This window comes from Gekko japonicus, unplaced genomic scaffold, assembly GCF_001447785.1.
Source record: "Gekko japonicus isolate JY-2015 unplaced genomic scaffold, Gekko_japonicus_V1.1 scaffold53, whole genome shotgun sequence".
Taxonomy (NCBI): Eukaryota; Metazoa; Chordata; class Lepidosauria; order Squamata; family Gekkonidae; genus Gekko; species Gekko japonicus.
Window position 1 is genome coordinate 1,614,968 of NW_015162474.1, and position 122,668 is coordinate 1,737,635.

Consider the following 122,668-nt stretch of genomic DNA (forward strand, 5'->3'; position numbering starts at 1 on the left):
CGCTGGCGGGAGCCGCGGTCGCCCGGGCCGAGATTGGGGGGGCAAGGCGGGCGACAGAAGGCCGATGCCTCCGTCGCCCGGCCCTCTACAGAATCCACCCCCCAAACCTCCAGGTATTTCCCTCCTTAGAGCTGGCAACCCTACATTCCCCTCAGTGCCTGTTGGTAGGCAACTAAGCTTGGTCCTGTCACCTACTTTGGCCTTTGGGAGAAAACACATTGGGGCCAATCCTGATAGGGTTGCCAACTCCAGATGGGAAATTCCTGGAGGTTTGAGGGATGGAGCCTGAAGAGGGTGAGGTTTGAGGAGGGGTGGGACCTCAGACAGGTACACTGCCATAGACTCCACCCTCCAAACCAGTCAGTCCCACATAGGGAACCATTGTTGCCAATCTCCAGGTGAGGGCTGGAGAGCACTCAGTATTACAACTGTTCTGCAGAAGGGAGGGCAGAAGTCAGCTGAAGTCAAAGGGGCAGATAATGGTAGGTTGGTGGCTAGCTGGGAAGGAGATGGGGTTGCCAACTACATGCTGACAAATTCCTGGGGATTTGAGGGGTGGAGCCTGGAGAGGGTGGGGTTTGCAGAGGGGTGGGACCTCAGACAGGTAGAATGCCATAGACTCCACCCTCCAAACCAGCCATTTTGTCCTGGGTAACAATTGTTGCCAATCTCCAGGTGAGGGCTACAGATTACTCACAATTACAACTGCTCTTCAGGTAGCAGAGATCAGTTCCTCTGGAGAAAACAGTGGACTCTGTCATTATACCCTGCTAAGGTCACCACAGCAAATTGACACTGTTTGCCCAAAGCCAGAGCACTGCCCCAGAGCCTCTTTCTAGATCACGTTGTATTGCTTTCACAACGGGCTTTACTGCTAGTATTCAGATAAAACTCTCAAGTCTAGAATTCTAAGCCCTGGAGGTGCTCGTCCAATTAAACGGAGAGCTGAACTGCTGCTATACTGAAGCTTTGCTGCTATACTGCTATACTTGCTGCTATACTGAAGCCTTGCTTATCCACAATCACCTGGCAGTAGAATTACCCCTATGCTCCTACAGCACTCAGTATATTCCCCATTACAATCCAACAGTTTCTCTTTGTCTTTAATTTCCTTAAACAGTGGTTCTATAATGTATCATTTAACTTCTGTCAACCCTGCTGTTCAGAAAAAAAACATTTCCTCTTTCCACAAAAAATAAATTTCTAGATAGTAACTGAATTAAAATTAGTTTTGTCTTATAGTGTCGTGGCTTGGCAGTGCATATACATTCCCTCACTCTTCCAGGTTCTCTCCATAGGCAAGAAAGTTGACACTCACCTGCCATGCTTTGGAATGACACTCAAACATATATTTTACATCAGTGAATAAAACTTTGCTCTTCAGTCACTATAAGCACACACCCATCCGCTTGTGAAAGACTTGTTCACCTCAGTGCTCTATGCAAATATGATTTCTGTGTCATGGCTTCTGTGCAGTGCTACATTGGAATTGCATAGTTACAGGCTACAGTACAGAGCATGCTACAGCCTTCAGCAGGGGTCATTTCCTGCAGGAGCGCACAGGAGCGGAGCTCCAGCAGTAAAGAGCCCAGGGGGCGGGCACATGCAACAAGCCCCCGCCCACTTCCCCCCGCCCCTGCTCCGAGCAGCCCCGAGCCATGAGGAGCACAAGAATCTGCGTGTCCCCCCCCCCCCCTAGCTAGCAATCCAAAACAGTCCAGTGGAGCTTGAGCAGAGGGTGTTGTCTTCCGACACACTTCTGGTGATGCCAGGGGGTGTGGCATATGCAAATAAGTTATGCTAATGAGTTATGCTAATGAGCTCCTGCACCTCTTTTTCTACGAAATGACCCCTGGCCTTCAGAAAGAACAAAGGCTTTCTGCTTGCTGTGCCTGAGAAGGGACTCTTCTTTCTCTATTTAGGTCCTGAGGGCTTAGCACACCCTCATCAAATCCATTAGTCTGCTTGGAACACTGGAGGCGAATTTCCTACTCAACCCCCCCCCCCCCCCCCATCCATAAAAATTGACCAAACAATTCTTCCCTTGGTGAAAGTTCATTTAATACTTTATAACAAGTTTTTCAGCATACACTGTAGTCTTGGATTAGGAGACATCTGTTGGACATGGCTAGAAAAGATGCACAAAAGAAGCTCACTTAGACTTCTGTAGCAGAAAGCATCACTTTTTTAATCTACATAAGCTGAAAAGCAAAGGAAATGGGTCTTTCTCTCCCTCCCCCTTGCCCATAGGTGTAAAAGGGCGTGTTTTGGATAAGGACGGAGAATCTATTGCAGATGTAATAGTAGAGGCCAAAGGAAGAAGTCATGTATGTCCTTACAAGACCAATAGAGATGGAGAATATTATCTTCTGCTCCTGCCTGGGGACTATGTACTTAATGTAAGTATACTTCTATGGCCGCGTGAACTCCCTATCCCAGGAAATATTGCAATTATACACAGAGACCTGTGTGTGAACTCTAAAGCACTTTTACACTCCCCCCCTCCAGTTGCAGCCCCTTGCAAGACCCAGTGCTTTTCAAGGGCCTGTTTGAAAGATGGGTGGACTTAGAATGGGATGCCACCTCTTCTATGACTGAGTTTGAATCACTTCACAATAGTGCTTCTCTGAGGAGTGAACATTAAGATCCTGTTTTTTTAAAAAAATGTCCAAAGGTCAATTTAAGAATGATGACTTCCCCATGTTTCCAAATTTACCCTAATGTTTGAGGGATCCTATGTCTTACCTCCTCAGTTATTACAGCAGTGTCCCAAACCAGTTGAGTTCACATAAAGCTTTTACTACAGTGATTGTGTCCTCTGTTGGCAATTTAGTTATGTATTGGGTTGAAGCCTAGAAATTAATTTATCTGGTACATGAAATAAGAGATCACTAAGAGAGGGAAATTAAGGGTAGCTCTGTGAGATAGCTGCAGCATACTAGTTCTAATTGTGTATCTTGGATGGATTCCTGTGAATATGTATATGAGTAAATATAATGGGGGGGTGGATGGGCAGAGGGAATCTTTGGCAGGGGGCCTATGGCAGCTCATAGAAGCCCTGACCATTAGTACAGGTGACACCCTCCCCCTATCAGAATGTCACATTAATGTAACAAATGAGTTTTGATACAATAATGCCAAAATCTACTTTATGGGATAAACTGCTAAATGTAACACTATGGGAATAAGAATATGAACTCTTCTTATAATTGTACAAATGTAAGCCCTTCTTACATTCACTGCGGTTTACTGAAATAACCCTCCATCTATCTATCTATATAAAAGAAAGTCCCCTCACCGTAAAATCAACGCCCAGGCCAAACCACTGGATGTAGAAACATGAAATTCGAGGAGAGCGCTCCTACCATGATGTACATGCTTACTAAGAAGGGATTTTTAGAAATTTGTTAAAAGGGATAAAATATGCTCCCCCCATTGATTACTATGTAGTTGCCAGGCTGCTGCCTCCTTGCACTCCCCACTCTCTGATTGATCAGCTGCAGAGCTCAGTGTTCTGAGGTAAAAACACACACAGTTACAGGAGACTGCAGAGAGCTCATGACAGTTGAGGAAATCAGGAATGGCCAACAACCATCTGTGAGGTGAAGCAATGCTGCTGGCCCAGCCTCTCTGATGGCTTCCAACACACTCCCCCCACCTTCTACATCTAACAGGCGGTTGTCTTTCAGGTGCAGCAGTGGTTGCATGGTGCTTAAAGCCACGAAGAAGCCTGCCCCAGCAATAACACCTTAGTGATCCTGCCAGCCACACATCCACAGTGGCTTCTAATACTCCTCCCCCTCCCCGACCTACACTGGACAGGCAGCTGCCTGTCAGTTGTAGGAGAGGAGGTGGGATGCTTACAGCCACCAGGGAGGTTTGCTCAGCAGGATTGTCTTAGCCCTGCTGCTGGCCCAGCCTCCCTGATGCCTTTAAATACAATCCCCCCAACACCAGACAGGCAGGTGTCTGTCAGGTGTAGGAGCAGGGCCAGGGTACTTTAATCCATCAGGGATGCCGCCCCAGCAGGATCACCTTAGCAATGCTGCTGGGCCAGCCTCTCTGATGGCTTCCAACACACTCCCCCCATCTCCTACACCTAACAGGCAATTATCTGTCAGGTGCAGCAGTGGTTGCAGGGTGCTTAAAGCCACGAGGGAGCCTGCCCCAGCAGTAACACCTTAGTGATCCTGCCAACCCCGCCTCCACAGTGGCTTCTAATACTCCTTCTCCCTCCTACACTGGACAGGCAGCTGCCTGTCCAGTGTAGGAAGGTGTAGGAGCAGGACCAGAGTACTTTAATCCATAAGGAATGCCACCCCAGCAGGATCACCTTAGTGGTGCTGCTGGCCCAGCTTAGCCACACTTCCACCCACAATGGAAATATACCCCAAATTTGTAGATAACTGTTTTCCTTTATTAGGTTATTTAACTTCTCACAATGTGGATTCTAGAAAATTGGTTCATATGAACGGGCTTAATATCTGATTGGTGTTTTGAATATGTAATTATGTCCCACTTTTAAAATGTAACATAAATGAGAATCATTTTTGTTAAAAAAAGGGGGGGTTACCCTAAGGGGGTAAAAAAGGGACAAAATGTGTTCACCCAATTGTTTTCCATGTGTCTGTCAGGCTGCTGCCTCCTTGCCCCCACTCCCCGATTAGTCAACTGAGCAGTTCAGAGTTCTGAGCTAAACCTGCCTGTTTGCACCCACCTCCCTCTGAATGCTCAGCTGTGAATGTCAGTGTTCTGAGGTAAAAACGCAGTTAGAAGAGACTGCAGACAGCTGAGTACAGAAATCAGAGATTTAAGACTCCTGAATAGACATTTTTCAAAAAAGCCAGCCAGCATGACAATTGAGTTAATGAATGTTCATGGGGACTTTTCTGGGATCCATTTCGATGCTTACCTCCCTCGTGAACCTGAAGAAATGTCCACCACATCACCACTCCCTCACACCAACTCTGCCTCACACCTCTCACCTCTTCCTGCCCCCATGTAAACTCCTGGCAAACATCGAGCCAGATACACCAACTCTACAAGGAGGAGCCAATTTAGGAATGTGGCAAAGACATTTGCACAGGCCAGGTACCAGTGAGATCACCCTGAGGTGCTCAGAACAACACAGTCTCCATTGACGGTAGTTAGAGACGCCGAAAAATAGCAGAGTAGTTTAGAGTATATACAGTTTATTTACACTGGAGGATATTTACAGCCTTTCTGTTCGCTCTGACAAGGTGCTTCGCTGACAACTGATCCCACACAGGAGATGTTCAGCACTGTACAGCTGTACATTTATATTTACATCGACCAATCATATCACAGTAATTTACATAATGCCTAGTCATCATGATTGTGCAGAGTCTGATGCAATCACCTTATCACATGACCACTTACTGTCATAACTAGATCATTTAGATCTGACATTGCTGCTCATTGCAGACTGACAGCTTGCCAGTATAGTTACAGATACTGACATCCATATGAGCAAAACAATCCAGGAACACAAGTAGGGAGGCCATCACTTTCGTGGAAGGTACCAGGAGCTGACTTAACAGACGACTGCTTCTTAAATGGACAGCTCTATGTGGCCTGCTCCAGAGTGAGCTTATCAAGCAGCCTGGTGGTCCTAGCACCTGAGGGCAGAACTACCAATGTGGTCTAGAGAGAGGTCCTTCAGTAGAGGGGGGGGAGTAAGTATGTCTCACTTCATTTCTTACACTACAATCTTCTCTGTTAGAATTCCTACAACAAATGTCAGATTTCAAACTTCACATCATCAGTATTATAATTGGATTTACGGAACTTAAATACCGTAGCGAAGCACGGGTAGCAGGCTAGTCCAATATAAAAATAAGGCCAACCTTAGTAAAACCTTAGTAAAAAAATAAGGCCAACCTTAGTAAAAGTAAAAACCTTAGTAAAAGGCCAACCTCTGTAAATGCACTCTTTAGTCCTGTGTGGCTATAGACAGCATTTCCTCAGTTTCCTAATGTGTGTGGTATGCAGTATGCAATCTAAAGAAACTTTGGTAATAGAATTACAGCAGTTTGTGGTCAAGAAATGTGTACAGAGAACATGGTGTGCATACTCAGCATCCCAGGCAGTATGTCTCAGGAAGACTCCTATCTGAGACCTTGAAAGCCACTGTCTGTTACACCAGATAGTACTGGCCGATGTGGACTGAAGGTTTAACTTGGCAGAAGGTAGCTTTGTTTGTGTAATTTCCATTATGAGACTGAAGCATGAAGAATCTACAAAAACTCTCTCTTCTCCCCCCCCCCCCATTGTTGGTCTTCAGGCAACAGCACCTGGTTATAAGTCAGTGCTACAGATAATGAATGTTCCAGATGGCACACAAGACTTCAGTGCCCTGACCTATGACTTCATTTTGCCCGATGCATCTGCTGCACCAAAGCTTGCGTCATGCCCTACAACACCTCGTTATGCTGAAAGTACATCAACAACACTGAAGCCCACTATTAACATATTGATTTTAATTAATACTTTGTATGCAATTTTCAGATAACTTATGTATGCTTTTGAAAGTACTTGAACTACTTGTCTTTACCAGATGACTTAAAATAAGGTGGGCTATATTTCCTGGACAATCAATAAATTTTTGGCTATTTCAATATAATCTTACATAATTTACTTCATTATTTGAACTACATTGTAAAGGTGTGTTGTGTTCTGGGCAAAGCAGCTGTTATCCTACAGAATATTAATCCTAGGGCCACTAGTTTTCACTAGCTATTCTGTGAATCTGAAACAATCAAAGGTAATCGTTTTATAAACCAGCAGCTACTTCTGAGTATAGTAACTGGCAAGAAGAAGATTACAAATACTAATGAAAAGCCTGGAGTATGCACCTTTTTGCCTGTTCCATTGGCATTTTTCTTGTACTGGAGAGGTAGCGGTTACAAGATTATGTGCCATCCTTGGTTTGGAACAAGAGTATTAATAATAATACTTTGTAGGGGACAAGATAATCCCAAAGAAAGGACATGTATCTTATGTGCTAACTACTGCTCTCCCTTTTTGTAGTATCTGTGAGATACATGCAAAACCATGAGAGGGACCACACTAATACTTCTGATGTATGTTCAGTGGAGGGGTGTGCATCCTTGCTCAGGAATTTAAGCTATAATTCACTGGCAACTTGCAACTACTGATCATTGATTAAATTACAATGTTAACTTCTTCAAAATCCTCCTAATAATTTACTCTATTGACAGTTCTTAAAGCCCTTCTAATTACATTAATCTGCAATCAGCTTTCTAAAGAATCACTGGAAGCCAACTTCTCTAATTAAACCCACTATATCTTTCACTGTTTGAATATGTGTTTAATTTTCTCCTTTACTACTAAGTCATTATATTCTAGTACCATTATTTAGACTAGTATATTAATTTAATTCAGTGGTCATCATAATAAATACGGTAATCTTTCAATAACTGGAAAATATCTGAAGTTTCTAAATCTCTGCCTCCAACAAATTCTATGCTACAATTCCACCACTATTTCTATGTTGCACAGCTAAGGACTTGAGGACTGAGGAAAGCTGCAGTACTTTGACAACCTATTGAATCTTGAGTGAAATTGATCAGATTACAGAATGTTTATGGACATACCAAGGAAGAAATGCTGGTTTTCCTACTGCAGGATGAGCTCTGCTTCCTTGCCACAAACAGTCCACAGTGTCCAGGTGAAACTCTGCTGCTTCCCCTTCCCTCCTTTCTCCATGCTTCAGGTGACTAGAGTAGTTTTGTTTGGGTTTTCTTCTATTCAGCGGTCATTTCATAGAAAAAGAGCTGCAGGAGCTCATTAGCATACCTAATAAGCTATTAGCGTAATAGCTTATTAGTATATGCCACACCCCCTGACAGCAACGGAAGTGATGTCAGAAGGGGAAGCAAAAGTGGGGAGGCATCTTCAAAAGCCTCCCCTTCCCTTCCCCAGCACTTTAAATCCTTTCTCTCTTCACCCCCCCGCCCGCCTTGGCAGGCTGGCTGGGGAAGGGGAGGCTTTTGAAGATGCTCCCCCCTTTTTGCTTCCCCAGCAGATAACAGTAGGTTACCAGTAGGCTGCCAACTCCAGGTGGAAAATTCCTGGATATTTGAGGGATAGAGCCTGGAGAGGGGTGGGACCTCAGACAGGTACAATGCCATAGACTCCATCCTCCAAACCAGCCATTCCCTCATGGGGAACCATTGTTGCCAGTCTCCAGGGGAGGGCTGGAGATCACAGAATTACAACTGCTCTTCAGATGGCAGAGATCAGTTCCCCTGGAGAAAATGGTGGACTCTGTGTCTTTATACCCTGCTGAGGTTGCCACAGCAAATTGACGCTGAGTGCCCAAGGCCGGGGCACTCTCCCAGAGCCTCTTTCTAGAGCTCGTTGTATTTATTTCCACAACGGACCTTATTCATAGTAACCCTATAAGAGCATGAATAGAAGCAGGGGTCGTTTGGGGCCAGAGCGTGCCGGATCATTGCTCCGGCAGCCCCAGTGGTGGCAAGCCCCACCCCCAGCTTCCCACCCCGCCCCCAAGCTCCTTCAGTCTAGAGTCGTGCCGCAGCAGCGGTGAAATCTCTCCATTGTATTCTATGGCCCATAGAATACAATGGAAAGTGGCGGTGCGACTCCAGAGAAAAGGGGGCTGATTTCACACAAGGAGCTGCACCACCGTCGCGCCTTCCTTTGCCCTGTTCCATTGGTCAATTTCCCACTTGAAGCCGCGCAGCCACATTTTGACCCGTGGTTTCGCCTGATTTCCCCCGTGGTTTTGTGATCCAGTTTTTTGAGGATCACAAAACCACGGGGAAAATCGGGTGAAGCCACGGGTCAAAATGCAGCGATGCAGCTTCGAGTGGGAAATTGACCAATGGAAACGGGGCAAAGGGAGGCGCGACGGCGGGGCAGCTCCTTGTGTGAAATCAGTCGGGGTTTAAGCCTACTGTTATCTGCCCCCTAGCTTCAGCTTTCCATCTCCTCCCCCTCCCTCCTTTAGAGCAATTGTAATTCTGAGTGATCCCCAGCCCCCACCTGGAGATTGGCAGCAATGGTTCCCAATGGGGAAATGGCTGGCTTGCCGGATGGTGTCTTTGGCATTGTACCTGTCTGAGGTCCCACCCCTCCTCAAACCTCACCCTCTCCAGGCTCCATCCCTCAAATCTCCAGGAATTTCCCAACTTGGAGTTGGCAACCCTATCTCCCTCCCAGCCAACTGTCAACCTACTGTTATCTTTCCCCTGGCTTCAGCTTTCCATCTCCCTCTTAGAGAGCAGTTGTAATTCTGAGTGATCTCCACCCCCCACCTGGAGATTGGCAACAATAGTTCCCCATGGGGGAATGGCTGGCTTGGAGGGTAGAGTCTATGGTATTGTACCTGTTTGAGGTCCCAGCCCTCCTCAAACCTCACTCTCTCCAGGCTCCATCCCTCAAATCTCCAGGAATTTTCTACCTGGAGTTGGCAACCGTATCAGGACTGGCCCCTGTGAGTTTTCTCCCAAAGGCCAAAATAGGTGTGGAAAGGACCTTTTACTGAGGAGAAAGTACAGTTGGCAGCTCTGATTAGGGAAATTCCTGGAGATTTGGGGGGTGGATCCTGTGGAGGGCAGCATTGGGGTGGTGGTGGAAGGACTCAGCAGGGGATGATGCCATAGGGTCTACCCTCCAAAGCAGCCATTTTCTCCAGGGGAACTGATCTCTGTCATCTGGATATCAATTGTAACATTGTAACAGTGGGAAATTTCCAGGTCCCACCTGGAGATTGGCAACCCTAGGGGAAAGTCAACCGCACAGCATGGGGTTGAAGAGAATGATTTGATGGTCGCTAGCCCACCTTATTAGCCAGCCAGCCATGGTGGAGGCAAAAAGGAGAGAGAGATGTTTTAAGCTTATTCTGACAGGAAAGTGGGCGGGGGAGGGGGTTGTGTTGAAAGTCCTTTGTTTTTTTTACTACAGAAGCAAGCTTGGTTGCCTACCAACAGCCACTGAGGGGACAGTTAGTCACAGTTAGTCCCACATAGGAGCCAAGAGAAGTGTCTTTCTCAGGAGAGAGTCCGGCTTTCCAGGAGCTGCAGCTCGTTTCCTCTAGACCAGACCCTCCCTGGTGCTGCCGCAGCTGCTGAAAGAAGGCGGGGGAGCCTTTGAAAGGCGCTGGGCAGCCTCCTCTGTGGTGCAGCCCACTGAGCTATCACCCTGATGAAGCGCCAGCCTTGCGGTTGAGGGAGAGGGGCCGCTAGGCACAGCGAAGGTGAGTGTTTCCCCTGCTTGCCGCCTCACTAGGTCTACCTCCTTCTCTCCTGTGACGGGGTTGCTGCTCTCTCGATGGAGCATCTATCTCCTTCGCCAGCTCCCTCCAGTCTGAGGGCGAGACGCTGGCTGCTGGCTCTGTGGGTGGGGCTGAGGCAAGGCAGCGAGGCAGTGCAGCCAGGGGATCGGCAGACCTTCAGAGTGGCAGCTGAGGGAGATTGTCAGCAAGTCCCTCGTGGAGGGGCGGTTCCCCGAGGCACTCAAGGAAGCGATGGTTCGTCCACTCCTGAAAAAACCAACTCTGGACCCGGCAGAATTGGCCAGCTATCGGCCGGTGTCCAATTTGCCCTATTTGGGCAAATTGATCGAGAGGGCGGTGGCGACTCAGTTGCAGAGCTTTCTAGATTACGCTTCCGTCCTTGATCCATTCCAGTCTGGTTTTCACCCGGGGTATGGGACGGAGACTGTGTTGGTTGCCCTGACTGACGACCTCCGTAGACATCTGGATCAAGGCGGTGTGGCGGCGCTACTGTTGTTAGATCTGTTGGCAGCATTTGATACGGTAGACCACCAGCTGCTGGTCCACCGCCTTGCCGACGTGGGGATCCAGGGGCTTGCCCTTCAATGGCTTGCCTCTTTTCTCCAAGGTCGGGGACAGAGGGTTGTGCTGGGGGAGCAGCAGTCCCGGAGGCACCTGCTTGAATGTGGAGTGCCTCAGGGGGCAGTACTCTCCCCGATGCTATTTAATATATACATGTGCCCCCTCGCCCAGATTGTCCGGAGGTACAGGCCTGGGTGTCATCAATATGCAGATGACACCCAGCTCTATCTGATGCTGGGCGGCCAATCGGACTCCGACCCAGAAGATCTTCAACGGGCCCTACAGGCCGTGGCTGGGTGATCTAACAACAGCTGAGCTGGCTGAAGTTGAACCTGGCGAAGACGGAGGTCCTGTGTCTGGGTTGGGGTGGTATGGGATTGGGGCTCCCACTTCCGGCCTTCGATGGGGCTCCGCTTGTGCCAGCTTCGGAGGTTAGGAGTTTGGGGGTGCTCCTGGACCCCACCTTAATGATGGAGGCCCAGGTGGCGGCCATTGCCAGAGCAGCCTTTTATCATCCTCGGCTGGTGCGGCAGTTGGTCCCCTTCCTTAGCTGTGACGATCTGGCCACAGTGATCCATGCGACGGTCACCTCGAGGCTAGACTACTGTAACGCTCTCTATATGCGGCTGCCTTTGTCCCAAATTTGGAGGCTGCAGCTGGTGCAGAATGCAGTGGCCAGGTTGTTGGTGGGTGTCCCTAAATGGGAACACATCCAACCAGTGCTGAAGGCACTGCACTGGCTGCCTATAGCGTACCGGATTCGCTTCAAAGTGCTGGTGCTCACCTTTAAAGCCCTACATGGCCAGGGTCCAGCATACCTGAGGGACCACCTTTCCCCATATAGGCCCCAAAGAGCACTTCGGTCAGGGTCACAACACTGCCTAGTGATCCCGGGCCCTAAAGAGTCCAGGCTAGCTACCATGAGGGCCGGGTCCTTTTCGGTGGTGGCTCCTACCTGGTGGAATGAGCTCCCGGAGGAGATCAGGGCTCTGCGGGACCTTTTACAGTTCCGCAGGGCCTGCAAGATGGAGCTCTTCCGCCAGGCTTTTGAGTAGGAGCCGCTGCCCCCACTACCACCACCGCGTAACTGCGGAGCAGGACCGCCGGGTTAGGCCGATGGAGTAACTGGAACATCGAGGCCCATGGCGTCCCCCCCTTTTGATCTTCTGACCTCCTCCTGATATGCAGTGGGGAGTGTGTAATTTCAGTCTTTCATGTATCCTGTTAGTTGTGCATTTTTAGCTTCAGTTGTTTTAATCTGTTTTTATTGCACTTTGTGCCTTGTAAGCCGCCCTGAGCCTGCGTGTGGGGAGGGCGGGATATATATGGAATGAAATAAATAAATAAATTGTGTTACTTGAATCCCTGCCTTTATACCTAAGGCACCCAATAGGGGTCGTTTAGGTAGACAGTAATGAGAGAGCTCAGCCTCTGCCCTTGAAAAGAATTTGCGGACCTCCCCAGTGGGGTTTCCAGGCCCCAGCTTAAGAAACTCTGCCCGTTAAGTTATGGAGTAAATATATAGAACGCTACCTGAGGCACTGCAAACCAGAATCTTTATCTCAGATATGCCCTGAGTGTAGGTTTGATCACTGTGGTCTCCCAGGATTACAACTGATCTCCAGACCAGAGAGATCCCCTCCCCTGGAGAAAATGGCTGCTTTGGAGGGTGGATTCTGTGGCATTATGCTTTGCTGAAGTCCCTCCCCTCCAGAGGCTCTACCCTAAAATGACGCAACCCAGAGTGGGCAATCCTACATGTGTGTGTGGGGGTATTACTTGTTGATCTCAGGCTATCAATGTCTAGAGATGTAGTGAAAGGACTGACATTGCTCATCAAAATTTCCTGCCTTAAGGTACACCAACACCAGTAACTAGGGCTCAAGAACTGCCTTCAGACATGGTAATTTGTTTGCTAACATGACTAATAGGCATTTAGCAGACCTTGCCTATATGTATTTGTGTAACTTTTTGTAAAGCGGCCTTCTTATAGTGCAGAGTAGTCCTAAGGGGAGTTACACCCTTCTAAAGTGACTCCCATTAGATTGCACTGTGAATGCATTTCCTGAACCATTCCCTTCTAGACCTTATTAGCAATCAGCTTCAATGAACCATCTTTATATTCACATATCCTACAGAAAAACTTCTTTGGCTGTGATGACACATGCCTTTAGATCTGACATGGGTGCAAATCCCTGATGGATCTAAAGGGCACGATCAGACAGCAACATCTGGGAAGTGTCCCACAGTCGTCAGCAACCTGTGCTGCTTCGCTATGGAAGCGGAGTTAAAAGACACTGAGAAAAGTCCGGTCCTAACGGGTTCCAGTGGGCCACGGATGGACTTTCCCATCTGATTGCGCACGCATGCTCTCATGCTGTTGGGATGGTCTGATCATGCCATCCCAGCTCGGTGCTGTCCCCCCCTCCACAGTATGCACATCACTGCATACTCCACAGGGGGCCCTCAGTGCAGAGGTGCGATTCCTCGTTTATGTACATGGGAAACAAACGGCAAAAAAAACCCAACTCACCCACAGTTGCGTCTGATCACACAGTGACGGGCTGAGCCCACAGCTACAAAAGGAGGTGTGATCTCGCAACTGCGTGTCAAATTCCTTCAGAGGAAGCAGCCTCACTTCTCCTCTCCATGTGACTGCAGCCTTTATCTTCTTACCTCTCCTCATTTCATAAAATAGCATCCCTCTGATGACAACCTTTTAAAGTTTTAATCAAAAACTTCAGACATCAGTTTTCTATATATTCTTGTGATTCATGAGATAGAAGCATGACCAGAACTCTGTACAGTACTTATATGCAAATACTTTATAGGCTATATAAAATATTACCAGATACTTATATATAAAAGTATTACGAAGCCAGAGATTTGATTCCAATTCCTTTCCTAATGATTCTTGACATCCGTTTTCCCTTTTCACTCCTTTTGTATATTTGAAGTGACTTTTGCCTGTGTGCCTTCCATTATAATCCCAAGATGTCGTTTTTGACTGGGCACAGCTAATTCAGACACCATTGGTGAAAACTGATTAGTTCATTATATCTTTCTGTAGCAAGTCTAACTCTTAAACCAACAAGAACAGAAGACTAACACTTCAAATGCTGCAGGTGCCACCTTTGACTAGGAAGTAAAAATCAATGGCTGGGCCATCTTGAGTGCAGCTCACATCAAGCAAGCAACATGCGACTCACATTCCTGCAAAGCAGTTTCTTTTCACTTGGGCTAGAGACAGATTTTCCATACCCACTGCTGCAGAAAACTGGCCTGTTTTCACCTGCCTTGCGGTGATGGATGAGGGCCAAGGACAGACGTTAATTAACATTTCAGATCTGAACAGTTTATATTTCAGCAGTTGAGCTGATACGGCTGTAACTTGGCCGTTTTTCAATTTTCCAACATGAATTAACCTTTTTTCCCTTTTGGCTCTAGCTACTCAGCCTCCAGTGATTCAATTTTTTCTTGCCCCTTTTCCTGGAACCATCTCTCTCATATTGGCCACAGTTTTTTAAAATTCATGTGAACGTGTTCAAGTCTTGGCTGGGAGGGCGGGGTAGAAATTAAATAAACCAAATCAAATCCTCAATTTCCATGTTGTCAGCCATATAAGCAGGGAATTACATGCCAAGAAATACAAGCAAACAGTTCTGACTGGCAGGTTGATGGTCAAGCGGTTGTATCTTCTCCATCCAACGTTGGCTCCTGGTAGCTAGGACTTCTGGCAGGCGTGATGCCTCATTGGGAAAGCGCAGCATCCCATTACATTTCCATACCTGTACTCAAGTATGGGATACTGAGGCTGGTTGGTAACATTTTCTCATGGCCTAGCTGCCAAAAAAGTTGTATACCAGTTCTGATTCCTGACAACCATATGTTTAATTCTTGATAGAACAAGAGGAAAAGGTGGGGGAAGCCACATCAGGAATTTTGGCAAGTGACAAATTTGATGGTCCAGTCTTAATAAAGTCCTACTATGGAAATGATGCACCTGCCCCCTGCTGGTACTAAAGGATAATGAACATAAACTTAGATTTCACCAGTTTACTTTTCAGGATTACCTCATCATTTCTAGAACTCCCAGAGGCAACCAGGCATGGACTCCTCTGCCCACTTGGAGAGGTCCTTCCTCACCAGGGGGACAAATCTTAAGTGCCCATGAACAAATATGAAGCTCTTTTCCTTTGAGAATTCTAGCTTACCTGGCTCATCTTGACTACCGCATGTATACCAGAGGTTTCACAAATGAAAATGGATGACTTTAACAGTGGTTCTAGTCGTAAAAAATGTCATGTTTATTAACAGGATGTTAGAAAAGCTGTTCTGAACTTGACCTTCAAACCTATCATGGCCCGCAAGCCTTGAGAAGGTGGTATTTATTGCTACTGGGAGAGGGCAGAGAGGAAAAGAAACAGTGATCCAGAGTCACCTTCAGAGAAGGTATAAGGTTGGGCTAGGCTTGCCAAGTTCCCACTGGGACAGGGAATCTCCCATGAGCAGAGGGGCTCTTCTCACCACCGCTCAGCTGGGTGACAGGTGAAAACTGCTGGGAAACGGGAGGGGCGATCGTCAACGTCCCAAAGGGCTGGTGTCACTATTCCAGTCATACCAGCACTTTGGGATGTTGACAATGTCAAGTGTGTTGCCAGAAATATGCTCCACCCCCATGGTGAGTCTCCTGCCAGTTGCCATCCTTGTGCTGGCCACCCTACACGGGGAAGAGTCAGGGAGTAAACAGCATATCACCCCCTCTCTCCCAAGCTTAGAGCTGCCTCCAGAAGGGGCACTGAAAACTTGGTTGCTAATTAGAGTATAAAATCCACAAATATTTTATTTTCCTGATCACAACTTTTAAAGATACCTATTTTTCTAGTTCATATTATGTGGACAGATGCAGAATGATGAATTTTACGTCAAGACTCAGGATCAACATTTTAAAAGCTCCTGACTGTATAACACTGTTTTTCACACAATATTTTAAGGCAAAACAAGCAATAATTTTCAGTTTAATAATTCCCCATGATTTTACCACACAAATGCAAATAGGGTGGCTACAATGCGAAGGTACAGGTCAAAGTTATTCACACCAGATCTTACTCTCTCTTCTCATCATGGTATCAGACCAATTCTGAATTGTTTGAGTTTTGGGGATGGTCAGTGGGAGTAAAGAGGTCTATGCTTTTCAAAGAGGGCCAAGTGTAGATGCAGCAAGGAGAATATTCTATCATTCTTGGATTAGGCTAGAGGCCCTGGCACTTCCTAAAGCAAATCCCCTTTCATATCTTAGCCAGGGGAGCCGGGAAGTTTGCCAGGAAGAAACTGCAGCTTTTCACTGTAGCTGACCAGCCAACCACAAGCTAATTGAAGCTCGGCCCCGCCCCTTTCACTAGTCGTCAGCTAAAACAAATTTACATGCGTACTTGACCACCTGCCTGCACAGCCAGTAAATGGCAGCAGCTGCAACTCATGAGGCACAAGATAACTCTTCGACGACAGAGACCCTCCCACTCCAGAGGGTGTTGATGAATTCTTCCTCCCCTCCTCTCTCTCAGGCCTTTCCACTGCCTTACTTTAAATTAGGACTGGAAAACAAAGCAAATATTTGATTTGCAATCCTGATCTACACTGAACTAAGAACTGTTAATAAGTGATCTCAAGAAAAGCACTATGACAACTCTTTTATTAACAAGTTCTTATGTATAGTCTAGATATAGTCTAGATAGATATAATTCCAGAGGATAATGGTACTAATCCACCAAAATGTTATATGTTTTCAAGAGCCTATCAATTTCAATGCAGAAACTGTTAATTTTCCAAAGGGGAAAAATTAAAATTTAAAAACTCTTCTGTAAACATTCAAACTCTATTTTCTTTTAAATTAATTTCCTCTTAATTATCAGTCTTCGGAATTCTTTAATACGATTGTATAGTTCTTCCTGCACTTCAACTAGCAAAAGTAAGTCCGTAGAATCATCTCTATTGGCTGCCGGCAGACAGGACAGGGCTTATTGCGCTTCTTCAGCTTTTTTGCACATGCATAACATGACATGAGATGTCCTGTCCTTCCATGTACAATGCAACCATTTTTAGGTTGACTTTGGCATATGACACAAGGCTCTATGCTGGAGAGAGGAAGGTTTGAATCCGTGCCTCCGTCTTTGTCTTCAGTCTCTTCTTTCTCAGGCTCTTTCAGGTTTTCTTGACTGCTGCATGGCATACTGCTAGAGGTCGATGGCTGCGAGTATTCCTCACTTTCCTGCGATTCAGAGGTCTGTTCTGCTTCATCCACCTCTTCAACCTCATCCAGCTTTCCTTTCTTACAGTCTGGAACATCAAAGCCCTCCTCAAGATCTAGTGGTGCAAGATCTTCACACTTGTTCTGAGACTTCTCACTCTTCCTATCAGGGAGCCAGTTCTCCCGAAGAGCCCAGCATCTGGGACAATGGCGAGGAAGGGGTGGGTTCATTTCATTGCAGTTTGAGCATTTCCAATAATCCTTGTGAATTAGAAGAGAAACAGTTGTGATTTAGCATTGATTAAACTGTCACTTATATAGTACATAAAGATCACCATGGGGCATAATCCTAACTATACCACCGAAACCAGATGATACAATTACAAAGACGCAGGGCTCTTTTTATAGCAGGAGCTCCTTTGCATATTAGTCGACACACCCCCTAATGTAGCGAATCCTCCAAGAGCTGACAGAGCTCTTCCTACAGGGGCTACTGTAAGCTCTTGGAGGATTGGCTACATTAGGGGTGGGTCACCTAATATGCAAAGGAGTTCCTGCTACAAAAAGAGCCCTGCGAGGGATGGTACCCACTTCATTGTTAGGGGAAGGAGGTATCAAGAGGTGACTGTAGAGTCCCAGGGTTTGTCTTGTTAGCATGCCTATCTAGAGAGAAGCCCTCTTAGAGGAAAATTCCAGCTTAAAACTAATTTAATTGTACTCTGACTTCTCTGCAGGTGTTAGTTACTCCCACCCCCACCTAATGATTACCAGCCAAGGTCATCTCCCAGGCCTGTTAATTAGCTCACACAGCTCAGCTGTGAAATCTGGTGGGGAGGTGGGGGTAAGCTTGCTCCTGTCCAGAATATTCCTTGGTGATATCCCTGTGATTGGTTGGGGAAGATCAGGAAGTTGTGGTTGGCATTCCCTATATAATATAGGCTCTGATGGAAGAGAATACCATTTCTATCTCTTTTCCTCCACTTACCCCACCCTTGCTGCCTGAAATTACTTGTATGCTCTGGAGCACCATGCTTTAGCTATAAGAACCATTTTTGCATTAAGACTGCCAGTGAACCCCAAAATACTATAGAAAGATTATAACCCTGTGGAATCCCACATGTGAAATCCCATGCGAAATACTCATCTTCTACAACAACCTTCTTAACAGTGGCAGACAGAAAGGACCTAAATCATTTTAAGACAGTCCCCTTGGTTCACACTCTGATCTCTGGGTGCTTTGACAGCCTCTACTGGTCAGCCATATGAAAGGGCTGCAGAAAGATCCACTAAGACTAGCAAGGACACATGTCCATTATCGATCTATAAACAGAGATCATCCACCAGAACTATAAAGCTTGTGTCATTTCTAGGCTTGAAAGGATGAAAAGGGTCCAGGAAAACTCAGAGTTGCTTTGCCATGGCTTATAATTAGCAAAGACCTTTTTATAAACAGAGGATCTTTTCAAAAACAGATCAACAACTGCATCTTGGAAGAGGGCACCCTAATAAGGAAGCATTAATATTTGTCATCAATGGGACCCTCACTGTATTGAGCAAGATTTTTGAGCAAGAGGGAGAAAAGGTCAAATGAACAGGTCTTCACAATACTCAGGATCCTGTCAACACCGATCAGAGATTTCAGCCTGAAGCTATCCGTAATCCAGGTGGTGCTTCATATGCCTCCACTGTATGACCTATCAAAAAAGTGCTATCTGCAGCAGATCTGGGAGACTCTAAGCCATAAAGAACCATGTAAACATGTCTGTCTGATGGTGAAATCGCATCATCAAATGATTATGGATGAAGAAGAGTTGGTTTTTATACCCCACTTTCCTCAACCTTAAGGAGTCTCAAAGCGATCCCGTCCTCTTCCCACAACAGGCACCTTGGGAGGTAGGTGGGACTGAGAGTGTTCTGAGAGAACTGTGATTGGTCCAAGGTCACCCAGCAAGCTTCATGTGGAGGAGTGGGGGAATCAAACCCAGTTCTCCAGATCAGAGTCTGCTCCTCTTAATCACGCTGGATGCTATTCAGCCAACATGATCATAGCAGAGCATACTGCTTCTTTGTGACTGCCACCACATAACCTTTTGAATGCACTCTAATGTGTGCTTACCAGATACAGCATGGTATTTCCACCAACGATGTTCAAGACATCTCCCAACACTTTTTAAAAATTTTGGTGTACCATGGAGCTGGGCTTCTATTCTAGGGAAAGCAGCAACCCTGTATATCATGCCCAGCAGTGCAGCATTCACACCAAGGCTTCAGCAGAGTCGCCGTTCAGACTCTTAAAATCCTCTCAGAGCATTCTAGAATCATAAATGGACCCATCAGCTTTCAAGTGGTGGACTATTCTGAACGGTCCATCACGGGGGCGGGGGGAATACTCAACTGCACCCTCAGCAGAAAATGGTCCGATCATGGCATGCATGGCTATATCACTAGCTCCCCAGATACACCTAACTGGTGCAAATCATTTGATCCAAGATGTGTCAAAACAACCTGGGATGAATCCAGCCGTATCACCCCTAAGAATGGCCTGACAAAAGAGTCTGTAATATTCCTTGAGCTGATGACCTGGCTGCTCAATGAACCCAAGAAGGCAATATCCTAGAGTGGGGAGCAAGAGGAGCTCATTACCTCAACTAATGGCAAGAACTCAGTTCTTGCTGCATATACAGTAGTGTGAATAAAAAGGCACAAGCTGGAAACTATTCCCCTGGGACTCAGTACACCCAGCTCAGGGGGGCCTGACCTCTTTCCTTGGGGCAGCAGCTTTGCCGTTCAATGAGCCTGAGGTATGACAAGAGGAGAAGTGAGATGGAACCAGCTCACTACCTCTTCAGCTACTGTCAGGAGCTGAGTTTTTGACAAGTAGGTTGATCTTTGTTATAAGGTATATTCAGAGTTAATCCCTAGAACTGAACAGGTTCCATAGCCTCTGAGGTTCTGAGACTGTATCCTGTCTTTCACATAATCAGCTGATCTACTGGTGAAACAACAGCAGCGGTTAGATCACAGGTGTCAAATTCATTTGTTATGACGGCCGGATCTAACATGTCACTTTGTTGGGCCGGGACATGTGTGCCATAAAACGTATTGCCAGGTACCAGAGATAGAAACTGTACAAAGGACAGCAGCTGGTAAGCACCAGGTTGGTGTATCCTCACTGCAAGGCCGCATGGGCTGGGAGGGGGGTGCAGAGGAAAGCCCACATAGGCCCCGGTCACACGGGCCTAATATCGCGCGGGGAGGCGTGGCTGTTTGCACCGGAGCGAACTACCGCACGGCAGCCGGATCAAACGTCCCGTGGTTGGGGGGAGGTGCCGATCATACCTCACTCCTGCGGTGCGGCAAAGAAGCGGTGCCGCGGGGGTTGTGTTGGTTTTTTTAACCCAAGTGTTCATATGCGCCGTTGGGTGCTTGTGCGCACCCGTGGAGACTTGACACACAAAAGGTTTTCGCGACGGGACATGGGCAGGCGCCGGATGCCACGAGCTAACACCGGAAACGTGATCTGACGCCCGCCCTTGCCCTGCGGTTTCCGGAAACTAGTACCTCGGAGGTACAAGTTTTTTACAGCGCATCTTCGGAGTGAAGCCTCAGGTGAGCCATGGGAGCTCTACGCTTCCCAGATGTGGCGGTGAGATCGCGCCCAGAAAATCCGCCTATCTTCCGTCTCTCTAGCGTGCCTAACACTCCGTGTGACCAGGGCCATACTTACAGCTAATGAAATTTCAGGATCATCATCGAATGAATCCATATCACTCTCTTCAGTCTGATATATAGTTACTTGATATATCTGATGAAAGAAAATGTTTAGATTTTGTGTAAATTTCAAAAATTAATTGGAAGCAAACATGTTACAATTCTGAAGAGAAGCAAAATGCACTTGAATACATGGTTTAAGCCTCTTCATCAATTACTATATAGTAAGTTTAGATAGTAAGTTTAAAAAAAGAGTAAGAGTCCACTAGCACCTTAAAAACTAACAAAATTTGTGGTAGGGTATGAGCTTTTGTGAGTTACTGCTCACTTCTTCCGATGACTCTTACTCTTTCCTACTGCTACAGACAGACTAACACAGCTACCCATCTTGATCTATCTAGATAGCAGGACGCAACTACAATTCTGCAAAAAAATCACGAGGGTCCTTTCCGCGCTTAAAATTGCTTGACTCACAAATGGCTTCAGAGTGAACCTTCCCACACAAGCTTCAAGCAGATTTCAGGTTTTTAAGAATTAATATGGACAATTCTGTCCCAATGGAACTATATATACTTCCAGTAAAAGAACTACTATCGCAACTGGCAGAGTTGTAATTTTGTGTGATGTACCCTACTTTCAGATTATGCTATTGTTTTTGGTAGAAACTTAGGGAGGGAACAGTCTCTAAAGATTAAGTGGGAAAAAGCAGAGTACAGCCAGGGAGCCCAGAAGCAATAGCAGAAACAGAGGACACAAAGGAACCTGTACAGGTCATGCAAGTCAGCCTTCCCCACTTCTGACCCTTTTCATGTTTCCAAAGCAACTTTAGAAACTATGAAGATTAAAAAAACCCAAGAAACCAGAGATCTATACAATATCAGTTCTCTGCTGACACATTAAAGCCACTGGCCACACACATAACTATGTTTAATTTTACCCCACCTGTATCCCACCCTTCTTTCCGCAGGCTGTTATGTACATGGGGCCACAGAAAATGTTGGAGGGGGACAAACACGGCACCCTAAACCATGCACAAAAAGATGACAAAGTAGATCAACTGAAGCTAGTTTCAGAGGGAAGCATGTTTGTCTGCAATAGAACAGCTAGATTTGAGTCCAGTAGTACTTTAGAGACCGACAAGATTTCTGGGGTATAAGTTTTCAAGAGTCAGAGCTCCCTTCATCAGTCCAAGATGCTAGTGTACTTGAATTTAGACCAACTGATTATGCAAGAAGAGAGAAGCCTATAGCCCTGCCCTGGATAGCCCTGGCAAGCCCAATCTTGTCAGATCTTGGAAGCTAAGCAGGGCTGACCCTGGCAAGTATTTGGATGGGAGACCTCCAGAGAACACCAGGGCCGGGAGGCCAGAGGTAGGCTATCAAGCCACTTCTCTGAACTTCCTCCATACCCCAGTAGGAGTTGCCAGGGGTCACCATGACTTCCAGGTATGGGCGCGCACACACACACACACACACACACAAATCCAAAAATACCAAAAAAGAGAGAGAAATCTATAAAATTGACAATTCAACACAGAAATTCAGATACCGTCACAAAGATATACTGTTCCACAATATGGTTATTCTCACAAGGCTCTACCCAGCAGGCAGTTGTAGATAACATTAATTGGAGCTTGACACAGTTTTCAGGGAGTCAAAAAGCTTAATGTGGGGTTATTCTATTTTATTACCACAAGCACTCTATAATGAGCAAGATGAATTTTCAATGTAAGACCACCCCGAGCACCTGAATGCCAAATGAAACACACTGTCCAAATGGCTCTCAAAATTTAATCACATTTGGGGTAGAACATGTGCTTCATACGCAGAAGATCCCAGGGTGAATCCTTGGCATTTCAGGTAGGAAGGCTGGGAAAAAGCACTGCCTGCCTGACTAGGTGGACTAATGGCCTAACCCATATTAAGGAAACTTCTTCAAGTATGTGCGCATACGACATTCTAATACAAAGCCATACTTTCCCTAACGACAGTCCAATGAACTTTGTTTTAAATACACCTACCTCATCGTCCTCATCTGTAAGTTCTTGTACATCTTCATTAGGGCTGTAGTCTTCTGAACAGATTGATTCAACTTCAAACTCAACACTGAACTGATCTGAAATGGAATCCTGGTCTAACCAATCTGAATTTCCACTTAGTGAATTGGCATTATTATCCTAAAAGAAACAAAAATGCACTTTAAAAGTATTTGGACACATACCAGTAGGCAATAATATACCATTACCACATATGGAAAGCTTTGCTGCAATTGCGATAGCCCTTCACAGCATAGGTAAATCCTATTCATGGGGTGGACAAGAAACACACTTTTGTGTGGGTGGAACAGCATAGGCTATTCACATCTATTATGCAATGGCTAGCTCTGCCACATAACTAGATGAAGGATCATTTATTTGATTTCTAACCCGCCCTCCCAGCCAAGGCCAGCTTAGGGCCAATAGCATCCTTCACGATACTGCATCAAATTCAGGCTGTTACTCAAGCAATGACTGACTATTACCATATGGAAAAAATATCCAGCACACAGAAATCTAGCATAGGAGTCCCCAACCTTTTTGAGCCTGCAGGCACATTAGGAATTCTGACACAGCATGGTGAATGCAGCAACAAAATGGCTGCCACAGGATGTGGAGCCAGCCACAAAATGATTGCCACCACAGCTTAACTTCAGCCACACAGTATACATCATTGTCTTATGGTGGCAGCTGCTGCCAAAGCAATGTTTTAAAAGATCTGTACAGCCAATCAAATCTCCATGCTGGGTCAAAGCCCTACATGGCCCCTCCCACTTCCTGAAAACACTTTGTAGGTACCAGAAAAGGTGCTGGCAGACACCATGGCGCCCATGGGCACCATGCTGGGGGACCCCTGGTCTACCATACCATGAGAAGACTGGGCTAGAGCGATTCTCTCTGGCATTAAGGGCTGTGCGTACAGACAGAGGGGTGTTTTTTTTTTGGGGGGGGGGAGTTCCAATCTTGTTATTTCCCATGCGCAGGGGGTACAATTTTAAACACATAAGATGCTTAGTTAGATGATTCTACAGTGTGGGAAATTTCAAGGGAAAAAAAACATTAAAGCCTGTTGCTACTTACTGGACTTGATATAGAACCTGAGGAACTGCTGCTGTTACTTCGATCGCTGTATAAACCACTTACTACACACCACGAGAGGCTTTCGTCAAATGTAAGAGAAATGCTGTCTGATTTATGTCGTTTTCTTTGCCTTTCATCATTAGGGTCTTCTAAAGCATTTTCTTCTGTGTGATAAAACGTATTTTAACCAAGGAAAGCCTTAAGACTTTTTTTTGCAACCACTCTATTTGCAAACATCCTGGACAGAGTAAATCAACATAGACGCGAAAATACATTCAGTGCTCTCATTAAACCTTATGAAATCGGTACTCTGTCTTCCGACGAGACAGTTACAAAGCAGCCCAGTAGCTGATTTAATGCAACCCTAAAATATCTCTAACAGCTTGTCAAACCCATGTACTCTCTTATATACATAAAGAGATTCCAAGTGAAGGCTCATTTGATTATCCCATCCTGCAAACATCATGTGTGAAATTCACTACAAAGAGATATTGGCACGGGCAAACAGACAACGAGAGCTTTAATGGATCTGGTGTAACTCTTTTAAAGACACACACAATGCCAACAGGGCTATTCAAAAAGGACAACAAATAAAGCCAAGACATCAGCATGCAGAAGAGAAACATGAAGCCAGAATCGGCACTGGCCAGGGCTAGAATGGTGCCATACTCAGGATTTTCACGAGTTCTCTCTCTGGAGGAAAAAGTAGCTCCTTACACACTAGAATGCCACAAACCCTGGGAGATATGGAGTGAGGCCTCAAGTGAAGCCAAGCCTCGTATCACACATGGGGAAGCAGCAGCGTCTTCCCTCTCAAACAGATGCTTTCTATGATCTGTCAGTGACTTGAGCTCTGCTTCAAGAGAACTACTAACAATACTGAAACACAGGCAAAGAAGCCTTCACTTACCTGTTTCACTGTGTACCCTCTTTGCAGAAGTAGATGGTTCACTTGACTCTTGTACTGATTCCTGTTTAAAAAAGAATACTAAATAAGCAACACTCCTCATAACGATTAAACATAACTGTTCCAGATATTACACGAAAGAGTATTAATATAGGAATACCATGTTCTTGAAATTACCTTTATAGCATTTCCATTTTCTAGCAGGGACCTGGACTGATTCGAAGATGTGTTAACATTACTAGAGTCTTCAAAAAAAATACATATTGGAAATCACTGAAGAGGAACAGCAGACAACTCAAACATACATTTCCTAGTAAGTGGATTGATTTTGATTTTCATTGATTTTCTAAAAATATGAGTTCCTCAAAGTCCTAATTTAGTAATAATTATGACGAATTTACACAGAAATCTGAAAAGCTAAAATACATTAAAATATACAACAGCATAATTAATCAAACTTACATTAATATACTATCTTTTCTACTGTATGTTAGAATGGTCCCTAAAGTTCAGGATGAATCAACTTTCACATTTGAAACACAAAAGAACTAAGTCAGAGAGGTCATTTAGCAACTAGCCTTTGGGAGGGGGATTACAAATTCTAGGCTAAAATTATTTTTAAAAACCCAACAAATTCTAGGCTAATCAGGCAAACCGTAGAAAAAGGTTTGAGTCCAATGGCACCTTTAAGAGCAACAAAGTTTTATTCTAGGTCTATTCAGAGGTCTTAACAATTGCCTTAATCCAATTTTAGCTCTAATTGGCCCTTCTTGGCAACATCCTTTTCACCCGCTACCTATATGTAATGATTGGTGACTCTGTTTCTATGTATCTGAAGAAGTGTGCATGCACACAAAAGCTTATACCCAGAATAAAACTTTATTGGTCTTAAAATTGCCATTGGACTCAAACTTTGTTCTGTTGCTTCAGACCAACACAGCTACCCCACCTGAATCTATTTGTATATGTACACATTTGACATAATTTGCCTAGTGCACCATGAATGCATCCTGAAGGCTTGGTTCCACTCACCATCACAGAGTTTTTCCTAGCAGACTTACCACACAATCTTAAGCATATGGAAACAGTCCTGTGTAAACTCCATTGAATGCAAAGAGACTTACTCCAAAATAATTGTACGTAAGATTGCACCCCAAGGGTCCCAATCAGAGCTGTTTTAATGAACAGGATCCTAGTTTGGTCTCTTGTCCCCATTTGAACAAGGCTTATTTTTTTAGTTGCCACAAAACAAGCACTCATTTTTAACTGGCAATTCTTTTGAATAACTCAACAGATAGCTAGTTAATAACCTGATTTACGTAAGGCAATACAAATCCTAACTATTCTGTCATGAGTTACAAGTGACAAGGTAATTAACAGTCGCTGCAGTAAGTAAAGGATAAAAGGATTTTTTCTCATAGCAGTGTTTGTTGTAGCTCCTGCTTACCTCCAATACCTATCAATATAAATTGAAGTTCCAAGTAAATAATTAACAGCTTGGTGCCAAAAGTATACTACTAAATAGAATTAATCCAACTGTTACTGCACAAGACTTTCAAAAAACCCTTTCTCCAACGATAAAACAGCAACAACAAGCTTTTAAAATATTACAGCAAACTACTTTACCTTGCTGATTGACTGTTGTCAAGTTTTTGGAAATCATCAAATATAATTGCCTAGAGAAAGATAACACAGTTTTTAGTTTCAAGGATATAAATTGGATATTACTATTATAAAGTGACCCTAAAGATTAGAATATTTTCATAACATGAGATAAGAATATTTTTTAATAACATGCTAGGGTAGCCACTTAAAAAAAAAAAAGCTGGACCTGCTCCTAATACATACATTTTAATGTGAATGTTTTTTCTTCCCACTTATCTCCACATCCCCCCCGCCCCCTTAACCTACATAAATTCTGGGCACCAGGTTACTTTTCACAAGGAAAAAGGTGACAACTCAACTAAAGGCAATTTAGTTCCAGTCCCTGAACTGAAATAAAATCCATCATATCCAGACATAGCTAACATATTGGACCACACAGTTCCACAAACAGACAACAAGACTGTACAGGATCCACTAAGGAACAAAATCAGTAAATACAGAATCAAGCAGTGCACATCACAGGGAAATGGGTAACATTCACCAAATCAATATCAGGTCTAAACATAGATCCAGTCCGTCTTAAAGGTGTCACTGGACTCTAAATTAGGTCTAAACATACACACATGACTTTTTGGGTTTTGCAATCAACAATTATGAATGAGGAAGCATCAAGCCAAGATAGTAACATGCTATGGCTTGGCCAAGAGGACCACAAGTCCTTCAAAAGCTGCTGGAGTTCCAGATGAGTACTGGTGTCAGGAACATGTTATATTGTCCAAGTTAAATAAATCCCCTATTTAATATGGGGCTGCATGGTCTAGCCTGCCTCTACCACGAAAGGGCATGCTGGGACAGAACTCGCTATTTTCTGCCCTAAACTACTACTATTCCCAGAAAAGTATCTGGAGGTCCTTGTAAGTCATCCAGAATGAATCTGTTTGCTAGGGTAAAACCAGACAAAATGTTTGGGATAGAAAAGATTTCAACCTTTGGGTACATTTTAACTTTATAATAAGCCATCTCTCTTCTTTGTTATGAGATGGATTCTTTTTTTGAAAAGTGTCTTACATTGCAACTTCCTGTCCTGTATAGTACAAATAAAATCAATCTCTTGGTTTATTACTAAGTAAATCTAGCTGTTCTGATGTGGGAGAGGGCAACAATTCTAGCATTCTTTTCTCTATCTTTAACTTTTTAATCATAATGCTTTTATCCTTCCTGAAGTTGCGCAGACTGGCAATTTTTAGAACCATAAAACCCAGTAAATCTCAAAGTAACTTTGTCCAACAATCATCATTTAGTATTTGGTAGTGGCACTAAGTGTATTTAGCCTCACCAGTAAAAGTGATACCAGCTACAAGCATGGACGGCTTCAAAAGGGAATTAGCTAAGCATATGGAGCAGAGGTCCATCAGTGGCTATTAGCCACAAGGTATAGATAGGGACTCTGGGGCAAGTGATGCTCTGTCTTCTTGGTGCTTGGGCGGGGTCAACAGTGGGAGGGCTTCTAATGTCCTGGCCCCACTGGTGGACCTCCTGATGGCACCTGGTATTTTTGGCCACTGTGTGACAGAGTGTTGGACTGGATGGGCCTTTGGCCTGATCCAACATTGGCGTCTCTTATGTTCTTACGTTGTGAGTAACTAAACTTCTTTTTCAAATCTGCTTTATCAGTGACTCCAGGATAGTAAATTAAGGGCATGAGGCACTACCAAATGAGCTTCTGATATGTCACAGTGAGGCTCCCCCATTCAGTGCAAAGCAGGGGGCCATTCATTAAATGCCACAGGAATGCAAGTACAAAGCTCATCCCAGCACAGAAGTGAATAGGAAAGTTACTAGATGTGTCAGAACTGTGCATGCACAGTTAAGATTATGATTACATACACTGAGAAGCCATCAATGCACCAAGGACAATTCAGCCTAATAAGAAGTTGAATCTTGTAGCCCATACTCAGGGTATTCTTAATAATACAAGCCATCAGATGTATGCACAGTATGAAATTACATGATTTCCAAAGAATAAAGCCAAAGAATATTTTCCTTAGTAGATAACAGCGATATAATTTACTTCATAGAAATTCTGAAATCAGGCAACTGCAGAAACTAAAAGCAGACTATGATGGAGTTCAATAACACAAACACAAAGCTAAGTTTTCTGTCACACACATCTCTAGCACTTAAGAATGTGCTAGGAAAGTTGTAAGGTAACATATGCACTAAGCTTTCACTAAGAAGTCACAAGAAATAGTGGTACCTGTGTTCTTTTACGGAAAAACTCTGTACTCCAAAAAGATCTCCCAGAAGATCATTTGCGCAATGGACAATATGTTGTTGCCTTTCGTCATATAGATGTTTAGACATAATATACTGACCAATATAGAATATTACCTGTAACAGCAGTCAAACATGAGATGTGTCAGCTCATACAATATGGAATCAATGCACAAGAATTTGGAGCATATTTACTAATGACTGCTCTTAATATCACTATAAATTTAAACTGAAAACCCATTTATAACATTCTGCTGCAATACAGCATGACCAAGAAACAAAATCCAGGATGAGAACGGGCGGAAGAAGGGCAGAGCTATACAGACAGGAGAATACTTATAGAGTTGGGGTTCCCTCTAAACTGAGTTAGTGTGAGCTAGCTCACAGGCTCACACATTTTTGTCGTAGCTCAGAAAGGATGGCTCCAGAGCAAACTAATTTATGCAGTAGCCAAAAAGCTCATGCACAACTTTAATGCCAGTAGCTCACAAAGTAGAATTTTTGCTCACAAGACTCTGCAGCTAATAGGGAGCATGTTTAGCTATCAGTCTGGTAATACCTCTGTCTCTTAGCATTTACTCATATAAGCAAATGGTTGTCATTCCGGCTGATGGACAGAAGCAAAGCACTCCATTTGGGGACATGGTCGCAATGAGGGCAAAACTTCTACGTAAAGCAAAATAATCACCAACTACAGCCTCTTGGAGCAACTGCGATTTAGACAGCCGGACACAGACGTATACCATCTTGTCATAATCCTGTTAATTTTGCTAGTCTTTATATTTTACATGTCCATTCTGAAGTTATGAGAAGTCAACTTTTCAATTGTTGCTAAAAGATCTGCTCTCATTATATAGGAAGATGAGCAAATATAAACTCACAACTCATTGTACCAGTTTTACATTTTTAAACATTCTTGCTGTGTGAAAGCAACGTAGAAATGTGATCCTGTGGATAAAGGGAAGAGATGCAATAGATACCTACTCCTGTACTAATTACAAAGAATGTGACTTACCTCCTTCATAGTAAAGGTATCTTTTTGTGCACCAGCAAACTTTAGAAGTTTTAACAACTGTGGCTTGGGTTTAACCTGAAAACAGAGATACCGATACAAGTCACTTAAATATGTACAGTCATGGTCAAGGAGCACAGAGGCTGTGGATCTAGTACTGCAAGGTTTCTAACATGGCTAATCTTACTGCTATGACTGCAGCAAATTCTCCAGGATATATTATACTGAAATACACACCAGACAAACAGAAGTGTTCTTAGAACTCATACCCATTATCTAAACACCAATTTAAAAATGAAGTTTCAGAACTGTAAGCCTGGCTACATACTCCCAAAAGCAGGAATCCTGTGCAGGTGGCAGAGAAACAGGTGTGTGTATGTATATTATCCTGCACCTACAAAGTAATAAGCAGGTATAAGCACTACATTCCAAGATATGTATATATAATTCATGCAATATTCTGCCCTTTAAGAAAGAAAGACCCTGTGAATCTGTAGTTCATGCGCATAAGTACGACGACTGCAGCACATCTCCCTTATAAATAAAAGCCGAATGGTGGTGGCACTTCTCTAGAACATTCCACACGCTCCAAAATCAGTTTGCTCTCTGATCTGTCATTCAGAGGGTCTCCCTATCCACTGGCTGCTTTGCCTGAGTCCTGCCTCCAACATTCTAAACATTTTGCTGTTCCTCTCCCCCCCATAGCCAGTCAGAACACAGAGGTCGTTTGCATATGCGACTTGCTTTTGCCTCTAACATTCTAAACAGTTTTGCTGTTCTGAGGTAAAATGTGTCCAATCTCCAGGTGAGGGCTGGAGATCACTCAGAATTACAACTGCTTTCCAGATGGCAGAGAAAATGGTGGGCTCTGTATCCTTATATGCTGCTGAGGTGGCCCCGTATGACAGCCAATGTGATGTAGCAGTCAGGGCTTCAGAGCACGGGAGAGGCTGCAAGTGTGTGTGTGGGGGGTGGAAAGCTGAAGAGTGAGGGGGAAATAAAGGTAGGTTGATGATTGGCTGGGAAGGAGATAGGGTTGCCAACTCCAGGTGGGAAATTCCTGGAGATGTGAAGGGATGGAGCCTGGAAAGGGTGAGGTTTCAGGAGGCGTGGGACCTCGGACAGGTACAAAGCCATAGACTCCACCCTCCAAACCAACTATTCCCTTCTGGGGAACCATGGTTGCCAATCTCCAGGTGAGGGCTGGAGACCACTCAAAATTACAACTGTTCTTTAGGTAGCAGAGATCAGTTCCTCTGGAGAAAATGGTGAACTCAGTGTCATTATACCTGGCTGAGGCCGCCACAGCAAATTGACACTGAGTGTCCAAGGCCGGGGCACCCGCCCAGAGCCTCTTTCTAGAGGCCGTTGTATTTATTTCCACAACGGGCCTTTTTCCTAGTTATGATATACATGCAGAAAGCAGATGTATAGCCACTGATGCTGGCGGGCTGTTCCTTGTCCAGAACTTATAACCATTATACTACACATGGGCTCAAGTCCTTTCCAGATGACATCACGGTCCTTACCCCTAAAAGGCACCGTCTGCGTGAGTACAGTGTGTAAATACAAAAACTTATCCTGCGAGTCACATCATCTCAAAGGCGCCCCCTTCCCAATACTGACCAGAGCTGCTTGATCCCTTTGGTTCATGCCAGATGTACCCGCGGCGGGCTGGTCGGCGGAAGTGGCCATCTTAGTATTGCACATTTGCCTGCCAGGAAAAAAAAAAAATAAACTCACATAAAAAGAACAATCGGCCAAAGCCTTTAACCACTTCCCACTAGGCCGCTGAGAGCGCCTGTGCCGCCATGCCGAACGACGGAATCCCCCTACTCGCCCGCCTGCCCGTCAGCTTGAAGCAAGGTCCTCGATGCCTCACCCGAGATAATCGCCGAGACCGAGAAGACAGAAACTACTCCAGAAACCCCCTTCAAAATGAAGGACGGGCTGCCCTTAAATAGCGCCGACTGTTTACTTCTCCCCGGACAAGTCTGGGCTTAACGCCTCTACTGGCCGCGGCCCGACATGCCCGAACACGATCCGGGGAGAGACGCGGAAGCCGACGCAGCAGACTTGAGTCACAGGGAGGGACCGGGGCAGAGACCGCCAGTGGAGCCCCTCGTTCCCACGGACACCTTCCAGGCACACGTCTTTGCCTTTCCCTTCTTACTTCTCCGTATGCATCGTGGCGGGTTCCCCGCGTGGTCCCGAGGAAACAGAAAAGGACCCCTTCCTTTCCCCCCTCCCCGCTCCGGAGCCGCTTCAGCAGCCAGCCACATGTTTTCTCACGAAACCCCCCCCCCCCCCCCCCCCCCCCTGGGCGCCCTTCCGGGGGCCGCTCCCCTCGGAGGGAGCCAGATTCACGCCGCTGCCGCTGCCGCCGCCATTTCGGGCCCGCCAAACGGTCGCGGCCAGGCCTCTTGCTTTGCTAGCCGCAGAAAGGAGCTGTTGCGCACTCGCGCCTCTTTGGCGCCTCACAGCGACTCTGCTTGGGCCCGACTTAGCATTCTTGTGGCAACGGGCGATTTCCATCAAAAGCACAGAACGAGGCTTTACTTGGTGGTACGTAACGATCAATGAGTTTACTAATACTAGCATCCCCCAACACCTTGAATTTGTTAAACATCTTCATTATGTTGTATGCTAATTTACTGCTCACCCTCTACCTATATGTACGGACTGGTAACGTCCATTTCACTGTATCTGAGGAAGTGTGCATGCTCACAAAAGATTATACCTTGAATAAAACTTTGTTGGCCTTAAAGGTGGCACTGGACTCCAACTTTGTTCTGCTGCTTCAGACCAACATGGCTATCCACCTGAATCTATCCCAAGTGAATATGTAAAAGATTGATCCCAGGTCACACACCCCACTCCCCACCCCGGCATGTGGGTCTGAATGTGACCATGCAGCTTTAAACAGGCTTCATGTACTGTCCTTACCCACAAGAAAGGATTGTATTTACTAACTTGAAACATATTCGTGAAATACCTGCCTTCAGAATATGTGTATAAGAGGGAAGATCTGCATGTTTCAGGGATTCCTGAGCGATGCAGTATGTTGCTGTATTCAAGATACGGTACACCATCACCTATCCCAGTTCTGTATAGATAAGGTGGAATCATACATTGGTCACATTATGAAAAGACAAGACTTCCGGGGGGGAAACCATAATGCTAGGAAAAATTGAAGACGGCAGGAAACAAGGAAGACCCAACATAAGATCGACTAAATAAAAAAGAGCAAACGGTCCAGTAGCACCTTAAAGACTAACAAAATATGTGGCAGGGTATGAGCTTTCATGCTCACTTCTTTATATACAGCCAGTTGATTTAGCCACAGGACTTCTGATAACAAGTACACAATCAGTTTGCACGTGGTATATACAGGCTGTATCTGAAGAAGTGAGCAGTGACTCACAAAAGCTCATACCCTGCCACATATTTTGTTAGTCTTGAAGGTGCTACTGGACTCGTGCTCTTTTCTACTGCTACAAACCAGAGTATCATGGCTACCCATCTTGACTAAATAAAGAAGGCCAGGGCCCTCAGTTTGCAAGACCTGAGCAAAGCTGTTGATATTTTGGAGATCATTAATTCATAGGGTCGGCATAAGTTGGAGGTGACTTTGATGGCACTTAACGCACACAAGGTAGATGGGTATTTCACTCCTTATGTGTAATACTCAGTTTCCCAAATGTAAATGAATGGCAGCCATTCATTTATACAGAAAATTACATGGATGCACTGGGAAAGTACTGGCATCAAATACTGGAGCTATCCTACTCCCCAAATGTACATTTGTATATAATCCTACATACAACCATGTGCAAACTGATTGTATACTTGTTTGCTAAATCAGTTGGAATAACTCCTATAGAGCACTGCATGTATATACTAAACATTGACACACCTGCATGATTTAACCACATACACGCCAACTGTTATAACTACGTACCATGTGGATCCATGCTGGCAACCTGGGAGTCTCTTCTCTCTGCCAGTGAACAGAGGGGTGGGGACAATGCATGTGTGGAATATGGATTGTCAGGGGTGGCAGTTTTCTATGGCATGCCCATGGCAAACTCTCACTGTGTGTATGTGTGTGTGTGTAGGCGCACATGAAGAAACAGGAAAAGAGAGTCTTTCTGTCCTCACTCAGCTACTGTTGCCAGTCTGGTTAACTTTTGGATTTTCTGGGCTGACTGAAATGATAGGAGCAAGCCAAATGCAGGATATTGGTGTAAACAACTGAGGCGGCAAATACATACAAGACAGATGAATCCTATGAAATGGTGTTCATACTGGTCATTACAGTACAGCAATTCCTGGAGAGCATTTCATGCATTGCTTTGTATCAACTGCTAATCAACAACAACAACAAAATGTAACATTAGGAAGGTCACTTGTCTAGGCTTGTCTTCTGTTCCAACAGCAGAAGGAAACCTTCCACTGATCACGTCAACAGGGTATCTATACAATTACCTTGAATGGATTGTAAAGACAAGCAAATATAAAACAAAGTCCAAGCACACAAGTGTCTGAATGTTGAAAAAAATGTTTACACATTTATCTCCAGAATGTCTAAAATGCTTCCTAGCCTTGAGTTGACAGAACAAAATTCTTCAGAATAACCTTTGTTCCTTTCCTAAGAAACATCCCTAGGGAAAGGAGTTTGTAAGCCGCTCTGAGACTCCAAGTGAAGGGCAGGGTATAAATCCAATCTCTTCTTCTTCTTCTAATACCTTTGAAGCATATCATGATTAAAATGCCAGAAATTCAGTTGATTGGACTTAAGTGTTCTAGGGTTAAGTAGACGCAAATTGAAAAAAAGCACTGTGTTATGAACTTTGGCAAGCAATATCAGACATATGAAATAAACTATTTGTTATAGGTTATTAGTATAGCTGTTCACTGATAAAATATTTGTAGTTGATTAAGCTGAATACAGTGGAAAATTTGCATATTATAAAATCTCATGGTTTTTTTCTTTTTCACATAAGAAATAGGACATTTACAATTTAAGAAGGAGCTGCTGTGGCTCAAGTGGTTAAGATGCTGAACTGCAGGCTGTGGAAGGTCAGTAGTTCAGCAGTTCAAGACCCGGGTGCCGCATGATGGGGTGAGCTCCCATCTCTAGTTCCAGCTCCTGCCAACCTAGCAGTTCGAAAGCAAGAAATTGCAGATAGATAAATAGGTACCACTTCGGTGGGAAGGTAACAGCATTCCGTGCGCCTTGGTGTTTAGTCATGCCGGCCACATGACCACGGAAACGTCTTCGGACAGCGCTGGCTCTTCGGCTTTGAAACGAAGATGAGCACCGCAACCCTAGAGTCGGATTCGACTGGCTTTCGAGCAAGGGAACCTTTACCTTTACAATTTAAGAACCATAGGGTACCTCACTGTTAGACAAACAATTATATTTAATATTTCCTCTTATTACCCACAGTAATGCTTCACAAGCAAAATAGACTAGAAAAGGATCTTTCAGGATCATTAGTAGCTGTTATGGCCTTAGGAAAGTTATTTGAGCATCTTTTCATTCCTAGTTATTTCCATGACCAGTCAGTGTCAGTGATAACTTGCATATTTTTGGTTTTTTTCCCACTGCTTAACCAGCAAATGTCTTGCCCACAAAAATACTGTTAACTGTGGTGGTCGAGGTCAGTGATGGTCTAGACAGTGATGGGCAAAGACAAACTGGATCCAAAAGGTTGCCTACTCCTGTGCCAGCAACACTGCTGTTAATACTGGCCAAACTGAACAGCCTTTGAGTAAAATAATACATGGACACAAATCATACATTAAAAATGCAGACTTTCAGAAATTGAGGGGGGACATTTCAACCTCACTGGACATTCAGTGCCAGACTTGAAGGTTGCAGTACTTCAGAAGAAGAGTTTTAAAAGGGGGCTCCAGGGAAAAGTTGCTGAAGTGGATTTCAACTGAACAGGGACTTTAGATGGTTAGTGTTGAAGCTTGTTGTTGTTCAGTCGCACAGTCGAGTCCGACTCTTCGCGACCCCATGGACCAGCTCCCGCCAGGCCTGTTCTAAACCTGTACCAGACTACAGCCATTTTACTGCAGAAAAGTGAAACTAAAGAAACCAGCAAATACAGCAGAAACTAACTGAGATGAACTTTAAGTCAATTCTCAGTCTCCTACAGATGGCCTAGTGGTACCTCTGGGATGGTTACAGTATAGAGAACAGCAGGATGAGATAAAGGTGTACCTGGCAAGGAATTCCCTGTAAACAAAAAAGGAGATCACACAGCTTCTAAAAAGTATTACTGGTGGCCCATCAATAGAAATAAAATTGTCATTGCAAACCTATTTGAATACCCTGGGAGGGCAGTTCCTTCTATATCAGTAGTCTGCCGCTGTACAGTTTTCTGGAAACTTATGCCTTTGAAATGTTTACAATAGACAGTTCTTCTACATTAGTAGTTTGAAGCTATACAGTTTTCTGGAACTTGATGCCTTTGAAATACTTAGAATAGTAATTTTCTTGAGGAAGATTATCAAAATGAAGTCTTCAGTATCCAGATTCTTCATTGGAAAGTACTACTTTGGAAAGAGAACTTTATGGAATATTTCATTGAGTATCAGAAGATTCATATTTAGTATCATTGTGCTTTTTTGTGCAAGGATTATATACATATACTGCACACATACCGGTAGTATCTGTCCAATACAATAACATTGGCTACAAGGAATTCCCTGTAGCATGAGGTATGCTTTGACTTGGACTTTTGCAGTATGGAGGAATACCAACATTGTTTTGGCAGAGCCCCAAGTATATTCGGCGGGAAACACTACTTTGATTAGAATACAAGTGGAAAGGGTCTCTTATTGTGTGAGTCCAATACAAAAACCGAGAGTAATGAAGTGTGCGCAGAGAACGGGAACGGGAGAAACAAAGGGATGGAAGGTTTATGAGCCATTGCCTAAGAAGACATCACAGGGTAACTATAACATTGTTTGCCTAGCAGGATGCTGAGTCAGGCCTGCACAAGTTACTGATAGTTAGCATGCTTTAATAGCCCTGACCTGGATGGCTCAGGCTAGTCTGTACTTGCCAGATCTCAGAAACTTAGCAGGATGGGATGAAGAGCAGACAGCAGATGTTTAAATGTCTCAGAGCCATTTAAACCCCTGCTTTCTGCTCCCTGCCACTTTTTGTGGGGAGCAGAAAACAGGGAAGAGTCGGACTCAACTGTGCGACTGAAAAACAACAACAAAATGTAACATTAGGAAGGTCAGTTAAGTAATGAGAAAATTTGTTTTTCTTAATTGAAGGATACCATAGAGAGAATTTGGATTGTCAGGCCATACTGATATCACAAAGGGCATCTTTTTCAAAAAGCTAGTCATGAATTTTGCTTGAGTCCCTAAACTTTACAGCCTCTAAAGAGGGCAAGGAGTATAACTGCAGAAGTGGGGACAGCAAATTGGACCACTGAAAAGTGGACTTTTGTTGTAATACAGGGTAGTGCAACTTCTAACCTTAAGTGTGCAGTAGGAGTTCCCTGAGGGAGACCCAAGATTTTCCTTAAGAAGTTATTCTGAATGATTTCAAACTGGTCAAGTATTTTCTCATTCTGCCCCCATATTTCAGCCCCATACAAAAGCTGCATGATAACTTTGCCCTATATACTTTAAAGGCCTTGGGATCAGCCTGGAAGGAAAAGGCACCTGCAGTCACGTGACTAGCAGTGGTGATGTAATTCTGATGGAGGCCCGGGGGGGGGGGGTTCTAATGATTTCTTAAAAACCCTCTTGACAGAGTTTGGCCGTTGAGACTGTCAGGTTTTTTTGGTTGGTGGGTACTGACATGCTAGCCTCCATCATAAATTTTCTGTCCTTAAGGACCAATTACAGATCTAACTACATGTTACACTTTTCATGGCTCCATTTTCTGTTGTTCACAGATAAAGTATGGGGGTTCCATGCTTGGAGTATATGTAGTATATGTACAGTACATCTAAAGCCCTAACACTACATGTTAGGTTTCCTCAGGGAGGTAAGTAGCAGCTCCACAAGGCCATTTCACACTTGAAAAAACTGTGTGTGTGTGTTTGTGTGTGTGTGAGAGAGATTGATAGGCGGGAGGGGCTTAAGCCCCTTTTTCCAGTGCACTTCAGTCCTACTCTGAAGCAAGCCCATACACATTTGGGATTTAAGTTCCAAACCTCATCTGCTGCCCAGACCTGGTGATGAACCCAGAAAGCATATGATAATGCAGTTGCTTGTTTACTTCATTTGTAGTCTGGCTTTCTCGCTGAGACTCAAGGCAGATTACGTATTCAAAACAATGCAACAAAGTATAATACAGCTAAAAACTATGCAAATAAGAACAATATATACAATACAATGAAACCATACTGCAAAATTAAACCAATGCGCTCCAAACAGTATAGAACATATAAGGAACCATGCAACAAACTGCCTAAAATTTCATGGACATTACTGTAGCCCTATTATTTACAAAAATGCCCTCCCTAACCATTGTTTTACACAGTCTGCTCTCAGGATGGTGTTATATGGCATATATTGGGTAAGAAAGCAAGGCAACTTGCAACAGGGATTAAAAGTGGAGTTTCAGCAATTTTTTTGCTCTCTATATAGGAAACATTTTCTCCAGCTAGTGAGGCTTGAGTTGAACTCTTTACATAAAGTAAGGCCTGTTTATCTTGAAGACAGTGCTGTGTTTGAACTGGTATATGTAGTGGCACTGTGCTATTTATGGTAATTTGAAGCACAGAGCAGAACCCAACAGAAGGTTCTCTGTCCATTTTTATGAAGGCCTGGAAGGTATTTTGTCTTTTCAAGGCTACAGAAACTTTAGCCCAGAATTGCTAGTGATCTTCTTTCAGCAAAGAACGAAAGGCTTTATTCTGTTCTTACTCTTTTTATGCATCACTCTAGTGCTATAAATATTAGCAACTACCTTATATGATCTTTCTTGGGTCTTTTATTTTATTATATACCTCTACCTTAAATGTAAGAAATTCTCTTCTGGATAAGACCAATGATCTGTCTTAAATGACATCCTGCTGTTTACTACGGCCAGCAACCAAAAAAGAAGGGGAGCCAGTGTACAAGGACAGGAACAAAGCACAAAAACCACTGACTAGAGATAACCAATATATGAAATGTGTAATAATAATTCAATAATGCAAACATATAATATTATAACAATATTGGCCAAGGTGTAACCAAGATACAAAAGGAAGAATAATAATGGAAAGAAGAATGAAGTCCCAAGTATTTTACTGTGTCTCACTCCAGTAGCGTTGCAATATCGAAGTCCAATTTGACGTGCAATTCATCATGGAGTGGACATTTCAGAAGTTCCCTAAGCCATAAAAAGCCATGACGCGTAGTCCGGATGCTGGCTGCCGCGTTTCGAGTTGTTCTTATTCATAATCCTTCTTGACTGATTATACTGGCTTTGTATGTGCCTTCTACTGAGATTGGGTCCCCTTATAGCCTATTGCTTTTGAATAAGAACAACTCGAAATCTGCACTACGCGTCATGGCTTTTTATGGTTTATGGAACTTCTGAAATATCCACCCCACGATGAATTGCACGTCAAATTGGACTTTGACATTACAAGGCTGCTGGAGTGAGACACAGTAAAATACTTGGGACTTTATTCTTCTTTCCATTATTATGCTTACTATGGCCAAGCAGATGCCCAGAAGGCCCAGAAGCAGTGGCAGAGACAAAGCCTCATCCTGTTGTTGCCACTCCAGTAATGCATATTGAGAGGACGTTGCATTTAGCCATTACGGCTAATAGCCATCAATGGAATTATCTTTCAGTGGTCTGTGTAACCCTCTGTAAATTGCTAGAAGGGCAAACTGCTCTGCTACAAGGCACGCACCACTTGCACTACTGTTTACATACTTGTTTAGGGGATTTTTTATGCCTCCTCTCCCACAAACATTAGAGGTTATAAATTTAAACCCAGCCAGAGAATAACAAACCATTGAGCGATAGTATAACCATTTCAGTGAATAAAATGACCTCTTCTGACCTGACAAAGTAATCTAATAAGTGGCACCAGTCACTCTGGTTCTAAAAGAGTGTGCAGAGGTCTGACCTATCACATTAAATATGCTGCTGTAGAGCTGAAGGTCAGTTATAGGAACATGGAAGTGCATGCAGCATTCGTCTTGTTTCATCATGTCTTCCAAACATGAACAATATATTCTTCAGTGGAAGAATGAAGCAGCACCACCCTTTGTTAACTGAAACCTTTTCAAACTGAAACCAGGGATACAAGTAATGGTGCTGCCTCAGAGACAAAAGTCAGAGGAAAGGCATCAGAACCAGTTTATTCACAGTAAGTAAACACACAAAAAGGCTTCCCATAAGGGAAAAACAACACAAAACACATATCTTCATTCTACCCACTACAGGATGAATATATTTTTAGAACACTGTTAAATAGCATGTACATTTCATTTACATTTTTGCCACCAAGTACCAACTCCAGTCCAGCCATTTTGTACCCTGTACATTCTTATTGTACACTGTATTTACAGTAATGTCATCTTACAATCACAAACCATGATACAGCATAATGGGCTGAAGACGCACAAGTCTCTCCTGTGTCTGAAAATATTTTAGGGGGGAACAGATTGGAGAAAAGACTATTGGTATAGTTAGGGTTTGTTTTTTATTTCATCTGTAGACACAGGATTGACTTGCAGGAATATTATAGCTCTTTAAACCACACTGTGGCCAGAAGCTATTTTGTGTCCTTATGCAGGCACCTGTTTTTGACTAAACAGATCCTTATGGTGTATTTACATCTCAGAAATGCTTGTGCACAGCACAAACTTAAGTGCAAATTACTGTATCAGTGCATACATTAAAACACTATGCACTTCAAGATCATATTCTGCAGCCTATTTTAATGCTAATTACAGATACATTAAAATGTCATTTAAAAAATCCTTCGGTTTGTCATTTGATGAAATGTTTTGGCTCTCATAATACTGGAAAGGTCCATCCAAAATGGTGTACACTACTTAAGAAATTATGCTTTAAACACATACAAAACATTTGACAGTGAAATAATCAACCACCTGAAAACAGGCCATGCTGCACTTTTGCAAGGCTGCTTGTTCAGTACTGCACCATCATCATTGAAACATCATGTCACTTGGGACATGATCTTTCTTTGTCCGTTTTTTTTTGCAAAAGGACACCCGGTCACTTATAAAAGGGTGCTGCAGAATTCCGTTATTTGTTCCAGCTCATATCCCATTTCCTTTTAAAATGACAGGAATCAAGACAAAATGCCATGAATGCAGTCCACCAAGTTATGGTCGCTTCTATACATGAGTTTTTTAAAAAACCCAAATGGCATTTTTATATAATTGTTCTTATAGTTTGAATGTCAAATGAACTTTGAAACTTCTCAGGAAAAAGCTATGCCCTCTCTAGAGCTAGCTTTATATAAAAGGCCCCATTTTAAACACGTGGCCACAGTCTTCGGTCAGAATGGGAATCTGTGCATTACTGTGGAACAAAGGCACACAGCTCCTCAGCAACCTCAGGGCTTGTACTCTCTCTGAAAGAGCAAGCTGCCAGGATAGATAAAGAACCATCATATTTTATCTCAGATAAAACAATGGTCTGAATAATGTGAGCATTTCCAAGAATATGTTAACTGTTTACATATGCATAACACTGCTTAAGATGATTACTTTTTAAAGTTAGAGTCTGGACCCTGTGTAAGATATAAATCCTGTCATGTAAGCCACCTATCACCTATCCTAGTGGCAGAGTCCATCCATCCAGATTATTTTAGGTTTTCACTCCTCCGCTCTGACATACCATAAACTGGCCAATTCCCCAAAAGTGTGTTGGATTTGTAAACTATGATAGTACTAAACAGGTAGAGACACTTCTTTTAAATAAGTAAGCACATTTAGTTTAGAAAAAAGTAATTACTATGAATATTCAGTTCTTCCTAAAAGCCCTCCCCCAGTTCCATATTTTACAGATATGTGACATTTCTTGCTGTGTCAATTTAAGGCATAATATCTCATCTGATTAAATCGTTCCATCATCTGGTTCACGCTTCTGTACTTCATTTACAAGGCATGGGTGCATATGCAACTGTTCTGATACCTTACTGAAGTTAAGGGGTAGGCTGTAGGAATTTATGCTTCCTTCCCCTCTCCAGCTATTCTCCACTCACATGAAGATCTGTCCGTCAGCCAGCTTAGCCATAGCTGAGTTATCCAGATGGTCAGCCATGTTGGTCTGAAGTAGTAGAACAAATGTAGAGTCCAGTGGCACCTTTAAGACCAACGAAGATACCTTGAATAAACCCTTGTTGGTCTTAAAGGTGCTACTGGACTCTACATTTGTTCTATAGTTGAGTTATGTTAACACCAATGTTAATGCAAAGCATTGTTCACGTTTAATCAGGATCTGGAACGAGGGACTGAAAAATCCCTTTAAAAATCCTGATTAAGAGCAAACCCTGCTTAGTATTAATCAATGCAGATCCAACACTTAACATCTAACTACACAACAACTAAGTTGAAAGTGAAGTTCCACACGATAAGAGGATATAAGTAAATCCTTTAAGGAACCAGAAACACTACATCTGCATTGGGCCAAGATAATGGGTTTTGCCCTCTCATGTAGGCCAATATTGAGGTATAAATATAGTTCTGATTACAGGAGTTTGCCCAGCCTTTTTTGAAGCCCTTTGCTTCAAAATGTTTCCTGACTTCAGAAACTTAATCAGTCTACAAAGAATCAGACTCTTCCAAAGCCTTAACTATGGAATACTGGAATTTGGTTTAATTACCACAGACTCCCAAGTATCCAGAATTATTGCTTCTACTGGATCTTCAACATGGAAAAGTTAAAAAGTATCCATGCATGTTAGAAACAAGACTACATTCAATAGTCCATTTAAAAAAGCCACAAAAGTTGATTTGTTAGTTCAAGAAGAAACAATGTTCATTTGACTTCACAACATTAGCATATAAACTCTTCTCCAAACCTTCTAACAAATGTAACACTGACATGATCAGAAGGAAAAAATGAATTCTTTTGGCATTTAATCTCCCATCTCTCCTAGTAAGTTCATTTGGTATAAACAAGAGTGTTTTCTTAGAACTGCCACTGTAATTCAACGTGAACTATAGTCTGTTACTTAAATAAATTATGCACATGTTAATAAAAAATGGATCATGATTATAAAAGCTGAGTTTTATGTAATGCCTGATTTTTTCCAAAGAACATCACTACACTACCCTCATTAATAATAGGAGGCAGCTATTGTCTTATCCAGCTATTTTGCTTGTTTTAAAATCAGTGCATATTTTAAACAACTGTTTCCACATCCATCCTTGATCTATGGACGTTGAACCAAGTTACTCTTACTCCCATCTTGCTCACTGAGTTTGAAGTGGGTGTAAGCTAAAATACCACATAATGTGCACACAATCCCAAAGCCTTGATTGATGGACAAAGGGTCCTTAAATAGGAGGTATCCTCCCAGGAGAGTAATGCAGAATTTGAAGTGTCCAAACATATTGTATCTTTACATTTCTGTTAAGGAGCATTATTAAAACAATAGTCAAATGGGGAACAACATTCCATACTTATTTAGTACTTATTTATTCTCAAAGGCTGCAAACCTCTGCAGAGTCAGCCTGATAAAATCCCAATGGAAGTCAATGGGATTTAATGCAGTCTAACTCTACAAAAGATTGTATTCTGGGTTAGCTAGCTAGTTGACTCCCCATCAATCAGTCAACTATGATTTCGCTTTTTAAGTAACTCTTGACTACTATAAAACAGCAGTATACGCGCTTTAATGCTTCAGATAAAACTCATATAATGTACCCTGTAAATTCATTCTGTATAACTAAGCATTTAGCTCAATGAAGCAATAAAAATACACCCAAGCAGTAAAAGCCTGAAAAACTCATGCTAGCAAAATTCAGTACAGCATGTTAATATTCTTTCAACTTCTTAATGAAGTTTAAATAATGTAAGACATAATAAAATGACCACATTCCATATTATGGTCTGCCACCACAGTGGAAGACCTGGCAGCTCTAACTGACAGCACCATCATTTTAATTAATCTAATTTAATATTTGGAGCATCATAAACATGTCACCTAAATCCAGAATTGATCTCTGCATTTTCTACATTTATTTTTCTTTTCAAAGGTATTCACCAGCACAATTCTGCCTTTGTTAGATACTTATCTGCAGTTTCTAGTCACTAAAGTGATAAAATATTTCTTGCCTGCTCATTCTTTGTTGTCTTTGGCCGGGTCTATATATGCAGCAAAGTGAAGAGTTATAATCCTAAAGTGAACCATACCACTTCAGACTGTGATTTCTGCATTTCCCCCCAACATAAAAAGCATAGAAGAGAGGAAGATTAAAGTTCAGGCTGCTCCCACTGTGCTAATATTTTATTCACAGGGAGTTGTTTACATAGGAAACATTAATAAATGTGGATCCTTCCACCTGTAGTCCACTAACCAGTGACGAATGTAGAAAGCCAGCAGGGGAGCAGGAGCTATCCAGTGTTTTGCAGAGAGTGCCACATATATGATGATCCACCCACTGGGTGGCTCTCAGGGAGCAGGTTTGTTCCCTTGAGGCTAGGGTTGCTGACCTGGAGGAGCTGAGGCAGAGAGAGAGGGGGTTTGGGGAAGAGACCCTCAGGGACTTACTAGAACAGTCCCACTCTTGTGCTGACAGCTCTTCTGCTGTTGTGGAGAGTGAGAGTCTGGAGGTCAGGGGGCATCAGTCTGAGGAGGGATGTGATCCCTTAGAAGGGACCCCTTCCCTGGGCAATGGCCTGATATCCTCTCATACCGAGGACACTCCTGGGGAGAGGTGGGTTTCTGGTAGTCGGTAATTCAATCATTAGGAATATAGAGAGTGGGGTCTGTGACAGGCATTTTGACTGCATGGTGATCTGACTGCCTGGTGCAAAAGTTGCAGACATCACACACTGTCTAAAAAAACTGATAGTGCTGGAGAGTAGTCAGCAGTCATGGTGCACGTTGAGACACCAATGACATTGGGAAATGTAGTCACATGGTCTTGGAGGAGAAATTTAGGTTACTAGGCAGAACATTAAAGGCCAGGACCTCAAAGGTAGCATTCTCAGATGTGCTGCCAGTTTCATAAGCAGGGCCAACTAGACAGGCACAGATCAGGGGGTCTCAATACGTGGATGAGAAAGTGTTGCCAGAAGGAAGGGTTTAGATTTGTTAGGTACTGCGGAACTTGCTAGGACAAGCCAAACCTGTACAAAGAAGACAGGCTTCACATGAACTAAAAGAGAACCAGGCTGCTGGCAACTAATATCAAAAAGATGTCACAGCCGCTTTTAAACTAATCCTGGGGGGAAAGCCAACAGAGCTGGGAAGCTTCTGGTTCGGGACAAGTCAGTCCAAAGGGTTGACTGCATAAACAGGGTAATATTGATAGTAGTTTAACCGATCATGGGACTGAGGGCCATGTGTAGCAACTAAGAGGCTGAGGGGGGGAAGGGATACTGGAGAGGGAAATACATTATAGGTGTCTATATGCCAATGCTAGAAGTCTCTGAGCCAACATGGGGGAGCTGGAGTACTTGGTGTTCAATAACAATTTAGGTATCTCAGAAATGTGGTGGAATGGAGAAAATCTATGGGATATAGTCCTTCCTGGGTATAAGCTCTACAGGCAGGACAGGGAGGGACGGGTTGTTGGTGGAATTGTGTTGTACATCAAAGACAGCATAAAATCAAATAAGTTAGAAAACATCAGGGGAATTAACTCCACAACAGAAGCTATATGGGTGGAAATACTGGGCCCTAAGGGCCACTTAAAAGTGGAGGTATACTGTCGACCACCTGATCAAAACCTTGAGGCTGATCTTGAGATGGAAAAGGAAATAAGGGAGATGACTAAAGCAGATGCTATTATTATACTGGGAGACTTCAATTAACCTCACATTGTCTGGGTAAATGTGTGCTTGGGTCATGCTGCAAAAATGAGATTCTTAGTCGTCATAAATGACAGTGCACTTTAACAGGAGGCTTCTTTTAAAAAGTGGAAGGTATGCCCCAATGAACTGAACAGAAGGGACCACAGTCTCTGGCAAAAGAAATGTAAGTCAATAATTAGGCATGCAAAAAGATATCTTGAGAAGCACGTTGCTAAAACCATCAAGACAAAACAATAAGTATTTTAAAAATGTATATGGTGCAGGACACCAGCCAGAGAAGCAACAGGGTCTTTGGATGACAAAGGAATAAAGTGATTGCTAAAGGAAGATGGGGTGATGATAGAAGAACTCAATGACTTTTTTGCTTCTGTGTTCATTGTGGAAAGCGTGGGGCACATACCCATGCCACAGCCCTTACTTTCAGGAGAGGAGTCTCGGTTTCACCAGACACTATTTGATCCTATTAAAGAAATTCCACTTAAATGGCTGAGGATGAAAATCTTATTTTTCTTGTAGCAGGCACCTCAGGTAGGAGGGTTTCTGTTCTAGGTACTTGTTCAGTCAAACCTGAACTATGAGTTTTCCATAGAGAGAAAAGGGTCATGAAGACAGATACTGCCTTTACACCGAAGGCAAATTTGACCTTTCACAGGTCCCAGGAGATTTTAGTCTTCCTCATTTCACCTGAATCCGATCCATCCAAAGGACAAACTGCAGCAGGCCTTGGAAGTAAGACGTACACTTAAAATTGATTCCTTATTCATCTTTATCTCTCCACTGAATGAAGGAAAGAAGATGTCAATTTGGACATCACCAGTACCCTTAAGACCTACATTATTGAATCTTACAAAGCTCAATATTTGAAATACCATCTGGGATCACTGCACACTCAGTTCGAAGTGCCACAACCAACACTGCCCTAACCAAACACACCACAGTCAAAGAGATAGGCAAGGCAAACACACGGTCATCAATATCCACCTGTGTAGGGCACTCTAAGGTGAACTTCTATGACTTAGCTGACACAGCCTTTGGAAGTGACTTACAATATATTCTAGGTCCCAGCAAGATGTCCTCATATCGCTATACCAGACTGAATAATAGAGAAATGTTTCTCAACTGACAGCAACAGTAATGACAAATAAGGAAAAGGATACGTGACTGGCGAAGTATTCCCAATGATCCAGTAAATAGACAAGTTCACCATAAAGGCTATTATTCCAGACAGCAGCACCATAAACTGTGGATAAGTAAAACACACACAAAATAAAGCATGTCAATACATTTCCATCAGTGCTTACTTTAAAAACAGAGAACAGATGTGACACTGTGCAACAGAACAGAGCAAGGTGAGAATCAAACACAGGATATAAACAAATCTCAAACAAGTGGCATGAAGAGCTCCTCAGGGAGGTATGGATATTTCTGAACTCTTTCAATCTAGTTTATGTTCTTGAATTGGTGAGAGAGTCCAACACCAACCTTACCTTCACCCCAGAGGTGAATAGGCCACTACCTGGTACATATACGCTGTAAGTAGAAGCAACTATGGTGACCCCATGATTTATGAGGCATCCTCATTTTCTATAGCCCTACGTGGCTTTGGTCAGTCTCTCACACCCTGTTTCCAAAGTGTAAGAGACCAACTAAATGATATAAGCACTACCATCCTTACACTAGGAGGTGGCATGCTGTATATGCATGTCCTATGTATATTTTTATTTATTTATTTATTTATTTTTATCCTTAAATTTATATCCCGCCCTCCCCGAAGGCTCAGGACGGCTCACAAGGGGCACGGATGCCCAGGTTCAGACACTAAAACAATACAGAATAATATAAAATACAATAAATACAGTTTGCTAAAAATTACTTTACGGTGCTCCAAAAATATTTAACTATGAAATTCAAGATGGGGTTCTAAAATTATTTATACTAGAACAACAAACAACAGTAATAACAATATATAGCAGCAACAATATACGTCCCAATAGCTTTGTCCTCTGCCAGGAACGTCTCACGCCCCCAATAGTACCCGCTCTGAAGATGGTCAATTATTGGGAATAAAGAGGGGGATGCATATGGAATGATGGTGACGTAATTATGATAGTGTAATGATGGTGGCGGTGGCCCCTACTCGAAAGCCTGGCGGAAGAGCTCCATTTTACAGGCCCTGTGGAACTGCACCAAGTCCCTCAGGGCCCGGATCTCTTATGGGAGCTCATTCCACCAGGTAGGAGCCGCCACCGAAAACACCCTGTTCCTGGTAACTGCAAGTTTGATGTTTCTAGGGCCTGGAATTTCCAGGAGATTTTGGTTCCCCGACCGTAGTACCCTTGGGGGAACATACGGGGAGAGGCGGTCCCTAAGGTAAGCCGGACTCTGACCATATAGGGCTTTAAAGGTTAAAACCAGCACTTTGAAGCAAATTCGGTACGCTTTCAGCACAGGCCAGATGTGATCTCGTCTAGTGAGACCCATCAACAGTCTGGCTGCAGCATTCTGCACTAGCTGCAGCTTCCGAATTTGCGACAAAGGCAGCCTTTATTTATTCAGAAGCAAGCGATATTGAAACAGATTAGGAATTCACTCCCAGATAAATAGGGATGCTGGGGGTGGGAGACATTCCAAGGGCCCAGGTCATCCTGGACTCAAGAAGCTCAGCAAGTTATGGTTTGCTTTCACATGATGTTGGGACTGGGTAGTGTCAAGGGGAAAGAGGGAAGCTCAGCTGGGCTTCCTTTAGGGCCATTTTTACTTCCCTGTCTAGTCCTGCTCAGAACAATGACAAGAACTCCAATAGAAAACAACAGAAGATGGAGTTAGTTCTGTTCCCAACCTGGCATTTACTTTTGAGAAACGGAATGGCTGGAATTATCTCATTGGTGTCCTGAGTTATATACTCCACAACCATCAGTTAAGGATATAATTAAGCAAAGAACAGTCTAACCAGTGTGAACTTTGGTGTCCACAACTTGTTCAGATTCTACAAATTATTCTCTGTGATTCCTAGTAATGGGCACCTGTAAAACCTAATGGTCAGGCTGGATAACAGATGTCTGAATCCACTGTCTTAGATCAGGCCATTCCAATCAAAGCTTCCAAGCTTGGACTTCTTTATTTTCCTACATTTGAGGCTGCTATTCCAAAAATTATGTTTGGTTGAAACTATGAAAGGATTTTCAACAAATTCCCACTATGCTTCACATAGATGAATATGCCAAAGCCCAAATGCCTTGTGCTTTTAAGACACCCTTTCTCAAAACCTTACCACAGCAGAAAGTGTCCACGGTCCAAAAAATCCACCTTCTCCAAACATCGGCTCAAAGAAGGGTACAACACACAACAACATGCCGCAGGACATCGGGGCTTGATAATACAGCAACTGCATAGAGTTTACTTGTAGCTCATGTTGCTTTGCTCCTACCCACTAAAACCAAACAATATTTATAAATTAGTAATGTGAAACATCTAGCTCTAATATGAAAGGGCAGTTACAAAACTGTACTTAATAACCATGTTACTACCTACTTTAACAAAAAAAAATCTATCTGGTCAATACAGCTTCATTTGCCTAAATTACCTGTGAGGGTATCCAAAGCATTTGAAAGTTCAGATGCCTAGATAAATGCATTTTCTTTTTACACTGGCCTATGCTGACAGGAAAACCACTGTGATTAAACTTTGGATCCAAAATGCCCAGAGTAGACTTATTTAAATCAATGCAATTTAAATCACTGAAATAAAAAGACCAATGTCAACCATGCATTTAAATCCATTTCTTTTGTAAAATATATATTTTTGAACATGTGTACTAGCAGATTGCTGTAATATTTAAAATATATGTTGCTTTGTAACTCAGTTCAGCTTTTATGGTCGTGCAGCCCACATGCACTGCACAATTATGTCTGCTAAGAGACAGATGTATTTGTTTGGAGATCAGGGCAGCTGTCCATACTTGGGGCACTTGGACATACATCCTTGTAAACATGCCACCAAGCTGTAAACACTCAGAAATTTCCAGATGCAAGAGGTGCAGTGTGAGTTAGCAGGCAAAATAATGTTTCTCAATTGTGGTGTGGTGGTTCGAGGCCCAAGTTCAAATCCCCACTCTGCTATGGAAGCTTGTTGGGTGACCTTGGGAGATTCCCACACTCTGAGCCTAGCCTACCTCACAGGTTTGCTATGATAATACAATAGCAGAGAGGATAATGATGTAAGCCCTTTGGATTCCCACTGAGGAGAATGGCAGGGTAGAAATTAAATAAAATAAATAAATATTCAGAATTCGGAAACTGAACATGTGGTCACAATTGAACTTGAAGAATAAGTGTAGTCAAACGTGTTTGCATTAAATTCAGAGTTAATTTTAAACCACTTTAATTTTAAACAGATTACATTTAAATTGGATCTTTTTAAAAAAACCTGAAGCTTGATCTATTTTAATGCCATCCATTTTCAATGACATCCCAGGAAAGTCTAGGTTTTGAACAGATATTTCCATCTCAGACTTAGCTCCCATCTTTAAAAATAGCATTATTGTACACCTCCTGCCACAACTAGGGGAAAACAGAACAACCAAACTGGGACAAAGTCCTCTTTTCTAAACAGATTATTCAGATAAATGGTGTTCCATGGTACTCCAAGGCAACATTTTTACTACAGGCAGGGGTAATTTCGTAGAAAAAGAGCTAGGGGGACTCATTAGCATAACTCATTAGCATATGCCACACCCCCTGGCATCACCAGAAGTGTGTCCTCCCCACAGCCGGCGGCGACCTCCAGCGGGCACCAGCAGGGAGCTCCAGGCCCCGCCCTCCCACACCTCACCCGGGGGATGGCGTCCCCCCGCGTCCCCCCCCAAATGACCCCTGGGTGTGTATCAGATTCCCATGCTTAAGTATACACAAGGGAGAATCAATGAATTGGACTCTGCAAAGGATTTTATTTATTTATTTATTTATTCAGGTATTTCTACCCCGCAAGCGGGCTCAGGGCGGCTTACAGGGGCATAAGCCCATACATAAAATTCATTAAAATCCAATAAAATCACAGAGATACAATCAATGACATACTAACAGTAATAATAATAAAGTGCTTTAAGTTCTTTAAGTTCCAAGATGGTCTGCCAGCATTAGTTGTATAATTCCGGCAGCAATAATCCAAGCTAATTGGCTGATCTTGCCGCCATGTAGTTCACCCTGCCGCCGGGCTATCAAGGGCGATCCAACTTGATGATACTTCCACCGTTGGTGGTGGTGGGAGCGGCGGCCCCTACATAAAAGCCTGGTGGAAGAGCTCCGTCTTGCAGGCCCTGCGGAATTGCATAAGATCCCGCAGGGCCCTGATCTCCTCCGGGAGCTCATTCCACCAGGTAGGGGCCGCCACTGAGAAGGATCTAGCCCTTGTCGCAGCATAGTGCACCTCTCGGGAATCCGGAACCACTAAGCGGCTCTCAGTTCCCGACCGCAGTGCTCTTGGGGGTATATACGGGGAAAGGCGGTCCCTCAGGTAGGTCGGACCCCGGCCGTATAGGGCTTTAAAGGTGAGTACCAGCACTTTGAAGCGGATTCGGTATGCTATAGGCAGCCAGTGCAGCGCCTTCAACCCAGGCTTGATGTGCTCCCACCTGGGGAGGCCCATCAGCAGCCTAGCTGCCGCATTCTGCACCAGCTGCAGCCTCCGGATCAACGACAAAGGCAGCCCCATGTAGAGAGCGTTACAGTAGTCTAGCCTTGAGGTGACCGTCGCATGGATCACTGTAGCCAGATCTTCGCGGTCGAGGAAGGGAGCCAACTGCCGAGCCTGCCTCAGATGGTAGAATGCAGACCTGGCAGTGGCAGCTACCTGGGCCTCCATTGTCAAGGAGGAATCCAGGAGCACTCCCAGACTCCTAACCTCCGACGCAGGCACCAAAGGTACCCCATCGAAGGTCGGGAGAGGGAGCCCCAACCCCAAACCGTTCCGACTCAGGCCCAGGACCTCCGTCTTTGCTGGGTTCAGTTTCAACCGGCTCAGTCTGAGCCACTCAGCCACGGCCTGTAATCCCTGTTGAAGATCTTCAGGGTCGGAGCCCGACTGGCCACCCAGCATCAGATAGAGCTGGGTGTCATCTGCATACTGATGACAACCCAGCCCAAACCTCCTGGCAATCTGGGCGAGAGGGCGCATATAGATGTTAAAAAGCATCGGGGAAAGCACTGCCCCCTGAGGGACACCACATTCAAGTGGGTGCCTCCGGGACTGTTGTTCCCCGATTTCCACTCTCTGGGGCAATTTTCACCAATTCCCCTCTCCAGTTACAAATGTCCAACTGTCGTGCTGTATCTGCGTGTCTCCTGTTTCTCAGGAAAAGCACTGGGGGGAGGCATTAAGTGAGAGAGGGGCTCTACTAATGGAAATCCTTGCGTCATTGGAAATATTTAGTAAGACCCAGGCCTCTGGCATGGAGTACAAAAGAAGGGAAATATAACTGCAATTTCAGATCAGCAACTGTACATTTTTGCAGTCTATTGCAATTATTACCGTACTTCCAAAAAAAGAAATGGTGCACATTTCATCCAAATGTGAAGATGTGTATTCAAGCCATAGTATTGATTGCACTTTTCTGGCAAAGAAGCAACTGAGTATTTACTTGGGTCAAGAGCTCTCCATGCTGCTCAAAATAAAGTTGCATCACAATTCCTGATCTGATGCTTCTCCACCAGAGCGGCATAGGGCAAGGCGGGGGGTGGGGGGTGGACAAACTTGGAACATTACATCAACATGGCTATTAAAAAAACCCCTTGAATTGCATATGGTGAAAAGCACTAATTTACTCACCACTTGATAAAGGGCAGTAACAAGAACTCCAAGTGAAGCAAATACGATTCCAAGAAAGTTAAATTTCACATCATAATAGGAATTTAGGAAAACACCTAAGGTTATAGGCATCTGGAAGGGATAGGAAAAACATAATTATCTATAAAAATGTATGTTATCTACACCGTGAAAGTACTAAAACCCCAACTCTGTCAAATCAAGAGAAGCCTCAACATACAAATTAACACTATGAGCCTGCGCCATGTATACACTACTGTATTAACTGTTGTCAGTAACTTGAAACTCCTAAAGGGATGGTTTTGGGGGAAACTGAGAATGTGAAAAAGGGGTAACTGTCACAAAAGGTTCCATTCTAAGATAGATGCTGTCAGGAATGGCCGTGTCAGCAATGCTGGGCCAAAGCAGAAGTGGGGCTGGGAGCAGTCCCAGCATAGGATGACCTGACCCAGCAGTGTTGGGGGGTTTTGGCTGGGGAAAACCCAGACAGGGCATGCATGTTTTTCATGACCATATTACAGTTTTTGCTAAAATAGCCTGTCATGGAATTGGTGAAGATCCAAGAGTAGTTGTAAAATTCTGATTGGGGTAAAAGAATGGGAAGATGAACTGAATAAGGTATAAAGAATGAAGGGTCTCCAGCAGAACTTCAGAGAAAGGATATAAATTGCTCTCCCTCATTTCCTGTCTTTTAGGTATCCATCTGTAGGATGGATTCTTGGTGCTTAGAGGGCAACAGTGGGAGGGCTTCTGGAGTTCTGGCTTTACTGGTGGATCTCCTGATGGCACCTGGGTTTTGGCCACTGTGTGACACAAAGTGGACTGGATGGGACATTGGCCTGATCCAACATGGCTTCTCTTATGCTCTTAAGACCCCTTGCTGGAGGTAAGACCATTTTTCACCAAGGCATCTTTGGCCACTGTTGGGTGTGCCTCACTACACTTTCCTGGAGGATTGATGAGACTGTTACAGGTTTTTCTTTTGCTTGCAGTTATTGCTCTGTGCTGCTCTAGGCAAAGCTGCTGCTTTACTCTAGGCAGGGTTAATCTAGGCTGGGCTAACTAAATGCTCTAAGTATTTTTCTGTGTTGGCGTGCATTCTAATCCTGAAAATTCTTAATGTGATAAAAGGAGAGAACATTCTTGTTAAAGCTTATGTAGCGATAAAATCCCATGAAATGGTATAACCTGGTTTCCAAGTCCTTTCTTTTCCTGGAAGTGTTATTCCCTGCATAAGATTTAAAAGATCCCTCTTGCAACCCTTTAGCCTGGAAACAATGCAGGTTAACGGAGTCCCTTTTATCACTCTGATAATGTGGCTTCCTGGATGGTAAGGAATAACTACATCACATTGGCTTGATATCACAAACTGTGCATTCTTTGAACTGGTGGTGGGTAGCATATACTCCCAGCAAGACTACAATGGCAATATACTTGCTTCCAGTACTAGATTTTAGCCCAGGAGTAAATGCAGTATAAATTAAAAACCCCTCGGAACGAGGGAAGCATGGATTTCTGCTATCTGCCCTCCAGCTACAGGGTAAAGGGCATTCTTACCGACATGTGCGAAAGCCACCGCATCCTCGGAATACCTGCCCTGCCCCTGGCTGTACCTCTCCTTTTATAAGCCGGGTTCGAAGCCGGCACTGCTGGCCTCCCCAGCCTCGGGAAGAGCTCCTGTTGCGGCTCAACCCCCCCCCCCCCCCGGCCCCCCCCCCCCCCCCAATATCCAGGTATTTCCCAACCAAGAGCCGTAGGCCAGGCTCTGAATGAGGACGATGACCGGCGTGGTCATGGCCTTGGCCAGCTGGTAGGTGCCGATGGTGTTGTTCTGCAGGGACAAGTTGGTGAAGACGACGAAGCCGCAGAAGCTGAGCGCCAGAGGCAGCACCTGGCGGGGCCGCAGGCTCTTGGGGGCGAAGATGTTCAGCGCCTGGCACACGTACAGCCCCAGCCAGGTGACAGCGAAGTGCACCAGCGTCAGGCTCATGTTGGGGAAGCCCGTCCGCACGTACAGCCACTTGTTCAAGAAGACGATGCAGATTGACGAGGCCAGGTTGGCCAGCAGCCCCGCCGCCAGCCGGCCCCGCGGGGGCACCCAACCCATGCTGGACCCCCGGCTGCCTAGCTCTTCGTCCGCCGCAACCCGCGGAACAGCAGGCGTAGCCACCACTCCTGAGCAGGCGGCGGCGGCAGCGGCAGCACTGGCTGCCTGCCGCCACTACCGCCTCCTTGCCCGCCCACCCACGGCCCCACGGCCAAGCCACGTGGCTCCAGAGGCGCAGAAGCTTCCGGTGTCGCAAGCAGGCCGCTCCGCCCGGGCAGGGCGGCGCTGGAGACTTCGAAACTCTCTGGATGGGCAACGAGTTCCTGATGTCGACCTTGCAGGAATAGGATTTCCTTTGTAAACCCGGGAAGAGGTGACAGGGAAGGGTGCCTAGCCCGATCTGTAATGTACATAGCGGATTCAGGTGGGCGCTCCATCCCGTAAGGGGAAAATAGCAGCCCTAACATGTTTCAGCTTCGCTTACTCAGTACAACCCTGGTTCAAAGCGTTCCGGGGGGTGGGTGGGTGGGGACGACGTGTACACCTACCCACTGGGTACCGGTCTCAGATACATCCCTCGTAGGGTTGCCAGCACCAGATTGGAAAGTTCCTAGAGATTTGGGGAGTGGAGGCTCAGGCTGGGGTTGGAAGAGGGATCCAATCAGGGTATAATGGCAGAGTCCACCCTCCAATGCATCCATTTTCTCCAGGGGAATTAGCTGTAATGCCGGGAACTAGAGAATCCAACAATAAATATATACACTGCAAAAATATATTAAAAATTAATGTGTTCTATTTGTTCCATTTTATAAAGTGCATTAAGAACATAAGAGATGCCAATGTTGGATCAGGCCAAAGGCCCATCCAGTCCAACACTCTGTATCACACAGTGGCCAGAAATACCAGGTGCCATCAGGAGGTCCACCAGTGGGGCCAGGACATTAGAAGCCCTCCCACTGTTGACCCCCCCCCCCAAGCACCAAGATGACAGAGCATCACTTGCCCCAGAGTCCCTATCTATACCTTGTGGCTAATAGCCACTGATGGACCTCTGTTCCATATGCTCCATTGTGTGCTGTTTATAATATCCTAAAACAGGTATATATTCCTTACATGCAATATCAACAACAATAATAAATTCATTCAGTATAATAACTACCAGTCAATTTACATCCTTTTTTCCCACCAAAGTCAAACCCCAGCAGGAGTTTCTAGAATTATACACCCGCTTCTCCTTCCTTGAAAGTCGTCTAAAGGGGGAAAGCTTTCTTTTGTGGTTACATTGATGTTTAAATTGATGTTTGTTGCTGGTCCTACGAGGGGCTGTTAAAAGACAATTCATAAATCTAACAATTATACAATATTTCTAATATAACTTGGCTTCACAAAGTTTTCTTACCACATTAAGCAGCTGAAGTTCATAGACTAAGCGCTCCTGTCTTTCTCAAGGCTGCCTAGTGTTGACCTTGTTCTCTGGTCATTAAATCTTACAGCACCTGTTAACGTTTCCTATGTGTATTCTCTAAGTGACAGTAGTGAAAAGTCCACATTCCACTTCATAATGCATTTCAGTTCAATAACAGTCTAAACTTTACATTGCTGTTTAAAGGGGATATTCTCCCCCTTTTTTTGTCCAAGTACGATGGTAATCCAGTTCACAGATGGCATGAGAGGTCCGTTGTTTGGTTCATTCCCTCTGGGGTCAATGTATGGAGCTTGTGAATCCAGATGTTTTCTTTGCAGAGAAGAATCTTCTTAATATCTTGTCAGTTGAGGCTTTGATTCTCATATTTGTAAAACACAAAGAATTTTACGTCCTCAAAGCAATGCTGGACTGACATACAATGCTCCACCATAGGTGCATCCAAAATTTTGTTTCTCAATCTCGATTTATGTTCCATGATACAAGTTTTTAAGGACCGTGTGGAACTCCCCACATAATATTTTGGACACCCACAGAAGGCTTCATATACAATATTTTTACTGGCACAGGTAGACAAGTGTGGTAAAAGATAATTTTTCAAATATGGTTCTAAAGAAAATTCTTTTACTTCAAAGCAATTATTACATATAGAACAGTTTTGACATTTGAAATGACCATATGTTTGTATAATATTTTGCTTTAGTGTGTATTGGGCTAGGTTGTTTATATCTGCTTTTACTAGAATATCTCTAATGGTCCTAGCCCGTCTGTATCCTACTAAAGGGGATTGTTGGCATCCTGGTATATGCTCACAATGCACTTTATAAGATGGAACAAATAGAACACATTAATTTATAAAAATAGGTTTTTGCAGTGTATATATTTATTGTTTGACTCCTCTAACACTGCAGCTCGGGTTGCTACGGGAGCTAGAGAATGGCAACCCCAAATACACCTGTAATCACTCATAAGCTGGTCCTGCTGTTTAAAATCTTGCGACTGCAAAATGTTTCTAATGTAGTCTGGATCTTACATGCATGTATTACACTAGAGTGAGCCATTGATACTCTTTATTGAACCCATGCAATGAAAACTACTGTGAGCTGATAGCACAGGAATCCGTTCAGCTAGGCAAAGGGACCCACCCAATCAAGAACCTGTTACATAAACAGCATTTACTCTGAACCCCACTGTAATTAGTTTGCACATTTTACTGGATTGCTATACCATAATTTGTTAAACATAAAACACAATCTTCTTCTGAGAAAGTTACATAGATCATCAAGTCACTAATGAAAAATATGCAGTGAGCATCATTGTGCAGCATTGGTACAAATGTAAAATAAGATGACTCCTTGCTAAAACCAGATTTTTGAAATCCAACAGAGTAGGCTTTCATTTCATGTTAGTAATTCAAGGTTGTAGGATTACTTTGTGAGGCTATTCACCGGGAAGCAGCCAAATCCTCCTCAGATGAGCAGCAAGCTTGGCACCCCCCAGCTCCTGCAGTCTTAAGGAAAGGAAGGCCCCTCACTCAGCACTGAAACCCCTGACGAGCGAGGAGGCAGACCTTTTGCAAGCATCATGGCGTGCAGCAAGGCGTGCAGCAAGGGCAGCATGTTAGGATGCCTCAGAAAATGGCAAGCCTAGCAAGGCGGGAGCCTCACCAGCTCAAGAGGATGTCTTCAGCCTTTGAGAAAGACAATAAAGCCTGGGTGCTTGCCATCTCTCCCCCCTCACTGTGCGGTCTCATATTATTTATTTTTATTTTATTTATTTGCATTTTTACCCCGCCCTCCCCACGAACGGGCTCAGGGCGGCTCACACAGGGGCATAAGCCCATACATAAAACAATATAAAACAGTAAAAACCATTAAATCACAACAACAGATAAAGTGCTCCATGCAGACAAGATGGTCTCTGAGGATGGTAGCAATCATTTCCTTCGGTGAAATTGTCCTGTCGATGGTCCAAGCCAGTCCTGCGGCATCAGTGCCATGCAAATTTATGACTGTTCTTCCGGGGACCACTCCCAACCCCGTTGTTTCAGTGGTGGTAGTAGTAGAAGTGGCGGCCCCTATGTAAAAGCTTGGTGGAAGAGCTCCGTCTTGCAGGCCCTGCAGAATTGTATAATACAGCTACCAATACCCCATTAATAAGCAAGAACAGAAGATGTGTTGTGTTGACAACCCCAGAATAACTAATAAATTATTTGCTTTGAAATAAGGGAGCCAACTGACGTGTGAGTTTGGCACATTGTCATTCACTATATTAGTCTCTATTAGCGGGTGCATGTAATTAACTGGCACACACACCCATTCCCCATGAAAGCTGGATAACAAAGCTTTTACTTTATTGCTTGCATAAACAGTTGAATTTCAGCAATGATATGTAGCTGAAGTTTAGCTCTTCAGCTGAATGCTTGCATTCATACGAAGCACATCAAAATAAAGTTGCCAGGTAGCATAGAGGACAGGGTGCTGTCTTTGGGGAAAAAGTGCTCAAAACACAATTCCTGCAGGAACATGGCTCCCTTACACTGATTCATATTTGTTCCAACAGGTCTAAGTCAGTTTCCTTCTGAGAAAGTTGTCCAATCTGGTCAACATCATCAGTATATCTAATTCTCAATGTGGCCCCATCTGTGGGTACTTAAATCCAGAGATTGGGAGGGGCTGTGGCTGAATGGAAATGTTGCCAGGTAGAGATTGGGAGGGGCTGTGGCTGAATGGAAAGTTGCCAGGTAGCATAGAGGACAGGGTGCTGTCTTTGGGGAAAAAGTACTCAAAACACAATTCCTGCAGGAACATTGCTCCCTTACACTGATTCGTATTTGTTCCAACAGGTCTAAGTCAGTTTCCTTCTGAGAATGTTGTCCAGTCTGCTCAACATCATCAGTATATCTAATTCTCAATGTGGCCCCATCTGTGGGTACTTAAATCCAGAGATTGGGAGGGGCTGTGGCTGAATGGAAATAAAAAGTCCCAGGTTCAATCCTTGGCAACTCCAGTTAAAAGGACCAAGCAGTTGGTGAAGTGAAAGACCTCTGCCTGAGACCCAGGAAAGCTGCCGCCAGTCTGAGTAGACAACACTGTCCTTGATGGAACAATGGACTGATGGTCTGATTCAGTATAAGGCAGCTTTGTGTGTATGCTTAGACAAAACAGATCCCAGATTTGCAGAAAAAGATCTGCCAACCTCCCCCCCCTCTACATTGGCAGATCTAATAGAAGCGGCAGTTGTACCTTCAAGAAATAGATGCCCTCTGAGATCTCAGTGGCCATTGTGGGGGCTGCTAGGCAACCTCAATACTGCCAGCATTGTTTTATGTCAGTTAAAAGTGTGTGTGTGGGAAGGGGTAGGGGCCTTTTCCAGGGCTATTTTGGCATTACAGCCCACCCCAGTTCCCCTCCCTCCTGCCCTGGAAAGAGGACTCATATGGGCCAAGCCCAGCACTAACCACTGGGCAACTTGTCACCATGCAACTTGTGCAATTCACCCAGGTCTGGCAACAGCTATGTGATGCCACACAATTTAGTTGAGACCAGAGGCAGCCACCATACAACTTGTACAGGCTGGCAGTGACCGCCACACAACTGATCTGAATGACTAACTGCATGACTTTTGCAAGTTGGCCAACTTTTTCCAAGGGCAGAGAAAGCGGGAAAGCAGACAGCTAGTGTGGTGTACTGGCTAGAATGTACCACACTATGATTTGGGAGACCCAAGTCCAAATCCCCACTATGCTGTTGAAGCTTACTGGATGACCTTGGGCCAGTGAACTCTAGCTCAGCCTAATCTACCTTAAAGGATTGTTGTGAGGATAAAATGAAGGAGATGAAGATGACGTAACCTGTTCGGTGTCCCCATTGGGGAGAAAGGTGTGGTATAAAAAAGGTAAACAAAATAATAAAACTTAACGGGGGGGCACAGTGGGAAAAAGAGAAGGAAGCAGGGAATGGGGATGGGTTCTGCAAGGAGCAGAGAAAGAGTGGATACAGGAAAAAATGAAGTGACCCCCACAAGTTCTTGAGGGTTCCCTACTTGTAGACATGTATTTTAAGTGATTCAGTTTGCTCATGTAAGTGCAAAAAGTTATTTTTATAACAAAGATTTGTAATTTTATTGAGAGAAATACAAATTTCACTTAACAGACTTGGAATTTTACATATACAAACATTCAAATACAAGCCTTCCATTTTACAAGCATCAAAACGTATTTCAAAATGATGTTTCCATATTATGTGTGATATTCACTCACACCACCATTCAAAATTATTTTTATTATTGAATGGTAGAACTAAGACTGAATTTCATATCCAAGGGGATCCAAACCCTGATCCAAAAGCATGAGGGAAGACTCCCTCATCTTCTGTAGCAGCTTTCGGAGTTCATCCTTAGTAAATACCTAGAGAGAGAGAGAGAGAGAAGTTATGCTTAATTACAGTTATAACTTATATGTAGCTGATGAACTGTGGACAAAGTAGTCTTTGTTGGCAAGTACAGCACAAGAAACAAATTGGGAAAGAGCAATGGTATTCATCTCTGATAATCCCAGATTATAGGCGTTGGGATTTTTATTATTATGATAACCTCTACAGAATTTGATGGAAGCTTTTTCAATTTCAGCCCTTCCTCTTTAGTGCCTCCCTTGCCTGGAAAAGCTGGCATTCAGGGGGGAAACCACTGAGTGAAGCAATCATAAGGACTTTTAGTTCTCACGGATGCGACACTGACAACGATGATCAGCCTACTCATTATAGGCCACACAAACCCATGCATACTTAATGTTACTCTACTCCTTCCCTAAGTTGCCTACTCTAAAAAAAGTTAACTATAACAATGAGAAAAACAAGGATAACAGTATTTAGGGAATTTCCATGCAACTTCTCCTGGGGAATTTTTGCTCACAAGACTCCATAGCTTAGAGGGAGCATTGCACGACAACCTAAGAACAACCAAGCAGCAGTTTTGGTATTTCAAATACAAACCCAGAGGGATTTTTGATCTCTCCGGAATTAAATTACCATGTAGAGTTTGTGCCGTTCTGATGCAATCAAGTCAGCAAGCCTTAGATCTTCCTGATATTGTCCTGTCCTGTACAATACCGTATGAAGGAGGAAGCACATCGTTGGCAAGCAGAGTTTTCGCAGCATGATCATCTGATGAGAACGTTCAGGGTCATCTTCAGCATCCTTGATTTTAAAAAGTGGTATTAGTTTTAAGCAAAAAAGCCCTCTATAATTTTTCATTTACAGTTACACCCTCAGTATCCCATTACTTAAAATTCATATGAGCACACATATACATACAAACTTAAAAATAATAAAGCAGACTAGCACTAGTTATGCTATAACCTTGCACCCACTCCAATTTAACCTGGTTACCAAACCCAAATTAAGTGGCTTCACAATACTCAAATCTGGTCTTTCAGAGAAGCGATGAAGGGTAGCAACTGCTGCTTTTAAAAGCAACATGATTCATAGTTACTATTAAGTGACCTCTCCATATCCCCCCCCCACTGCTTTCTGAACAGGAAGTATTCCAACCATAGGTTTTCCTACAATGGAACAAGCATTATAGAGCCAGCAGACAATCAAAGATGAGAACACACAATGCTAGGCAAATGTATAGTTGTGTGTTAGCAGAGGAAGCACCACTGGATAAGAGCAGTTTTTAAATGTGTCTTTGAGATAAGAATACACTATACCTCTCTGACATCAACCATCCAACCTCCGTCCACAAACAGTAAGACATTATACATTTTCTCTTTCACATCAGCTGTAAGGGCATCCAACAGACCTTTCCATAATCCATAATCTACCTGAAAAAGAAAAGTCAAAGTGAACCCATCCAGAAATATTAAGTAGCACAACACCCTACAGTTTGCTTACTGCAGTTTGTTGTATCTCCCTATTAACATGTAAACAAGCCTGAAGGGGAAATTACTGCATAAATTGCTCAGACTCTATTAACCTGTGTGGCTGACATTCTAAACTAAATGGTTGCAATTATGCAATTGCCTAAATGAGGAACGAGAACCCAGGCTCTAGTTCTCTAAAGCAAACTTCAGCAGACAGTAGGCTAAACAACTGTGCAAAACAAAGAGCAGATAAGTTAATGGCTGTAACTGGCTATCCTTTAATTGCAGCTGTGAATTAATTTTGCTGTTAATCACTGCTGGTTAAACTGAATCCGCTAATTTACAATTATACTACAGAAGATTTTCTAATTTAATATAAATTGCAGTTACTGAAGTATATGACTATTTAAAAATTAACATTTGTTTTTAAATGTTTCATTCGCTAATGGTCACACAATCCAGCCGTTAACCTAGACAAACAGACCTTTCTGATATAACATTTCACACCCATGGATTATCTTCTATGTTTGTATTAATTCCTTGAAACACTCCATGCCGCCAGTCTCCCAGCAAGAGATCCAAGGTGGGTTACAATCAAAGGAATAAAATCCAGACAAAAATGAACACAACAATATAATACAAACTAAAGGGCAGCTCATAATCAGGCCAGGAGCAAAGTGGGCAACAAGACAAAAGGAAGATAAAAATCTCACAATACCCCCACCCCCCAACATAATGGACTTTGCTTTATGTATCTGCCCCAGGGAAGAGCAGTGATGCAACTGCAGAAGAGACCACCTTCTAACCTTGGAAGGCGGGGCACTTCTGTGTGTTCTGTGCCACCAAGTCGCTTCCAGCTTATTTATTTATTTATTATTCAACTTACACCCCCCCCCCGCTAAGCAGGCTCATTTAAACATTTTACGTAATATACAGATAACAACTAAAATCCGATAAAATCGTCTTAAAACAAGTTATGGCAGCCCTATGAAACAACAACCTCCAAAACACCCTACCGTTAACAGCCTTGCTCAGGGTCTTGCAAACTGAAGGGTTCCTTGATTGAGTCAATGCACCTCGTTCTGGGTCTTCCTCTTTTCCTGCTGCCTTCAAGTAGGAAGTCCCTAATGCCAGATGGCATGCTTCTTTTTTGTCTGCCTTCTTGGCCTAGTGGTTGGGTTTCTGGTCAGAGGGTTCGAGCCCAGCCTCTGTCTTCTTTGCTTTTCTTTTTCAAGGGAAGAGTGTGCATGGTCTAGAGCAGAGCTGGTTGCCTATGGCCAGCCAATCAAGCCCTTGCCAAGGGGCAGGTGGGTGCCCTTCCTCGTAGGCTATAAGGGAAATACTAAGGCCATGTGTCTCTCTTAGGGTTGCACTGTTGCTGGTCTTTCCTCCCAAGTCCTCTGGCACTCTGTGGGGGGCTGAGAGTGGCATTGGGAGTCAGTGGCTGCATCAGCAGGTAGTGACTGGCTGCACCTGTGTGTGCCACTCAAAGGGTGGGTGTTGCTGAGGTTGCTATGACTTCTGGCATGGTCACTATGAGGTCTGTGCCTCAAAACATGTGTTGTGTTTCCCTCCTCTGGAATGCCCATATGGATCTGACCAGTACCACTGCTATTATGTGGGAGGCCAGGTGCTACCACTCCAGAGGCCCTCAAGATTGGGACAACAGTTGTATTTCAACATTAGCCAGCAGCAGAAAATACTTCAAGAGCTTATTTTAATGCCTATTTACCTCATACTTCTTCTCTTTAAGTTCATGGGCTACTTTTTCAGTGAAGCTTGCTTGTGAAAGCTGGCCAGGTGCCTGTGGCATTGAGCTCATGTGTTTAAACCACTCATTGAAGGCTTCATGAGCTTCCTAAATTGGATTGGAAATACATAGTCATTTTCATGTAGCTATCTAGATAAGTACTTAATACATAAAAGATATCTGTGCCAATGGAGTGCTTTGACATCTTGATTCCTGAGCAACTATTTTAAACGTTATCTTGACATCCAAGCAGATACAAAATATTTGTGTGCCTCATTAATCAACATTTGATCAAAATGTGAGACTACTTGTACTAACTTCTCAAAACTACAGCAAATTTAAGAGGGGATATTTCAAATACACTAATCAAAACAAAGACAAGCAATTATTAAAAATATTAACAGGACTAAACGCGAGCCAAGGCTCAGTTCCCGAAAGAGTTTTCAGCCTTAAAGCAATTTAAAAAAAAAAAAAAAAAGATCTGCACACATGTTCTGGTTCTGAGGGGTGAGACTTCTAGGAACCATTTTCCATCGTTTAATAGCTGAATCTTACCAGGTATGCTCTGATACATAAATGCTCTCTAATAGCATTGTCATCTTCAGCTGGAAGTGGACTATCCATTCCTTGCTCCTCCCACTGATTGTATATTTCTGCTATAGAGTCTTGTGGAATTTTTATGAACACGTCTTTTGCTGCTTCATGTTTCTTAGATGCTGCAAAATATAATGTTTAAGAAAATCAGGAATTACGATAGGTAAGTGTAATGATTAAAACTACTCCCTTCAAGATTAATCATGCTTTTCCCATTTTTAATTAAAAAATAAAAAAGTTGTTTAGTAGTACTGCAGTACCCAAGAACTTCCTCATTATGGCATTGCTTTGTTTAAGTGCTTCAGCTCTCTGAGCAGGATCAAACACCAGCCAGTCAATTACATCAATCTTCAAGCGATCTTCCTGAAAAAGTCAATATAGGAACACAAATTTAGTGGTGAGTTTTTGAGCACACAACAGATGTTAAAGACTCTGGAGACAATCCATAGAACTTTGAGACTAGTTCTGCATGCCCAAGGCAGCTTTGGATTTCTGATTCTGTCACACAGTGTGGTACTCACTCTGCAGGTCATGAACAGCCACATTCGCAATTACCACCAACCAAAAGAGCCACGTTGACTTGCACCCCTGGCATGGGGCCTGCACTTCAGGGAAGCCTGTTCCTCTGGCAACTGTTCCAAGGTGAGAGACACCGGGCAATCAGAAGCCTCAGTGGCCAATGGCTTTGCCCTTTTTTCCAGGAAATGTGGGGCAGATGCCACCCTGGGGGGGGGATGGTGCTCAGAAGAGCCACACCTACAAGCCACTCTTTGGGTCATATCCACAGAATTTAGAGTTAAGGACTCATATACAGACAATGTAAGGCAATTACAGCTTTACTATCAACAGGTTTCAGTGAAAAACTAAAACAATCATTTGATCATTAAATGTTGGTTACTTATTTACTGGTCAAATCTCAGAATCTGTACCAAGAACTCTTCCTTAATTTTTAAGTACTGCTGAAAAAAGCAGAGCAAATGTGCACTTCAGTGGAGAGTGTATACTGTAAAACATCTCCACTTGAATACAGCTACCAATTGATCTATATCATCATTACAGAATTTTTATGGATGTTCAGTTATAATGAAAACAGGAGGGAAGTTCCTTGTTCTATACTCTGGTTTTAAAAATTATAGCAAAGTCAATCATCACCCCCTGTGTGAACCAGGAGCTTCACTCTCAGTTCTTCTGCCAAGGTCTGTCAGGGCTCAAGGCCTCAGGTTGGCAAAAAGCAACTCTTTACAGGGTTGGATCTAACAGAAAACATTCACTGATGAAAAGGCTGTGTAATTTTCACTGATTTCCCCTTCCCACTACAGACCTCCAACCCTGCCCCATGGTGTTCCTGGGAAGTCCCCTGTCCTGAAAGAACAGTATTTGGGGTTGCAGTAGGATGGTGACAGCGTGCAAATCCTGCTTTGCTCACAGAAATCCCTTTTGTTAGCAAAGATTTTCCATGGGATGCAATTTATTTATTAAATTTATATCCCGCCCTCCCCAAACGGGCTCAGGGCGGCTAACAAAGAGGCATATGCCATGATTCAACAGCTAAAACAGAATAAAACAGTCAATCACAAAAAAAGTGCCGGGGCTCTAAATAATAAGCTCTTATCAATCCAAGATGGGGTTCCATAAACCAGCATAACCCATCAGCATAAGTTCCGGATAGTACTGTCGTCCTTTCATAACCAGTTCTTCAGGTCGTCTGATCGTCTTTCCAGGGCCAGCTCACATCCTGATAGAATCCACCGTCAAAGATGGCAACTCGGTGGTGGTACAGTAGCGGTGGCGGCTCCTATGCAAAAGCCTGGTGGAAGAGCTCCGTCTTACAGGCCCTGCGGAACTGCATAAGGTCCCGCAGGGCCCGGATCTCCTCCGGGAGCTCATTCCACCAGATAGGAGCCACCACCGAAAAGGCCCTGGTGCAAGCATACCATCATTGGAGTTGTCCAATTTCCATGGGGAATGAGCGTCTAGTGCTTTGCTGAGTCATTCCAACACATACATTTACATTGATGGAAGAGGCTATTCAGTATTGCCAAATAAAAATATAGCTCAACTGGAAGAAACTGACAGTGAAGACAATATGCACACCCTCTTTGTTATATGAATGGCTGCTTGTGATCTTAATCACAACACAACAATTCATGTATCTTGCTATTACTTTAGCATGATGCAGGTTTACTTCATACCAATTTATGAGCAGCATTTAGACCCTATTAAAGTCAACAAGATGAGACACAAAGTAATTTAAAAGTCAAAGGGTGTCTCTCTTCTGCAACTGCCCTATTCCCCCCCTTCCCCCAAACATGCATATCTGGGAGAGGGGAAGCTTACGACTCAATTTTCCATCCAGCAGCACCTGCGTTACAGGCAGAACATATATCAGCACTGCTCACCTCTGTGGTGCCCATATCGATTGCAAGATCATGGTGAGTGAACTCACTAGCATCTTTTTTGCAAATGTTTTCTACAACAGTTTTTGTTATGGTTGCAACATCCAATCCTGCATTTAAAGCAAAATGTATAATGTCAGTCAGGAGGAAATACCAGAGTCTTCTAGGAAAAGTGAACGTGTTCAAGTACACGTCACAGAAGATGAAGGAATCAAGGGTATTTATCAACACCAGAGTTTTTAAAAAATATTGATTTGGAAGATTCCATAGTAGAAGCAAACATAACCAGTGGTATTTGATTTGTAAAATAGGCTTAGTGTTAACAGAAGACAGTCCAGTGTAAAACAGACATCAGGTTACAACTGCATATTAAATGTAACACTTCAAAATCATGGCTTGGATCCACAGAACTACAACTGGAGGCTTCCCTCACAGAATACGATTCTCCCATCACATTCCTTTCTCCTATTCCACGTCCTTTTTCTTCCTGCTTGTGACAGGTAGAGCACAGAAATGCATCCCAGTGACCCAGGAGCCAATTGGAGCAGTACTCTGAACCAGCCAGTGGGAGCTGTACTGGGAAATGTTAAAATTAGTCAGGAGAAGTTGAAGTTAATTAGAAGTGAGGTTTGGAGAGTTAGGTTTCTAGGGCTGCGAATTAAGAGGCTGGAAGTAGTGAGAGAATGGTTAGGTGTTACTGGAATGTTAATTAAAGGTCTGAGGAGGTATCATATCTTCAGTTGAGTTCCCTTATCAGGGTAACTGAACTGTTACAATAGGTCATCAGGCTTTGCTGGCTTAGTGTGTTGCAGCAGACTGCTGTATTTATATGTTATTAAAAACAGGTTGCTTACCCGTAACTGGTGAACTTCGAGTGGTCATCTGTGCATTCACACCCATGGGATCTAGTGCGCATGCGCTGGATCGATCGGCATTGTAGCAAGCTCTTAACGGATTTTTGTGCCCAGACCTCGGGCATCCGCAGGAACCCCACCGCGCATGCCCAGAGGGGTGGGTGCGGACATCCCGCCAGTTCCTTCAAACCGCCGCAAATCAACCCCTATGAAAAATGTAGAAGCTGACAGCAGCGGGGAAGGAGAGTGGGTGGTGTGAATGCACAGATGACCACTCGAAGATCACCAGTTACAGGTAAGCAACCTGTTTATCTTCAACATGGACTCTGTGCTTCACACCCATGGGAGATTAGCAAGCAGTAGCCTACCTGGAGGAGGGCACTGGCAGGTCCTTACCGCGTAGCCAAAGATAAAATGCGACGTCCCATCTCTGTATTAGAGTTCTTACGGACGTCTAGGGTGTAGTGCCTTATGAAGGTATTAGGCGTGGCCCACGTAGCAGCTTTGCATATGTCCGTTAGGGGAACTCCCTGGAGAAAGGCAGTGGAAGCCGCAACAGCTCGAGTTGAATGGGCCCTGATCGGGCCAGGCAATGGCTGTTTGGCAATCAAGTAGCAGAGGCGGATGAGCCCCACAATTCACCTCGAGAGGCGCTGAGCCGTGATGCAAGTCCCCAGTCTTGCTGGTGCATACGAGACGAACAGTTGGGAGTCAGGTCTTGCTGGGCAGGTTCTGTTCAGGTAGAACAGGAGCGCACGCTTCACATCCAAGGTGTGTAACAGTCTGTCCTCTGAGGATGTAGGAGCCGGGAAGAAATCCGGGAGGAAGACCTCTGCCTGTAGGTGGAAAGAGGCGCTGAGCCATGATGCGAGTCCCCAGCCTTGCTGGTGCGTAAGAGACAAACAGTTGGGAGTCACGTCTCGTTGGACGGGTTCTGTTCAGGTAGAACAGGAATGCACGTTTCACATCTAAGGTGTGTAACAGTCTGTCCTCTGAGGATGTTGAGGCCGGGAAGAAATCCAATATTTCTCCAACTCGCCTCGCAGAGGTGACAGCAACCAGAAAGGCCATCTTCCATAACAGGAATTTCAGGTCGCAAGTTGCGAGTGGCTCGAAGGGTTTCCTCGTGAGCTGACGAAGAACTAGAGGAAGGTCCCAGGGAACAACAGGAGTTTTGATGGGAGGGTAAAGGTGCAACAGTCCCTTTAAAAAACATTTTGAAAGCTGATGCAAAAACAGTGTGCATCCATCAACTTGAACATCGTAGGCCGAAAGTGCGGCCAAATAAACTCTTAACGAGGAGTGAGAAAGTCCCGAGTCAGCGAGGGACAGGAGGAATTGGAAAACTTTCTCGAGACCCACTGAGGTGGCTCCAGGGGCATCGTCACCCAAGGAGGAACAAAACCTTTGCCATTTGTAATGGTAGGACTTTCGCATAGTAGGCTTTCTTGCGTTTAGTAAAACGTTAGATACGCGGGTGGAAAAGCTGTTGACGCTATTCTCCAGGCAGTCAACTTCATCCGTGGTACGTCGTGGTACAGGAGAGGGGAGTCGGACAGGAAGAGGAGGTCCTGTGCTGAAGGGAATCGGTGGTAGACCCCTGCTGACAGATCGTGGATGGTGGAGAACCATGGCTGTCTCGGCCACCACAGGGTTATTAGGATGCAGTCTGCTCCATCACTGATGATTTTGCGGACCACTCTCAGAAGTAGGGGTAGTGGAGGGAAGAGGTAGAGAAGTTCCCGGGACCACGGATAGAAAAGACCGTCCCCTAGAGACTGTGGGTCCCTGCCACCTCAGCTGCAGAACAGAGGGTACTTTTGTTGGCTCTGGTGGCAAAGACATCAACTTGGGGAACTCCCCACCTGCGGAAGAGTGGGAGGAGGTAGGTTGGGTTTATTTCCCACTCGTGGAGACTGAGTCCTGCTCGACTTAGGTGGTCTGCCTGCACATTCATGTGTCCTGGGATGTGTGTGGCTACCAGGAAAACGTTGTGGGCGATGCAAAGGTTCCACAACTGGATGGCAAGGTTGCAGAGGCGTAGGGAGACAGTGCCCCCTTGCTTGTTGACCTAACTGAGTGCAGTAGTGTTGTCCGTGAGGACCGTAACACATTTCCCCTTGATCAGAGGTAGGAAGCTGGTGACAGCGAACTGTATTGCAAGCAGTTCCAGGAAGTTTATGTGCTGCTTCCGTTTCTGCGTGTTCCATTTGCACGATATCGAAAACGGCATCTGTAACCTGAGGTTGGTGTTGAACGACTGAGAGTTCTAGAGAATGGGCCATTCTTTTCATGAGGTCTGCATAGGAGGTGAGATTGTCAGATGGAGATATAGGGAGATCATCTGTGACAGCTTGGTTAGGAGATTTATGGTCAGGAGAGGTGTCAACCTCAGAGGCCTCGGTGTCAGAATCCTCTTCTGCGGAATTAGAAGAGTCCTGATCTGGCACTTGAATAGGAGTGACTTCCGTTTGAGTAGTTGAAATCTTTGGTGGTACGACTTGGGGGTTGGGACGACAAAGTTCCGGATTATGGTGGGAAGGATCGTCTGCCGGAGGACGAGACAGTGATGCTGAAGGTCTGGATTTGTAGGGTGACCTTGATCTGTGGACAGAATGGGTCGAGTATCGATCCCAGTCTGAATAGCCCGGCGGAGTCAACCACGGCATGGATGGTGGATAACCCCCGTAGAGATACCTCAGCTGGCGTTGATCCCAAGACAGAGGTGGTGGTGGGGGAATAAAGACTCTATTGAAGAGCTATAGATGCATTAACATAAGCACTGTTAAGAATGGCAGTTGCCCCTTGGACACAATAGGATATAGGGTATTCGTATGCACCCCCACCACCACACTGGCCAATTAGGCACCCTCTCGTGCGCAGGATAAAGCTTGCAAACGTTGCTAGCCGAAGCTGGGAACACGCACTCTTCCATGACTCCCTGGAAAAAGCAGACACCACAATTCCCACCTGCACATCTTTACAGATAAGCGTTTCAGCGCTAAGCACAGAAAGGAATGCAAGAGCAATTACACAGACACAGACTGACCATCCCAACCCCCATGGCAGCATAGCTGACACAAAGGAGCAGCTTGTGTGTGAGAGCGGTCCCTATAATCTCGGTCATCGATATCGGCAGGTTCAAGAAGCAGACGTGGAGGGTGACGCTGCGTGCTGCTAGAAGCGTGTCGATTCCGACGTGAATCGATGCCAGGAGCCTCTGACACCATCGATGTCAACGACGGGGAAGGAGAGGGAGAAGCCTCTGCATCCATCGGACGAGTAAGGAGCTGTACCGTCTCAATATCGGAGTAAGGACGGTCATCAAGCTGTTGTATAGGGGAGTCCAGGAGCTGGATGGTCAGTATCGGTGGAGGGGCATGGACCTCCGATGTCGATACTGCCGTTGGAGCGGGAGGCACTTTTAAGGCATCACCCACTTTTAAGACACCGCTACCTTCCCCTTCTTTGCCGCCTTTAGGGACTTAGAGGAGCCCTTTTTTGCGGACTTGTGCTCCTTACTTGGCTTGGGCTTCTTCTTCACCGGAGTAGAAGTGGAGGATTGCGCCTTCGATGCCGGTGGTTTCGATGATGGTTGGCCGATGTCGGAGGCAGGCCTTGATGCCGGAGCCGTCGATGTCGATGGTCTCTTGGACTCCATCGCTGAGGGAGGATGTAAAGCCGACTCAAGGAGCGCCACTTTAAGGCGCGCAGCTCGGTTTTTTCGTGTCTGGTTAGAAAACCTGGCACAGTGCCGGCAAGACTCAGGTCGTTGAGACTCCCCCAAACAAAAAATACAAAGGGTGTGGCGGTCAGGTGGAGCTAGTTTGCTTCCGCAACCCTTACAGCGATTGAAACCCCCCCACTTCTTCTCCATTAAAAATACCAAAAGGAGGAAAAGGGGGGGGGGGAGAAGCCTGAAGGCTAAACTGAGGTAAAACCGGCAACTTCCCCCTCAACACAAAAAACAATTTTTTCCAAGTTTTTTTGAAGAACAAAGAAGAGTGAGAAAAATAATAAAACTGAGGGAAAAAATCCAAAGAGCTGTAAGGCGAAGTAGCCAAAAAAGCGAACCAATCAGACCGACGAAGAAAGGGTCTTTCCAACGCGGCGGTAAGAAAGGAACTGGCGGGATGTCCGCGCCCATCCCTCTGGGCATGCGCGGTGGGGTTCCTGCACATGCCCGAGGTCTGGGCATGCGCAGAAACCCCACCGTTAAGAGCTTGCTACAATGCCGATCGATCCAGCGCGTGCACACTAGATCCCATGGGTGTGAAGCCCAGAGACCACGTCGAAGATCTTGTGGTTTACACCTTAGGCACATACTGTCTGAAACTAAACATCCCACAACTCTTGGTGCAGTGCTAATACTTTCCTCAATTATGTATTTTTTAAAATAAACTTTGTATTTATTCACTTTAAAAAGCAAACCATCAAGTGCCTGTCAGTTTACCTCAGTTAATTATCCCGTCTTGGGTGGATTGATACCCAGGCCCAGGGTCTGCCTCCTAGAACTGTTTTTTATTTCCCTCTGGGAACCCTTGGGGCTGTGAGGCAGGTGGAAAAATTCTATGGGGTGGTGCCTAGCCCCCCAAGAAATACATCACAATGCTCCAATGGGGTGGAAGATCATTAAGAAAACCTGGGTTGTGGAACAGAGGATATCAGTGGAAATGTCGGCAGAAGTCATACTCACACATGTACAACTAGAAGTGCCCTTTCTCATCTTGCGCAGGCTGGTTTTTACTTTAGCTACAACACTTTTGATGTGATGCAGCTATTTAAGAATACTGGCATTAAGTGTTACCTTAAAAAAACAACAACAACTAGAATGCTATTTCTTACCGGCTTCCTTTGCTAGCTCCAGGCAGTGGTGACGTTGTTCAGTTTCAGTGACATCTTCCAAGAACACAGCATACTGAACAATACCTATGTCTTGAGGCAAGTGACTGACATAAAATGCTATAAGATCCGTGTGCTTCTCACATATTAACCGCTGCAGCATAAAAATATTTAATATAATAAGTCTCTCTCATAACTGTTTCAGCCCATTCATCCCATGTTCCATACATGAAGTAGCCTAGAGACGCTGCCTTTCTTGTGGGTAGCCTCAACAGTGGGGCACCCCACTTCTGACCTGAACCAGAAACCCACAAAGTCAGGCCAAAGAGGACACTCTTGACCTGAGCCACAGAGCTGACCAAAGCTCTGCAAAAAGGGTTTCAATTTTAGGTTGCACAAGGCAGCCCTCGAAGCAATCTCCAATCTCCCCCTCCACCCAGCAAAGGTATGCACATGAAACAAATGTGAGTTCCAACAGGTAAAATATCTGCATTTCTATAGCTATTCAGTAGCCACCTTGCAAATAGTTCCTCTGTCTCCAAACCTTCACATAGCTCCTTTTGTGTGACACCTATGCCTATGTGGAAATCCTTTGTCTCCACACCTGTCCTTCCTGCCCCCTCCCGAAGGATAACGAGATAAATTAATCAAACATTAATTTCATCAATGATCCTTCCTGATGCCGATCAGAGACCCGTTTCCCCCTTTTGTTTAAGCCTGGGAGCCTATTCAACCTATCCTGATTGGACCTTCAGTGGTCATCAAACCCATTCAGCCATCAACAGGTATTAATCCCATCAAGTTCTGGCCCAGGAGACTGCCCTCAGAATTCCTATAAAAATAGAGAGCATGCCCCACCTTGGTGTGCACTCTGAGGGCGCCTATTTTGAGTACACCCCCAAAGTCTCTTCTTTGGGTGTCCTTCTCCATAGTGTGGAATGCCAGCCGTTTATGCTATCCTCTTCACATCCTCTGCACATTTTATTTTATTTTATTTTTATTTACTTGGGCTTTTACCCCACCCTCCCGCCAAAGTGGCTCAGGGCGGCTTACAACAATTTAAAACAACATACAATATAAAACCAGCAAATAAAGATATAAAATACAATAAATACAGTAAAACTAAATAAGTACGGCAGCGTCCTGTGGTGAAGTGCTAGTGTGACCCAGCCGGTGCAGTCAGTTGCTTGGTGAAACAGCTCAGTTTTCACCGCTCTACGGAACTGCTGGAGGTCCCGTAGCGCTCTAATTTCATTAGGGAGCTCGTTCCACAGCATTGGCGCCACCAGGGAGAACGCCCTGGTCCTGGTTACCATCAACCTGGCCTCCCTAGGCCCAGGGGGGGCCAGGCGGTGTTGTGATCTAGACCGCAGTGCTCTTGGAGGAATGTACGGGGAAAGGCAGGTAGGCAGGCCCCTGACCATTTAGGGCTTTAAAGGTCAAAACCAGCACCTTGAAGCGAATCCAGAACACTATTGGAAGCCAGTGCAAAGACTTCAGCACAGGCTGGATGTGCTCCCACCTGGGGAGACCCATCAACAACCTGGCTGCCGCATTTTGCACCAGCTGCAGCTTCCAAAGTTGCCCCAAGGGCAGCCCCTTGTAGAGAGCATTACAGTAGTCTAGCCTCAAGGTGACCATAGCGTGGATCACTGAAGCCAGATCATTGCGCTCGAGGAAGGGGACCAACTGCCTAATCAGCCGAAGGTGATAAAAGGCTGCCTTGGCAGTGGCTGCTACCTGGGCCTCCATTGTCAATGAAGCATCCCCCATAATTGCTCCTAACAATCACTATCATCACTTTTTAATTTCTTAGTTCTGAATTGTGTGCTCTTTCTTGTCTGCTCAGTATGATTGTAATCAGGGAAAATTCTTTAATAAAAACCATTTGATTGACTCTTCAAATCTGGAGTCTTCCTACTGGACTGGACCTTGGTATACATAGGTGTGCTGTCCCTGGTACCCCTCTGGCCTTCTCTGTCTCATAGCTAATTTCCCCCAGCAACGAGGCAGGCTACTGGTGGTAAGAAAGTATGCACAGAATGTGCATGTTTTTGAAGTCCGATACTGCCACTTCACCTTCAGAATATTTTTATGACATCCTGAACTTATAAAACAAGTCTATTCAATTGTTTTTCAGACAAATACTGGTCATTCCCACTCCAAAATGTAGTAAAAATAGACACTTGTCTTCAGCTAATAGTTTACAGTCAGCTTACTTATGACAATGTTTCAGAAAACTAGTGTGGTATAATGGATACAGCATCAGGCTACAATTCAGGAAACTCAGGTTGAAATCCCCACTCTGCCACAGAAGCTCTCTGGATTACTTCAGTGCAGTCGCTCAGCCTCACCCACCTTAAAGGCTGGTTGTTGCAATGATAAAATGGAGGAAGGAAGAATGGTGTAGGCTGCTTTGGCTCCCCATTGGGGAGTAAGACTGGGTATAAATTAATAAAATAAATCAAACGTACTAATGAATACCATTGGAACATATGGTCAGCTAAGCTGTATTATAAATAACTTTGCTCTCATTTTATCAGATCATGTTTCAGTGTTTTAGGAGTATTTAAAATGACTGTTATTTTAAGAACATAAGAGAAGCCAGTGTTGGATCAAGCCAATGGCCCATCCAGTCCAACACTCTGTCACACAGTGGCCAAAAATACCAGGTGCCATCAGGAGGTCCAGCAGTGGGGCCAGGACACTAGAAGCCCTCCCACTGTTGCTCCCCCCCCCCCCCCAACCACCAAAAACACAACCCAACACTTGAGAGTTCCTATCTATACCTTGTGGCTAATAGCCACTGATGGACTTCTGCTACATATGCTTATCCGATACTCTCTTGAAGCTGTCCATGCTTGTAGCTGCCACCACCTCCTGTGGCAGTGAATTCCATGTGTTAATCACTTTTTGCGTGAAGAAGTACTTCCTTTTATCTGTTCTAACCTGACTGCTCAGCAATTTCATTGAGTGCCCATGAGTTCTTGTATTGTGAGAAAGGGAGAAAAGTACCTCTTTCCCTACCTGCTCTATCCCATGCGTAATCTTACAAACCTCGATCATGTCACCCCTCAGCCGTCATTTCTCCAAGCTAAAGAGCCCCAAGCGCTTTAACCTTTCTTCATAGGGAAAGTGTTCCAACCCCTTTATCATTCTTTGTTTATGTCTATATGTCTATGACAGGTTTTAATTGTATTTTATACGAAACTCTATGTAAGCCACCGTGAGCCTGCCTCAGTGGGAAGGGCGGGGTATAAACAGAACTAACTAATTAAATAAATAATAAATACCCATATAACAAATCTAGAGACTTACCTGAATATAGACTTTCAAAACATCAACTGAAACTTCTTCCTTAATAGGGAAATCAGACACTGGGTTTAACAAAATATACTAAGAACAGCATCTAAAAAAATCTCTGCCATTCTGCTGTTTCTAACATTCATCACCAACTCCAATGGGTTATAGCTGAGCATTGTTCATGCCTGCATCACAACGCCAGCTGTTCCCAAAAAGTCAAAAATCTATTTAATGAAAGCTCTGCTCATCAATCATTCCATATTAGCTTCTTTACTTTAAATATGAGTTTTGCAATAAATCTTGGCAAAAAGTATAAATGTAATTTGTTACATTAGCATTCCACATTTCAAACAGACAATTATGATACTGAATAGTGCACCTTGCTACGCTTTGGGAATAAACTTTCACTTATAGACAAGGGCGAGGTCTTATCTTCTGAATTCTTAGTGTGTTGTATTGAAAACTTGACCTCTGCTTTATCAGTGATTGGGTCTCAGTGTTTTTTTCCTTTCTAACTTGTACTCCAGCTGGGCAGTGAGGGAGAAGAAAGGCAAAGCAAAAGGAAAGGATTCCTTTATGCCTTCACTTCAAGTTGGTGGAGTACCCCCAAGTTGGTGATTCTGCCACTTCTACGACTGAACAATGTCCTTATTCAGGCATGGTCTGGGAAACCAAAATGGCCCTGGAGCCAGCGAGGCTGAGGGTCCCTGCTCCCCCTTCATGCTAAGCAGAACTAGTGGGGCTGGGCTATGTTTGTTCCTGGCTGTTGATAACCATCCAGGGCAGCAGCACACTGGGAACTTTCCATGTAATTTAAATGGCCAGTCCACATCTAACATTACTTCTCTTCCTGTGCATGTAAACTCAGGTTTTGAGATAAAGCCATTGTTTAGTGTATATAGCTATATACGTAAATGCATTGCTACACATACAAAACTGTTAGTCAGGATTTATCTAACCTTATAATTTTTAATATCTCTAAATAAACAAAATGGCCTCAATTTTAGAGACTTTATATATGCACCGGGTACCTATAACCCACAATGACTGGTTCTGAACATTCACCCTTAAAGGCAGAGAAGACTTGAGGGAAATATCACAACTCTTGATAAGATGAGCTTACTTTAGTTTGTAGTCCTAACGTGCGGAAAAATAAGATGAGGTGAGTCATGAATCGAAGCAGGTGTCCTGGGAGAACATTTCTGTCTTTAGATAGCCATCTATTAAATTCATCCATCAAACCTGAAAAAAAGAAAACTCGGTGACAGAGTACCTATCAACAGGACACTCACAATGAGAGGTTTATACATACTTTGGGGTACTCCACAGATAGGCAGAAACATACATTTGTAAGTTTAAAAAAAACACCCCTCCTCCAAAGGACTGAGCATGCACCACAAAGGAAGGAATGCTGAGAAAAGCTGAATGCCATTTAATTGGGGGGGGGGGGAGATTTGCCTTTTAAAGCTGTTAAGAACACTTGTATGATTACTTGTCTCCCTGCAGACACATAGTTTGTACATACTGATTTCTAATCTGTCATATCTCAAGGGACCAGAGTTGTACGGAGGATTAATGATATGGCACACCAATCTTGATCCTACTACATCCTGCCTATGTTAACATAAGGTAGATCAGTGACTTTGGATCACTAATCCTGACCTTTGCCCATCTTGTCACTGCAGGCATCTCAGGCGCCAGGAGTAGCTTGTTATCACTGGTAATTATGCTATGCAAGCATTCCAGGCATTCTGCCTGAGCATCTGGTTTCCCTTGCTTCACGTACTGTAAACCCCAGCCTCATCTTACGTTGAGAGCAGAGTGTATAAAATAAACTCCCGCTGCCTCAAAGGGCAGACCGGTGCTTCTACCCTCAAAGATCGTGTCTCGTGTGAGTCCTTCACAGAGTTAGTAACATGACCAATAGAATACCCACCACAACGGATAATTTACAGACTTGCTTTATGAATTTGGATTTATTGTATGATCTTTGTTGTTTCTGGGTAAAAGTCTCTTAGAAGGGTGAATGCTTTGTAGCACAGAGACAGTATTAGAAAAAGCAGTAGACACGAAAAGCATGCTGACAGCAAACTTACCATCCACATTTCCCAGGATAACAAATTTTTGAATCACATGGTAATGTTCTTGATTCTCTTCTAAAACTCTCTGAAAAATAGTTTATACTGTCAGTGAAGAGACACTACTAATAAGCAAAACACATTTTGTATATGAAAAATGTTGTCCTGTAACTCTATGCTGCAGCACGGAGCTATATTAAAGGAAAACATTTCTATGTGATAAACACTTTTTACTGAAAACTGCACAAAGTCCTGACATAAACCAGAGTAGCTCCCAGCCTCCTATGGGCATTTTTTTTGGGGGGGGAGGGAAGGGAGCAGAATGTGCGCAGGCACTGATGATGGGGAAAATCCATGTTGGCATATCCCATAAAGATCAATACTCCCTTTCATTTTCCTTCCAAGAGTTTAGAATAATCCACAAGAAATTAGTTTCTCAATAGACAAGAAGAAGGCAAAGTCCAGCTCTGGTAACCACCAAACATTGACAACCCAGCCATTCATTAGGCTCAGCATCATTCTAACAAGACACAAATTATCCGCTCTACCATCTTGCTGTCATTCTGTGATTCCTGCATCTACATATACTACAGAATCTCTCTTTTACATGGGGTCTAGATTAGCAGAAGTGCACTAGCACTTCCTATGGTAACATGACATATACTCTATTTCTTATGTACACACACGCTTGGGTTGACAAAATGTTGCTTGGGATGCATGTACTAGTTGCTCCACACAACCCTCTATAAGCCCACCCTTGTGTCTTGCACTGCTGCAATCATTAAGCCGAGAAAGCTATGTTCCCCAAGGTATCCTGGGAATGGTCCTGCAAGTTCATTGTTTCCATTTTAGCACTCCAGTAGGTCAGGTGGGCTTATCAGCCAACTTTCATCTTCAGCTCTTAACTTGTGACAGTAGTTTAGCCCAAGCCTCTTAGCCACGTGAAACTAGGCACACTTTCTTTACAGTCTTGACCAATTCCCAATGGATGGCTGTCATTTAAAAGTAAGAGACGTGCATGAACAGTAGGGAGAAAGTGCAACTGGGATCCTTGAGGAACCTTATACTTTCTCTGTGACAATCTGTGTAACAACCATACCACTAGAAGTGCTATGTTCTGTCTTGAATTATACTGTCAACAAAAATAAACCAGTACAAATTGTTGAAATAGTTCACTCACAGTGAGTATCACAGGGTAGGATCCAGATTAAGTTTTCCACTCACACAAGGTTCTTCTATAGAACAAAATGTTCTAGTCTCCCTACCTCCCACTGCAGCCCACTGATCTCCCTGAAATGCTGCTCCTGGATTCTCAGGAACAGTATGAGGAACAAATGGGGGGGGGGGTCTGCAGCCAGAAGGGGGAATGGGTGGAAATCACCTCATGCATTCTGCCAGTGGAAAACTTAGTCTGGATCTTACTAATTCATAAAGGAATATTACAAATTGACCAAACTAACCCAGAGACTCAAAATATTATAAAAGTACAGAGAAAAGTTTTCAAGTAATTTTTGAAGAAAATGCCTCAATACAGAAGGAAATCTTAATGTGATGCTGGGAAGTAATGCTATATAGTTATTCACACAAATAACCTAAAGAGCAATATTTTGATTAAAATATCCTAGATGTTGTACTGCAAGTGCACAATTAAATTGCAAGATTAAGCACTGATACCACTTGCATGCTTCAAATGTCAAATCTTTTTGACAAACTAATGTAGCTGCAAAAAACACCTTCTTCCAACTCAGCCTAGCTTGGAAGATGGCCCTATGTAATTTTTGCTTTCGTTTAATGTGCCGTTTAGCTTATGCTCTGTTTCACCTCTGGTTGGTTTCCAGATTTCTACAAGTCAAATCCTATCACACTGTCTACTGATGTCCCAGTCTGTATGGACCTATTCTGTGTAATCTGCCGAGTCCCAGAGAGAAACATGGACTATAAATAATTTTTTTTTTAAAAAAAATCAAAGTTTTACTGTTAAAAATGCAAGATTAAAGCACGAAAGAAAAAAATCATTCTCTTTTGACACAATCTTAAAATTACCTTTTTGTCTGTTGCTTGAAGTTCTTCAAAAACCTTTTCTAAAGTCCAGCTTCAAAATATGAAGGAAAAAAAATTTGTATTAAGACACTGCAGTTAACAGAAACAGGTCATATTACTTTATGAATACAGATTAAGCAAACAGTGACTGACTTTGTTTGTAAAAATTCTCTTGGGAGTTCTTCTGTCTCCTCTGCGTTCATCACTGATGTTCTAATTTCCTGTTCAACAAGCGTGTCCACCATCACCCTGAAATATGCCCAAACTGTATCCTCCCAGGTGTCACAAGCTGGAAGGAGCTTTAGGTTAAAAAAAAAAGTGAAAGATCACCAAAATTAATAATTTGGAAAAGCATACCATTAAAATCTATCCAGAACGAAGACATGTCAGAAATGTTAAAACTATATCTAAAAACCAGTATTATAAAACACTTAGCCTAGAAGAATTCTTACTAGGCCTACATTCATTTGTACATATAAAAGCATGGCAAGCCACTTGGAAAACAACTACCCGGAGGAAAATCTACCTGATATACTGAAGTCTTGCTATGTAATTCAGGCAATTTTTCCAGAGTCAACACAACACTTCCTTTTCATAGCTTGCCTTGATCTAGCAGGAAAAATGTCTAAGCTGCACAGGGATGTTTTTACACCTACCATGTGGGGCTGCCTCCAAGTTTTTGCATTTTAACAAGCTTATGATATCATTAGGTGTCTGTGTGAATGTGGTCTCATAATATCTTCATTGTTCCTATCATACAAACACATATGAAGTCTACCATTGCATGTATATTCTCAAATATGGAAACATCTCCTCCTTGCTGAGATGTGTTCAAGATATGTACTTATAAAAGCAATTATAGCCTTTAGATCAAGAATTTAAACTTAAAATATTAAAAGTTATTTAAGAGGAAAGTACAGGACAGCTATGCCCAAAATCCCATTAAGAATTTTTCAGCATGTGTGAAGTCAAGACCAACTTATTTAAAAGGTGGAATGGAAAGCTGATTACAGATAGAAACTGCTTATCACCTGCCTCTGTGAGAAAGCACAAGCCTTGCTCTGAGAGCCACCATCAAGCGCTGGGATGGAACAAAGAAGAAATAACCCATTACCTGCGGTAAGAGTGCTTGCAAGGGGACACCATAACTAACATATGCGCCTGTTTGTAAAGACATGCAAATGCCAGAAATAAGGCCAAGCATCACATTTAGAGTTTTCTGGACTCAAACAAAACAATAACCCATTCAGTGCAGGGGCACGATGCAATTACCCCAGAGGGATGGCAGACTGTATGTTGGCCATTTTTAATTTACTGGGAAAATATTATAATGCTCTTTTGACAAAGTGCTATCAACATCTCATACCTGTTTGAGGTTCCCACTCAATGCTGCATAGATTGCTCTCTCATGCTTGTCAAACAGCTCCTAAAATATTCAGTTCAGGAACATTTCAGAAATCTTTCCAAATATTTGATTTTACAGCTACCTAAAAATTTATTGAATCCTAATTCAGGAAAGTATGACATCCAGTTGATTTTGAAAGGATTAGAAAAGAATGGATACAGTAGCTAAATTAACCATCTAATTCAGTACACCACTACTAGTAGATTTGTTAGGCAACATTATTTCAGATTAAACTACATATAGGATTGACAAATTAAAATATTACTGTAGCTGCTGCTTGTAATACTAATGACTACACACCAGCATTTTCATAGTTAGCTATAAGGTTAAAGCTTCCAAGGTCAAATTGGATTATGCTTCCCAGGTTTAATAAAATAATCGAAGAAAATACTTTTCAAATTGATACCTTTTGTTCAGAGGAAGAAATTTTATAAAATACAGAACCAATAGTACTTGATGCCACATATGTTGCATAATAAAGCCCTAATGCCACATATGTTGTATAATAAAGCCCTAATCTGGATACGTGTTGGTTGAGGTTCAGCTGTGCTTAATTTTTAATCCTTTTAATTTTTCCAGTGGTCAATAATTAACATTTCTCTCAGAATTATACAATATGGCCATAAATGACTCATTACATTAAAACACATTCAGATCTTTCACAAAACCAGTGTGCTTAAAAAGCATTAGTGATGTTATGCATTGGGAAGCAATGAGAGAAGATTTTCATTTAACAGAATTTATTCTAAACATTTCTTACCTTTTCTGCCAGCCGCCAGCAACTTATTTTCCAAATGCATCTGTATGGATTTCCTTCTACTGGCTCCTGTTCTGTCCCTATACATAATTTTATAAACAGTTAACATGTTATTTAGAATTCATTAACTAAAGATAGTAGTATCATCCTCTGAAAATTTCAGTTTCTCTGAAATTTCCCTCAAAGATTAATTGTAGGACTCTTTCCTGGACACTCAAAATACAACCATTTTAAAATTACATTTGACAAGTTAAGTTCTACATTACAGGTCAGAAAAAATGTCTGAACATTACTTTTTATTGTTTCAATTTATACCCTGCCTTTCTTTCATACGCATCTTATGTGGCTCACCATGAAGCTCAAAATGTATTTCTACAGCCTTGTGAACCTACAGTTATTTACACATAGCGGGTTATAAATGGGGGCGGGGGAGGGAAGGGAGAAGGAAGACCTCCCAGTGCAATTGGATCACCTAGAAAAGCAGAGACTGATAGCAGATGTAGAAAGTAGGTTACTATTTTTCTTGTATAGGGCTTCATTAAAACTTTGTACATATTTAATGCAAAAGGGGAGGGCAAAAAATACTAGGTCATTAGTGACACCCCTAGCTGAACATGCTGAAAGCTGCCAAACACGATGAGCAAAGCTGTTCTGCAATTTATACAACGGCTGTGTTCAAGTATGGATATGCTACGAATACAAAGGTATCTGTGTGCTGGTAGGTAAGACACTTAAGCTACTGAATCAGGTGTACAGATTGTAATATATAAATTTGAACCTCAAGTCTTTTAATCTCTCCTTGTACAATTCCTTTTAACAAACAGTAACATGGGTGGCTTGTGCCAATCACAACATAGCAACATCAAGCCACCCATAGGCAGAGATGGAAATTTCAAGAAATTTTGAAGCCATGGGGGACTGCCCCCCCCAAAAAAAACAAGGAATTTTTTTGGGAAAATTGTAATATATGTAATATGCACTTTCCTAACAAACCCAAACCTATTTTGCTGCTTTAACATAATAAAATGAGTAATTTATAACTTTGTTGGCATATAAAATTGTATTAACTGACATTTATAGAATGTAAAAGTATAAATGCCTTAGTTTTCTTTAAGCAAAATTGCAAATGCACCCAATACTAAAGCAAAAGAAAGCTGCAACTGCTGCACCCTATGCTAGTTTAGGAAATTTAATTAATTCAAACAAACAAACAAAAGACAACCCTGAAGCAACAGCAAAAACTAGAGTCCAGGTATTTCCCAGGCGAAACCAGAATCATGGACAGGTACCTCCATTCCCATTAGGATCATGATACAGTTTCCATCCTTCAAGAGTTGCCGCTCTCCAAGCCTGTCCACATCTTTTGCACAGTCGCTGGGCCTGTAAGATATCAAGTGGTACAAGCACTTTAGAGAATATGGTCAGCTGATTTAAAAAGTGAAGAGGAAAGAGGGCTACACCAAGGCAAAATGAAGAGGAAGAAACAAATTGGTGCAGAGGGAAAAGAATCTTTAATAAAAGTAACTTAGGTAAAGGTAAAGGTTCCCTTGCTCGAAAGCCAGTCGAATCCGACTCTAGGGTTGCGGTGCTCATCTCCGTTTCAAAGCCGAAGAGCCAGCGCTGTCCGAAGACGTTTCCGTGGTCATGTGGCCGGCATGACTAAACACCAAGGTGCACGGAACGCTGTTCCGTAACTCCCCCCCCCCACAATAGAGAACAATGGAGGGGATAGGGGCAACCTGTTTAAGGGCCTGTAGAATTGGACCCCCTGGTCCAATGTTCTTCAAACGTGGTTGGTATCTTGGGGAGAGGTTCCAGCAGCTAACCTGCGAGTTTGGAGCCTCTCCCTCAAACCCCTCCCCTCCAGAATATACCCTATGTTTTCGCCATTGACTTCAATGGCCCATAGGATATAATGGGGCTGAAACTGACATTCAGCTGGCGAAAGACTCCTGAAGGCTTGTACTGCCGAAATTGACATGCAGGAGTCTTTATGCCGGCAGAAATTGATTCTTCCCGATTCAGCTGAATCCGAATTGGGCCAAAAAATTTTTTTTTGCACACCCCTACTTTCTTGGGTGGCTTAACCACACATTAGCAAGCTCATACTCTATTATACTGAAGAGGCTCCAGTGCTGAATTTGGGCATGCTCACAAACAAGCGCATTATATATTGGTAGAGCTGTTTACGCACTTCAAGCAAATTATAGCACTCTGAACAATAGTTTGTTTCTGCCCAAATAACCTCTCTCTAGTTAGCTGAAGTGTTGTGAGCCAGTTGGTTAACTCTATTTTCCAGTCTACTCTTATTTGTGATTTTATTTGCAAACTAATTCAAGTTCATTTGATCAGGTACTGGTACTTTATAAAGCACTGTGAGGTGCTTGCTATTTGGGGAAACGGTTTTACTTTTAAACACGCTTTGTGTACCTAAACTTGGTTGATTTCAGCTGCCACCAGGAATTAAAAATTCCAAATCTCTCTCTGCAAGGCACCTCAGAGGACTATGTGGCCCTGAGGAAGAACTGTACTGATTGCTGGGATAAGCTTAAATAAAAATTGATTTATTTAATAAAGAACAAATAAGTTTCTGGTTATTTTGAACTGTTACAAACAGTCACTCAGAGTTCACTCAGACAGGCATAGACTCTCAGTATAATTTCTCTCTCTCTCTCTCATATCTATATATTTAATTCCCAACATGCCTCCTCCATGCAGATATCTAAATCAGCACACTGGGGGCACTTGGGGGGCAGGGAGGTTTTCCTGCACATTTGAGGCAATCCCCATATGTGGAGAAAAATCTGAAAACTTGGAAAAAATATGCAGGGGATATTTAAATCCCCCCAAAAGTAAAAGAGCATTCCCTGTGCAGGCGTAGGGAGTGCTCTGAGAATGGCTTTGCCGCCGCTGCCTCCAGGGTGGGAGAGGGGGCGGGAGAAGGCTTGGCCGGCCGGCAGCTGTAAGCTGCTCAGGCCTCGCTGCCGCCCGGAGGAGGGGGAGGGAGAAAGCTTGGCAGGCCGAGCCGCCGGTGCTGGGGGGGGGAGGCTCACCTGTGGCTGCTTCTTTCTCCTCCCATGGAGTTTCTCCCCCCCGCGAGTATCGTGGGTCCCCCTTCTTGTCTATATACTAATAGCCAAGGGTCCCCAGTGCATGCAGATATTTCCGCAAATTGGGGGCACAAGGAGACTCAACAGAAATTCCTGCACACTTGAGGCATTACTTAGGTGTGCAGAAAAATCTGACATGTTTAAAAAAATATATGGGAATACTTAAATCCCCCCCCCCCAAATGAAACTGCATTCTCACGCATGCATGGAAAATGGACTTGCCATTTGGAACTGTGGTAAAGCTTGTTGCTGGCAGCTGCGAGGGAGCCGGGTGAGCCCTGGCAGGCGGGCAGCTGCGCAGCGCTTGCCGTTGCTGGTGGGGGTGGGAGAAGCCTGGGCGGGTGGGTAGTGGGGAGCCACACAGGGCTTGCTGACGTTGCTGCTGGATGGGGGGGGAAGCATGGGGGGCGGGCAGCTGGGACCTGGGCAGGGCTTGCTGTCGTTGCTGCTGTGCTGGGCTCACCTGCGGCCTCCTCCTCCTCAGTGAGGACCTTCTCCTGCTTCTGCAGGCTGGGAGCCGTGGGGAATACTCCCCCCTGTGAGTATCATAGGTCATGCTTCTTGTATATGTGTGTGTGTGTGTGTGTGTATAGATATATATATATATATAGAGAACGAGAACGCATGCTAAACAGGCTAATCTCCTTGTCTTATTCACCCAGAACAGAATGAGCTCTTATAGTCACTCAGACTAAACGGTTTGCCTTATTCACACAGAATAGAAGCAAAATTCCATAGTCACACAGACCATGCTCTTCAAACTTCACACACAGAACTCTGGCTTTTGAAGATGCCTCCCCCCCCCCTTTCTTGCTTCCCCAGCCAGCTTGCCAAGGTGTGGGGGGGAAGCGAAGAGAGAAGGGGTTTAAAGTTTAAACCACTTCTCTCTGGAGTCACGTCTTTCCATTGTATTCTATGGGGCCATAGAATACAATGGAAAGATGGCGCGACTCTAGAGGAGGAGCTTGAGGGCGGGGAGCTGAAGGTGGGGCTTGCCACCACCCCCATTTGTGTCTGCTCCTGGGCTTCCAGAGCAGTGTTCCGGCACACTCCAGCCCCAAACAACCCCTGGTGCTACCAGTAGTACTTCTAAAACCTGCAAAACTGCTTTCTTTTTTGATGCAGGAGGTTTAGCGGCTTGATAGAGAATTAAATCTACAAAGAATTTTTTTCTTTCTTCAGTGGTAGGCAAGTAGGCATTAAAGACTTCTCCGTAATCAATAGTAAATAATTCTTGTACCTCATCTGTCAAAGCTGCATGATACACATCTGATGTTACTAGCAGCAAAACTGAAGCAAACAATGGAATGTTCTGCATCAGTGTAGTAAATGTAGCTTGTAGTGTGTGTCCAACCTTCTCCCACCATAAGTGAACATTAGGAATGTATATTATACTTGGTGCTGTCCTCTTGGTCTCACTGCTCAATTTTGTGCAATTTTCTTCTGGTGTTTCTGTACCAACTCCAAAGACAACAGAAAGGTCCAGTGTATACCCTGTGAATTTTCCCAAAGCATGTATAACTGCTGGTGCCATCTCCATCAAGGCTTGTCTATATTACTTTGGGAACAACTAGCTGTTTTACAGGCTCCCAATTTGACTTGGTCCCTTTTGGTTTCCAAACCCTGTAAATTAGCTCGTTTTCCCACATAAAGTGTTCACATTCTGTGTCAACTTCTGACTGGTTAGCTTTTTCTCTTATGACTTTTAACTTAGGGTCTGTCTTAATTTCTCTCTTGAACTCTTCAGAGTTTTTATTTTTCCCTACTTCAGTAAGTTGGGAATTTTCATTAACACTGACAGGAGTCTGTGAGGCCTGATTTCCCTCTCGCTCCTGAAATGTATCAATTGTATTGGTTGCTAAGATACCTAGGGACTGGCTTGTCTGTTCTACTGGCTTATCTTGCAGCACTTCATTAGAGTCTATAAAGATTTGAATCTTTGCTTTATCTGCCATAACATATCGTCCCCAATATCACTGGTATTTGCTCGTCTTAAACAACGGCGACAGGGAAATAGCCCTCTTTTCCCCTCCAGATGATTTTTAGCTGGGCTAATGGCACACTTCTAGAATTTCCCCAAACACCTTTTAAGGAGATATGTTTGTCTGGAAGCATATTTTCCTTGTTAATTAACTCCTCTCTGACAAGAGTTACTGCAGCTCCAGTGTCTAGAATGGCCAATGTTTCTCTCCCATTTATTTGGATTATTTCTCTCAGTTCAGTATCTTGACCAGTTTTATCTATCTTTACTCCACACAAATAAATTGCTTCTTCAGCTATGGGTGAGGGAGTGGTTTTACTGGACTTTTCAGGTGTCTCTGCTGTACCATTGGAGCCTGTAGGCTGTTCCCTCTCATTTTCTGAGGTAAATCTAGTGAGTCTCCGTGTATGCTCAGGGCTAGTCTGTTTGGGTTGGTTCTTTGCACACTGATAGGAAATATGCCCTGTTTGCCCACGTACATAGCATTGTCTGTCTCTCCAGTAACTCCCTTTGTTTTGTTCTATATTTCTATCCTGTCTCTTTGTAATCTCAGTTCTCTCATATGTTCCTTTCCTTTTCTCTGAGTCTGAACTTCTCTGTGGCTGGACCTTTGGTTTGAAAGCTGATTTATAACGGCCGTCTTTCTTGTCATACCGATCCCAACCTCCTCTATTAAGCATTAGCTTATCAGCTCATTCTGCTGCCTGTTTGACATTCTCTGGAAGCTTATCTTTCACTATAAATCTCATCTCTGAGGGAAGTTGAAAAAGAAATCGATCTAAAATCATCAATTCCCTTATTCCCTCTTTAGAGTTAGCTTTGGCCAATGAAATTCATTTGTCAAAACAGTCTGTTAACTTGGCACTAAATGATTTAAATGACTTCTCTTTCTGAGGAATCAGGCTTCTAATTTTTTTCCTGAAGTAATCAGCACTTAATCTAAATCTGTCATATACTGCCTCCTTGAATTCAGCATAGAAAACAGGCTTATCTGAGGGAAAGGTGTTATAAATTACAGCCAATTCCCCTCTAATTAAACTGGGCAAATACTTCATCTATTGAGTCTCTGATATTCCCCATTTACCTACCCCTGTATTTAGACTAGCGGAAGTTTAGCAGATACAGTATACACATATGCAAATCCCTAAGAAAGATTTGAGGCTTACTTCATCAGTCATTCCAGCTCTAATAAGTGTGAAAAGGAACTTCAGCAACCGTGCATCATCTTCCCGATCCAAGTCATCAAGTGGCAGTTTCTGCCTTATTGGAGCGTCTGGGTCCTAAATATGAAAACAGCACTGACTCAGAGTTGTGAAAACATGATTCTCCCCACTTACTCATTTTATGAAAGTATTTGAAAATGGCAAAGGATTCCTCTGCCAGGTCCTTCTTTATTCCCTATGCTACCATTAAGATTCTGCTCTTCTCTGTGAATTGGGGGGAGGGGGGGATAAAACAAGAGTTTTCTAATTCTTGTCACTCTTAGGGTGCATTCAGACGGGGCATTTTAGCTGGCATAAACTGCTCCGGTTGGAACCGGAGCAGTTTGATCCAGAAGAAACGCGATCACAATCACCTCCTGACTGCGCAGCACATTGCAATATGCCTGTCCACACTTCAGGCACTCAGCAGAGTGCATCGGCAGGTTTTTAAATTTTTTACATAGTATGCGCATGCGCATAGGCAGGCTTCGTTATAATGAAGATGATTGGCTGCCGTTCAGCTCTCGGGGCGCGTGGTTTTTTTTTGTTTTTTTACAGATTAAATGGAGCTGGGAAGGAGGGAGGGGGGTGAAGAGCGCAGGCAAGTGAGGCTGGGCAGGCAGTATCCCGGGGATGGTCCTAGCACTGCCAGCTCCTGCAGGGGAGGCGGGGCAGAGATCCTTGCACATGCGTCGCCCCCTCCCCTCTTCTCCCTCTCATTTTATTTTTTGCACGCACGAGTCAGGCCCGCTGCCGGCCGCCAGTTGACGAACTCCACTCCCTCGCCGCTGCCCCATCTGGGGCTGGCACTGCGTGCGTGTGACCCGTTTCGGCTGGGGAGAGTGCCCAGGAGGAGAGTTAGTCAGCAGCAGCCGAGGAGGAGGAGGAGGAAGGAGGGATGAGGAGGAGGAGGAGGGCACAGCGGAGTCATAGAAAACACTCTGCAGCCGCAGCCAGAGCAAAAGCGGCTGCAGCAACAGTAGCGGCGGGCAGGGGAGGAGGAGAAGAGGCGGCTTTGCACAGGCACAGAACAACCTTTTTTTTCATTTATTAACGACGGGGGCCAAGCGCACATCACCTACTAAAAAAAAAAAAGGCGGCCGAAAAGTGGAAGCCTTGGGCTTCCGAATGAAAGTAGCTCTACACCGGCGGAGAGCGATCAGACGGGGGATAATGCGGTTGGAACCGGTGCACTCAGGATACCACCAGTTGGGGACCTAGTAGCAGAATACAATGGTTTAAAGGCTGTTTGCAATGGTTAGGAACGGAAGGCAGATGTTCGCTGTGTGATCGCCCGTAAGTACACCGATTCCAACCGGCATCTATACCGGTATAAATGCCCCGTCTGAACGCACCCTTAGTCACTTGTTTGTAATCCATTCTCTATTGTATCTGTCTGAAAGCCGGTTATTTAGTTCCATCATTATAATTCAATTCTGCTTGATAATCCCATCCTTCCACTTAGAGAAAGTAGGTAGACACATCTTTCTTCCAAGTCAGTTCCCTAATTTAAAACAGCTACTCAATGGCAACAATTACTCACATGCCCAAAAAACAGATCCTGCAACACAGGCAAGTGCAAACTTTCACCCTGTATTGATTCCGGCAACATTGTTACCAAGCATGATCTCATCAGCCATACAACCAGCTCATCTTCCAACATGATATATATAATCTGTCAACAATATTCTTCTGTGTACATAAAACAAATGCATCTATCCCAAAAAATAAATTGACGCAACATCGAAATTGGATATTGCAATTGGCAATATTCAGAAAATGGGAGAACACTCCGTTTGTTCCTGACCACGTCACATTACTGGTAAAGTAAGGCACCATTTCTCGATTTAAAAAGGAAATTTTTCATGAGCCTTGAGCAAATTTCATCACACACTAAAATCGCTCATTGCCTAATTTAGACATTTAACCACTTTAAATTATACCTACTAATTCAGTTATTATTGGTCGTGAACTTCCACAGAATGTGTTTAAATGTCGCTGCTTCAAGATGTGTAGAGTATTCTCCCTGAAAGCAAAGCATATCCTTATGTCAACAGCACTGACTAGTATACTGAAGAATTTATTTTCAAAACATCTAAATCAAACAGTATTTGAACAGAACATAAATGGATCACGAGCAACAACTGGCCTACGAGTTGTACCTTAACTCCCAGTAGTATCTAAATACAGCCCAGAAGTATTGGCAGCTCACAATTACTGCAATCTCTAAAAGCTGTAACAGATTAGTTAAATGGCTAACACCCTCCCAAACCATACAGGTAAACTATAATAGATTATGTGCTGTGACTCACAAACCCTGATTTCAGTTGATTGTCCAAACTAGCTTTATGAGATCTTATCCTTTCCTTCTGCCTTCTTAATCCATAAGGAGATCTTTTTCCTATCCCACATTGACTTAAAGTCCGTTCTTAAGCATGCCTACTGAGAATTAAGGCCAACTAAGTTCAACGTATCTTACTTTTTATTTTATTTCTTTATTTATTTATTTAACTTTTACCCCACCCTCCCCGCCAAGGCGGGCTCAGGGCGGCTTCCACAAAGCTGATAAACAGTATACATTTTACAATTGATAAAATAGAATAAATCATTTAAAACACAAACAAATCAATTTAAAACATCACTTCTATGGCGATAAAAATAAAGTGCAGTTTAAGGACACATTCAGCGGTGCCACCGCGCTAAGTCATGTTGGATCAGAGTTCACACAGGGCGCTGCTGGTAAGACGCCGCTCCTAACGGAACGCCTGCCTAAAAAGCTCTGTTTTCACGGCCCTGCGGAACTGTGAAAGGTCCCGCAGGGCCCTGATCTTGGCAGGAAGCTCATTCCAGCAGGACGGAGCCCTAGTCCTAGTTGCCATCAACCTGACTTCCTTTGGGCTAGGTAGATCCAGACGGTTTTGGGATCCTGATCGCAGTGCTCTCTGGGGAACATGCGGAGAAAGGCGGTTTTTGGTATGCATGCATAGGTCTGTAGTCTTAGGAATTAATCCTGAAAATATTCACTATGTGCTTATAAGGGGCAACCGCTTACAAAACCTGGTTCAGTACTTCAATAGATTTTGCTTTATTTATTTATTTAGAGAACTTTTATGCCACCTCTTCCAGGAATCTGCCCAACGTGGCTTACAAAATAAAAACAAATATTAAAAGCTATTAATTAAAATCCAGCACTAAAAACCCAGCCAAGCATAAAAACATACAAAATAAAAACAGACCACTGATAGCTTGCATGGTTAAACCAACAGGCTCTACCAACTTTAGTATAAAACAGAAGTTTTAAAGATAGCATGATTTTTAAAGTTTTCAAACAACATTCTAATAAGTAGTTTGATGCTGGTAGTGACATTAATGTAAGATGTAGATGAACATGAAGACTCAGTAGTTGCCAATAACTTACCAGTACACAGACTTTGCATAAAACTCAATATTATCAGAAAAGTCTCCAATGTCATCCTTGGCAATGCTCTCTAGCCAGTCAACCACCAACTGAAATTAAGTTTAATTAAATTAAAGAGGAGGAACACAAAACAAGAGAACAACCTACTCTTCTCCAGTTTCCATCCCCACTCCAGGTCTCAAAAAGATACATTAAAAGGAGCTAAATTGCATATATTTCCTTGGGAGTTAATTCCAGTTTTCAAGACACTTACTGGGAGCAAGTGTGCATAGAACAGCAGCTGAGACTGAATTCCTCTACATAATCTCAATATTATCTAATTTTTACTCTTTTGTATATAAAAAGCAACTGCAGCACAGCCGTTTATTCCCATTTTAGATAATAATGTTAAGCACCAAACAAACAATCCTGCTTCACTCTCATTTTTCAGTTCACTGTTATTACAACCAACAATATGCAATGTCATCATTATGAGGCAGCAGGGCCTGCAACAGCGAGATCCAAGGCACATTTACTTGGAAGCAAATCCTGTAGCATTTAACATACATACCCCCAAGCAGTTACACAGGACTATATCTCTATTCTTAAAAATCTTGCTTATGTCATACCTGGCTTTGCCGAACCAATGAATCTCTCTGGAACAGATTGTTCACAGCAGTCTTTTCACTAGCATTTATAACCTATAAGAAAAGAGGTCCACTTTAAAAAAAAATTCATCAAGAATCATCATATAAATATTAATGTTTTTGCTACTGAAATGTTTTGGACATTTTTGCAGTATTCAACAATGTGAGTACAGTGCTTAATTGACCTCCATGTATCAGCTGTTTTAAATGTTTAGTGCCATCACTTTGGTTTAATTCCCTTCATAAAAGTTTTATTCTGTTTGTATTTTCCTCTTTTATTTGCATTTTGAACAATGCAACACCATGATAAAAACAAACTAAGATGTCTTAAAACTTTAAGGCATCAGTTAATAGAAAATGGCTGAAATTAACAAAACTTACCACTAGGTCAAATATATTTTCATCTTCTAGAGCAGACTGTATCCTATCCCTACATTTAAAGCAAAGAGCAAAAACAATATTGAAAGTTTAACATGGATCTTAACATCTCTTAATAGGTAAATACAATCCACTGAAATCCAGTAGAAGCATACATAATTCAAATAAAAATATTTGGGTACAATCTAGTTACACCATGCAGAGGATCCTGATAGGGAGCCCTACTTTATCTTCCTCCCTGCCCCACACTGCTGCTGCTGTGGTCTCTCCTTGTCCGCCATTCCCACTCAACCCCCACAACTCACCTCCTTTCACTGGGATGCCTAAGAAACACAAACAACATTACCAAGATCACCATCTCATGTAGAGTTCTCTGTGGAGTTTACTGAAGGGCTTGAGCTGCCTTCCAAAGCATCTGCCCTGAGCCCTTCAGAAAAATTCAGTGTTCAGCTGGTACTTTGGGAAAGGCAATAAGCCCTTGAAGCAAATACCACAGAAAGCTTTAAGCAAGGTTTCCAGAAATCTCTCACTTAGGTCTGCAACCCGCTCCCAAAGTGTTCCACATGAGAAAGCATTAAATATGTGATAGGTCTATGCAACTCATCTAACCCTAATACAGAAAAACGATATCTGTTTTCTTACTGTACTATGTTACGTTTTATCCAGCACTTATTAAAAATGTGTATCTACTAAGTGCAAATAACTAAAGTAGTCAACTGATGTTTATTCTTTCTTTAGTGCCCAGATCTACAATCTGACCACAATACAGTAAATTAATGACCTGGTAAAGGAATCAAGTAGCCTTTCAGCGGAACTACCTGTACATCGAGGACAACAGTCTCCATGTTACCATCTCTTGTTTGAGAAGCCACAAAACACTGGCAGTCCTTGAAAACTTCTGCATTCCAGGTGTTGCTCGGTAAACTATTTTTTGTAGAATGTTTACCTGATGATAATGAAAAAGAACTTGGATTATTACTTGGGCTTTTTATTATGTTTCTTTTATATTATTTTTACAGTAGCATTACAGTGCTTAAATCACAAGGAAAAATGTGAGGGGGGTATCACATCCTAAGACACCCCAGCCCAGGGGGTGAAGGTGTAGAACAGGGGCTCTGCCCTAAGCATGCCAGCAGCATAGCAATTGGGCAGAAGGAGGCACCCTGAGGATCAGTAAAGACATGGCAGGACCAGAGAGGAAAAGGTACAACCAGCTCCAGACCTAATAGAGGACAAAGGAGTATGCACAGGGCAGCAAGAACCAGGCAGGTTCATGAAAAGGATTAAAAGGGTAGGGGTGAGGAACCTGGCTGGGATCAGCTAGGAACAGGGAAGGAGAGAGTCCAGCCTGACCGGAGTGCTCTACAGTGGGCAGGGACACAGAACTCCTCTGGAGTAGGAAGGCATCATTCTGGGCCAAGAGGCCACAACTATCACAAGGCCAGGCCTGGGTAGCCTAGCTACTGCCAGTGGTAACGCTGCCAGAAGATGAGGTGGCCAGAGCTAGGAGCTATCAAGGCCAGGTGAAGAACCTCACCAGGGGAAACAGGCCTAAGAACCTGCATGGAATTAGGCGGAGGTAATAAGGGACAAACAAGCCAGGCTGCAGGGTGACTGTTAACCTTGGACACTGCTGACTGGAACTGAGCTAGTCAATAAAAGGGGAAACCACAGCATCTCTGGAGTGCTAACTCATCTTTGGACAATGTGAATACACCACGGTCCATCCCTGGGTGGGGTGGAGACATGGCTGCATGGGCATCACAGGGGGACTCCGGTCTACAGGCGCTTGCAGTCATACTGTGCCCTTGTATAGATAGGAACCTTCCTCACCGCAGGAAAGGAAAAGACATGGTAAAAGGGTTGACTTACGTGGCTTGAGATATAAAGGCTGACTTGAAAAGAGAACTCTCTATGAAAGGGAAAATATGGTAGTAGGTGGGCTAAGAAGTGCTTTTGAGCACAACAATGATGTGTGTGGAGCAATTTCTATGTCATATGTTAACAAGCTGATGACAAGAAACTACAGTCAGTGCTAACTACAAGTTAACAAGCTAGAATCATGAGTTAGCTCCCACCAACCAACTGGCTGTTGGGCAGCCTATATTTGGTTGAAACAATAAATCAAAGTGTAATCACAGCAGAGTTTATAAACTGTGGTTTATCATGATATCTGAATGCATACTTTTTATTTTGGGAATTAAAGACTAGGTGCTTATCGATGAGTATGTCATTTAAACCTTTCCTTATAGAAACAATGCTCAGGCTACATGAGAGTATCCCTAAACTGGAAGAATAACAGTGCAATCCTAAAAAGATGGGCATAACTCTTTTTAGGATTGCACTACAGACTTCTTCCCCCTATACTGCACCATTTATTGTCACATTTAGAACATAAGCTCTATGTTTTATAAATGAAAGCAAGTACTGAATGAGTAAAAATAATGTAATATAATATACCTGGCTACTGCAAATCTCTTCATACTCATCTACAAGTTCAAAGACTGTAGTTGAAGTGTGCTTTAAAAGGGACTGCAAAAAATCAGAGTACATGCTCCTGGTAGCTAGAATTATCAATAAAAAATTAGATTAGAATGGCTGCCTTAGAGTTGTTTTATCACTGCAGTTTACATAAAACCCTAATTAAATATTTCAAAACATATTTTGTAACAAAAGCCTCTGATGCAGATGTTCTTTGTAATAGTAAAATCAAAGTCAACGTCGGGTTGTAATCCCTTCAAAACCTTTCAAAGCAATCAAACAAAAAATCCTGCAAAAATGAACGGAGTGTGCCTAGCTTCTTCCAATTTATTTAAATCACAAGTGACACGTTTGGCATGATAGTTGCTTACAAATGTTTCTTCCAGTTGTTTTCCTACAATAATCACAAGAGACAATCTAGCCCAGCCCTAACTCTTTAACGGATCTACTGCTTACTGAATCATCCATACACTACATATTAATTCTACCCCCTTCCCCATGGGTTATTGGTAGGTACAGCATTGGTACTATAACACATATTCAAAGAAAGGGCAAAATTAAAAAGTGACCTCTGACCTGCTTCCCCAGGATCATCCTCATTCAGTAGAACAGCACTCTTAGTGACATCCTCTGCTGTACTGTACTCTAAATTTGTGAACACACCTGAATGTGGAGGGGTGAATGCAGTCGTCCAATCACTGTCATCTAACTAAAAATTAAAGCATAATACAACAGATAAAAACCCAGTTAATCTCAGTGTATTGCCTAGACCTTAGGCTATAATTGCTTATTATATAAATGGGGAGCGGGGGAAAGCTGACCAAAACAAGGTGCATTTTCTTTCCAATAGCAGCTAATCAGAGTTTCATGATGTACACGAATTGTATAGAAGTGTTACTGTTATCCTAAAAGGAGGAGCCGTTAAAATCAGCTGAGCCCTTGAAAACACTTATAGATTTCCCAAGAACTTATTTCAGCTGCTGTTTATATATGCTACTATTATAGTTACATTTTTCATTCACAGCCACAAGGGCTAGAAACTCTGATTAAGAGGGAGGAAAGGTGTGTTAGACACATGCTGGCGATTACTGTTTAGCATGATCTTACCACAGACATGCTTCCAAGATGTCCAGGAGTTTGCGTCAGATAAGAAGACTTTACTCCTGTGCCCAACATTGTAGACAGGTTGGGTGGCTTCATGGCACTCCGGCTCTGTGGACTAACTTAAATTTAAAAAATGTAAAATGCTTTTCGGAAGAAAAATACTTTTTCAGCTTCCTCAACCCCCTTCCCCAACATTAAGACATATCAACTCATATCCAAGAAACTAGTGAATACAAATGCTTTCTTGTATGTGAAATGTTAAGCTTTCCTAGAGATCCAGTAGTATGTGTAGTGCTAAAATATTCCATCTTAAACTTTAACTTCCTTAAAAACAACAACAGGAAATAGTGCACATAAAACCATATATAGAAAGGGTTATTAAAAATCCCTGGAAAAAATTACTTTAAACGTACATAAACTAAAGCAATACATTAAAAGGAACTTACAAGAGAAAGACATCAATCCTGGAGTCCTGTGAACTGCTGGACCCCTAGTCATCATACCACTTAAACTTTCATCCAAGCAAGCAAGGACTGGGAAAGGAAAGAAAGCTAAGAAAAATATTCTAAGTCTGATAGACAGATTCACTACACAATGCCACCTGTCTCTCTCTCCAAATCCCCCCATGAAACCTGCCTTTGCTGTGAAGTTATTGCTTAATACTTTAGTTCTCATCACCAATTGAAACATATTCCTTATTTTCTCACATTTTTACGCTTCTCTTCCTTTGTTTGAAATTTAAATTGCTGTTTTCTTGAAGCAGAAATCTTTGGGGTTTTTTGTTTTGCTCACATCACTCTATCCCAAGTACAGGAAGTAAACAGAAGCATAAAAACCCAGACATGAAGAGAGCATGATCAGTATTCAGCTCTTGCAAACAAACCCCACTAATTCAATGGAACTTACTTCAGAATACGTATGCACTTATTAAAACGGCTGCACATACTTTAAGGAGGTGATACCCATTCTCTGCAGAGCCTAGAAAATTGTGTCCACTTCTCTTAGAAAATGTTTTGAGAAACTGATTCCAATTTCAAAGCAAAAATTTATTTTTGAATTGTACAGCTGCCCTTCTCTTCAGCATAGCTATAATTTTGCTATCATTGAAATATCACTTACTGCTGCAAAATACAAGCCATTGAAAAACTGATAATACATCAAGAAGTACGTTCCACTGAGTTCAATGAGACATACTTCAAGGCAAGTGTATATTAAAAGGTAAAGGTTCCCTTGCTTAAAAGCCAGTCGAATCCGCCTCTAGGGTTGCGGTGCTCATCTCCGTTTCAAAGCCGAAGAGCCAGCGCTGTCCGAAGACGTTTCCGTGGTCATGTGGCCGGCATGACTAAACACCAAGGCGCCCGGAACGCTGTTACCTTCCCACCCAAGTGGTACCTATTTATCTACTTGCAATGTTTTGCTTTCGAACTGCTAGGTTGGCAGGAGCTAGAACTAGAGACAGGAGCTCACCCCGTCTTGCGGCACCTGGGTCTTGAACTGCTGAACTACTGACCTTCCACAGCCTGCAGTTCAGTGTCTTAACCACTTGAGCCACCGCAGCTCCAAGTGTATATTAGGGATAGGTAAATTTTGCAGGAAACCTGTGACAGCTGAAGACTCATCACATCATAAGCCAAACACTTATCTGTTTATCTCCAGCTGATCAATGCAAACAACTGACAAACAGGATCTATTCTCAACAAATCAGGGGATCAGCTAGGAAGCTTCTGATGCCCCTCTAAGGAAATGCTGCTGGGCCTCAGCCTTGCTACGAAATGTCTATGTTCCTTGGGGGAAGCAGATCAGAAGCTGACTCCTGCTTGATCAGGGGATCAATTAGGAACTTTAAACATTAAGCAAAAAAACAATGATCAACCTGTCATACTAAATTATCCTACTAAGACGTCAATAGTTAATGAATTGGAAAGCGTTGTTCATTAGAATTATGTCTGAACAAGAATTAAATATTTTTTCTAAAGTAAAAAAATATAATAGCTGGATCTTAAACCCAAATAATTACACTTCCAACTCAAAGACAAAAAGAGTCTAGAAAAGGATACCAGAAGCCTTTTTTTGTGAACTGTGTTTTCGAATTGGCCGAGTCACTTCTTGAGGGGAAGACACATTTTGAAAGTCATTCCTGAAAGAGCACAGAACAGTGGAAATAATCACATGCCTAATATTCTCTGACTTGATTTTTATTAAGTACAGAAAAAGGGGGGAAATGAAACCTGAACCTACAATTTCACATTAAAAAACAAACAAACAGAACAATCAAAATGACTACTTCTTCTTTTGCATCCTACCACAAACTCCAGGAACAACTGCAATGACAAGCCAACATCTCAGTGGATGATCCCACATTGTATCAGATATTGAACTGAACAGTCTATTGATGCTTTGGATGTCCATTATTTTAGAAACGTATTATAGACATTTGGGGAACATTTTATTATATGGGACAAGATCCCTCCATCTACATTTAATGTATAGAAGTACAGTTTAGCAGAAGCCAACTGATTGACTAGAAACCTGTGAAATCACTCATCAACCTGCTCCCCAAAGCAATATTTCAACATTCTGCTTTTTAAATGAAACAGTACATTTAGTTGAGTAGATATTTATGCTGCAATAAAAAAGTGGACAGCCCATCTGAAGTACAGGAATGAGGAATGACAAGAGTCATCATATGATTCATTTTCAGCGCATCTGTCACATGCAGAATGATAGCAAGAACAAGCAGACCTCGAAGTGCAGGAGGAAAAATGTCTATATTTACATTTTTATGTATGTTTTCATAACTTGCTCTACACAAGGCTAAGCTTTTTTTTCAATTTGTCTTTATTGATTTTCAGACAAACAAAATATTCAGACAAAAAATATACAAACAACATAAAGTATATTTCCACCCACCGCATACACAAACTAACATATAGTCCCTTTTAGTTTACTCTTTGGTGGATGTTGCTTTGTTGAATCTTATATTCGGAAAAACGAAATTAAATATTTTTCTCCATCCACTCGTAAAATCTTGACCATGCATCTTGAAAGCTATTTTCTGTTCTTCCTTGCAGTTGCATAACCTGGAAATTGCAACTGGCCCAGAATGCAGCTGCGTGGGTTCTAACAGGAATGTCCTTCTTGGCCCTGGCCCCCACCTGGTGGAACTCTCTGCAAGGGAACATCCATGCCCTGTGGGATTTACTACCTTTCCACAGGGCTTGTAAGGCAGAGATGTTCCTCCAGGGATTTGATTGAGAACAGCGACGAGCCAGCAAGTAGTCTGGCACTCTTGGGTCTCCCTCTCCCCCTCACCTGCCCTCAGGAGACTATAGGAGGTTGCAATTTTTATCTGCATTTCTTGCCACCTTGGAATAGTCTGTTTTATTTACTGTCTGTGCTGTTTAATTTATTCTAGATTATTTATTGTTCTGTTCTGATGTAAGTGGCCCTGAGCCTTGCTTGCAGAGAAGGGTGGCCTAAAAGTCCAAATAATAAACTTTAGAGCACATATTCAAACAGTGCTCTACCAGCAGTACTGGCTCCAGATTGTGGACTGGATCAGGTTCAAGGTTTTGGTATTGACCTTTAAATCCCTAAATGGTCTGGGGCCAGCAAACCTTTGGGACCGCCTCTCTTGGTATACACCTCAGAGAGTGTTATACTCTAGTGATCAAAATCTACTGATGATCTCCAGCCCAAAAAGTGTCCGACTGTCCTCAAATAGAGCCAGGGCCTTCTCAGCCCAGGCTCCTACCTGGTGGAACACTCTTCCGGCTTGAGATCCAGGCCCTCTGGGACCTGATACAGTTCCGCAGGGCCTGTAAAACAAAGTTGTTCTGCCGGGCTTATAGTTGAGGGCAGCGATGGGTTCCATCATGAATTGGCCTCCTCCTTCTCTCCATTCTTCCCTTCTTTCCCCCTTTCCTTTTTGCGTAGACAGTGTATATATTATTCCCACCCCCCGAGATTTTATGCCATCTTTAAATTGCATTATTGCTTGTATTTGTTATGAATTTTATTGTATTTATTGTAATTATATATTTATCTTAGATTGTTGGATGCTTTATTGGTTGTTGTCACCCGCTCTGAGCCTGGTCACAGGGGAGAGTGGGCTATAATCTAATAAATGAAATGAAGTTTACATGGATAATTCACATCCTGAAAAACATCCTGAATAGCAGGACTCTAGAAAACAGTTCAGAGAGAAACCCCAGGAAAGAGGGGCCTACTGACCAAAACTTGTCAACTTTTAAAGAATTTCTACAGTAGTTTTAACGCCTCTCTGATCCCCAGAGTCATAATTTAAAGAGCAAAAATGCTACCAATTCTGAGTGCGTCGCTAACTCAGTACTCATTCTGATCTGGTTCACTGAGGTAGCTTTCCCTATACAATGTCAGTGGCAAACCTTAGGACATTTACCTCTGAACTTCTAAGCAAAGGTTAGTGGATTACACCTTCCCATCCCATTAACATATTTTTAACAACCCACCTCTGGTGGACAAGTGGAATAAACTGGTGCCTTGTCCAACATCTGTGGTGTCTAGGGCAGTGGTTCTCAACTTTTCGTATCTTGTGTCCCACCAATCACTCTTTCAAAGAACCTAGGCCCCACCATGACAGAAACAAAAAGGCCACTTTTCCCAAGAAGGACATTTAATTTTTACAGGCATTTTGTTACTTCATCTATCATTTACGGTAAACGTTAAGGACATTAAAAAAACAGCAGAAGCACAGTGAATAACCCTTGGTAGGCACATCAAAGACACTTGCCGGCAGGCAAGAGGAACGAAACAGTATCCAAGGTTACTACTAGCAAGCCAAGAGGACACAGACTAATAATTCATCTGGCTATTACACTAGATAGAATATAGGAAGATCCCTTCTACTAGATCAGATCAAGGTCCACCTAGTCTAGCATTCCATTTCCAACAGAAACCAAACAAATCCCTCTAGAAGCTCTTACACAGGACAGTTGTTACTTCCCCCCAGAATCATTCGGTATTCAATAGCATACTGAATGTTTTGGTTCAATAATTCATAGCTGTTGACAGACCTCTTGGTCCGTGAATTTGTTTACATTTTTAAAGGTTACACTGTCTAAGGCAGTAGCTGCTACTTCACCACACAGCTGTCAAAAGCTAACTGCATATCATGTGAAATAATAATACAAGAAGAACTCCTTTAGTGAGGCCGCCTCATTTTTCCTTTTGCCTTATCAAAATGCTGTAAACAGGGGAGAAAAAGAAGACAAACAATTCATACTATGGCACAGTAGCAAAAATGGATCAAAAGGAGTGGTAATTTTTAGAAGAAGAATTTATTGCCAAGGGTCAGGCTTTCCACTTTGCCTTGCATTCAGTTGGGCTTGGGCAAGTTGCTTGTTTCACGGCTGGTCTAATACGTCTTCTGTAAAAGGATGTTGCAAATACAGGAGCAAAGGAGTGACTTCGTATCTTGGGGCTCTCAAACGCCATCTCCAGTTTTAAGTATCTGAGGCTTCTTCAGCTCATCCTTTTCCTTTCTAGAGCTTTCCTCCGTACTCTTTTCCCACTTTTGTTACCTCATAACGTAAAGTAAAAAAGCACTCCATTATCTTCATAATAACTGTATGAGAAGTGATACCAGACGTTACTAACGGCTTTCCCCACATCAGCGGCTAACGTAAGCAGAAGAGTGCTCAGCCAATATCCGTTACAAGTCCTGGTTTAAGGATTTGCTGGAACACAGCCACAATACGGAGATGAAGAAAACACCCCGCCGTTATCTGCAAAAGCCGGACACAAACACGCAGCTAGTTCGTACATACAAAAATGTGCTCACCTGTCCATCTTTGGGTGAGAAGCCGGTGAAGGGGCTGGGACTGAAAGCTTGAGACTTCCCGCTCTCCGGAAGTGCGAATCTTGAGCCGGAAGTGAAACTAAAGACGCCATGTATCACGCCAGTAATTGGACGAATGATTAATATGGGGGTTAATCGCTTGAAGACTAAATGCGCACGCGCAAAGGAAGTTGTCAGGCTTTGGTAGCCTCGCTTCTCTGTTGCGGATTATTTCCGGCATGGAAGGACGAAATGATTCTATAGCTCTCATCCGTCATGCGCAATGGTGTCTCGGCGAAGTAATCTGTAGCGTTGCAACAAGCGAAAATGGAATCGCGAAGCATTGCAGCGCCGCCTACCGCATAAGAGAAACATTTCCGTGCTGTGTTTCTTTCGGCGCCGCAGGCTGAGAAAAGTTTATTGCCTCAAGGTTAGAACAGGAAGAGGATCCGCCCGTGTTAAGCGCAGCTTTTGCAGACCCAGTAAAACGAGGAAGCTTCATTTTGGATGTTGTAAAAATTCTTCCTTTCTGAGTGTATAACAGATTCCATCGCCATGTTAGGAGTGAACTGACCTCCTTCTAGCAGCTCGTAAACTATGAATGTAACTGTTTCCCGACTGACTACTTCAAACAAGTGATCACTATGACAAATCTGATTTTAAGTACCCCTACTATTTAAGCTGTGATAATTGCTACTAACTAGGAATATTTCTAACCTTCCAACCTGAAAGGAGGACATTTTCATCAGTTGTTTTTTTTTTTAAACAGCACACAAAAAAGAGTTCATCTGGTAACCCAGCTATCTCCAATTTTCCATAAACCTTGTAGGGTTGACTGTGTTAGACTGTTCCCTCTAATTCCCCCCCTACTGAGCGCAGTAGGGGATGTACTGAAAGGAATGACAGGATTGCCCATTGGAAACAATGGGAGAGGGTTGAAGGCCGATTGAAGATAATGGGAGCCAGGAATGCAATTGACTTGCATGGGCTCCATTGAAATACATTGCAGGACAAAAAAAGTTGCAAAGAAAATGTGGAATGGTTTTTCCATTAAGGTCTCTGGGCCCAGATAGACTACTATGGGACTGGGATGACAGCCCCCAGAGTGGAATGACAGCTCCTGAGAGTGGAGTCAGTGCTCTGCGAACTGGAATCACAAAACCATAGAGTGGAAATAAATACTTTACATTTTAATTAATATTTCTGGATGGTGTGTAGCTATCACCGAATCAGCTCCACTTCAATAGTTATCCTGCCTGTCAGCTCCTCAGTTTCCTTATAAATTCATGAGGTTGATGTCATCTCTCTGCTTTCAAGAATAAATCTCGCCCTTGTCCCCCTTCCAGTTCCAGTGTCCAGTTCTGAAGCCTACCTGACCTCCGCATTCCCATAACGTGCCACACCTGCCTGAGTTCCTTGCATGCTTCTGCCCACTCTGTTGACCACTGACCCAGAGCACCCCCTCCATAGTGTCTCTGTGAAAAATCCCACCCCATACTCTAGCTCAGGGGTCCCCAACCTTTTTGAGGCTGCAGGCACCTTTATCATTCTGACACAGCATGGTGGGTGCAGGTGGAGCCAGCCAGGAAAGGATGGCCACTGCATACCTTCAATCACACAGTGAAGATACTTGTAATATGGTGGCAGCTGCTGCCAAAAGAATGTTTTTAAAAATCTGCACAGCCAATCAGAAGCCTTGCTGGGCAAAAGTCTCACCTGGCCCAACCCACTTTCTTAAAACACTTGGGGGCACCAGGAAAAGTGTTGGCAGGTGCCGTAGTGCCCATGAGCACCATGCTGGGGACTCCTGCTCTAGGTGACGTGTTCTTTAATGCATGAAGATTTAATGTCTCATCTCTTCATAACACTATTTACCCATCTTGACAAGCGCTCTGCCTGCCTCTGGCTTGCTAGTATCTCAGGCTCAAGCAAACAGTTCTCTGCTTCCTGCCTTCCCTTTGACACCCGTGACCTCCACCCCTCAACACACATTCCTAACCCTCTGTTCACGAAGGCAGTTACAAAAAGGGTTCACAAATGAAAATTTGCCCATACAGTATTAACTGGTGAGCAAAACTTGTTTAGTATTCTTTCTAGTGCACACTGTTTGCAAATGAAATATGTCAGCAGTTTGATTGTGGCTGGCAGTAGGCAAACTGCATGATACCATCATCTGCAGCTGCAGCAGAACACCATGCAGTCTTCTAGCATGAAGTTGCCCTGGCATGACTCCTCTGGCAGGTTGACCATCTGCTGGTATCTTTATTGGCTAAGGACAGAAGGTGCTGCGGCAGAGGTTGTTCCTGTATGCGCACTTCAGTAGCCATGGAAAGAAAATGATGGTGTAATTTCTGGTAGGAACCTGGAAATTGTCTTTGTTTTGTGCTCCTTCTGCATTTGAAATTCCTGTGCAAACCAATATTTACTCCTGTCCAGTTTCTGGCACGCTCACTGTGTAATGTACCATACTCTTCTCCTGAAATCACGCTATAGGCATTCAATGTTGTGTATACTCCACAGTCATAAACTGTGTCCATGCATAATATTATCCTCGACTCTGCATACCTACATGTTGTTGTAAAGCGCCCTGATCCCTGCATAAGAAATCAAATGAAATAAATAAGAAATCAAATGAAATAATAAATAAATAAATGGAACACCTGCAATTTGATGACATGCTGCAGTTGACAAGATGTTTCCACATTGCTCTGATCGAGCTCAATCTTTTGCTGAATTGACAGTGATAATTTCTCTTGTCTTGAAGATTATTATGCCCAGCACCCAATGATGTCCAGTGGAGTATAAATCAGTGTTGAAAGGAAGGTGAAAAATGTCCTTTTTTAATAATAATAATAATAATAATTATTATTATTATTATTTATTAATTTTTCAACTATTAACAATAACATAACAACAATTTAACAGGTACAAGGTTGTATAATGACATAAACCAACTAATAAAGTCATAAAAGGTACAATGTATGTGGTAAAATGGAACAAACAAAGCAGAACTGGAGCCATTATGACAAGAATAATATGAACTACAACCAGCGAACAACCTAAAATGTCCTTGTTGAAAGCCATTGTGTGATCCAGAAATGGATAAAAACCATTAGGTTTGCCCAGAGCCACAGACACACATGCGCGCACACGCACACACACATATGTATGTTGGACAGAGTAAAATATTTTCATTCAGATTTCTTTAGCAGATGAAATTGGTAGTGGCTTCCTCTATGGCCTCCATAACTATGCTCCAAGCTTCAGTGATTCTCTGATATGCTGTTAAACAATTTTCTGTCAATTTCTGTGGCTAGTTTATTCCAAGGATCCTCCTGCTTTTCACCTTGTTTTATACTCCCTTCTGCTTTTGGAGTGGAATGTGTTAGCAATGCATCTTGTAATGGAGAACCTGGAGTCTGTGTTCTCTCAATTTCTGAAATATCTAGTACATTCTCATTATTCTCATCCCTGCCAAACTCAGCAATTTTATCTTGTGATGAATCCAGAAGTGAATCAGATGCTGGTACAATGCTTTAATCATAGTCCCCTACTCTTGTCTTTTTTCTTCCTGATTTTTGAGATTCGCCTTTCCTTTTTTTCAGAAGCATGGAGAGAGAATAAGTCTATCAGCTTTCTCCACATAGCCTATTGACATTTGAGCTGCAATAATATGGTAACAGTGACCAGTACTGGCACAGGAGCAGATGGCAGGTTCTGGAAGGAGTTTCACAGCCTGCACTTTGTGGTTTTTAATTTCTCTAATCCTGAAAAGTACACAGACGGAGAGTGATTTCAGCAAAGCGTACTTTATTCAGTCAGGAACAAGACGACTTTGGCCGGCTCACAGGGCGGCTTATATTCCCTCAGAACCCACCACCCAAAACACCCCCCCCACTTCCCGATAAGTTATTTACAGTGGCCGAGAGTCCCATTGGCTTCTCGGCCAGGAACCTAGCCCTCTGATTGGGGTGGGCTAGGATCCCCTTGGTCCATTGTCTCAAGGAGTGAAGCTTGATACTCTACAATTCCCCACTCCTCCACTTGCACCTGCTGGATGACCTTGGGCAAGCCATAGTTCTGGCACAGCTGTTCTTGAAAAAGACCTGTTTCTGTCAGAGCTCTCTCAGCCCCACCTACCTCACAGGGTGTCTGTTGTGGGGAGGGGAAGGGAAAGGAGTTTGTAAGCCGCTCTGAGACTCCTTTGGGTAGTGAACAGCCTCGAATCCTTTACTGGTAACCAATGTTCCCTCTAAGCTGTGGAGTCTTGTGAGCAAAAATTCTATTTTATGAGCTACTGGCATCAAAGTTGTGAGCAAGTGATTTGGCTGCTGTATAATTCAGTTTGCTCTGGAGCCCTACTTCCTGAGCTAAGACAAAAATGTGTGAGCCAGAGGCTAAAAAACTGTGAGCTAGCTCACACTAAGCTTAGAGGGAACACTGCTGGTAACCCTTGGTGGGATCAGGACCTTGGTATAAATTGGCAAGAACCCATTTGTAAATTGCCAGTTGCTGTAAATAAAGCAATTCGGCTAACGGAACTGAAGTTTGCCTCATCGTTCTTGGAAGGAGACCAGGAGGAGGTGGAGGCTGATGGGACGTTAGACCAATGGGACAATGGTTGCTGGTACAAAGGACATAGACTGTTCATTCCTACTTCCCTCAGGGAGGAGGTCATGCAGGCGGCACACGGCTCCAAACTGGCTGGACACCTTGGCTACGTGAAAACTTTGCATCTACTGTAACACCAGTTCTGGTGGCCGAGCGTGCGCAAAGACATTTCCCTGTTTGTTCAGTCATGCCAAACTTGTATAATGTGCAAGCCTCAGCTGGGGAGACCTCCAGGGTCACTACAACCACTACCCATCCCAAGTCGGCCCTGGGAGGTGATCTCCATGGATTTTATCACGAACCTTCCCCCTAGTAGGGGGAAAACAGTCATGGGGTGGTGGTCCCATTCAGCAAAGTGCCCGCGGCTTCTTCCCTCACTAAAGCATTCCTACAGCATGTCATCCGGCTCCACACACACACACCCCGGTAAGATAATTTCAGACCGGGGATCCCAGTTTGTTGCCAAGTTCTGGGGAGAACTTCTGAGGGTCCTAGGGGTAGCGCTTACCACCCCGAGACGGATGGCCAAACTGAACAGGTGAATCAAACCCCGGAGCAATTCTTAAGGTGCTTTACAAACTATCAACAAGATGACTGGGTTGAGTTGCTGCCGTTCACTGAGAATTACTACAACAATTCCCTCCATTCCTCCATGGGGGTTTCTCTGTTTAAAGCTGTGTATGAATATGAGGGAGATCCTCTGCCTTTTTTGACTGATGAACGTGAGCCGGGTGGGGGGGGGGGAGGGGACGGAATGGTGCGAGGGCATTTGTTCTGCCTGGCCCCTGGTGGGGAAGACTATGGACAAGGCAAAAGCCGCTTATAAAATGCAAACTGATAAGAAACGTACTGTGGGGTGGGAATTACTTCCTGGGGGCTCCGTCTACGTCTCTACCAAAAATATTAAGGGTTTACAACCCAGCAGGAAGCGGGGGTGGAAGTATGTGGGTCCCTTTTCTGTAGTGCGGGAAATTAATGATGTGACTGTGGAGTTGGCCCTCCCCAAGAACCTAAAACATGTGCATCCTGTTTTTCACCACAGCTTGTTAAAAAAAAGAACTGGGGCCCAACATATGGCAGCCACAACGTCCTCTGCAGCCTCCTCTGATGGTGAATGGCGAGCAGCATTATGAAGTTTCCCGCATCTTGGATTTGAGGCTGGAGCAGGGCCAGCTGTATTACTTAATTGAATGGGTGGACTTTGGGCCAGGACAGTGGGAGTGGGTGGAGGCTACTGACGTTAGTGCCCCTCGTCTCCTTCTGGAATTTCATTCTCTGTTCCCTGGGAAACCAGGTGGGGGGGAGCTTTGGGGGGCAGGATGTCAGCGAATGCTGCCATGGGTTGGAATATGTGGAGTTTGATTCCCCACTCCTCCACTTGCAGCTGGCTGGATGACCTTCGACAAGCCGTAGTTCTTATAAGAGCTGTTCTTGAAAAAGAGCAGTTTCTGTCAGAGCTCTCTCAGCCCCACTTACCTCACAGGGTGTCTGTTGTGGGGAGGGGAAGGGAAAAGAGTTTGTAAGCCGCTCTGAGACACCTTTGGGTTGTGACGGGCGGGGTATAAATCCAATATCTTCTTCTTCTTCTCTGCTTTCTCCCTCCCATATTCCGCGCCTCCTCAGCTTCCCTCTGTTATCTGTCTGGTGTACTTGAGGGCTAGGCTAGGTCCTCCTTTCCTGCTGGAAATGTAACAGCTGTCTGCCCGCGTTTGTAGGTGCATGCTTATTGGGTTTACTGTATCAGGGGTCTAGTTTGAAGGGGGTATATCTGTACCTGTTAGCCTTTATCCCACCATTCCTGCCACAAGAGTTCATGATGTCCTAAGTACTAATTCTCAATAAACTGAAACTTCTGAAGGAACATTGTTGAGTGTTTGACTGGGAACCCTGACAGAGGGCTTGGCCCATTCAGCTTTTAACTGTCTTTCAAAGAACTCGGGGAATGGGAAAACTAGAATATCTGGGAAACAGTTCTTCTGTGCCCTTGGATTTATTTCTAGGATTAATACCCAAGCTGACCATGTCCTCCTCAGACGGAGGATCGTGAAGGTCTTGTTAAGAAATCAATTGAGAGAGGTGATAATGTAAGGATTTTTTAGTAAAATAGTGGATAAAATAGATTTGTAGGAGAATTACAAAGAAGGAGTATTTATCTTTATTTGTATTAAAAATAAGGCAATACAGGGGAAAAAATTGGTATATCTGTTTTACAGGGAAAGTTGAACCTGTAAGGAAAAATAGGAGGGGAAGGACTTTATTAAAGATAAGAAAAGATTAAGAAGATATGAAAATTTATAGCAAGAGCCTTTGAATCTATATTACTAAATGATACTAATACTAGATTCAGATAATTTCTAAATGAAATCATATATGTATTGTCTGATACTTGTAGCTGCAAATATTATTTTACTGGTTAAACTTTCTGCTGTAAGTTTTAAGGGAGATATTTAATTTGAATGTATCACAAGATAGTACTCTCATTTCATTTGCATTTTTGGAAAATCAATAAAAATCTATTATTTAAAAAAAGCATAGTTTAGTAGCTAACTAAGTTGGGGGCAATGCCTACAACAACCTCTCCCTGTAGAGGCAGGAAAGAAACTGAAGAAGTGGGTCTTCACAAGCCACACAAGAAGAGGAAGAAAAAAGTTGTTCCTGTCCTCCGCCTCAGAGGGAGAATCTGTTTCTATATATTTGAAGATGTGTGCATCTACACATGCGGAGTCTCTCTGTTCTCGCATGTACCCAGGGTTGAGCTTGGTTGATCGTGGGGGTGCTGCTGTACTCAGGCTTTGTTCTCCCATCTGTTTGTTAGCTCTCGCATGTGTGTGCTAATTTGCTGCCACCTTGATCCAATCTGAGCTTCATTTAAGCATCTTAACTCTGACTGGTTCTTCCTGACACTTTCACCCCACCCACCCCCATCTTCCTGTATAGGCTTGAAGAAATTTTGTTTCAATTTGTCTGAGGAAGTGAGCTTGCACACAAAAGCTTACACCTTAAATCAGGAGCATTGAACTCATTTGTTATGAGGGCCGGATCTGACATAAATGAGACTTTGTTGGGCCGAGCCATGTGTGTCATAAAATGCAATGCCAGGTAGCTGACTGGGTGATTTTGGACCAGTCACATACTTTCAGCCTAGCCAACCTCACAGGGTTGTTGTGCAAATAAAAAGGAGGAGAGAATAATGTAAGCTGCTTTGCTCCCTACTGTGGAGAAAGACTGTAATTTTCCTAGGTAGAGGCTGTGGGGGAGGGGTGTGGAGATGGAAAGCTGAAGACAGAGAGGCAGATAAAGGTAGGTTGGCTTTTGGGTGGGAAGGAAATTGTGTTGCCAACAGGTTGGGAAATTCCTGGACATTTGTGGGGTGGAGGGTGGGATTTGAGGAGGGGAGGAACTACAGACCAGTATAATGCCATAGACTCCATCCTCCAAACCATACATGGAGGAGAGAAAGAAAGGGGGGGCAGCAGAAGGGAGAGAGAGTGTGAGACAGATAGGGGGAGACAGGAGGAAGCAAAGGTGTGAGGAATAGGATAAATAACCCGCAAGTTTCTTGTGGGTCTCCACTTGTAAACTTTATAAAGGACACAAAGGGTTTTTTTAAACTTAAAATAAAAACATGCTTAAAACACTAGCACTCTTGCAATATTTTGTTTATTTAACAGTGTCTGATAACTGACACCTCTTGCTCTGAATTATTGCATCAAAATGTCTGTGCTGTTGCAATCTTGAGTATGCTGTTCAGGTGTGTATCTGTAAGCTGCAAACCTATGATGATGCAGCAGCGGCAGAACTGGAAGCAGCAGCAGAAGACAGTCAGTGCCACTGAGGGCCTGATAGAAACCCTCCGGGGGCCTGATCTGGCCCCCGGGCCACATGTTTGACACCCCTGCCTTAAATAAAACTTTATTAGTCTTAAAAGGTGCCATTGGACTCAAATTAGTAGTGCAATGGGATCTTTTAAAACCTTAAGATCATTGTTATTCCCTCCATGCTTTTTAATCCAGGTGCTGACATCTCTCATAATATGATTTCTGCAATATACATTTGGGATTTGTGGGAAGTTAATTTGCAAAGGTTGTACAATACCACTTCCTCTGTCAGTCACAGATAGTATGTACTTTATATTATCTGTACCCAATTTTGTAAGCATTTCACACAGGAAATCTTGATGGTATGACATTTCTTCTTATGAAGCAGGAAGGCCAAAGGGAATACTGGATCAGCTTTCAGTGTGATATTTCTCATCACTATGGCAAATAGAAACCCCCAAGTTTAAAGGTAGTATTGTATGATACAAGCTGGGGCAAGCTATCATCCTCACTTGATACGGAAAGAATAGCCCATGCATGTCTTATGAGCTCTGGATGTCCAAATGAGATAGTGAGGTCAGGCAGCAGCATAAATTTGGTTACAAATGAATCAAGATGGACAGAATGCTCCATGATGCTAAACATTTCATCATTGCTGATGTGTTTTCTCTGTTTATGCCTGTATAACACAATTTGTACCTGTTTGAGATTTACTGGACGATCAACAGACATATACTTGATGTAAGCATCCTGAGATTTCATTCTTTGCAAATGTTTGTACACCCTAGTTGGCTCTTTATGTAACTCAAGCACACTTTCCACTTCCTCAAACACCAGTACCCACAAAAGGCTTGTTGGAAGATTTCTAATTTCCATTACATGAAGGGTAATGCAAGCTTTCATCACCAAGGTAAGTGATAACATACCGTGGCCTGGAATCTCTAAGCTCCCGTAAGCAATACACATGCTTCTTAAAACCAGCCAATGAGTCTTTCCTTAACCCTTTTGGGGACTTTCAGGTAATAATAATACCTTTTCAGTGCACATGGTGGGTGTTTACCATCCTTCATGGAAGTTTGACCCTTTTGATATCCATCTGTACTGATCAAAGTGGAAATCAAGCTGGTGTTCGTTTCAGGGGAGCAGGTACAATATACATATACCTCACCTCTCTTTGGTACCACAGGTGGCAACTACCCTATTTTTATCAAGTTCTCATTTTCTCAAAATCAGAAGCACTTCATCCATAGTAAGCTGAGTCCTCTGATCAGTAATGTATAACTTGAAGAAGAGATTGTATTTATACCCCGCCCATCACTTGGCTTACAAACACCTTTCCCTTCCCCTCCCTACAACAGACACCCTGTGAGGTAGGTGGGGCTGAGAGAGCTCTGAGAGAAACTGCTCTTTCAAGGACAGCTCTGACAGAACTATGGCTTGCCCAAAGTCATCCAGCAGCTGCAAGTGGAGGAGTGGGGAATCAAACCCGGTTCTTCCAGATTAGAGTCTGCGCACTTAACCACTACACCAAACTTGCATTCTAAACGCACATCCATGTGTGTCTGAGTTGCCATTTTGGTGTGACAGAAGTACAGCAACCTCAGAGCACCAGTCTTTACCGTGAAACACTATCAAACAGATGACCAAAGAACTTCTAGCCTGACCCCAGAGGGAACTTTGTATAAGTTAACTTTCAGTTTCTAATTCCCAAATTGGTTTAGCCCAGAAGGGGCCAAGAGTTTAGCCTAGTGCTATTGCATTTCAGCAGATCTTTTGATTGGCTGTGCAGATTTTAAAATCATTCTTTTGGCAGCAGCTGCCACCACATGACGAAGATCTTCACTATGTGACTGAGGGACTGAATGGGCCTCCAAGCCTCTCCCATTGTTTTCAGTGGGCAATCCCATCATTCTTTTTAGTACACCCCGTGCACACCCGAGCAGAATATAACTACTGTAATCTTAAAATGGGCAATGGGCAGTACAAGACCCCGTGTGGCTCCAGACTGCTGCCGAGCAGGGCTTCCTGTGTTAATGAGCGGCCACTTATGCACAAGGCTTTGAGAGAACACTGGCTAAGCGCTGTTGAGACTGAGACATTGGCGCCATGGAGTGGCACTTAAGTTACATCTAGCAGCTTTTTCTGTTACTTCACATGAGTGTAAGGAAGCAGTAGTATTTCGGAAAATCTTTGGTAAACTATGCCTGATTGGGCTTGCCTTCCATTCCCAAAATAATGCTAGAGCAAAGTCCTACTGAGAAGTTCTCTTAGTCTATCAGCATCACATTTAAATCATGCATTTATGTGAGGCTTGCATACAGTGAGCTCTGCCCTCCCAAACAGATCTACAGCCCTTTCAAACAGCTGAAGTCAATGGGCTTGGTGGTGGAAAATGCCATCAAGTCCATTGAAAAATGACAACTCTGTAGGGTTTTCAAGGCAAGAGGTGGTTTGCCATTGTCTGCCTGTGCACAGCAACCCTGGACTTCTTTGGTGGTCTCCCATCCAAGTACTAACCTCGTAAGTGCTTAGATGGAAGGCTGATCTGACGAGACTGGTCTAACCTGGGCTATCCACTATGCTACTTCTACTAAGGTAGCAGAAACATTAGGAATAACGACTACATAGAAAGCAGAGAGAGATACAGGGTATTCAAATGTACTTCCCCCACACCTATGGGCCAATCGGCCAGACTCCCGCGGGTGGGAAAGAGAACCAGGGCAGTTAGAGCCGAGGCTGGGAAACAAAACTAGTCACACGGTTAATTGATGGGAAGACACTACACAGGCAGGCTACAAGGTCAGTGATAACGAGAGGGGAAGCGAAAAGAAAGGAATGCGGCAGCAACTGGCACACAGGTCATGAGAATGAACTTGGGCCCATAAACAATATGGCAGCATAGCTGACATTCTGCCCGCCCAAAGAACAACCTCCCAACCCGCCCGGGAGATCTCCTGGTTAGTTTGGGATACCTCCCGGTGAAACTCTTGCAAGCGCCTAGGGGCCCGAATATCCCCTACTTCCACCCATTCGCGGTGCTGGGGTCCAAAGTCCAACCATTCTACCAAATAAAACAGTTTGCCGTGTTTAATTTTGGAGTCCAGGATCTTGGAGATCTCAAAATGTTCTTCGCCCTCCACCATGATAGGAGGGGGTACAGACTTGGTGGGGTGCCAGGGGCTTGGGCCTGGGTCCCGTTTTAGGAGGCTGAAATGAAACACAGAATGGATACTGCGCATGTTCTTAGGAAGATCAAGATCCACGGCCACATCATTGATCAGGCGTTTGACTTTAAACGAGCCAATGAACTTCCAACCCAGCTCTCTTGTCAGCTTGAGCTCTGTAAGCCTCTTTGGCCACTTCCAATGTCTTACATAATAGAGGCCAAGAGTTTTGAAGTTGTTGACACCACTGCGCAGCATCCCGTGCCCAAGGCAGCTCCCTCAAAAAAGGGCAATGGGGGGCTGTCATAGCCATAGAGCGCTTTGAACGGGGACATTCCCGTAGAGGAGTGACACGTATAGCAAAATTCAGCCAGGGGAAGTAAGTCTACCCAATCATCCTGCTGGTAATTGGTGAAACAACACAAATATTGTTCCAAAGTCTGATTCACTCGTTCAGTCTGTCCATCAGTTTCTGGATGATAGGCGCTACTCATGGCCCGTTCAACCCCATGATTTTTAACAATTCCCCCCAAAACTTGGAAATGAATTGCGCCCCTGTCGGAGATAATCTTGCCCGGGAGTGTATGGAGGCACACCATGTGTTGCATAAAGGCCTTAGCCAGAGCCTTGGCAGTGGGCAAGGATGCAAACAGGATAAAGTGAGCCTGTTTAGAAAACAGGTCAACCACCACCCAAATGACCGTCATGGTTTTACTAGGGGGTAGATCCGTAATAAAATCTATAGAGATCACCTCCCAGGGGTGACTCGGGGTTGGGAGAGGTTTTAGCAACCCCGGAGTTCTGCCAAGGCAGGGTTTACACATGACACAAGTTTGGCAAGACTGAACAAACGAAGATAAATCCTTCCGCATAAGTGGCCACCAAAATTGTCTTTGCAAAAGGTGCAGGGATTTTACGAAACCAGAGTGACCGGCGAGTTTGGAGCCGTGAACCGCTGCCAGCACCTCCCCTCGCAATGATCTGGGTACAAACAGTTTGGTGCCATGGTACCAGCAACCATCTGGTCTCCTTTCCACCACCACCCCGACATTTTCCACCTCTTCTTTGTCCGCATCTGAAAAGGCGGAGGCAAACCTGACGTTCCAGGCCGCCCCACCCAGAGAAACAGGAGGGGAGGAGTCGTGCCTGGAGAGCTGATCTGGAGGGGAGGAGGCCACGCGGCTGCGAGTCGTCACCACTCCTCCTAGATGTGAGGGCGTGAACATAGAGTCTAGTACCACCTCCCTTTGGCTGTCATGTTGTGGGAGGCGGGATAGTGCGTCCGCCAATGAATTTGCAGAGCCTGGAAAATTGTGCAATGTGAATTGAAACTTGGAAAAGAAATCGGCCCACCGTAACTGTTTGGCATTAAGGTTACGGGTTTTTTTAAGCACCTCCAGGTTCTTACGATCTGTCCAGACCTCAAACGGCACCCGGGCCCCTTCCAACCAATATCTCCAGGTTGAGAGCGCCAACCGGATTGCTCCCGCCTCTTTGTCCCAAACTGACCAATTGCGCTCGGTCTCATTAAACTTATGGGATACATACGCCAGGGGGTGTAACAACCCATCGCCCCCCCTTGCAGGATCGCCCCCACCATCGCCACGTCTGATGCGTCGACTTGGATAATGATTTTTTTTATTTTCATCTGGGTGGGCAAGCACTGGCTCTGACGTGAAGAGCGCCTTAAGCTGGTCAGATGCCTCCTGGCATTCCGCCGTCCACTGAAGCTTAGCACTCGGTTTGGTCGCGTCTGGACCTTTCCCTTTGGTTTTTAACAAGTCAGTGAGTGGTAAGCTGATCTGAGCAAAGTTGGGGGGGAAATTTCGATAGAAATTCGAGAATCCGAGGAAGGACTGGAGCTGGCAGCGTGTGCGGGGGGCCTCCTACCCAAGTACATCCAGGACCTTCCCTGGGTCCATTTCCAATCCCTTGTTTGAGATCCTATACCCCAAAAAGTCAATGACCAACTTATGAAACTCACACTTGGAGAGTTTAGCAAAGAGTTTGTGCTTGTGCAACGTCCGGAGCACTTCCCTCACCAGTTTTATGTGGGAGGGGAGGTCGGGGGAGTACAGCAAGATATCCTCCAAGTAAACAAGCCCCCCCTTGAATAAATGCTTGTGCAACACCTCGTTAATCAAATTCATGAATACTCCCGGAGCCCCCTGGAGGCTGAATGGCATCACTCGGTATTCAAATTGGTCAAGGGGTGTATTAAAGGTGGTCTTGCCGGCTTTTCCTTCTGGGCCAGAGGAGGGGTTGGCTTTCCTTCCGCCGCAGCGATGTCTAGGCGCAAAGTGTTCTGACAGCCCTCAGCACTCTCTGCCTCCTGCATCCATGCCAGGAGGGATATTGGATCCACTGCGCACAGGACCGTTTCACAGATCTCTTGATTCAGCCTCACCCGGTACAGCTCGGCCAAGACTTGGTCTGGCCAATTTCGGACCTTAGCTGCATGAAGTTTAAACTCTGATGAGTATTCCCTCACCGACCGCTTCCCCTGTTTTAGGGTGCGGAGGAATGCCCTAGCCTTCGGGCCAGCATTCCGGTCCTCGAACTGGGCACGCAACGCCCACATAAAAGCATCCAAACTCACCACCTCCAGGCCCCTCGAGTTGTGTAAACCCACGTACCAAGTGGCCGCAGCCCCTCTCAAGCGAACCACGATTACATCTACTCGGCTGCTGTCATCTGGGAAGAGATTTCCCCATTTCTCCACAAACATCATCACCCGAACCACAAAATAGGACAACTCTTCCGGGTCCCCATCAAAGGTCGCCTCGATCAGATCTTTTGGGCGGTGAAGGATGGGACCCCTCGGGCTGCCTGGCCTGGGCATGGGTGCTGGCTTGTCAGCAGGTCCGGGTGCCGGAACACCAGGTGGGCTGGCAGGTCCTGGCCCTTGGGGTGCTGGGAGCCTCCTGAGGAGGTGGAAGGGCCAGTGCTGGTTGTTGCGCCTCGCGCTCTGCTCGCAGCGCTCTCATTACCATATCTGGGATGGCCAGGAGCGCATCCTCTAATCCCCGTCTCATCTGGAGCTGGTCTCGTTCCATGGCCTCCAGGTGTTGGGCCCAATTGAACTCTACCTCCGGAGATGTATGGCCGCTGCGCTCTTTTGAGCGGCCCATGACCCAGGCTCCGGTAGCTGCCTCCGAGGCCTCTCCGAACGGCTGGAACCTGGCATCAGATTGGAATCCGATATCAAACTGACTCTCTCTGCACAGCCCTTGGGTCCGGGTTGAATTGGCCCCACCGCAAACTCCCCGGCCGATAGGATTGCCCGGCTGGTTGCCTTGCGGGGTTAGGAACAAATGGGTCGATGACATCTTCAGCACAGTACCTAGACTCGGAGTTGGTACCCCCCACCTATGGGCCAATCGGCCTGACTCCCGCGGGCGGGAAGGAGGACCAGAGCAGTTAGAGCCGAGGCTGGGAAACAAAACTAGTCACACAGTTAATTGATGGGAAGACACTACACAGGCAGGCTACAAGGTCAGTGATAACGAGTGATAACGAGGGAGAAGCCAAAAGAAAGGAATGCGGCAGCAACTGGCACACAGGTCATGAATGCGAACCCGGGCCCATAAACAATATGGCAGCATAGCTGACACTTAGAAGGCTGTGACTCTGCTTAGGGTAGTCGTTTACAACTTGTACACACTACAAAACACATCAAAACACCCACCCACCCCATTCACATAGGAAAGTTTATATATGAAACAGCTACCTGGACTGGTCTGCTCCATTTCAAAGCAGGAAGAAATAAAATTACTGGCTTATTTTCTCAGTCTATATTTTATGCAGAGGCTACAGAGATGGGAGTCTGCCCGGAAAATAGACAAAGAAGAGTTGGTTTTTATACCCTGCTTTTCTATACCTTAAGGAGTCTCAAAGCAGCTTACAATCACCTTTCCCTTCCTCTTCCAACAGCCACCTTGTGAGGTAGGTGGGGCTGAGAGAGTTCTGAGGGAACTGTAACTGGCCCAAGGTCACCAAGCAGGCTGCATGTGAAGGAGTGGGGAATCAAACCCAGTTCTCCAGATTAGAGTCTGCTGCTATTAACTATTACACCACACTGACAGCAAACAGCACATCAAAACATTGCTGAAAACAGCACCTTACCTGCGAAGGAAGCTGAATGGTGCTAGATTTGGACTCGTACCTAAATTCAGAGCTTGTTGGTAAAATAAAACCAGCAAATTCCATTACACATAATTCCCTGCATGAATTTCTTGCAGAAATGCAGTTACCTTCTCTCACTCACTGACAAAAATCAGAACCTACTATCCAGGTTTGCTGTGGACATAATGTGCACAATGCAACAGTTAATAAGCATACACAATTGGTAAAAAGCAGAGCCTATCATATAACTAGCTCTTCTGGTAGGTGTCTGGAAAATATGCATGGTTCTGATAGAAGTATTCAGGCCAAGGCAAGCAATCCAACATAATGAAGCATGCTTGGCAGCAACAGGCTAATAAAAAACACTCAACTTTGTCTTGGATTGTGACATTTTAACTGTCACTACTAAAGCAGTTTCTAACTAGTAAATGATTAGATGCAACTTTGAGAAATTGTGGGAAGACTGGTAAATTTTCCCCCACTTTGAAAACTATGGAATTTAGGTACTACATTGTTTTACAAGGATACAGAGACGCAGGAAAAACTAGATTATCCCACAGAAATCCTGACATTGTTAACTTTCAATACAAATAGGGTAAGCCTTTCAACCCTATGAAAAATTAAAGGGTAACAAAGCAGTACAATTCCCTCTTGAATTTTCCTTTCTTTTAAGGTGATTAAAAGGTTCTTAAATGTTGTTTGAAAAGGGGTGCACCTTTGTGGCTATCGCTGTGGCTTTCAGCACTCTTTATCAATCAATTGGGTCGAGAGCTACTGTGGTAATAATTAACTTCTACCATAACACTGTCTAGCAGCTGAATACTACCCAAATAATAGTTTCTATGAATGCTTGAACAAATAATAGGTGCCTTGCATGGAAAAATGGAGTAACACCAGCTTACCAGAGTAGTCGCATGATCAATATGTTCCATGATCAGTCCAGAAGGGTAGCCATGTTAAGTCTACTGTACCAAAGTAAAACAGAAGTTCAATGGCACCTGAAGACAAAACAACCTGCATTCCATCATGAGGCTTCCATGAGTCAGAGCTCAGTTCTTCAGATGCTATCAAGAGGAAATCATATTCCACATTTTTGCACATTTCCCCTCCCTCTTCTGTAATTTTCCCCATAAAAAGGTCTGGAATTAAGGTGTCATTGTTTTATTTTCAGTTAGATTATCTCAGATATAATGCCCTCCTGAATGTCTTTTCCTTTCTTTCCTTGAGGGTTTGAGTCTGCCAACTTACATAAACAGCACAATCTCATCAGAAAGCTTATGAAAAGCACACCCTCTAACTTTCCAAGGTAGCAGTCGGTCTGGGAACACATTCAGGCTATACAAGTTCAGGAGCAAGTTCAGGGCCTCAGAGAAAACTACACTCCAGATCAAAGCATGTCAACAAGGCAATACCGCTGTTTTGCTTAGATCTGGTTCTGAAAAAGCAGGCAATGTGCAACCCCCCACAAATATACCCCACAGGCATTAGATGAGGCTATTTGCGGAAAAATTAAGGTGTTTTGCTGAACAATCCAAACGTGATTCCACAAGTTAGCATTTGTTGTTGTTCAGTCGCACAGTCGAGTCCGACTCTTTGCGACCCCATGGACCAGTTAGCATTAGGGAGGAAAATTATGACCGCTTAGCACCCTGATCGTTGCAAACAGCTCTCACTAGCCAGAATGAATACAACTCAGTTTGTCACTTAAATTCCTGCACATTATCTGTATTTGTCAACCATGCTAGGCATCTGAACAAGAGTATTTTATCTAAAAATTCCAGTTGCGGCACTTTTGAGAATTGCTCCCACTGCTTCCTCCAAACTGTCATTGAGGACACCAGTCCTTTTCTCACATGGCAGTTGATACAATCTTTTAATGCTCCATTTTCTAAAAACGGGGAGGGGGGATGAACACAGAAGAATCATACTGTGTCCCCATTCAAGTTTGTTCTATCAGATGGATCTACTAGCCACCTATAAGTCATTGCTAGCTTCCAGTCTGTCTTTCATCAAAGTTGAGTGCAGAGAATCTCAAAAAGCAAACTGAGTAAGAGCATTAAAAGATTAGTGCAAAAACTGTTAGAAAGGTGGACAAGAGTGCACAAAGCAGTTTTCTTTTCTACATTAAATGTTTTACTTTACTGATGAAATCTAGCACCCAAACACTACAGTCATCCTCAGAGGCCCTGCCACTCAGGAGGGGGTTTACTCAGTCATGGCCCCATAGCTCTAGAATCTCCCCCGGAAGATTTGTCTGCCCTCTTCCATCAGCAGGCGACCGTTTTTTTTGTTTCATTTGGCATTCCCTCAGTGATCCTTCCTTCCTGACCAAAGTTTTAATTGCAATTTTTATGTCCTTGTATGTATTTAACCGTTCTTAATTTGTTTTAATGATCTGGGTTTGGGGAGGATGATTTTAATGGTTTTAAAATGTGATTTAATCATGTATATTTTAAATGGTTAGCTGCCTTGGTGGCCCTTGTAAAGGCAGTAGGGTGGGATATAAATTTTGTAAATAAAAGCTGCTGTACCATGTCATTTTAAGTAAGCCCCTTATAAACAGCTCTATATAAAGTGTAATCTTTATGTGTAATGAACAAATTTATCTGAACAGTAGGTAAAAACATTATTTTAGCTTTAGCCAAAGGTAATCTGGAATTAGTTCCACTAGATAGCATCAATGCAGATAACTGTGGTACAGCATTCTGCAGGAGTATGTCTAGAGCCCTTGTATTTGAGTTATACTTGTTTCAGCCCTGTTTAATGCCTGTAGCTCAGAATGGTATTCTCTGCACCGTAAACATAGCCTTTGTAATTTACAATTTTAAAAAATGTACTTCTCTTCCTCTCCCCCACAAAAAACAGAATTCACATTTGTTAAAAAATAAACTTAGGATATCTATAATGCTTGGGTGCACTGTACAGACACCTGATACTGAATGATACGGGAATGTTTTAGTTCTAATTAATACATTACTACAGTGCTAGCAGTCTGTGGAGCGTGGTCACAATTACCAAAAAGCATGGGTTAGACTGGTTGACTTCTAAAAGCATCCATACAAACAACAGCTCCAGATGACCCCAAGTTCTATTTGTCCAAAACGAGTATTTTAACATGTTATTGCTAACCTCACTGAAATATTACACAAACACATTCAGTTACAGGAAGTTGTAATGCAAGCCCTTGCATGGCAATCCAAATTTATTGAACTACTGATGCTAAGTCATACAAAATTGCACCACTTTTAATTAAGGCTTTTAGTTTACATTTGGCCACCTCAAAGCAGTTGTAACATTAGGTCGGTCAATTTAAATACTGTGGCTCCCTGTTGGATTTTACACGCAATCTTTACACCCAAACATTAATGCATACAAAGCAACAAGGCATTGTTAAATAAATCTGCAAAAAGGTAATTACTGCAACTTAGGCCCTGGGACCAATTACACATGATTAAAATTACTTCCCACATTCACATCCACAGTACTCGTCCACCATTTAACATCTCAACCAAAACGTTACACATGTAAAACAATCACTAACAGGCAAAAATACTAAACCTGTATATTTGGTATTGCAAATACACTTATGCATGAGCAAGCAAGGGAATTCACAGTGAGAATCTACAGCTGCAGAAGCCCGAAAATGATTTACAAAAAATTGTTAAATCATTAAAAAATTGTTTTAAAATATACACTTCTTGTTGTAGACCCCCACTGTACACACAACTATAAACATTGTTCCCTATGTAAACAAGGAAAAGGAAACATACAATAAAAGGTTGAAAAATCTGGACATTTCCTTCCCAACAGATATTAAAGGCAATGTCTATAGTCAGACATTATACTGAAAGGACTCATTTTAAAGACTAGATCACTGTCTCCACAGGTTTTTTTTATCCTAAATTAAAAAACTATATAGCTGTTGAGTTAATCAAAGCGCTTTTGTACAATACAATGATGATCCTGTGTTTCTTTTAAAAAAGTTACAATAAGCTACAAATACCGATGAAGCAAAGTTATCTGGAGTAGTCTATATAGGAGCTCTTTGGACTTTCTTTTATTATGCTAAAATAGTGGTGCTTTTAGGATTTACATTATTGTACTCTCCAATAGGAAGTATGGGGTTTGTTGCAGTATACAGTACAGTTTTCATACATGTACAACATTGGTGGATGAACAATGTCTCTTATCAGTAATACTGGATGTAGGCTCTGGTTTTACCAGTTGCATACACATAGATTATTTATAAGTAAAAATCTCTCGTGACACTGGAAAGTGATTAGAATGTGCAAAGTGATGTAGTAGTTGTCATCCATTTCATAAAGGGTACCACCACAGGAAAGTCCATTTTAAGATGTTGGTAGGTTTAATAAAGTTGGAATGCTGGCACTGTTGTAGTCGGCAACAGTTCTTCAGACCTGGAACAAGGATAAAACAAGGAGATTTAGTGCTTAACATTCATCTAAGCAATGAAAGTGAAAAATGTCTTCATTAAAAGATGTTTTATGTACCATGTTGTATATTTCTTCTTATAACCTCATGTTTGTTTTGTCTAATTTTTTACCTATGGTCATATGATTCTAGTGTATGATTGAAGGCCTGGTGGCCCACAGCCCTTGAGAATGTAAATATACATCAACCATCCATGCACATCTGTTCTCTCTTGACTTCCATTAGTCAGGTGAAAGCTTTGCCCCCAAAATCTCAAGTTTATTTACAAATGTACCAACTAGAAATTTAGGGATAAACAGAAAATTAGCAGAATGGAACAGAATGTGAAGGGAGTAATACATAGGCTGAACAAAAGTAAACAATGCGTAGAAAGACTGCATGGGAGGCAATAAAGACAAGGACTGAAGGGCCCAGAAAAAAACGCTGGAATTGCTGTGGATTTGAGGTGTGCAGCAGCAATGAATAGTA

The 122,668-nt window shown here is 43.5% G+C and overlaps 5 protein-coding genes across 8 annotated transcripts in view; 1 reads left to right on the forward strand and 4 right to left on the reverse strand.

The window, feature by feature from the left end:
• The window catches only part of CPM (carboxypeptidase M), a 54,385-nt gene extending 47,779 nt beyond the window's left edge, over window positions 1–6,606 (forward strand). Inside the window, exons 8-9 of the mRNA XM_015405714.1 lie at window positions 2,251–2,399; window positions 6,305–6,606. Coding sequence (XP_015261200.1) covers window positions 2,251–2,399; window positions 6,305–6,532 — 377 coding nt within the window. The 3' untranslated portion in view covers window positions 6,533–6,606. The remainder of the gene's footprint in view (window positions 1–2,250; window positions 2,400–6,304) is intronic.
• A 10,106-nt stretch (window positions 6,607–16,712) lies between these two features.
• Window positions 16,713–32,004, reverse strand: MDM2 (MDM2 proto-oncogene, E3 ubiquitin protein ligase). Of its 3 annotated transcripts, none has more exons than XM_015405725.1 (11): window positions 31,909–32,004; window positions 31,362–31,449; window positions 29,739–29,813; window positions 28,707–28,840; window positions 26,471–26,520; window positions 25,022–25,089; window positions 24,848–24,908; window positions 23,938–24,098; window positions 22,843–22,998; window positions 20,839–20,916; window positions 16,713–17,372 (listed from the first exon to the last, which is right to left on the reverse strand). In XM_015405725.1, exons 1-11 carry the CDS (start codon window positions 31,920–31,922, stop codon window positions 16,824–16,826), a joined length of 1,434 nt encoding a protein of 477 aa, XP_015261211.1. In that variant the 5' UTR covers window positions 31,923–32,004; the 3' UTR covers window positions 16,713–16,823. The 3 variants fall into 3 exon arrangements, with proteins under 3 accessions (XP_015261211.1, XP_015261210.1, XP_015261212.1); XM_015405724.1 differs by having other exon boundaries at window positions 16,716–17,372; window positions 23,938–24,101; window positions 31,909–32,001; XM_015405726.1 differs by lacking the exon at window positions 31,909–32,004 and adding an exon at window positions 31,618–31,855 and having other exon boundaries at window positions 16,719–17,372; window positions 23,938–24,101.
• Window positions 32,005–42,344: 10,340 nt separating this feature from the next.
• On the reverse strand, window positions 42,345–54,756 carry SLC35E3 (solute carrier family 35 member E3). The gene is made up of 6 exons (XM_015405699.1): window positions 54,306–54,756; window positions 52,818–52,872; window positions 52,564–52,674; window positions 49,013–49,171; window positions 46,899–46,981; window positions 42,345–43,319 (listed from the first exon to the last, which is right to left on the reverse strand). Exons 1-6 carry the CDS (start codon window positions 54,665–54,667, stop codon window positions 43,133–43,135), a joined length of 957 nt encoding a protein of 318 aa, XP_015261185.1. The 5' UTR covers window positions 54,668–54,756; the 3' UTR covers window positions 42,345–43,132.
• Window positions 54,757–60,266: 5,510 nt separating this feature from the next.
• On the reverse strand, window positions 60,267–102,096 carry NUP107 (nucleoporin 107kDa). Its single transcript, XM_015405708.1, has 28 exons — window positions 102,034–102,096; window positions 98,270–98,349; window positions 96,659–96,745; window positions 96,216–96,331; window positions 95,685–95,817; window positions 95,088–95,191; window positions 93,446–93,573; window positions 92,631–92,679; window positions 92,232–92,303; window positions 91,624–91,712; window positions 90,153–90,231; window positions 88,170–88,283; window positions 83,202–83,292; window positions 81,916–81,992; window positions 81,117–81,176; window positions 79,904–80,049; window positions 79,754–79,802; window positions 77,729–77,798; window positions 76,756–76,874; window positions 75,648–75,686; window positions 72,333–72,483; window positions 66,637–66,743; window positions 64,498–64,600; window positions 64,199–64,359; window positions 63,626–63,751; window positions 61,741–61,854; window positions 61,058–61,225; window positions 60,267–60,438 (listed from the first exon to the last, which is right to left on the reverse strand). The coding sequence occupies exons 1-28, from the start codon at window positions 102,039–102,041 to the stop codon at window positions 60,331–60,333; spliced, it is 2,748 nt and encodes a 915-aa protein (XP_015261194.1). The 5' UTR covers window positions 102,042–102,096; the 3' UTR covers window positions 60,267–60,330.
• Window positions 102,097–120,909: 18,813 nt separating this feature from the next.
• RAP1B (RAP1B, member of RAS oncogene family) overlaps window positions 120,910–122,668 on the reverse strand; it is an 81,823-nt gene continuing 80,064 nt past the window's right edge. For both annotated transcript variants that reach the window (XM_015405718.1, XM_015405717.1), the window contains exon 8: window positions 120,910–122,166. The gene's annotated coding sequence lies outside the window, so the exon portion shown is untranslated. The remainder of the gene's footprint in view (window positions 122,167–122,668) is intronic.

Bases quoted from the DNA above. Each gene is read 5' to 3' on its own strand.
- MDM2 (XM_015405724.1), bottom strand. The intron at 29,814-31,361 runs GTCAGTATTGGG...CTCTGTTTTCAG, and splicing joins AAAGGGATCAAGCAGCTCTG to GTTAAACCCAAGCCACAGTT. The intron at 24,909-25,021 runs GTAATTTCAAGA...TTTTTTAAACAG, and splicing joins AAAATGGAAATGCTATAAAG to GAATCAGTACAAGAGTCAAG.
- SLC35E3 (XM_015405699.1), bottom strand. From the start codon at position 54,667: ATGGGTTGGGTGCCCCCGCGGGGCCGGCTGGCGGCGGGGCTGCTGGCC. The intron at 52,873-54,305 runs GTTGGGAAATAC...TCACATTCTCAG, and splicing joins AGCCTGGCCTACGGCTCTTG to TTTCCCCCAAAACCATCCCT. The intron at 46,982-49,012 runs GTAAGGTTTTGA...ACTTATCCACAG, and splicing joins CGTGGACACTTTCTGCTGTG to TTTATGGTGCTGCTGTCTGG.
- NUP107 (XM_015405708.1), bottom strand. The intron at 96,746-98,269 runs GTATCCTTTTCT...TTCCTTTCCCAG, and splicing joins TTCACAAAAAAAGGCTTCTG to TCCTTGCTTGCTTGGATGAA. The intron at 90,232-91,623 runs GTAAGTTATTGG...CTTTGCTTTCAG, and splicing joins TATGCAAAGTCTGTGTACTG to GGAGAATACTCTACACATCT.